This window comes from Misgurnus anguillicaudatus, chromosome 14 (genome assembly GCF_027580225.2).
Source record: "Misgurnus anguillicaudatus chromosome 14, ASM2758022v2, whole genome shotgun sequence".
In the NCBI taxonomy this organism is placed as follows: domain Eukaryota; kingdom Metazoa; phylum Chordata; class Actinopteri; order Cypriniformes; family Cobitidae; genus Misgurnus; species Misgurnus anguillicaudatus.
In genome coordinates this window covers 28119871-28264049 of record NC_073350.2, presented here as the reverse complement: position 1 = coordinate 28264049, position 144179 = coordinate 28119871, and the positions used below count along the sequence as shown (strand labels likewise).

At 37.1% G+C, this 144179-nt stretch overlaps 5 protein-coding genes across 9 annotated transcripts; 3 read left to right on the top strand and 2 right to left on the bottom strand.

The window, feature by feature from the left end:
* Positions 1-31637: 31637 nt before the first annotated feature.
* Positions 31638-33948, bottom strand: LOC129425761 (uncharacterized). Its single transcript, XM_073876185.1, has one exon. The coding sequence runs from the start codon at positions 33809-33811 to the stop codon at positions 32423-32425; it is 1389 nt and encodes a 462-aa protein (XP_073732286.1). The 5' UTR covers positions 33812-33948; the 3' UTR covers positions 31638-32422.
* A 29534-nt stretch (positions 33949-63482) lies between these two features.
* Positions 63483-65475, bottom strand: fam43a (family with sequence similarity 43 member A). The gene has a single exon (XM_055184627.2). The coding sequence runs from the start codon at positions 65279-65281 to the stop codon at positions 64238-64240; it is 1044 nt and encodes a 347-aa protein (XP_055040602.1). The 5' UTR covers positions 65282-65475; the 3' UTR covers positions 63483-64237.
* A 1943-nt stretch (positions 65476-67418) lies between these two features.
* lsg1 (large 60S subunit nuclear export GTPase 1) lies at positions 67419-73389 on the top strand. The gene is made up of 14 exons (XM_073876184.1): positions 67419-67698; positions 67938-68064; positions 68156-68276; positions 68532-68618; positions 69511-69597; positions 69713-69773; positions 69869-70045; positions 70178-70501; positions 70579-70680; positions 70941-71088; positions 72043-72162; positions 72254-72333; positions 72411-72584; positions 72660-73389. The coding sequence occupies exons 1-14, from the start codon at positions 67597-67599 to the stop codon at positions 72837-72839; spliced, it is 1890 nt and encodes a 629-aa protein (XP_073732285.1). The 5' UTR covers positions 67419-67596; the 3' UTR covers positions 72840-73389.
* A 456-nt stretch (positions 73390-73845) lies between these two features.
* Positions 73846-84290, top strand: tmem44 (transmembrane protein 44). Of its 3 annotated transcripts, XM_055184511.2 has the most exons (10): positions 73846-73974; positions 74179-74335; positions 74415-74544; positions 74629-74719; positions 74983-75140; positions 75363-75449; positions 77910-78080; positions 78389-78616; positions 78804-78944; positions 83975-84290. In XM_055184511.2, the coding sequence occupies exons 2-10, from the start codon at positions 74190-74192 to the stop codon at positions 84176-84178; spliced, it is 1356 nt and encodes a 451-aa protein (XP_055040486.2). In that variant the 5' UTR covers positions 73846-73974; positions 74179-74189; the 3' UTR covers positions 84179-84290. The 3 variants fall into 3 exon arrangements, with proteins under 3 accessions (XP_055040486.2, XP_055040487.2, XP_055040485.2); XM_055184512.2 differs by lacking the exon at positions 73846-73974 and having other exon boundaries at positions 74043-74335; positions 77910-78103; positions 78412-78616; XM_055184510.2 differs by lacking the exon at positions 73846-73974 and having other exon boundaries at positions 74049-74335.
* A 5235-nt stretch (positions 84291-89525) lies between these two features.
* Positions 89526-143699, top strand: atp13a3 (ATPase 13A3). 3 transcript variants are annotated; one of them, XM_055183528.2, is made up of 34 exons: positions 89526-89689; positions 101602-101680; positions 108652-108739; positions 108951-109124; positions 110714-110881; positions 110964-111034; positions 111142-111225; positions 111448-111517; positions 111673-111807; positions 114105-114177; positions 114399-114530; positions 114728-114910; positions 115172-115329; positions 115569-115757; positions 118283-118344; positions 118432-118582; positions 118747-118863; positions 119049-119075; positions 119173-119326; positions 121962-122082; positions 122171-122295; positions 125232-125404; positions 125609-125737; positions 125822-125901; positions 126753-126795; positions 126883-126992; positions 129552-129648; positions 130007-130079; positions 130434-130599; positions 135159-135337; positions 135758-135846; positions 135926-136006; positions 137827-137919; positions 141775-143699. In XM_055183528.2, exons 3-34 carry the CDS (start codon positions 108689-108691, stop codon positions 141973-141975), a joined length of 3759 nt encoding a protein of 1252 aa, XP_055039503.2. In that variant the 5' UTR covers positions 89526-89689; positions 101602-101680; positions 108652-108688; the 3' UTR covers positions 141976-143699. The 3 variants fall into 3 exon arrangements, with proteins under 3 accessions (XP_055039503.2, XP_055039504.2, XP_073732284.1); XM_073876183.1 differs by lacking the exon at positions 89526-89689 and adding an exon at positions 96338-96360; XM_055183529.2 differs by lacking the exon at positions 137827-137919.
* The last annotated feature ends 480 nt before the right edge of the window (positions 143700-144179 follow it).

Genomic DNA, 144179 nt, shown 5'->3' with positions numbered 1-144179 from the left:
ATGACATATATTTACGTCATATTGGAAGGAAACTTTGTTTTTGTTACGAACCTGTAAACATAACAGTTTAAAAAGGTTAAAATTAAATATATTTTCAACTTTAAAAATATACTTTATAAAATTAACTTGTATTTAGCATATATTAAAAAAATATTTAGACAAAAAAAATTTGCCATATGGAATTTAAAATTATAAATGTATTTTTTTGCTCTTGAAATACATTTAAAAATATATGTTGATAAACAAAGGTTAAACCATAAAGCATAACATTCTACAAAATGTGTTTATATAAGCGTATATTTAAGATATATTTTTGGACAGAGAAATACATTTTTTTTCTGTATGGGGATCTCTTTTATACAGCAAACTTTTTATTACAACAATGATGTACAGTATGCAATATGCAGTATGGCATAGAGGAGAATAGACACACTTTTCAATAATTTAACTTTTTTCACTTTTCATTCATCCATACTTTTAAGTGGTGGTGGTCTATTTTTGTGATTATTTTTCACGTACCTTAACATTTTGTCTATACAAAAGCTAACAAACATTTGCATTGTTATTCAAATATAAGAGTCTAAATGAAAGTGCATGTGGATTAGGGCTGCTGGGCTCCTACAGTAAGTGACAAAAATTTTTTTTATTTATTTTATAATGTATTCCCTGTGTTAATTTGTGGGTGAACTGTCTTTTAAGGCATCTTTAAGGGTTAAACTAGAAGTATAGTTCCATTTTATGCATATACGTGAGGGTCCGCGTACTGTGTGCGTGATGCAAATTCAGAATAATACGTGCACTGTACATGCACAGCAGGATTTTTGTAACTGTGCATACTTTGAAAGCGTAGGTCATGCATACATATATGGAGTACAGTGGTGGCCAGTGACTTCTTTTTCGAGGGCACTCGATGCGAAGTTCGTCACAACATGTATGTAGTCCGTCGTGTGTGGTGCACGTCGAGTGAACCTGTGTGCATCACGTGTCTTGTGACTGTCAAAATAAGTGCCTGCTGCAGATGCGTCTAAAGGGTTTATGATAAAAGAGGCGCTCTTGCATTTTACTGTTAAGGGAGTGTATTCTGTGTATTTTGTGAACGTGAGCGTCTCTTTTATCATAAACGGTTTTGACGCGTGTGCAGCAGGCACTTATTTTGACAAAACACGTGATGCACATGGTTCACATGACGCAACAAACACATAATTTGAAAACGCAAGCAACACACATGACACTCCGAATCCTTATTTTGAACCCCCCCCCCCTCAGATAAGCAGTCACGAGCCGCCACTGCAGGAGTATGTAGTCCATGGAATGCATTGCATTTTGGCATAATAAGCATGCATCGAAACGTACAAGTCAATAAACTATGCTTTCCGAGGCTGTGATTTCAACTGTGTGCATACATTTGCGTACACATAAAAAATGACCCCCAGGTGGCTTATAATACAGACTGAAAACAATGTCTGATGGTCAGAATTGGTACCTGAACAGATGCTACAAAAGAGTTTTTTTTACGGTAGAAAACATTTCCTCTGATGTTCTCATCTCTAAATATGAATCCTTTTATTCTTATTCAGAATAAAATCATCTCTTTATAAGGGTGAGGCACATAAAAAGCACTTGAAAATGCTTCCTCTGAAAACAGTGTGCCACTGCAACATTGACCTGCTTCAAGTGGCTGAAACAAAAAACCCAAATCAGGAAGCTGAATGCTGTTTCTCGTATTCTGAAAGCAACAGCGGGAATTCCTCTGACTGTTTGGATTCATATAAAGAAAATGTGAGTCATGCATCATGTGAACTGGGTTTGTTTCTTTTGAAAGCTCACTGCACAGCGACAAAACCTCCCAACTGCTTTGGGAATTAAATTTATTAAAGCAAATCCTTTTTTGGTTTATTATTCTGTGTCATCAAGGTTGTGTTGGACCCTTGGGTGCCAGTGTCCATCTCACCAGCTCTGTACATGATGTTCAGAACCAGCTCATTAAAGGGGACATTTCACAATACTTTTTTAAAATAAATATTTGGTGTACATATGTAAAGTTCTAGCTCAAAATACCATCTAGATAATTTATTATAGCATGATTAAATAGCCACTTTGTAGGTGTGAGCAAAAATGTGCCATTTTTGGGTGTGTCCTTTTAAATGCAAATGAGCTGATCTCTGCACTAAATGGCAGTGTCGTGGTTAGATAGTGCAGATTAAGGGGCGGTTTTATCCTCTTCTGACATCACAAGGGTAGCCAAATTTCAGTGACCTATTTTTTCACGTGCTTGCAGAGATGGTTTACCAAAACTAAGTTACTGGGTTTTTCTTTTTTACATTTTCTAGGTTGATAGAAGCGCTGGGGACCCAATTATAGCACTTAAATGTGGAAAAAGTCTGGTTTTAATGATATGTCCCCTTTAAAATCATGCAAAAGCCAGAGGGACATTTAAGATATTATATTTTTCCTCCTGTATATCTGCACTCAAGTAGTTTTTAAATTCATGAAAAAAAATGTATTCCTCCCTTAACACAATGATCTGTCATTTAGTAACTCTATCGGCTGCTGTAGATGAGATTAGACATTTTTTATAAAACTACTAGGTTGGATTGGATGCAGCTTATTAAATGAGATTGGAAGATGACAAGATTGAACAGGATAATATCAGAGTAGGTGGCATTTATTGCAGCTCTTATTATCATTCCCTTTATTGATTGTTAAGGTTTTTATCTAACAGAGGATTTATCTTTATGGACAGGCGTCGAATGTAAAAAAAACCTTTACAGTATGTCAGGTTATTAGCAATGCATGTGCTTGGTTATATGTGGATGTAAATGTTCAAACATGTACATGCACAGATCGACACAGTCCCAGTGGAAATGATGGTGCATCGTGCTTGTCAAAGGTTTATAAGGAAATGTCTAAGACAAAGAAACATTTTTCACATTCTGATCTATTATGATTAAGAAATGTCTGAGTGCAAGAAGACAAAGGTGAGAAAAAGGTGAATCACCATCTATGTGCCCTGTTAACACAGAAACCTGACTATGTTTACCTCAGATCTTTAACATCTTCAAATATTATCATCAAGAATGTTGTATGGCCCATAATATTACTAAATGTATATTTAAAGAGGACATTTTTAAGATGTAAAATAAATCTTTGGTATCCCCAGAGTGCATATGTGAAGTTTTAGCTTAAAATACCATATAGATAATTTATTATAACATGTTAAAAATACCACTTTGTAGGTGTGCGCAAAAATGTGCTGTTTTTGGGCGTGTCCTTTAAAATGCAAATGGCTGATGAAATGCAAACACTGATCACCATAATGGTGGTTTGTCGAAATTGAAACTCAATTGTGCTGTGAATTTTTTTCTTTCTTTCTTTCTTTCTGCGCTAAATGGCAGTGCCTTATTTGGATAGTGCAGATTAAGGCGTGGTATATTATAATAAGATCCCCCTCTGACATCACAAGGGGAGCCAAATTTCAATTACCTAATTTTTCACATGCTTGCAGAGAATGGTTTACCAAAACTAAGTTACTGGGTTGATCTTTTTCACATTTTCTAGGTTAATAGAAGCACTGGGAACCCAATTATAGCACTTAAACATGGAAAAAGTCAGATTTTAATAGTATGTCCCCTTTAAAGGGATAGTTCACTCATAAATGAAAATAATGTCATTAATGACTCACCCTCATGTCATTCCGAACTCGTAAGACCTCCATTCATCTTCGGAACACAGTTTAAGATGTTTTATATTTAGTCCGAGAGCTTGTTGACCCTTCATTGGAAATTTACAATATACTGTCCATGTCCAGAAAGGTAATAAAAACATCATCAAAGTAGTCCATGTGAGATCAGTGGGTCAGTTAGAATGTGTTGAAGCATCTAAAATACATTTTGGTCCAAAAAGAAAAAAAATTACGACTTTATTCAGCATTATCTTTTCTTCTGTGTCTCTTGTGAAGCGCATATGTGAGACTAAAGTCACGGGACTGCAATGACGCAGATGACGTGTTATCCTCAGAAATGTTTGCAAAGTTTTTTTTTTAACTTACAGCGTGCATCTCCCTCAGACTGTAACGAAGCCCGGGCACACAAACCCCCCCAAAAAAACAGCTGGGGGGCACCAGATAACACCTCAGCCACGTCGTACGTCATCCGCGTCACTGCAGTCATGTGACTTTAGTCTCGCGCATGCGCTTCACAACAGACGCGGAAGGGAAGACAATGCTGAATAAAGTCGTAATTTTTGTTATTTTTGGACCAAAATGTATTTTCAATGCTTCAACACATTCTAACTGACCCACTGATGTCATATGAACTACTTAGATGATGTTTATATTACTTTTCTGGACATGGACAGTATACCATACATATATTTCAGTGAGGGGTCTAGAGGCTCTCGGACTAAATGTGGGACATCTTGGGCTGTGTTCTGGGGATGGACGGGGGTCTTGCAGGTTTGGAACGACAGGAGGGTTAATGACATTGTTTTCATTTTTGGGTGAACTATCCCTTTAAAGATGCATAAATGCATCTGATTTTTTTATAATAATCTGCAAAGCCTCTTTGGCCGGACAAAGTGGACATTAATATTATTGTAAAAAAAAAAAAATATATATATATATATATATATATACATTCAATTCATTTTTCAATAGATTCAAACAAACGTTTAATATTCCTGTTTACTTTTTATTGCTGCTGTGTTTTCTACCGTATATCCCAAGAGGCCAAGAGGATTTACATTTCTTCTGCAGATTCAATTTATGTTTGCGTCTGTCTATTAGATAGAAAGATACAGGGACAAAAGCTGTCAAAAACCAAAGAATTCCCAGTGCAAGTGCAAGTAAATAACCGTACACTTGTTTTATTCAGTTACTGCAGTGTGTTTGGCCAGATCTGTGACATCATCCTGCTCTGTTTGTGAGCGTTCCAACACCCCAAGAGATGACATGCCTGAAAAAAAAACACACATTGGTGCCTGCCGAGTGGGGTGAAGATTAATGACACTCACGAGACCTTAATATAATCTAAGTTAAATGATCACAGCACTAATTAAGAATATCGTACAATGCAATGAACTTATTTGTGATAAGCTGAGCCCTGTAGCGATAACCAGAACTCTGCTATGATATGCTGAGCACTAACACAATAACCAGAGCTTGTCTGTGATAGGCTGAGCCCTGTAGCGATAACCAGAGCTCTGCTGTGATAGGCTGAGCCCTGTAGTAATAACTAGAGCTTTGCTGTGATCGGCTGAGCTTTTAGTTGTTTGTTGTATTCTTCAATAGTTAGATCCCTTTGGGTTTCCCAATGCGCTATTGCACACCTCTTGTGCAACAGCATTGTATGCATAATTCATATTTTCCGTATTTAGCTCATATTCTCTAATAGTAGGGGATATAATATTGAACTATAACCATAAAATGATTAAATTTAATCTCCACCACCAGACTTTTGATATAAAATGCATGAGGCTGAACAGACAGTAGGATGACTAAAGGAAACTGGATGTGGCGCTGTGCTTTCATTTCTAGTAACTGCAGGCCAGACCAGCATTCTCGTAGGCAGACATGTGGTCGTACCAGCATAACAGATTGTGTGAGGACGGAGGCACAAGATGACACAACTCCAGTTATGAATATGGGTCAGGCATGCATCATAATTACATCACGCCATTTTAGCAGACCCCCAATTGTTCAGAAACAAAGCACTTTGTCTGATAGCAAATACTCCAGAGAGGAGATGGGAAAGTTAGGTAAGATTGCTCGGAAAGGTCCTGCTGAGGTCGGGCATTATGGTGTGGAAAGAGGAACATATTTGGCTTGCTATTATTCAGGAGAATCGAGAGGTCAGAGGTGCTCCACTAATTGAGATACTGTGTCTCAATGGCATTACAGGAATTCTCATCAACACTCAGACGAATGAAAGGATGAAATAATGTTCCTCGTGCACATTTGGTGATGGGTTTGTTGAAATATGCCACTCAATTATAACATGGTAAACGTTCAGACAAAAAGAAAATAATGAGTCTTTTAAATTGGCATAGACAAACAATGAACTCTTGTATTCAGTGGCATATAGCCTTGAGGCTTTGACACACGGTTCAATAGATGGCCAGAACCCGCCACGACCAATTCCACCCCCTACTTCTGCATGCAGGTTTTTACATGCTGGTTCGAACCATGATATCCTTGTGATATAAGTGTTAGTAGCACTGCAAGTACAAGTGGCACCTGTTCTCCACAATGGTGTCATATAAACATTTTATTAATACCTGTAGTTTACATTAGGGCTGCATGATATTGAAGAAACTGTGTGCTGTGCGATAACTCTCTAAATAATGCGATATGATAATGCTTTAAGTGTGTGGAATCCATATAAACTAAAGTTTTGTAACCAACATACATTTCACATCCTTTCTATTATTTATCATCTTCAACACATCAGAGCATGCACTCATGCACACACCAAAAACTTTGACTATACATAACTTTTTTCAGTTATTGCAGGCCTTTTCCATTTGCATATTTGCAGTGTTTGTATCATTTCGATATATATTGTGCAGCCCTAGATTATATTACATTACATTTATGAATTTGGCAAATGCTTTTATCCAAAAAGACTTACAGTGCATTAAGGGCTCATTATAGTTGTGCGTAGGTCCTACATTCCAATTTATAGTTGTGCATAAGGTCTACGCCGTAGCTACGCCGGAGGTTATCCGTAGCCTTTGCGTAGCCTGACGTGCACCTCTGCAAATTTGAAAAATGAAAACCGACGCATAACCTACACCGTTGCGGCTACGCTGTAGGACATACGCACAACTATAATGAGCCCTTTTAGTGCAATTTATAACCGCAACAGCCAAGGTTACGTGTCGGTTACAGCCTAGGTTAGACTTTTTCATCATCGTCTGCGTCGATGTGCAAAAACACGTGCAGACCGTTGGTAGGAATTATACAACAGTTCTTTCTGGTTCTCGAATCTGATTGGCTAAGAGCTATGCGATATTGTGCTGATAACGGCACTGTAACCGCTTCACCTTTCGTATTATTCCGCCACCTAGTGAATGGAGGTCCTAAGCAGGCTCATCTCTGAATGGAAAAACACAGACGTGCTGTTTTGAATCACTCTCTGTGTGTCTCATTAGTTTACTAGCTCATAAATCAGTCTGTGAATCCCCAATTGGAAGTTATTATTCTGTCAAAGATCAGCGCTCTTGGATGTTACGTTAAAGTTAATGGGAGAAATGTCTTGTCACATCGTGTGGACGATTAACACTTGGAAAGAGGAATATAAACACTCGTTTTTTTCTGGAACTATATCTTTTATCAGAACGCGAAAACACAGTGGAACTGCAGGTAAGCACCGCAGCTTTTAAATGTGGACATTGATCATTTACTTTATCGTGACGTGACTATTAAAACATGTTATGAGAATATCGCTACTGGTAAATTTATAAGCAGCATGCAAAAACATCTTTCTGACACTTATAAAAAACCGTTTTGTATAGTACTGACAAGAACATAATAATCGAGTGCTCGTATCGCGTTAAGAATAAATGAGAAAGCAATAGTAAAGATATAACTTACAAGTATAGTTTTATTAACTTTTACCTCGCGCCAAAACAATAACAACACAAAAGACACTAAATATGAATAAAAAAACAAGTAATAGTTTGATCATGACACCAAATACTGCTGATTTGATCTCATTTTGACGATCATAAACAAACAAGGCCAACATGAGAGCCAGGGAATTCCTGTCAGAGATGTAGCCCAGAGAGGGCGGTGGTCAGCGGGGCGAGTGAACACTGACGTCCGCTCATGCTTTGGTTCTCATTCGTACCGAATCTCACTAAGCAAACGTTCAAACAGGCGCTATCTTTACTAATCGACTGCAGATTTAAATATAATACATATATATTCTCGACTGAACTAATCTTAAAACTACACTTTGTGACCAAGAAACGGTAATATAAAGTAACGGCTTTTCCGTCCATTGAGTTGTTATGAGCTTCAAAGCAGCCGAAAGTTTTACCTGTCATTTTGGCCGCCCTCAAATCCGTGGCGGAAGAAGTAGTTCTCAAACAAAGAGGCTTTTAAAATAACTCCGTTGTTGTTTTCTAGTTTTCGTTTTCAAACGTGTGCCGTCGAACTGTTGTATAAAAGCAATATCGCTCTCGGAGTCGTGTGATATAGCTCTATATCATCACGGCTGTGATTGCCTCGTGCCTCTGGCCTAATCACAGCCGTGATGATATAGAGCTATATCACACTCCTACTCGAGCGATATTGCTTAAGTATCCACGCATGTTACAGTAGCAGCGCGACCGTCAATGAAGAAGCAGCTTGGCAAGTTTAACCCACAAACGAAGAAGAAACAGCAACTTGTTGTGAATGTTTTGAGAAAACCACATAACCTTCCCGTCGCAGCTACGCCGTAGGACCTACGCACAACTATAATGAGCCCTTTAGTACAATTTATAATGGCGTAGCCGCAAACGCATAGGTTACGCGTCGGTTTCCTTTTTGGCTTTTCCGTCGTTGTCCGTGTCGATGGAAGTATCCACGCGTGTTACAGTATCAGTGCGACCGTCAATAAAGAAGCAGCTTGGCAAGTTTAACTCACAAACAAAGGAGAAACAGCAACTTGTTGTGTATGTTTTGAGAAAACCACATAACCTACGCTGTCGCACCTACGCACAACTGTAATGAGCCCTTTTAGTCCAATTTATAATGGCGTAGCCGCGACGGCGTGGGTTATGCGTCGGTTTTCATTTAGACTTTTTCGTTGTTCGTGTCGATGTGCAAAAACACATGCAAACCGTTAGTAGGAAGTATCCACGAATGTTACAGTAGCAGCGCGATTGTCAATGAAGAAGCAGCTTGGCAAGTTTAACCCACAAACGAAGGAGAAACAGCAACTTTTGTATGTTTTGAGAAAACCAGCAGTGATGGAAGTAAATAAACTGCGAATTTTGTTGCAGTTGTAGTTAAATCTCTCATCAACTTGGTCCATTAGTGCTCTCACCATCGCAAATGGAAATACCTATGAAGCAGTTTTTTAGTTTTTTTAGTTTTTTAGGGTTCTAGTGGACCAATCACAGCGCTTGCGGTTTGGCGAGGTGCACATCAGGCTATGGAGAGCTACGCAAAGGCTATGGTGTAGACTTTACGCACAACTATAAATTGGACTTTAGAATGTATACATTTTATCAGTATGTGGTCCTGGGATCTAACCCATGACATTTTACACTGCTAATGCAATGCGCTACCAATTGAGCTATAGTAACAAGTTAAAATCACTATATATCTGTAACTGATGTGTGTTGTTTTCAGGCACATGTGTTATATTTTAAACACACTCTGATCAGTCTTGAGACTTAACACCACCGGCTTTGAGCCTCTTTACCCTTTAACCTACTGGTTCTTTAACCTTTATCTCAGTCTGTCACCGTCCAGATGGCTTTATGAAGATCTGACCCTGCTCTGCCTGGGGTGTCAAGTCTAAGTCATTGAACAGAACCGTGTGATATTGTTCTTGGAAAGCACTGAGATCTAATAACATTTGGTTATTGAATTAGACAAAATGAGACAAAACTTAAGCAGAATTATAGTTGTACCACCATCCAACTACTTTGGGCCCTATTTTAACGATCTAAGCACATTGTCTAAAGCACATGGTCTAAATGGGCATGTCCGATTCCACTTTTGCTAATTTAACGGCCTAAATGGGTTGTTCCTATTCTCCTAATGAGTAATGTGTGTGTTATGGGCGTAACATACAATAAACCAATGAGAGTCTCAGCTCTCATCCCCTTTAAAAGCCAGTTGAGCTGGCGCCATGTCTAATCCCTATTTAGAAAGTGGAATTTGTAAAATAAAAAACTAAGCGGAGGAAAAAGACCGGCAGCTTAAGATTTATGTTAAAAAATTGTGTTGTTTTAATTTGTATTGAAATTGTTATTTTTTTGGTATTCAAGCCTTTAAAAGTAATTTTAAGTAAAATTAGCAGGATTTTTATTGATGTAAATGTATGAAAAGCCATCGATGTTATCTCAAAAAATTATTTACAAATATGCAAGAAAAGGTTTGTACTTTAAAAAACTTTGTAAAAGACAGGAGATAAAGATTTTTAAAAACATGTGCAGAGCCGAAACGTTTCAAGCACTCGGACAGGGCTGTGAGGGTTTTGAAAAGCATAAAGGTTTTCATCTCATCATATCCACAGGTACAAAGTCATCATATACAATAAATCCGTGGGGTAGCAGCATTTAAAAAAAAACGTTTTGCATTTGTTTAAGCAAACCATTCTATTACTTACCAGGCTACAGGTGAAGCAGCTCTTTACGCCTTCTAGCGTCCCATAATCAGTCCTCATTTATGCCCAAGAGACTCAATAATAATCTTTTACATTTTAATCCTTAGATTGTTCATATTTACAAGCGTTTGTGTGCTGCTGCATAAGCAAACACGCATTTTCTCCCTGTTTATAGGCGCATATTACTAACGCGCTCATTAAATAACAAAAACAAAATTGCATCATTGACTTTAGACCAGGTTTTAGTTGGTCAATGGCGTAGTCTATTTAAGTTGCCTCAAAATAGCAACGCACCAACAATGCGCCCGAACACACCTCGTTTTCAGACCAGAACGCCCATGGGCGCAAATTTGGGTGCAAATGCATTTGCTGTTTAAACAACGTGGCGCTTAACGTGAAAATGATAATTGCGCTGGTTGAAACTAGCAAAAGACACTTGCGTCGTGCATTGCAATATGTTGTCTTTAAAAAAAATAAAAATAAAAATGAGTTAGCCTGAATGGTTTAATCTATTGAATAGTTAAATGTTTATCAAATGTTATTATTACTTGCATACTTTTATATAATTTCAACATATATTTTCTTGAAGTCGAACAAGCCTGTTGGAATGCTCAATATGGAAGTCCCGCCTTCCAGTTAAAAAAACCAACCATCAATGGATAAAGACTCTTGATTCTCTGGGGGAGGGGCTATGTACAGATTGTGATTTTAGCACATGATTTTAGAGATATCTGTCTTTCCCCATTCAAGTAGATGCAGTAGTACACTGTCAAAAATAAAGGTACAGCTGTCACTGGGGCAGTACACTTTAAAAAAGGTCCTATATGTCCCACTTAGGTACAAATATGTACCTTTGAACTGACAATATGTACCTTTGAAATGCTAATATGCACTCTTTGGGTACAAAGCTGTACCTTTTTGAAAGGGTACTGTCTCAGTGACAACTTTTGTACCTTTATTAGTCTTGCATGATTGAAATAACTGCCCGGAGGCGCTGCAAACATTGCTGCCTAGTGTCGCAACTTCCCTAATGGGATTTTAATATAGGGGGGAGCGGGGCACAACCTAACAGTTTTTGGTTTTGGCTCAGTCATTCAAAAAATATTTGAGTTTGATTAATTATATTTCAACACACACATCTCTGCTACAAATGACCATTTGAAGTTTTTTTGTAGTACTTACCATTCTTGGACAATTACACCAAACATGACAGAAGTGCAAACGTTACAACTTACCCCATAGGTGGGGTTAATAGTAACAGGCAGGGGGTTTGTTGTAACACTTGCTAAAAATTAAGTTTGCAGGCAAATATTTCAATACTAGTTTGTCTATATACTTGAAGTGGATATTGTTTATATATCTGTCTATAATAGACAGGTATCCACACTGTATTCATTCATCCAGCCCTTATAGTTAAATTATAAATGGATACAAATGTCTAAATATGTGAGAAAAAGCACCACAATGATGACAAAACATTTTTTTATATGTGACCCAGTCCAGTCTGTACAAACAATCCTACAGTTTTAAAATCAAATTCAGAGATAATGAGCATCAAAGTCTGATTTTAGCCATTCATTTCATTATGATTTCAATCTTTGACGTGACCTTATTCGATCAGTATTAAAGATATGAACAAAAACAAATTTGACACACGATTTCTCAACATAACAGGCACATTTATTTTGTTGGCAGCCAGCAATCATTCGTGTGTAGCCTATTTAAAACAACGGCAAGAATTACGCTAACATTAGTGGTTTTTATATCGTAAGTGCTGAGGGGATAGTTATAACACAGCGTTACAATTAACCCCGCTGGGTCAAAATATTTTCAAGCCCACCAAGAAAGTAGCTAAGAGCTGCAGACATATTTCAAAAAAATGCTATGTTTTAGTCAATAAGACACTGATTAATATGACAATAACATTGATTTTAGTATCGTACACACTCAACTTAAAAAACAAACAAAAAAACATATGATGAAAAAATGTACTTACATACCACCAAAACACTCTCTGGAAAAACATTATAAATTTCCAATAATTTGCCGGAGATCGTCTTTTGGCAGCGTGAAAAAATACCGGGAAAAAAACGCTCAACCTTGTGCAACAATGTAAACAGTTTGTGGTACAACTAACCCCGCGCACCCCTACGCTCCACACACAACAAATAAAATCTAATTAAAGTGTTATAATATAACGTATCCAAATTGTAATATGCTGCCAGAGATTTGAGAGCTATGAAAGATGGGAAGAAATATATATATTTTTTTCGATTTTAGTGCTCATATAAATAAACTGATGCTTATTTTTAATTTGTATGGAAAAATCTCTATCTCCTTTTGATGTTTATATAGAAAGGAATGTTTAATAAAGACATGGTGATGAGTTCATGAACACTAAATGTTCATTTTTTGGTGCTTAAGTCACACCTACTGATAGTTTATCAAGTACAATATTTCACTAAACTGTGATAGCAATGGTAAAATAAACAATAGTTGCTGCCTCTTCGTTTTCTTTTAATTCACTGCTGGATACCATCCAAGGATTTTCCACTCAAACGTAAGTGACCCCATTGTCTTCATCTAAAAACACTCACGGGCCGTCCGAAAAAAGAACATGAGTGTATGAGTAAAGGTCTGCTATTTATATCACATCTATCTTGTCTCTCTATAAGTCTGACTTCCTTGGCAAACTGCCCACAAGTTAAGCATGTGAGGGGCTTTGAGTCCTGTAGGTTATCAGACATATAGACGCTTGGAGACCAACAAAGAGACGCCCCAGTCTGGAGGCTTAGAGAGTTCCTGATGAACAAGAGATTTTTAACAGGGCTGTCACAGACATGAAGCGTTGTGGATGAAGCTGTCATTCCTTTGGCTTGGTGTTTTGCAGTATCAGCATACCCATGGTTTACATAACAAGTGTCATGTTTTTATCCAAGTCAGAGATAGATAGGAAGCTTTTAGCAAGTTATCACTCAAGAAAACATTTTGTTCGTCAGTCTGGTCAGTCAACTGAAATGTGTTTGTTTTTCAGCTGTTAGTGTAGCACATTACTGCATTACACAATGTTCCTGGAGCTTTCTCATATTTGTGTGACAAGATCATTCTGCTCTGTTTGCCAGTGGTCCAACACCCCAACAAAATACACATGCTGACTACAACATAACCCAGTCAGAGCCGGCTTAGCTAGAGTTAACAGGTCATGGCTGGATCACATAAGCAAACTGGTTACAAGCAAACTGGCTATGTGTTACCTTACATTAAATAAGCACAAATTGTTGAACTGTTGTCTTTTTCACCAGTTTATTCTAGAAACTCAAAGAAGAAGCTTTGCTACTTTGACTTTTCCCATCAGTATGTGTGTTCCCATGGGATTGAACCTATGACTTTTGCACTACTTGCGCAATGCCCAGTTGATCTTCAAACTGTGGTTCACGAACCCCTGGTGGTTCTCAGGGGTTTGTAAGTTGATGAAAACCAATGAATTAATTCTAATTATACCACGGGTCTGTTGAATGCTGTATTCTGATTGGTTGACAAATGTTCCATGGGTATGAATAATTTTTCCATAACCGCACACCTAACTTTTCAAATGTCTTGAAAATAGGCACCAGAGCACTGTTTGTGGTAACCGTGGTATAGGGATGGGATGATTACCGATTTCACGGTTAACCACGATAAAATGTCCTGACGGTTAGTATTATCGTTTAATATTTAATTATCATTACAACCGTGTTTGATTACCGTGATTTTGAAAACTCACGGTAAATCCTCTGCAGCCAGAATCAGTTTTACATAGAAGGCATTTAAGGGATAATGTATTGTATTGTATTGATTCACGGTAAACTTATTAGACAGATTTATTTATTTTTTTAACACAGAAATAATTACAGGGACATGAAATATTAAATTGTGATTTTCAAAAATAAAACTTCAAATGTTTTCAGTGTGTGTATCAGTTCTTTTTGAACATTTCCATTTCATTTGAACAAAACCATGATAATATTGATAACCGGGATAACTTTGGGCACTATAATCATGATATGAAATTTCCATACCGCCCCATCCCTACGTGGTATAGGCGGAATAATTGACTCTGGTACTTTGAATTATTTGAAAATAATGCACATACGCGGTGTAATGGCACTCCGCTTTGCGTCGTGCGCATAACCACCTGGTTGTGCATTATTTTCTTATAATTCAATGGCCCGTCGTCAATTATTCTTTACTTAAATTAAATAATAAGTCCAACGCATTACAATACCAAAAATACCAATTACAAAAATGAAATATTAATTAAAATAAAAAATAATAAAAAAAAAATCTAAAAAAAAAAAATATTACTATATTAAAAACTAAGAAATGCAAAATTGACGGATACGTTTAATGTACCAATAAAAGAAAATTACTAGGTAGATGTCAATAACAGGTAATAATATCAATGACTAAATAAATAAAACTTTAAAACGGATTAAAAATAAATGTTTTTGAAGTTAAACATGCAAATGTGCTATGAAATTATTGAAATATACTTAAAATCTATACGCTGGATTTATTTAAAAATATAGGTGTGGTCTCCCGGACAGGAATTAGTTTAAGCCAGGACTAGGCCTCATTTTAATTAGGAAAAATAACTAGTTTTAACAAACATGCCTTACTAAAAACATCACTTGTTTACATTTTGAGGCACTACAAAGGGCACTGATACATTTTAAGATATGTCAGTGCAAGTTGTTTTCAGTTTAGACATTTATTTTAGTCTAGGACTAGTCTAATCCCTGTTCGGGAAACCACCCCATAGTGCATAATTTTTGCCTCCATTTTTTAAAGTAAGTTTTACTTGAAATTTTAAGCAATTGCATAAATTGCACAATTGCAAAAATGATGCAGGTCAAGGGGTTCAGACATCAAAAAAGTAAAAAAAATACATAATTTTTTACATAAAAATAATCTGTCACATAATCCACAATTACTGTATGTTGCACTATAAAATAAAATGTCAGTGGCCATTTAAGTCTATTTTAAGTTTTGCTATTGATTGTGCTTCAGTGTCTGATTCGCACCCTGCAATGTGTACAAGTATCCTTCAACTGAATCACCGGATGAATCAGAAGATTGCTTTTTTGTGATTTCATACTTAATATATTCTAAAAAAGCATTTTAGCTGCCTACAACACGAAAAAAAAAAAATAAGCAATTGCCGGATATGAGGAATTCAAGTGAAAACACATACTGTACTGCAGTGTTCCCCAAATCTTACCCTGGAGGGCCGGAGCACTACAGAGTTTAAGTTCAACACTAATCAAACTTACCCACCTGTGATTTTCTAGTGATCATGAAGACCTTGATTAGCTTGCTCAGGTGTGTTTGGAGCTAAACTCTGCAGTGCTCTGGCCCTCCAGGGTAAGATTTGGGGAACCCTCCTGTACTGTATCTGTTTTGTTTTTTTTAGCATCAGCTTTATTTCAATCTTAACACCACGTAATGGATTCGAGATACATATGGAAAGAATGGTACTAGTCCTGTAAAAACATTAAATTCAGGTTTTTGTGTAAGAGTGCTTTCCGTAAGAACGGTTTTATCTTCCCGTCTGTAAAAGCATCAAACATTTTAAATGGCCTCCTTTGACAAATCCATTAGGCATCCATTTTTTCCACACATATTAAAGTTATTTTTACCATGGGCGATTGTTTTGTTTGTTTTAAACACCGCTTTAGCGGCTGATGGTGGCGCTGACCTAAAGTTTTCTTCCTGTTACGGTTAGTTAGGGCTTCCTCTCAGGTCTCTATAAATAACTCAACAGTCTCACCCAGTAACTGTAAGCAGAGTTATGCTTTATTTATCTCTTCTTATAATACTACTGTGCTCTTTTTAGAGCTGTATTACTCCATTGTAATCACTCAGCAAGGACACGCTGCACTTTTACATTTCACACTTACCAATGCACGTACGACACTTTGTAGAATAAGTACAGGACAGTTGTTTATAACACATTAATTCTGAGATATTTATATAGCGGCTACTGTGACACAACAGCTGTGCTACACACATTACAGTCGTGTACGGTAAAAAAAAACACCCAGCTGAGTGTGCTACAGGAATAGTTCACATAAAATATGAGAATACTCATCTCATCTCCTGGGAGTTTTTCACCTGCATGCTGTTTGGAGTATATAAAGACTAAAGATGTGGCATGAAGTGGCTTATTTCATGATAACAACCGGGTGCCTGTAAATTTTCTCACTTATTACATGGCTATTTAGTAACAAACATTAAATATTGATTTAAAATTATTTGCCAATTTTTAACGAATGCAGACCTTCCGTGGGGAAATCCCGTTTACATTCAGCTTTGTGATAAGGCATTCAAACGCACGAACACCCTATTTGGTTTAATCATTTGTAAATATAATGTCACATATGTTATCAAAAACATATTTATATAAAATTTTTGTTTAATATTCAAGTGTACCCGTCAAAATTATTAGCAGCATCCGGGTTACAGTGTGTTATTATTTTGAGTGGTTGTTATCTGGGAATAACACATCTGCAAATGTCGCGAATGGCCAATCAGAATCAAGCATTCCAATGGGCCTGTGTTAACGCATTGGCTAACATTAACTAACAATGAGCAATATAGTTTCCCAGCATTTATACATTTTTGTTAATGTTAGTTAATGGGAATGCAATCATGTTAGTTCATTGTGCATTAATGTTCACAGTTGCATCTTTTGATTTAAAAAATGTATTAGCAAATGCTGAAATTAACATGAAATGTTAACTTGTTATAAAAGCTGTAGAAGCAGTGGCGCCCGGTGACTTATTTTTTTGAGGGTGCACGATGTGAAGCTCTTCACAACATGTATTTAGCGTTAATTTTAGTGTTAAGTTAGCGTCTTGCAAGTATTTTGTGAACGTGAGCGTCTCTTTTGTCATAAACCCTTTCGACGAGTGTACAGCAGGCATGTAATGTTTGACAAGACGCAGTATAAACATGGTTCACATGACGAAACAGACATGGAATTATTGTAAAATATATTATGAATTATTTTCAAATAATTCAAAGGACTGCAATCAATTATTCCACTTGACAGTTTAGGTGTGCGTTTTACCGAAAAATAATCAACACCAATGGAATATTTCTAAACCAATCAGAAAAAATGATTCAAGAATAAAAATGCATTAATGAATACAGCCTTATTGTAAAGTTTTATTGTTATATTTATGGCCTTTCATGCCTTTGTTTTGATAGGACAGTATAGTTTAGACAAGAAAGTACAGGTTAGAGAGAGGGGAATAGGTTCGACACAGGACCTTGATCCGGAAAGTGAAGCTCGAGTTGCCAGAAGCACAGTTGCACCATATGTTGCACCATATTGGCTCTGACATCAGTTTATTAGTATTTTAAAACTACTTTCGAATACATAATACGAAAAAAATAAAAAATAAATGATAACAGGACTTTTATTTTGGGTGATTTTTTGTACATCAAAACAATTTCTGCTTGAATGCTGCTAAATGTGTTATGATGAATACTTAACATCCATATTTTGTCAATCACTGAACACAAATTTTTGTTAAAGGGACAATCCACTTTTTTGAAAATGTTTTCATTTTCCAGCTCCCCAAGAGATAAATATTAGATTTTTACCATTTGGAATCCATTCAGCTGATCTCCGGGTCTGGCGCTACCACTTTTAACATAGCTTAGCATAATCTATTGAATCTGATTAGTCCATTAGCATCATACCTAAAAACATAACTAAAAAGTTTCAATATTTTTCCTATTTAAAACTGGACTCTTTTGTAGTTACATCGTGCACTAAGACTAAGGAAAATTAAAAGTTGCAATTTTCTAGGCAGATATGGCTAGACACTATATTCTCCTTCCGGCGTAATAATTAAGGACTTTGCTGCCGTAACATGGCTGCAGCAGGCATAGTGATATTACGCAGTGCCCGAAAATAGTCCCCTGCCATTGAAATTTACTAAGGTGACTACTTTCGGCTGCTGCGTAATATCATTGCGCCTCCTGCAGCCATGTTACAGCAGCAAATTCCTTGATTATTACGCCTGAATGAGAGTATAGTTCCTAGCCATATCAGCCTAAAAAATTGCAACTTTTAATTTTCTGTCAGTCTTAGTACACCAAGTTCAGCTGAATGGATTCCAAAAAAGGAAAAATCAAATGTTTAACTTCAGGGGAGCTGAAAATTTAGCATATTTTTAAAAAAGTGCAGTGTTACTTTAAAGGTTTAATGGTTTGTTTTAGAAAGGCTATCTGTTCTTTTTATTTGAGTCTCACTGCCGTTGACCGTCGACCTTGAGAAATTCCCTGGCAGTAGTGTTCCTGACAACACGTGGAAACTACACACCTGTGTGCTGTCAGGGCTGATATGTCGAAATCCATAAGTCATTTATATTGGAGGAGTCAGTTCAACAGTTTTCACAGACTGAGAGCTCTTCTGCAGAGAATGATGCAAGGCTAGTGCAAGAAAAACTGCTTGCTTTCTCATTACACCAGTAGTCGCTTTCTATTGGCTAAAGGTTTTTTTTGTCTGCTTTGTTGCCAGGCAGATGTATTTTAGTTGCTGTACTCACTGCACAGCATATAAGATCCTGCAGTGTCTGGGAAATTGTCGTTTTTATTGGCAACTTTTAATTTAATGCTATTAGGTTTTGTAGGAAGTGGAACCACGTTGTGATCTGTGAAGCAAAATGCTTTGTTCTTGCTTTCCTTTGCCGGAGAGCACTCGCCCCTTGTGTCAATTGTATCTGAATAGAGAGAATGAGAACAGTGATGAATCCTTTTATTGCAATTCATTCATCATTTAGATTTTCAATATGAATGAAAGAGTTTTGTTAAATGAAAGAAATTTCGCTTTTTGAACTAATTGTTTTTCTAAAGTGCTAAAACCCATACAGAAATGTGATAAATGTGACCCTGGACCACAAATATTTGTAGCAATAGACAGAAGTAGACTGTATGGGTCAAAATTATACCCTTTTTGGTAACACTTTACTTGAAGGGGTGTTCACAAGACTCACATGACACATTCATAATCATGACATGACACGATGTCATGAACATGAAGGAGATTTTATTCAAGTTTATGACAACTGTCATTAAGTGTCATTCGTTCAATTATGTCATTTTTACTGCAAAGATGACATTGTTTGATATGTCTTTGTTATTACAACTTGACTTAAACCAATACATCATAACTTGTAATGACCACTTGACATTATCAAGACATTTTTACCAGTGATACAAATTAAATTTGTCATTAAAATATCATTAAGTGTTAAAGGATTAGTCCATTTTCTTAAAAGAAAAATTCAGATAATTTACTCACCACCATGTCATCCAGGATGTTGGTGTCTTTCTTTGTTCGGTCGAGAGGAAATTGTGTTTTTTGGGGAAAACATTGCAGGATTTTTCTAGTTTTGGTGGACTTTGGTGGAGCCCAACATTTAATACTTAACTCAACACTTGGCGGTTTTTTTCAACGGAGTTTCAAAGGACTATAAACAATCCCAAACGATGCATAAGGGTCTTATCTAGCAAAACGATTGTCATTTTTGACAATAAAAGTGACAGATGTGCACTTTTGGAGCACAGCTTCTCGTCTAGATCCGGTCGTGATGCGCCAGCGTGACCCCACGCAATACGTCATGACGTCAAGAGGTCACAGAAGACGAACGCGAAACTCCGCCCCAGTGTTTACAAGCGTCTTGAAAGAGGACCGTTGCTACGTTGTTGTATGTCAACTGATACTAATTAATGTCTTTGTGTCAGTTTATTGTTTAAAATGGTCCGCAAATTTGCGTTTTATATATGTAACACCTGACCTCCCTACGTCACTACGCATTTACGTTAGGTCGTGCTGGACCGGACCTAGACAAAAAGTTGTGGTTTAAAAGTACATATTTTTTATTTTTCTTGTCAAAAAATACCAATCGTTTCGCTAGATAAGACCCTTATGCCTCGTTTGGCATCGTTTATAGTCCTTTGAAACTCCGTTGAAAAAAACTGTTAAGTGTTAAGTGTTGGGCTCTATTTAAGTCCATTAAAATGAGAAAAATCCTGCAGTGTTTTCCTCAAAAAACATAATCTCTTCTTGATTGAACAAAGAAAGACATCAACATTTTGGATGACATGGTGGTGAGTAAATTATCTGGATTTTTCTTTTAAGAAAATGGAATAATCTTTTAATACTCTGTCATATAGTTTTATAAAAGCGTCATGCATATTTTTTTTGACCTCAACTGCAGTGGTGCAAATATAATTTGTCATTAAAATGTCATTAAGTGTTAATACAAATAGTTTTATAACAACATCATGAATATTCTTTAGTTCTTTTAAGTTTTTTTTTTTAGTTTCCTCCATGTGTTTAACAAATAAAATCAATCATTCAATAATAATAATAATAATAATAATATTAATAATTAAAATTGAAAAAAATATATTTTATTTCATTTGTAGACCGATTCATCTAAAATTAAATGAAAACTGTACAATAATGGGTTAAGCCAAGCAGCGTTGGGTCCATATCGCTGCGAAGTTAATTACATTAAATTAAATTAATTAAATGGTTAGCTAGTTTTTTCTTCTTTGTCAGAAAATGTCCAAAACTTCAATGTGAGGAAAAACAAGTTTTGTTAGTTGTCACTTTATTTATGTATTGTGCACATATATAAAGTTAAGTATAATATTTTGACGTGTCTGTTGCATTTTGTTAAGGTATTTACAATTATTTGACATCGTATTAACACTTAAGGGGGTCGCACCGGACGTGCAGCGCCGCGTCGAGTCGCGTCTAGGACAACTCAGAGATATCGTAAACCGGTAGTGCACAAGATCGCAAAATATACTTGCAAAATATACGTTAGCAGCCAATGTTGATCGTTAATGATTTGGGACAAATATGATTTTATTTATTGTTAAATTATGTGAGTGGCGCTCTGTGGCGCGACAGGGATCTGAGCAACTACCTGAGTCGTAGCTGGGCGCCGCGGACAGGCACCACCTGTCGGCGCTGGTTTGCATATACTGTAGAAAACAATGTGTTAGATTTTTTTTAGAACCTATTAACTATTTTTTATGCCCAAAATCATTAGGATATTATATAAAGATCATGTTCCATGAAGATATTGTGTCAATTTCCTACCGTAAATGATGCTGTACTAAACCAGTATACTCCTAAAATTAAGGTGGTACTTAAAGTTCTTCACAAAAAAAATATTTTTACATCTCACTTTGTCTGTGGTGCCACAAGATTCAGATTTGGTTTGATGTAGAGCTCAAGGTCTTGCAGGTAAATGTCTGGATTATAACCTAAGGTTGTTACAGATGTCGTGCAGTCACAGTTAATAAAGATTACAGGTGGATATTCATCCCGCAACAGCAGGAGGTTCATTTTCCATTGCACACTGGCCAAGCCAGCTTTCATTCATCACGTTTGAATACTGACTTCATGAAAATGTTCAGAACTTAAACCATCTACGTTTCTTTGTTAAAGATCACACGTGAAATACAAAGTCATCATTCCCATAACTACACTCCGGGTTATTTTTAACCCAATGCTGGTATAATGAGTTGAAATAAACCTATGCTGGGTTGAGTTGAAACAACCCAGCACTGCATTGCAACAACCCAGCATAGGTTTATTGATTAACCCAACATGTGTTCTGTCCAATATTTACCCAGCATTGGGATAAAAATAACCCAGCAGAATTTGTGCCTCTGGCAAATGTTTTTGTCTTTGTTTAAAAGTGACATTTGAATAATCAGCGCTTTGTTCCTCATTCATTTCTGATTTGTCATGTTCATTTGTTATTAGTCAATGAAAAAATGAATGACCCAGTTTCAAAAATATCCTACATTTTTGTGAATAAGATGTGACTTCGCCGTTTCTAAAATATATTTTAACACACAAACATGAAATCTTTTGAGGTTAACTTCTGAGTCATTTTCTCAGAAAGTGGTTACCGCTGATGCTATAACTGGCCAATAACAGAGCAGTGTTATATCTGGTGAGATGGAGACACATGCCTGACTAGATCTGCGGCCCAAATAGTACGTACTGTTTTTTGTTGGGAAAGTAGATTCTTTAGAGAGCAGAGCAAAAGAGTGCACACACGGTGTTTACGCATATCGTAATTACCGTTATTTTGTGTTGACCTTCAACTCAAAGCTGTTCAGGTCCAGTAACAGTAACAATAAAATAATATTGTGTAAATTACATTTTATTGCTTCTGCTAAATATTGCAGAACACAGTTGCTGTGTCAGGTAACAATAATAAGCACTCAGAAAACTCCCAGTCCACAAGCTGTAATTACGAACTATGAGGGTGTGAACGCTTTTTACACTCTGCAATCTTGTAATTATGGTAATTACGACATGGCGTGAACACACCTATACTAACGCAAAACCAAAGTGATGACTACAACTCATCTTTGCATTTAAACATTTCTTTATTTATTATTTGTCATGAGATGTTTACTGTAGGCTAGTTTAATTTATTGATTCAGTGATGCATTGTTTATCTAATTTGTTAATTCTGTGTAGCAAACCAACTAAACTTGCCCTCTTGCAGTGACTTATGGGTAATATCAGCTGTGAGTTCATGGACTACAATTTGGGACATTCTAATTTCAAATACTATTTAGGACGGATAGTATGCAAATTGGGATGCAGTCATTTGCTTAGATATCTCAGAAATTAAGTTGTCGAAGTTAATACAATCCGTGTCTCTTTTGCCATCTTCGTTTGATACATTCTTTACTGTTTGTGCAAACTTACCCACGAAATAGTACCTGCTACTTATACTATAAATCATTATTATTAGCTTACTTAAGAGCGCAATTTACATTCTTAAAATATTTTAAAATTCATTGCTCTATATAATGACAATATATCCAGCCCAGTCACACGAAATTACGTACCTATAGTCACGTAATTTTTTTATTATTTTTCATGATACTGTCACGAATTTCCCCGTTTTTTTGTGATTGTATCACAAATTTCTGTTTACGTGTCATTGTCACGTATGGTTACTCAACTATTTTGTCCTATTTTCTTACCATTGACGCTTCGGTTTAGGGTTAGATTTACATAAAATCACATCCTTACCCAAACCCAACTCTAACCCTAGTGCCAGACGGCAATGTTTTAAAATGTAGAAAATATTAAAAAAAAAAAAATCAGAAAAAATAGTATAAACCAATACTTAAAGTGACATCCTAACGCAAACACCAAATCTAACCCTAAACCGAAGTGAAAATGGTTTGAAAATAGGAAAAAGCAGTTGAGTAACCAATACGTGACAATGACACATAAACAGAAATTTGTGATACGATCACGAAAAAACTGGGAAATTCGTGACAGTATCACGGAAAAGACTCACAAATTCACGTGACTATAGGTATGTAATTTGGTGATACTGGGTTGATATCTGTAGAGACCCTTTACCTGATCTTCCTGAGTTTAAAAATGACCCTTCTCTTAATCATATGACATCTAAGCTGATAAGATAAAGTCACTGTGAACCCAACCTGTCTACAAGATCAGACTTCACGCCCTGGGAAGCTATGATCTGATTCATTACTAAGTTTAGACTCTGGGCCTTGGGTCAGGGAGATTTGGAAACCGTAGGAGGAAAGGAAATGATCTTCAAAGGTCCAATTTCATTAGCTTTAACTCACTCTGCCTGAATGTTGGCTAGGATGTCAAACGTTTATTGAATAAAAAAATAGACCAATGACCTTAAATTTAATTGATGCATCATAAAGGCCCACTCCCACCTACAGCGTAAATTACCTTAAATTCTCAAGACTTTATATTTGTAACAATTACAACCTTATTGTAGTGTTCACTTTATTTCATATAACGTCTAGTGTCTATGGCTTTAATCTCAGATTATTCAATGGTTCAGGTATGGCACACGTAAAAAAAATTCTTAATAAATTCTGGTGTGATGCTTCAGATTCCAGTCATCATCTGATGATGTGATGATAATTCTGCTGTCAAAGCTGATTCATTTCATCCTTCAAATACATCCACCTACTACTAAAGTCTGCACTGTGATCCTTAAGCTGGGTTGCCTGCACTTGATATATAAGAAGCGAACTTAATCTACTTAGAAGTTTAGAAAGTTAACTTTGATGTCCTTGCAAAATTTTGTCAAGATCACACATTAAGTAATATAACAAGACCTAATAAGGTTGTAGACCCAGTAGGAACTTTTCATTTGCTTGCCTTAGTTTTGTTTATGATTTTGTCACGAACCTGTCCATGTTGGAATGTGTCTACTCTGATTTTCTTCTACCAGATCAATATCACTGCCAAAATACCACAAAGCTAGCAATCGATTTCATCTCAGAACTATGTGACTGTACTATATCTTGAAGATTGCATAATCCTAACACATTGTACTGCTGTACAGCATCAAATATTTCAGATTTTTATGACCACGGGTAATAATGATAACAAGTCAGATAAAGAGGTGGATCTCCCTGTTACCATAGTAATATGTGTAGGTGAGTAAAAGTGATCAGATAACAAAAAAGTTATTGAAAATCTGATCTTCTGAAAAAAGATAAAAGTTTTGTGGGTTTTAGTTCATATCTATTGGCCTCAACAATATACAGTATGGGACTCTTATATAAAGTCTTAGAATTATGGTTATATAAAGTCTTAGAATTATGGGATTAGGAGCATCAAATTTAGATTTAAATCATTGATTTCAATCTTTACAACCCAGTCTCACCCCATGTCGTCAATATTTGACGACACTTGACCATTCGTCAATATGTGACGCGGAGGGTATACCTTTCGCGTCATTTTTTGACGAACTGGGGACTTCAATACTATTACGTCCGTTGCATTCTCTTCTCCTATTTTCTTACCATTTTCGCGTCGGTTTAGGGTTAGATTTACATAATGACATCCCTACCCAAACCTAACTCTAACCCCAACGCCAGGTGACAACTGTTTCTAACCCCAACGCCAGGTGACAACTGTTTAATTTCGCGCACACTGTTTAATTTCGCGTACACTGTTTAATTTTGCGTAATCTAACCCTAAACCGACGCGAAAATGGTAAGAAAATAGGAGAAGAGAATGCAACGGACGTAATAGTATTGAAGTCCCCAGTTCGTCAAAAAATGACGCGAAAGGTATACCCTCCGCGTCACATATTGACGAATGGTCAAGTATCGTCAAATATTGACGACATGGTGTGAGACTGTGTTAATCTTTGACACGATCTTACTTACAAAATTTCACAAAATGATTTTACATTAAAGATGCCGTAGAATGTAAAACTGTATTTATGTAGGCATAGATGAATAATAAGAGTTCTGTACATGGTAATGACATATCATAAGTCATTCCTTCAAATTTAAACCTCATGCATGCAAAAGACAGCTGGAAAACAGACCAATCTCAACATAACACAAACTGTGACCTACAGTCGAGATGTATGCCCCAACATTAAATTACACATTAAATTAAGTACAATGTTGTTACAATGCTAAAAACAAAGTTGCGACTCTTGAGTTAGCGCTATATGCTAGCATTTATGGGTTAAGTTCTACTATTGAGTTTACAGTAACATTTTGCTGGTCTTTACTGAAAAAACACAAACTTATTACTCAGAATTGTCCATTAACAATTTCCAAACATTTGATTATTCCTCAAATTCAGTATCTTCGTCTGATACAGGCTCAAACATGAGGTCTGTTTACACACACACAGAGCTACTGAAAGAGCTGCTCTGTGAAACAGCCAATCAGAGCAGAGCTCAACATTATTATTCATGACCCTTCCAAATAAGGTAATGATAGACCATTTCATTCTAAGGACAAATCCTTGCATGGTAAATAGACATGTAAAACCATATCTTGATAATTGTTGCACATAATAAAGCCACAAACCTTCTATGTAAATATCAGAGAACAATTTAAAGAGCACCTATTTCATTGCTAAAAACAACGTCCGGTTTCTCTTTCTGAAACACACAGATTTGTGTTCCTGATTGGCCAGCTAAACTGTACGTTATGATTGGCCTGAATACCTCTGACGTCAGCCGGAAATGTGACGCTCCTTACCATGTTTAAAAGATTCGGTCACAGTGCAATGCTAACAGGAGTTAACTTACAGGCTGTAAAGTCTGAAGCGGGAGGATTTATGATAATGTCGGTCTTGTCTACATCACCAATCGCAGGAAGTAAAATGTTGCCTACAATCCATGTGCTTGTTGTAGTCCAAGAAAAGAGATTTACGTTGGAGACAATAACTAGCGTCATTGTTTATTTTGGGGTGTGTACCTTTTGCATATCGTTAACATGAACTAATACACACTTACACACCAAAGGAAATTTAAAAACGTAAATTGGACAATTGGTGCTCTTTAACATATTAATTTCAATGCATTCTTTGGCACCTTTAAGTAGGATGATTTAGAAAACAGTAAATCACAAAAAAAATCAATTTAGCTGGGTTTTCGGAGACTGGGTCTCATATGAGAGAAAAAGAATTAAGATAAATCTAGACTGGAAAATTGAAACACACGGGTCATGAAGCCATAATTTAATAAAGCCAGAGCTATAATGAGCTAAACTTATGGGGAGATACACAAATGTCACTTTCATGACATTTATCAATGGCTAGCTGTGAATTATGACATGCTGAGATCAAAAGACGACACAGGGGCAAGTAATTTAAACCGCCTCGGAAGCCGTTTAGATTTTGTGTTCTCTCATTTAAGATGACGTGGCTTTTAAAAGAGAAAACGGGCTGGGGTAACCGCAATTAAAATGGTAAAGGTCATCGTGGTGCAGTGTCTTCGAACAAATGTAGATCAGTAAGTGATAGCGAGCGATGAGCGATGAGAGCGTATCAGGACAAACCGGCGAGTTACCCAGCTGTCTCTGAGCGACTGTATTGAACTCAGTGGTATGTGTATGTGGGAGTGTGGTTTACAGAGAGCTGCATTGTGGTCAATCAATACCAAAAAGTGCTAATAGAGGAACAAAAGATAAATGTGTGTGCTTCTGTTGACTTTATTTTAGACCTCAGGTGACCTGTTGCGTTTATTCTAGAGTACTGTATGTTCAGCCAGGAATGCAGGACTTGAATCTAACAAACTGTGACAACAACAAACTTATTTGCTTCCCATGTGACTTTAAAGTCCCCATGTAGTTGATCATTTTATTCCTTAAAGGGGACATATGATGACAATCTGACTTTTATAAGTGCTTAAAGGAACAGTATGTAGGATTGTGGCCAAAAGTGGTATTGCAATCACAAAACTTGTGGCTAAACCTGGTACTGCAATCACACAACTGGTGGCCAATACACAAAATGATAACATAAACATCAGTTGAGGGCTGCAACTCCACTTTTTAAATGACAATATTCTGGCCAGACCACTGTTGTCAGTGATATAAGTATTTGAAATGAAAATAATTTCTTAATGTCAAGTGACATGTAAGAGCCATTTTAAGATTAATTGATATAAATTTCTTACATACTGTTCCCTTAAGTTTAAGTGCTATAATTGCTACCCAGTCTCACAAAATTATGTACCTATAGACCGTTTCATAGGGCGCACGTGCGATGACGCGATAAGCGTCTGGTCCGAACTTTACTTCCGGTTTCTGTTTGTTTAATGGTATGACTAGTTGCTGTAATTGAACTCTTAAACAAATACCTTGTCGAAAATAACAATGTTTTGTGTTCCTATGTAATCTACGTGTTGTTTATCTACGTTTTGCTTGTTATATAAATAAACTACTTTAAAAAGACTTTGTTGTTATTTATACTTCTCAGAGTTTACCGGAAGTTACGTGATTACCACGAAAGCCGCGTGTTTATGTTGTTACTGCTGAAACCGTCTATAGTCACATAATTTTTTGATTCTTTTTTGTGATACTGTCACGAATTTCCGCGGTTTTTCGAGATCGGATCACGAATTTCTGTTTATGTGTCATTGTCACTTATTGGTTACTCTTTACTGCTTTTTCCTATTTTTAAACAATTTTCGCTTCGGTTTAGGGTTAGATTTGGTGTTTGCATTAGGATGTCACTGAAAGTATTGGTTTATACTATTTTTTCTGATTTCTTTTTTATATTTTCTAAATTTTAAAACATTGTCGCCTGGTGTTAGGGTTAGTTGGGTTTGGGTAAGGATGTCATTTTATGTAAATCTAACCCTAAACTGAAGCGACAATGGTAAGAAAATAGGACAAAACTGTTGAATAACTAATTTGTGACAGTGACACATAAACAGAAATTCGTGATACGATCACGAAAAAACAAGGAAATTCGTGACAGTATCACAAAAAGAATAAAAAAATTACGTTAATATAGGTACGTAATTTCGTGTGACTGGGCTGTATAATTGGGTCCCTAGTGCTTGTATCAACCTAGAAAATGTGAAAAAAAACAGTCACTTCATTAAACAGTAAGGTCATTAAAATTTGTCTCCCCTTGTGATGTCAGAAGGTGATAATACCACCCCTTAATCTGCCCTATCCAACCACGACACCTCCATTTAGTGCAGCTCATTTGCATTTAAAAGGACCAAGCACCAATAACAAGGATTCTCTTTCTATCACAACCAGCTATCACAACCTGATCTCACCTATTTTACATGGTGGCACTTTCATATGAATTTGGAAGCCCCATTGAATAAAGCTCCACTTCTAACCCCTAACATCAAGGGACAAAAGCAGATCGTACTAAAATGATTGTATGAATTCATCTGAATCATCCACCTCGTAAAATAGGTACGTATTGCTATGAGATTGTGTTGGTAGTCATTTGCATTACTGCAAGTAAGCTTGAAACCACTAATGGATGCTAATCATAATTGTTGTTTGCGTAGTTTAGTTTTACTCTGCCTTGTGACCACAGCATATTTGCTGGAAGTGTTGCAATAGTCATTTAACACGTTTGTCAGTGAGCAATGTCTGGGAAGGAAATTCAATTTAATCGACAAACCGCTTGTAGGAGGCAAACCTGAGAAGATTGAATTAGTTGCTGTTGTACGGCCAGATATACGACAACAACCTGCAGGGAGCGTTTAAAGTGCCCATGAGACGACAAAAAGACATTAAGAAGGAAAAACAACCGTTATGGTTCAACACAGACCGAGTCAACACACACATCTATTTGGCCAGTGTCCACGCATCTCCTGTTTTATAAGAAATGCTCAGTACCTATTACTGTCTGTGCCCAGATAAAGAACTTACCCAGAATAGACCTTTATATCGATTCTTTACGTTTCTGTCTTATTTTTATCTCGTTGTTCTCGGTAGCACTAATTTGGCCCTGCTGTCTTGTCCCCATGTGCAGAACAAAATTAACATGGTGGCATTACTTAAAAACATTTGTGGGCTTTGTTCACGGTCCGCCTGCATCCCACCGTTGAACAGAGAAGAGCTGGAGGCGAGATCCACAGATGCATCGGGACTTTTACCACGAGGGAGACTGAAAACCCATCTCTCTCTTTGATGTCTGGAATGTTTTGGGTTCCTATTATCTTCTGAACACAGAGCTGCTTAGATGCTTTAGTTTGCAGGGAAAGGCTGCGTTTTAACACCGAGCAGTGTGTGTTGGTAGACAATAGGTTTTTTAAAAATTTGGTGAGTTGCACAAACATGTCTAGGTTACTTTAATTCCAAGTCAAGTCAATAAAAAGTGTAACAGCATAGTGCAAATGGTGTTGTACAGTTGTAGCTGTGTTTTAGTTATTTCAGTAATTGTAATGAATTATAAATTGGGATCAGAAAATATTAAATACAAACAAATATTGCCATTATGTAATAAAGAAATATAGCCTACTGTCATTTTAAGTGCACCTATTTCATTGCTAAAAACAACTTTATTTTGTGTATTTGGTATAATACAATGTGTTGCGCAAGGTTTATGGTTAAAAAAACACGTTATTTTCCACATAGCGTACATTTTTGTAGCTCCAAATATCACTGTCTTCCTGAAACGCACTGATTTTGTACAAAATTCATTGATTTGAAAAGCTAATATGTAGTCTGTACGTTGTGATTGGCCTGAATACCTTTTATGTCAGTTGGAAATGTGAAGCTCCTTACCATGTTTGAAAGATTTGCGCACAATGCAATGCTAACAGGAGTTAACTTACAGGCTGTGAGTCTGAAGCGGGAGGAATTATTACAATGTCCTCTTGTCCACGTCAACAGGCTCAGGAAGTAAACTGTTGCCTACAATCCGTGTGTTTGTTGTAGCCCACGAAAAAAACTGTACGTTGAAAACGATAACTTGCGTCATCGTTTATTTTGGGGTTTGTACCTTTTGCATATCGTTAACATGTACTAATACACACCTACAAACCAAAGGAAATGTAAAATCGGGAATCGTACCATAGGTGCTCTTTCACTAGCAAGGACCACGCCACAACTGCATAGAATTGCTAATAGATTTATTAGAGAATAAGGGTCGAAAGGGAATGGGAAAAGGAGAAGTTACGTCGATTCTCCATCTGGCTGATCAGGGAGTCTGACCCGGGAGACTCAGAGGGGGGGCTTCGTCTCGGTAGGCAGTAAGCTGAGTTACTTGAAGACCCCCCTGGATACAGCCTGTGAAAGTAAATTTGGGATGTTAGAGATTGAAGGAGAGAAGAGTGGGGTCGAGGGGGAAGTGGGATGGAAGGATGAATTTAGATGGGGAAGGGTGGGTGGGGTCGAAGTTAGAGGTTGGAGGGGGGGGGGGGGGGGGGTCGGGGGTGAAGTGGGATGAAAGGGAGGGCTGGGTGGGGTCGAAAAAACTGAGACAAACGTGTGTTGAAGGTAGGTTCGTTGTATATATACACAAACGGGAAATGAGCTGATTAGTTGAGGCGTGGTCCTGCTCCTGAACCTTAATTAACTTGTTAACTTCATTTCACTAGCAAGGACCACGCCACAACTGCATAGAATTGCTAATAGATTTATTAGAGAATAAGGGTCGAAAGGGAATGGGAAAAGGAGAAGTTACGTCGATTCTCCATCTGGCTGATCAGGGAGTCTGACCCGGGAGACTCAGAGTGGGGGCTTCGTCTCGGTAGGCAGTAAGCTGAGTTACTTGAAGACCCCCAAAAGGTTGGATGAAACGATACGGGCTTGGGCTTGACGGAGATCGTGAAGATTATTACGGATGTACGAGCGGTATGCTTCAGATGACCAGCGACCTAAGACCCTGATCGTCTCATCTGAGATGCCCATCCTGGCGGCTGTAGTGGCAGCTCCGATCCGGAATGAATGTAGAGAGTAACGTTCGGGGGATATGCCAGAGGTCCTGAGAATATTTTGGAAGTGTTTGTTAAACCAAAATCTTGTAGCCATTTTCCTGTTTTCTGTGAGAAAGAGTGGTTCTTTGGGAGATGAATGATTGGCATATCTAGAAGAAACATATTCCAAAATCGGCTCATAAGGACTGAGGAATGAGTGGAGGCGAAATATGTATATTGGAAATGACTCTCCAAGTTGGTCGGTTTTGCTTCTCTTTAGGTTATAGATCAGAGAATCTGACGTATGAGTGGTGATGTCTGAGAGGCTGGGATGGATGGCTGGATCGAAGGTTGAAGTCGACGGGGCGAATTCAGAGCATCTCAGGAAGCCGAAAAAAGCAAGAAGGAACATGCATTCTAATGTTTGGTTGGTCGATGGGCTTGAGTAGCCAGAACGTAGTGTGTAGATGCATTGGCTGAGGAGGTCAGAAGTTAAAGCCAGGCATTTAACGTTGGGGATTGGTTCTTGTTTTCGTAGACCTTTAATCAGCATAGATACGTGAGGGTGAGAAATGGTTTGGCATTGGTCGCCAGTGGCGAGTTTGTAAATGAAGTTAATTCCAGATAGATAAGTCTGAATGGAGGAAGCCCTGATGTTTTGGTAGGAATGGGCGTGAGTAACGAAATTGCAGATGGACCCAACATTCATTAGAAGGAATGAGAGTTGGTAGAAGAAATGGTACGCCTTGAAACAATTCCAACCGGTCAAGTAAGCGGAGAGGGTACTCTGGGCAAGGCCATTGAGAATAGCTTCTCTCGAAGCTTGTGAAAGGTTTTCCAGCTGTGGATTTAGTTGAAGATGGTGGCTGAAAACGGTGGAACTGGCGTGGGATGCATGTCTGATTCTGGAGCTAAGATTCTGAACTTCTGAAAAGAAAAACGGGACAATGAGTCAGCTATGCTATTGCAGTATCCTGGAATGTGTGCTGCTCTGATGATGAACTGATGTTTCGCTGATATAAGTGTCAGTCTGCGGACTAATTGCATGATAGCCAGGGAACGGGATCTGCCTTTATTTATGATTTCGACTACTGCCGAGTTATCGGAGTGGATGAGTATGGAATGTCGGGACCATTCGTGCCCCCAAAGGATGGCCGCTATGATGACGGGATACATTTCGTAAAGTGCGGATGAGGGAAAATCTGACTGCTGGATTAGATTGCTGAACTCTGGTGGCCACTCAGAAGCGAACCAGCGACCGCTGTAGTAGCCGCCGAATCTGATGGAAGGCGCTGCGTCTGTGTACATCTGGATGTCTTCTGGATGTGTGATGTAGTCGTTATAAAAGAAGGATATGCTGTTCCATGAAGACAGGAATTGCTGCCAAAGCCGCATTTCCATTTTGCAAGCTTCATCCAAGGTGATTTTATCATGTAGAGAGGGTATTGTTGCTGCTTTTGCTAGTAGGTTGGAAATAAAGGACTTTCCTTGGGGAATTATTCTGATGGCGTAGTTGAGGTGGCCGAGGAGCGCTAGCAGTTGTTGCTTTGTGCATCTGTCTGCTAGAATGTAGTTTGATAGGAGCAATGCAATGCGTTGTATTTTCTCCAGAGGTAGAGATGCTTGAAAAGAGATAGAGTCTAGGGTGATGCCTAAAAACTCGATGGAGGTGCAGGGCCCTAAGGTCTTTTCTTTTGAAAGGGGTACAGCTATTTCAGAAAACACTTTGACGAGGGTGGAAAGTCCTGAATGTGGAGGTGCGGATGTAGGTGTGATGATGAGGAAGTCATCGAGGAGGTGGAGGACGTAGGGAAGCTTGTGGTTATTGATGAGAATCCAACATAAAGCCTCCGAGAGGGAGTCGAAGATCTTCGGGCTGCTTCTGCAGCCGAAAGTGAGGCGCACTGAAAAATAATAAGCTCCTTTCCAGAATATTCCAAAGAAACGCCAAAATTCTGGGTGAATGGGTAGGACTTTGAAAGCACTGGTGATGTCTGCTTTAGAGAGCCATGCCCCATGGCCTGCTTTGCGGATGAGAGTGATGGCTTGTTCGATGGAAGCGTATTTCATGGAGAAGTCTGGGGCTGGAATGATGCTATTGATGCTGGGAACGTATGTGCCGTGTGGAGAGGACAGGTCTATAATTAATCTCTTTTTCCCGGAGTATTTCCTGGTGGCGATTCCAATGGGGCTGATGCGAAAAAGAGAGAAAGGAGGTTCTTTTAACGGGCCTATCATGAAACCTTCTTGGACTTCTTTGGCTATTAATGTGTCGACGATGTCTGGTTCTGAGAGGGCGGATTGGAGGTTATGTGAGATATGAGAAGTGTCTGGGATTATTTCTATGCCTGGAAGGAAGCCGTTTTTGAATCCATTAATGAGGAAGTCTACGAATTCTCTGTCGGGGTGGTCTAGTAAGGCGGTGGCTAATTCTTCTACCTTGACTGGTGTGTTAAGATACTGTAATAGTCAGTCGGGAACAGTAGTTGGGTTGTGGGGGCAGGAGGGTTTGGAGTGGGCGCCTCCGCAGAAGGAGCAGGTGTGTAGGAATCTGCAGTTGGAAAGAGAGCAGCCGAGATGATTGAAGTTGTTGCACACCATCCTGCCTCCTTGGTAGAGGATCGGTCGTCCTCTTTTGTCAATGCTTTTGGGAGGAACGTTGGCTGTGGGCTGTGTGTAGAGAGGTTTCGGAATTAAAGGAGGAGGTGGAGCTGCTGCGGATAATCTATTGAATACTGATGTTTTGCGTGAGGAAGGTTGGGATTGGGAGGGTGTGATGGTGCATGCTGAAGCTGGATGTGATGGTGCCCCGCATAGTTCACACGACATGGAAGTGCGTGCTGCAAAGATCCGACAGTAGAGTTCTGCATCAAGAGTGCCCCAGTAGGTCCCCTGATTGAATTGCTGTAACCGGCCTGCTACTTGGGTGGCGAAAAGAACATGATAGTTGTAGAAGCCTGTTCCTCCGAAGCGCACAGCCATGTCTAAAATGATTGAGAGGTTCTCGTCTAGCTCGGTTCTTCGATCGGGATAAACGGAGCAAATTATATCTCTGTAAATCGAGAAAGCTAAAGCGAATTCGGTGGGAGTGAGTTCCTTAGAACGAGAGTTTAATGGCTGACTGAACTGCATTAAGCCTTGGCTGGTTTGCAGCTCTCTGGGCTGGCTGTTATTTATGAGGGACGGATGGAGGAGCTGGGCTAGATCTGTATAGTTACCTGATAAGATCTGAAGACGTAAGCCTGAAGAGACTGGGGAGGGTCGGTGAATTGATGAAGCTGGACGAGGAGGCGGAGCGGCTGTGGCCAGGGTATATGGACTAGTATTTATTTGGAGGATGTGGGGGTTTTGAGAAAGGGAGGGGTATGGTTGGGGGGGGAGGGGGAGCAGGGTTGGATTAGTTTGATAAAATGAAGAAATAGGAGGAGGTTGAAAAGGTCCACTGAGAGGTAGAAACCCTGTGTTTGCTGCAAGAGGGACTTGGATAGGGTTATTTTGTAAGGAAGAATCGGAAATGACAGGAGCTATGTGGCTGTTGGTGCCGGAAGAAAGGGTAGAAGAATGGATGCTGGGATGGAGGGATGAATGACTGTAGAGATTTTGAGCTGTTTGTGAATTTAAATATGCAAAGAAAGATGTCATAAATTGTGTTAAATCTGATGAGGAAGTTGCGGATGTTGAGGGTAGTATTGCTTGGTCTCCGCTAGGTGGCGCACATGTTTCTGGCTGAGGTCGCCGTGGAGGCAGTGCGGTGACGTCATGAGTGACGATTGGAGGATCGCGTGTCAGAGCCGGAAGTGTTGGAGGCTCGGGATTTGAAATTGGAGTCTGTGTAGATGCTGTGAAAAGCTGAAAAAGTCTTGCTTTATTGTCAGATCGGCTGAAGTGGATACCTTTATCTTTAAGAGCTCGCTGGAGGCGAGCCACGGTCCAATTCTTGATGGCATTCTCTCTTCTGGGGGACGTCGCGTGAGTGCGCTGAGAATTATTGCGGTTTGTTGTGTAATGGCGCGGTTGACGAGGAGAGCGTTTGCGCCGGCTTTCGTGCCTGTAGCGATCGTTGGTAGTTCTCGTTTGCGGAGGAGAATGATCCTGACGAGTCGGGGTTGGAGAAATCTTCGATGATGAACTGTGCCGTGAATGCCCGCTAGATCGAGGGATTTCTACGACGGAACGCAACCGGTGTGGATTTTGGCTGCCCGGGGATTGTTGTGAAGACATGACGATGCTCTGTGACGGAGAAGAGTTTCCGAATAGGTCGTCTTCTGCAGCTCGGAATCCATGTCGAAAAAACTGAGACAAACGTGTGTTGAAGGTAGGTTCGTTGTATATATACACAAACGGGAAATGAGCTGATTAGTTGAGGCGTGGTCCTGCTCCTGAACCTTAATTAACTTGTTAACTTCATTAAAAAAAAAAACGTATAGTGTAAGTATAGATAAGAATTATTTATTTTGCATTATGATTGGTTAAAATGTACGGAGCCCCTAAGGGGACATGGAGAAAAAATTAAAGAAAGTTTAGTTTTGCGTGCGCACGTGAAACTATTGCATTTAGTTTCGCGCAAAAACATGAAACTTTCGCGCGCACACGTGAAACTATCGCGTGCGCGCGTGAAAGCGAAAGTTTCATGGCGCGCGCGATAGTTTCACATGCTCACGCGAAACTTAACTTTAAAAAAAAATTCTGCACATGAAGGTTTCGCGTGAGCACATAAGAGTTTCACATAAGCACGCAAAAGTTTCACGTTAGCCCACGAAAGTTTCACGTTAGCACATGAAACTAAACTTTAGATTTTGTCACCTTAGGGGCTTGGTAGAAATGTGCTTAAAGGGATAGTTCACCCAAAAATTTTAAATTCTGGCATTAATTACTCAACCAAGTTGGTACAAACCTGTTTCATTGAACACAAAAGAAGATATTTGTAATCAAGCAAGAAACAGGAGCGACATTGACTTCCATAGAAGGAAAGAAAAAAATACTTTATACCAGTTTGGCTACAAACATTGCTTAAAATATTTTTTTTTTAAAGAAATTGATATGGGTTTGAAACAACTTGAGGGTGAGTAAATGATGACAGAATTTTCATTTTGGGGTAAACTATCCCCCAAAATAGAATATATAAATATAAAATCTGAATTTTTTTAATTTTCTCTTTAATTTTTTCCCTTAAAATTTTCGTAAAAATAATGCTGATAAAAAGTGTTCTTCACATCGATTCTACAGAACAACCATTTTTGGAACCCAAAACAAAACGCATTGTAGTCAAAGGTTAAAACAATCATTTCTTTCTTAGTCTGTATGGTCAAAATGGTCCCTGGCTGTCACTAGGGATGTACCCTTTCAAATAGTACACCTTTGCACCTAAAGAGTTCATATTAGTACCCCAAAGGTACATATTGGGACCTTTTTAAAGGGTACCGTACTGCCCCCAGTGACAGTTTGGGACCATTTTTTGTCCACTATAAAAAAACTTTATACAACAGGATGCCTGCCTGACAATGAAACCTTTTATTGTTGTCATCACAAGTAGGTATTCTGTCTTCAACATGATCTCTTAAATATTATTATTCATGATTATTATTCTGACTATTCTCATTGGTCACATTAAGCCAAGCAAGTTTTCTTCACCCTTGCCAGGATGAACAGACTGGTGGGAGGAGTCAAACTTGGCATTGGGACATTTCTCATGTCATTGCATGCTAATGAAGATGGATGTCCTCACTGACATGCTGTTCATGTGACCGTATTCATTGTCTTGACGTGTTGTGATGCCAAATGGGGTAAAATCCCCAGCTGTGTTGTGACTACATCTTACACGCTTTTGTCTCTATTAGAAACAAGAACGATGTCTAATATGTGTAAAAATAATAATATTTCAAAATGTGCAGAGACTGGTGTTGTGTCAACAATGACTTTACATTTACATTTTACATGTTTGCATTAACGCAATTAAATATGATAATAAAGCATATTTGGTGTCCTGTCCGAGGGGAGGGCTCCAATCTGGGAATTTTAGCCTCTGACTGACCCCTTTCTTAACTGGGATAGGTACCAGCTGAGAGTGTGGCATAGGGGTGGAGGAGAGACGCTGCACAAACTGTCACAGGAAAGAAGTGAGGGATGGCTATTCTCAGAAATAAGGTACAAAAGTTGTCACTGGGACATGTCCCAATATGTACCATTTAGGTACAGATATGTATACATTTGGTACAAATGTGTGTTTTTTAAGTGTTTACTAACATGCACTCTTAAGATACAAAGGTGTACTTTTTAAAAGTTTACTGGCCCAGTGACAGTGTTTGTACAAGTTTGTGCAAAAAATGATTTTTAAGAAAAAATGTAGTATTTTTGTCTTGTTTTCAGTAAAAATATCTAAAAATTCTTAAATTAAGATGCTTTCCTCGATGAGCAAAATGACCCAAGAAAATAAGTCAAACAAGCAAAAAAAAAAAAAAAAATCTGCCAATGGGGTAGCAAAAAATCTTGAACATTTTTCTTAAACACTAAATTCAAGAAAAATAAAAAAATTGCTTACCCCATTGCCAAATTTTGTTGTTCGTTTTATGCACAAAATCACTTAAATTTGAAATTTTTGGTCTAAAAACTAGACTTATTTTCTTCGTTTTGCTTATTGAGGAAAAGCATCTTAATTTAAGAATTTTTAGATATTTTTATTGAAAACAAGACAAAAATACTAAGAATTTTTTTTCTTAAAAATCATTTTTGCAGTGCACTTTTTCTCTGAGATATCTTTGTGCTGATTAATGAAATACATTTGCTGAAATATATGTTTACAAAAAAATATTTTTGCCTATATTTTTTTGACATTTTTTGTATATTTTGAAATATATTTTAAAAATAAATACATTTATAAGCATTAAAACCTATATTCAGTCCTCCATAATTTCGATTGAAATACATTTTGAAATATATGTTGATATATCAAGGTTAAAATATATTTAAACTAAATATATTTCCAAATTCAAAAATATATTTAATTGAGCATTACTTTCTACAAAATATATTTAGCATATATTAAAAATATATTTTTGGCCAGTGAAATGTTTTTTTTTTTTGCCGTATGGGTGCTGCTCCTAATCTAAGTTAAATAGACTGCATTTAGGCATTTTTTTTATTAAAATTTACTTATTAAAGTGAGGAAAACAACACAGTGATTTATTATAGGGAGGCAATAATATGAAAAACTTTACAAGATGCTGTAGCTCAAAATCCATTTTACTAGCTGCAGTTCATATTTATCCGTGTATGCAGCTCAGCCACAAAGTGTGACTTGGATGACTGGTCGTGTCGACTGTGATAATGCAGTTTCTCAAAAGACGAACGTGTTTAAATGGAGAAATGAGAAAAAGAGAGAACAAATATTCTGGGTGAGATCTCTCGCCGCTATTTTTAGAGACCCTCTGCTGATTTCCCAAACTTGAAAACAAGCTCTATTATCAGCTCGGTGTATTTATGTAACCCCATTCCCTAATGTGAGAGCACAGTAAAAAAAATGGAGGTCACATGTGTCCGTAAGACGTTAATTAAAATATATTCTGGCTTTAAGCCATTGAGAGCGGCGAGCTCGGCTAGTAACAGCGAACTGCTAACAACTTGATGAGTGCTGATGAAATTAGGATGTGTGCTCATATGTGGTGTAATTATGTCCCAGTCAATGTGTTTGTGTGGTATTAGGTCAAGTCCATTTCATTGTTGCTTATATAACTACGGTGAAGTATGGATTCAGGCCACACGTCCGACTGAAGATTCTGGCCCCCTGTGCTGTTAAAAATAACTACAATACAATAGCCCCGCTCGGTTATAACCTTCAAAACATGTCAAAATCTCTTGTTATTCAATAAAACTCTCATCAGGAAGGGCAGTGAGCGGTCTTGTTTTGGTAAGGGTGAGTTTGAAAGCGTTCAGGCCGTAGGGTGCATGGATCTGGGACAAGTTTGCAGCTGTTGATTTTGGGCCATCTAGAAAAAGCTACAAAACAAGTGAATCTCTGTTACAGATATATATCAAAATCATCACCTCTGCTTTTCTCCTTTTTCTTTTAACAAACTGCCAAAGCAATTTTAAATTCATACTTAATTACAATTATATCGTTTTTAGTGCTGGGCAAAGATTAATCGCGATTAATCGCATACAAAATAAAACTGATTTTTTGCATAATATATGTGCGTGTTCTGTGTCTAATTATTGTGTATATTTAACCACACACACATTCATATATTCATTTCAGAATTGTTTTACTTATATATATATTTTTTTAAATGTATTTTTAATATAGAATATATAAAAATATAAATAAATATATATAAACATGTAAATGTTTTTTAAATACATACATGAATGTGTGTGTATTTATTTATACATAATAATTACACACAGCACATACTCATATATTATGCAAAAATCACTTTTATTTTGTATGCGATTAATCGTGATTAATCTTTGCCCAGCACTAATAGTTTTATTATTATTATTAAAGTTTTAGGTTAAGTAACCGGTTGAGCAATGAATTAAGCAATGCAAAGGTAATAAGTTCGATCCCAGGAGCACATAAACTGTAAAATATATAAATTGAATAAACTGTAAGTCGCTTTAAATAAAAACGTGTCACATGCATAAAAAATGTAAACAAATCAGCTTTGACCCATATGTGTCCTCTGATTCACCTTTGGGGTTCAGCAGGTGTTGTCAGATGAACTTAAAAATGTTCAACATTTAGATTATCCTCCGAGCATTTTGAAGTTGTAAAACAAGTTGGTTAGGAATCCATAGCTTAACTATGGGTGCACCAAATAGTTATTAATGACTCACAAATGACTAATGATCGGTTAAAAAGATTTTTCCTTAAGCAGTGTTTACTAAAGGTTTTACGGTGACAAACCCCTCCAAACATTTACAGTCATACAAAATATATTAATATACTGTAGCACATTGCGCATATCAGGATTGGACTAGTTATATTCAAATTAGAGATGCACCAATAGTCAATAATTGGTATCGGTCAATTAAAAACAGTGGCGGCTCGTGATTGCTCATCCGAGGGGCGCAAATTCAAAATAAGTGTTCGGAGTGTCATGCGTGTTGCTCGTGTTTTCAAAATATGTGTTTGTTGCTTTATGTGAACCATGTGCATCACGTGTTTTGTCAAAATAAGTGTCTGCTGCACAGGTGTCAAAATCGTTTATGGTAAAAGAGATGCTAACGTTCACAAAATACACGCAAGACACTCCCTTAACACTAAACTCTGATTACTCATGAGATTATGCAATTATCTGGCAAACGTGAGCGTCTCTTTTAAAATAAACCCTTTTTGACAAGACACGTGATGCATATAGGTTCACTCGATGCGCAGAACACATATTTTGTAATAACGAACCACACACATGACGGGCTACATACATGTTGTGACAAACTTCGCATCGAGGGCCCTCGAAAAAAGAAGTCACCGGCCGCCATTGGTTTAAAACAACCGATAGTCATGGCCGATATATCTTGTAAATCAAAAGAGAACAGGAAAATGCAAAGAAATGGAGCTCTGTATATAAAATTTAAAGAAACATCAGTAGTTTAATGTTGAATATTAATGGTCAGTATATGAACCATTATGAATAATAACTCTAATCTAATTTTCAAAATGTAGTTAATGCAGATAATATAACCACCAAACTATCGGCAGATATCAGTCTGAATAATTGATTATCCTTATTGGTGGAAAAATTAAATATTGGTGCATCTCTCATTCAAATACATGTAACTTTGTACAGAATAAATCCCAAACTGGTAATTTCACAAAATGCTGAAAAAATATACATAAAGGTATATATATTCACAAAGTTAGTAGTCTCACTGAGTGGGGTTTTCAATGAATTTCAAGATATTGTGTATGACATTATTTTTAATAACAGGCACAACACAGATCTACTGCGAGATATACTTGTGTTGTTTTGGACTTCATTCGGTTCTGCTTCTTTTTAGTTGTTCTGTCAAACGATAGTTGTTAAATCGACAGTCAGTGTAATTGTGTAATCTTGCATTTCATTAAATGTCGCCATGATTTCTTAAGTCAGACATTGTGACATAAAATCAAGCTTTGATCATGTGCATAAGAATGGGGTTTTTATACCATCAACCATAATATTGCTATGATACTTTAAATATGCATTTAATTTTTAAGATATGTTTGTTTATTTATTTGTAATGTGTGCATTATCTGCATATGTACCACCTACCACCATATCACTGCAAAAATAGTTTTCTGGAAAAAATAATGAAAATCAAGTACGTTTCTGCTTAAAATTGATTAAAAATATCTGCTAGCGGGGTAAGGAAAATAAACTTAATTCAAGTTCATTTTTCTTAGGCATAAACTTAGAATTTTTCCAGAAAATAAGATTTAATATCTTGGGTTATTTCATCATCTTGGTATAAAACTTTATGGATTTGCAGAAAATCTAGACATAAAAATAAGATGTTCACTTTTGCAGGGTAGTATTTATATAGTGCTGAGGAATGCATGTGTATATACTGTATACTGTATATATACATCAAAGTACTATGGATAACTGTTTGATAAGGCTGTAATTTTCTCATTCACATGAAATCCCTTTTTTTTTGTATAAAGTGTTAAGCACCTCTATCGGCAGTGGTATTACAGGCGTGTGTTTGATTTGTAAGAGGTTTTGTGGTTATTAACAGTAGTTCACAGTCATGATGCATTTATTGAACAACCTGTTACACAAACATTGAGAGTAGCTAAAATCATTTTTATGGTGCATAGACAGCATGTGAATGTTTTATAGCTGTTTTTCCACTTTTTGCAGGTTACATCATCCCGTGAAGGGAAGCCTTGGCCAAGACAATTATATTAATTACGTATCCAAATAAAATGTGATTATAAGGCATATAATGAGATTTTATGGCAGAAGGATGTTACTTAAAAATATTAATCTTAGAGTGCAGATTAAATGTGTGAGGAACATAATATTTTGGTCTTTTTATTATATTGTAAATAGATCCCTAGAGGGTTTTTACAAGAGGTCAATTTTAAAATTGTGTCGTTTTAATGGCTTTATAGAGTTCAGATTTACTTGCATTGTAACATCTTGCTTATGAGTGCAATTTAATTGAACTAAGTGATATACGGACAGTATTTATCCCAGTGCCAGACTAAAATGCATACATTTACATATATTAACATATATCAGTGCTATTGTTTTGCACACCTGTAATGTTTTGTAAGGTTTGCTTTTATAAAGTACGTAAATGTCCTAAAATAACCAAGGCCTAGTCCTGGATTAATCAAAACCCTCTTTGGAGAAACTGCCTCATAGTGACAAACAGAAATATACATAACATTAGTCAAATCTGCATTAAAATGCCTTGTGATCTGAGTTTATAAAATGTTTTCTCAATGATTTGACTTCATAGCAAGTGAAGTCAACATAAAACTGCATTTGAAACTAGGGTTGAATAAGGATTAATCGCGATTAATCTATTGCAGAATAAAGGTTTTTATTCTGCAATTTTATTATTATTATTATTATTATTATTTTTAATTATACATGCATGTGTGCATATGTATATATACATATGCATCATGAATTTCTGTTTATGTGTCATTGTTACGTATTGGTTACTCAACTGCTTTTTTCTATTTTCAAACCATTTTTGCTTCGGTTTAGGGTTAGATTTGGTGTTTGCGTTAAAATGGTTTTGATTTATACTAATTTTTCTGATTATTATTTTCTAAATTTTAAAACATTGTCGCCTGGCGTTAAGGGGATCGCACACCGGCCGCGCACCTCAGAGCCGTGCAGCGCCGTGCCGTTCTAAAAAAAAATCGAACACATTGTTTTCTATAAGTATACGCACACCGGCGCCGCCAAGTGGCGCTTGTCCGCGCCGCCCAGCTGTGACTCAGGAAGTTGCCCTAATCCCTGTCGCACCACACAGCGCCACTCACATAGTTTAACATTAAATAACATCATATTTGTCCCACATCATTAATGATTAACATCGGCTGCTAACGTATATTTTACATTTTGAAGTAGACGCTATCTGACGAAGCTCGCGCTATTTAATGTGCACTTCCGGTTTACAATACCTCCGAGTTCTCCTAGGCGCGACGCGACGCGGCCGGTGTGCGATCCCCTTTAGAGTTGGGTTTGGGAAAAGATGTCATTTTATGTAAATCTAACCCTAAACCGAAGCGACAATGGTAAGTACAAAACAGTTGAGTAACCAATACGTGACAGTGACACATAAACAGAAATTTGTGATATGTTCACAAAAAAATGCGGAAATTCGTGACACTATCACGAAAAATAATAAAAAACTATAGGAATGTAATTTCGTTTGACTGGGCTGGACGTAAACAAAAAACTTTATTCTGCAATAGATTAAGCACGATTAATTGTTATGCAACCCTGATTTGAAACCCATTTTAGTCTTTAATGATGAACAAACTTATATTAAAATATATTCCAATGTAAAAAAGACATTGGAAATTCTCGTGTCAAATAAAAAAATGTGGGAATGGACATGATTTTTTCCAATTAGAAACTGATTGCATCATTAAAAGTGGGCGTCCCATAAAATAATGAAGTCTATTATTATTCCAAAAATTATTATTCTAGTTGACTTCAGGGTTTTACAAAGTGACACCGTTTGCTTTCAGGTTTGAAAGCTCAGAATCAGTTGTTAAATAAGCTCTCTCCTGTATTTGCTTCCACAGGTTTTTGTGAACTCAAGGTCAGGCGGCTTTTGCGGTGCAGAAAACACGAATGCTCAAGAAAATGGAGATGGACAAAGGCTACGTAGGTGAAACGCATTTTCCTCTGATGTTCGCTGACTCAGCATAGCTATTACTGACCCTCATGCTGTAGTAGATGCCAATTTCCCAATGTGTTGCCTGCAAAGGTCTCGCCCTCTAGTTTGTCTCCGTGTGCTTGCGTGAGTGAATGAAAGCCGAGCCAAGTTGCTCTGAAGCAATCGCAGCGAAGTTACAGATGGCCTCTCAGCGAGGCGTCTTGGCTTACAGTGTTAAGAAACTCTGACCGAGCTCATTACCAGATAATCCCGGTCTTACTCTGCTTCAGGATCCTTTAGCTTTAATGTTTACTTCCTGAGAACATTGTATGGCTTCAAATCATTAACCCAAAAATAATAATTGTGTCATTAGTTATTATCATATTGAACTTCAATTCAAAACCACAAATGTGTTGCATCTTTCGCTCAGTGTTGCATGGATTGCAGAATAGTTGTTAATGAGATTATTTGAGGAGTTGATCGCATGTAACAGGTGGTGTGGGATTTGTTCTCATTGTGCACCCGGGTGTGTGCGTATTTCAGTAGCCTAGTGTAAACTTAAGTGAAGTTCACATTGAAACGAAATGCACGCTTTCATGCATGACCAGGAATGACATCAGTCATTTTTGTCTAAAGTGTGTGGCTGAAGTGTGAAACAAACATCCGCATATGCCCATATTAGTACTATAGTGTATTTAGTGGAAGAATAACTTTATATCGCTTCACTGGGGGCTGAAATAGCTCTCGAAATGGCTGTTAGATTTACTTTCTCTGTCAGGATGGTTTTGCATTAAAAAATATCAAACGCCACACTTCTTGCTTTGATTAAGTAAGCTAAATATCACATTTTAGACTCTGCTGGAGAAAGTTACCAAATAAATTCATGTACTCGTAAGGGGTGATAAGCAGTTAGTCGAAGTTTGTTCTTATTGTTTAAAATGTTGGCAGGCGGTGGGCATTTCCCACTTCGGCTTCCTCTGGCCATGATGCCATTTTATTCATCCCGAAACAATAACTCCACTTCCATTTCTCCTTTTACAGGAATTGTGTGTGTTTGCTTCAGGGCTCCATCCAAAAAAACAATCAAACGAAGTCATGAAGGCCACAGGTAAAAGCGTATTTCCGCCTATTTCCCACAACGCTCCTATTTACTAGATCTGATCTGGCATCACTCGGTGGTCCCGTAAGGTCAATGCACGTTTTTCCGTTTGAAAATGTAATCAATGCTTAAAATGCTGTAAATGGTTAAACAAGGACATGGAAAGTATGTTTTATAAATCAACCGGGTGTCATTCATCGTGTGATTTTGTTCTGCAGGTGGGACAAATATGTGCCAAAGGTCATACCTGCAGATGAAGTGTTGTAACCTAATGACTCAGACCTTAATGCGTTTTTACCTAACCCTTGTGAATCAGGCAACACGTGTGACATGGGTGTGAATACTCATGTCATGTAGCTTCGTATAACCAAACATAGATCGTTGTAAGCTGTCAAGTTCTTGGTGGCTGTTGTTGTTGTCATCATTGTCTATCTGGATTTCCTCTTTCCAGAGCAGTTGCCTAAACCTGTCACACTGGTAAAATATAGTTTATTTACAACACAAAGGGTGTGACTTCCGAATAAAGCATGTGGTGATCTGAGCCACATATAATTGAAGGAGTTGAAAGTAATAGAACTGAGTCATTCTTATAGAAATGTGGAAGGTAAGAAAGAAAGTTGAAACACGTACGGGATCATGACTACTTATGAAGGTAAAACAGAAAGCTCCAAAAAAAAATATCATTTGGCTTGCATCACTTTAACTGTGAATATAAATGAATGCCTTAAAGGGGACATTTTACAAGACGCTTTTAAGATGTAAAATAAACCTTTGGTGTCTCCAGAGTACGTATGTAAAGTTTTAGCTCAAAATACCATATAGATTATTTATTATAACATGTTAAAATTGTCACTTTGTACGTGTGAGCACAAATGTGTCATTTTTGGGTGTGTCCTTTTATATGCAAATGAGCTGTTCTCTGACCTAATTGGCAATGCCGTGGTTGGATAGTGCAGATTAAGGGGCTGTATTATCCCCTTCTGACATCACAGGGGGAGCCAAATTTCAATTAACTATTTTTAAATGCTTGCAGCATATGGTTTACCAAAACTAAGCTACTGGGTTGATCTTTTTCACATTTTCTAGGTTGATAGAAGCACTGAGGACCCAATTATAGCACTTAAACAAGAAAAAGTCAGATTTTCATGATATGTCCCCTTTAAATTTACAGATTGTGGAGGAGAGATGTAAATAAAGTAGAAGACGCTTTATTGACAGTAATAGTCGTAACAATAGTCGTAGTAATAGCTGACATTTTGATGTATCAGGATTGTATTCTATAATCTTTATAGTTATTTATAGTTTCCATTTTTTAAAAAGTACACATTTGCACCTAAAGAGTTCATATTAGTATCTCAGAGGTAAATATTGGTACCAAAGAGTGCATATTAGTACCTTAAATGTACATTATAGTACCTCAAAGACACATACCGGTACCAAATGTATACATATCTTTACCTAAACGGTACATATTAGGACCTTTTAAAGGGGACATGAAAATCTGACTTTTTTATCATGTTTAAGTGCTATAATGGGTCCCCAGTGCCTCTATCAACCCAGAAAACGCGAAAAATAACCACCCAGCAATTTAGTTTTGGTAAACCATTTTCTGCACGCATGTGAAAAAACAAGTCATTGACATTTAGCTCCCCCTGCCATGCCAGCAGGGGACTTTATTATAATACTTTCGCCCCTTAATTTGCACTATACAACCACGGCACTGCCATTTAGTGCAGAGATCAGCTCATTTGCATATAAAAGGACACACCCAAAAATGACACATTTGTGCTTACACCTACAAAGTGGCAATTTGAACATTATTTGAACAAAATTATTTATAAGTTATAAATTATTTATATAATATTTTGAGCTAAAACTTCACATACATACTCTGGGGACACCAAATATTTATTTTACATTTTATTAAAGTCTTGTGAAATGTCCCCTTTAAAGAGTACTGCCCCAGTGACAGCTAAGGACCATTTTTGGACTGTTTTGTAGTGTACTATAAAAAATTGAATGCTTTCAAATTCGATGCAACCACAACTATACCTTGTATGAGTAGCTGGTCGTCGTAATTTCACCAAGTAAGATGTGATCCTGGATCAACATTTTTTGTTGATCCTGGATCAAGGTTTTAATCAAAGATACCCCAACTTGCCCTTAAAGGCGGAGTCCATGATGTTTGAAAGCCAATGTTGATATTTGAAATCACCTAAACAAACACGCCCCTACCCCAATAGAATCTGGACCTTTTGTTGATAGACCCGCCCCACACATACGCAACCCGGCATTTGATTTGATTTGATTGGCTATAAGTGTGTTTTGGTATTCGGCCAGTCTCCTTTTCCAACGCGTTTTTCAAACATCGTGGACTCCGCCTTTAACTCAAACCCTAACCACCCCCAAATTAGTGTGAAATAATAGTTTGAGGGGTATTTTTTAAAAGCCCCTAACCCAATCCTAAACCTAAATCTAACATGCACACTAATCCTAATCTTGCAATCTGATTGGTTAATGAAAATGTTGATCCAGGACAAGCTATATAGATTCAATGATTTGAAATCGGATGGTTTGCAATACATTTTATGTGCAAATTTTGTCTTGCTGCTCTGAATACACTCTTTTTTGCATATAGCAAACTTTGTGACATTCACTGCAGTAACAGTAAATAAGTAAACTAGTTAACAGTTTTAGATTCAGCAAATGCTCTTGTATAGCTCTGTGGTATAGCAGTGCAAAAGGTCAGAAAAATGTACCTTGTAATGCACTGGAAGCTGATTTGGATAAAACATTTGCAAAATGCATTTATGCACAAAATCAAAATATGTGATCTGAGTGTCATGTGTGTTGCTCGTCATTTCAAAATATATGTTTGTTGCGTCATGTGAACCATGTGCATCATGCCTCTTGTCAAATACAAGCCTGCTGCACACACGTCAAAATGATTAATGATGAAATAAATGCTCATGTTCACAAAATACACGCAAAATACTAACCTAACACTAAACTCTGATTACACATGAGATTAGGCGAGTATCTGGCAAATGTGAGCGTCTTTCTTATCATGAACCCTTTGGACTGCAGCAGGCTCATATTTTGACATCACACGTGATGCACATATAAAGTTTACGTGACACGCCGAACACACATTTTGATATGACGAGTCACACACATGACAGGCTACGTACCTTTGCATCGGTCACCCACAAAAAAGGAAGTCCCCGGCCACCACTGGCTCTTTTACTATACAGTTCAGTGTTCCTGTGGCTCAGTGGTTTGAGCATTAACATTGCAAATGTCATGGGTTCAATCCCAGGGAGCACACATACTGATAAAAGAAATGTATAGATTGAATGCACATTAAATCGCGTTGGATAAAAACATCTGCTGAGTGCATATATGTAAAGAAATTTAAAAACATATTAGCAATGAAAAGTTTAGTAACCACACTGTGAATTTAACACTTATGACCACCAAACTTATGACCGTCCAGTCTGACCCAGCAATGTCATCCTCTCATAATTCTTATTTGCATGCCAAAGGAAAATCACGGAAAATCCCTTTGTTTCGGTAGTTAATCAAATTTCAAAGCCATTGTTTTCTTGACATTCCTCTGATGCTCCAGTCATCCATCAGATGAAGTAAAGTTGTTCTCTGTCTAGCTGCAAGCAGCCGACTGATTTCCCTTCTGCTGATGGTGGTCATGATCTCTGTTCAGACTTCAGGCCTCCCCAGAGCCCTTAAACCTTCACATCGTCTTCCTGTTTACACTCTGTTCAGTGGCCTAAGAGCGCTAGAGCTACACAAAACCAAGGATAGAAACAAAAAAGGGAAGCGTTACGGACCGTTATTATGTGTTAACGTCTTTTTCTCTAAGGTTGCACATTGTAATGTGCTGGTGTTATTTTAGAGGTTGAGTAAAAATATTGAATTGCCTGAAAACTTATTATTATTTGCTCAAACAGATAATTTTATAATGCAGACATATTTTGCTTGGTATAAATGTTTTATTTTATCTGGGTTAAAGTTGTAGCTCAATTCACGATGGAAAAGTCATGGGTTAAATTCTAGGGAGAGCACATAAAACAATGTGCAGTAAAGCACTGAATCCTCTGTACACTGAAAAAATTTCAAAAAATGGCCCATAGATGTAACTGGGGCATTACCCTTTCAAATGGTCTTAATATGTACACTTTAAAAAAATGCTGGGTTATATTCAATCCAGCGTTGGGTCAAAAAGGGACGCGCCCATCCGATCGGTTAAATTAACCCAGAAAATGTTTATATTTGACCCAACAAAAAACTCAACATTTTGTGTTGAACCTAAGGGGCTGGACTCGTCCCTTTTTGACCCAATGCTGGGCTGAAAATAACCCAGTATTTATTAGAGTGTTGTGGATACATTTGGTACCAATATGATGTACTAAAATGAACTCTTTAGGTGCAAAGATGTACTTTTTGGAAGAGTACTAGTCATACAGCATTGGGATTTCAAAATAAGAGAAATTTCATGAACCCTAACAACCTACAGGGTTCCACACCTTAGTTAACTTCAAATTCAAGGACTTTTCAAGGACTTTCCAGGTCCAATACCCTTAAATTCAAGGACTAAATGTGGGGACACATTTCATGTGAGAGCAAGGTTACATTGTGTTACCTTTTAAGATACATTGTTACAGTCCCCATTTGTGGGAACTCGTGCTGCGTCACTGCGGTGACACTTTGGAGACGCCTCCAGGGGTAAGTGCATCTGAATGTGCATATCAAATTAACCCAATGCTGAGGCTTAATGACAAAGACAGGGTGACGCGGGAGCCAGGAAGTATATTGCTATCTGAAATATTGCCAAAGACAGCGTTATAGGGATGCAGGAAGTATGGCAAGGGAGACGCAGCGTCTCGTTCCCTTCTCAGGGAAAAACATACGTAACCCGAGACGTTTTCATGTGTCAAACACAACTATGCAAAAAAACCTTTTGTTTTCAGAAAACTTGCATAAAATAGATTCAAGCACTTTCAATAACCTCTATGTATGTATATTTTCAAAAACTTCAGGGCCTTGAATTTTTCCCCCCAGATTCACAAACAAGGATTTCTAGGACCCGTGGGAACCCTGAACCTAAAAAGTTTGAACCAAGTGTTCAATTCGTTATTTTTGGGAACTTGGGAATGTATCGAGTATGTGGAATGTGTAAATGAAAGAGAAAGAATCAACTCCGCACCACACGTCTTGGCGCCTGTGCTGTCCGTTATCACACCTGTTTATCTCCTTCATTTCCTGTGCTTGTTCTGTCTTTCCTGTTTTTCATCACTCCCTCTCCCCATGCTTCCATCATACTTTCAAGTCTTCCAGCCTTTCCAGTATTCCTTCGTCTTTTATTTCACTCTTCCTCCCTCTGTGCTTTTGCAATAAATCATCAGTTTGTGCATCTGTCAGTACGGGCCTGGGAGCTTTGCCTTAGCCTATGACCAACCAAACTGGTAAAGCATGGATACTAATGAGTCCTACTGAACATTTGGGGACCTGCACGTCAAGAAAAGAGAGAGAGAGAGAAACCAAGGCCAGCTGTTCTCTATGTCCCAAAGCGGGTTTCCTTGGGCGACCACAGCACTCCCTACACTATTTTTAGCCTTGTTCTTTTGTTTACTGAATGTGTTTAGGTTTTGCACGCTTGCACTGAGAATGTACAAGGGAAGCGGGGGCTGTTTTGTGTCCTATTTTAAGTAAGTAGGCTAAAGGAGTTAGCTTTTTATAAATGACAGTCTTAAGGATAGATCTTTCCATGCAAACGGTCCAATACGTATGAGGGGGCATCAGACTCCCGGGGATTGTACATTCTGTCCCTATTAGACTGCAGCTATATCAGTATATAAATATACAGTATGTGACCTAAGCAGCTAAAGTAATTTTTTGAGATAAAATCATCCTACATAATGTAAAGAACATTCTGTGAAAATATAACCTTGATATTGACTGAGTAAGGCCATTAGAAAAATTGAAATCAATGTAAAATCAATGACTAAAATCAAACTGTGAGGCTCCCCATAATTGGATTATGAGACTTGGATTTTACGACAGGGTCACGTATGATCAATACATCAATATTTTCAGAGAAAACACACAAATGAAGATAACTCAATGATATTACGCTACATTATAGTGGCAGGCAGATAAATAAAGCATTGGATGGGTATAAGCATTATGTTTTAAAGTCAGTACTGTTTGTTGTATTTCCATATCATTAAAAACACGCCCATCCGTGGCCTTTATTCTACAGCAGTTTATTGTGCAAGAGTGCAAGCGAGTTAGTTTGAGGCTTATTCACACATGTGTTTCAGCTGTGCTGAAAATGAACAGATGTAAAAACACGTGGCACAACTGTTTTCACAAGTCTTAAAACCCCACTGTGTTCTTGGTACCAAAAAAGAAGAAGTGTGAGATGTGTTGATGCCGTGCTATTCTTTAGAAATGCTCACATGAAAGCTACATAAAAAGGCTTAGGATTTTTTATTTTTACTGTATATACACTGGGTGTCATCTGTTCAAAATTTACTGAAGCTTTTATTTGTACTGTATTTTCACAGAGTATATTTTTTAATTCTTGTATGAAGTCACTTTTTCATACTTCGGAACACTTTTCAATTATGGTTTGTATTTTTCAGAAATATTTCAGGACAATATTGGCATGCATAGGCATGCACACTGTCTGAAAAATAGTCAAAAATGAAAACAAGCTATCACTGGAACGGTAAAAAAGTCTGAATATGTATTGATAAGGTGTATATTTGGTACATCTAAAGTACTAATACGAACTCTTTAGGTGCAAATGTGTACTTTTTGAAAAGGTATAGCAAAGTTCAGACAAGTTGGTCCTAATATGGAAGGGTTGATTGAATTTGTATGGATTTGACTTTAAAGTGCACCTATTTCATTGCTAAAAACAGCGTTATTTTGTGTATTTGGTATAATATTCAAAAAACACCTTATTTTCCACATACCGTACATTTTTGTAGCTCCAGATATCCTGCCTTCCTCAAACACATTGATTTTGTACACAACTCAATGATCTGAAAAGCGCTGTGTTCCTGATTGGCCATCTAATCTGTATGTTGTGATTGGTCTGAATACCTCTGACGTCAGCCGGAAATGTGACGCTCCTTACCATGTTTGAAAAATTTGGTCACAATGCAATGCTAACAGGAGTTAACTTACAGGCTGAGTCCGAAGCGGGAGGAATTATGATAATGTCGGTCTTGTCTACGTCAGCAAGCCCAGGAAGTTAACTGTTGCCTACAATCCGTGTGTTTGTTGTAGTCCAAGAAAGGAGATTTACATTGAAAATGATACTCGCGTCATCATTTACTTTGGGATTTGTACCTTTTGCATATCATTAACATGTACTAATACACAATTACACACCAAAGGAAATGGAAAATCGTGAATCGGACCATAGTTGCTCTTTAACTAAATCTACACGTTACAAAATGGATGGTCAAAAAGAAATGAACCCAGCCTTTGGGTTAAATTAACCCAGAAAATTTTTATATTTGACCCAACAATGGGTTAAAATAACAAAACATTTTGTGTTGAAACAACCCAGCATGGGTTAACTTACAACCCAACGGGTTGGGCTCCCTTTTTGTTATATTTTGAGTGTAAGCACATTTTGGGAAACACAATCTTATGGCAATACATACCTATTTTACATGCTTGCTAATTAGCATTAATTTGTATGATGTCATTCGTAGGTGTTAGTACAATCTGCCTTTACCCATGTCACGTTGGTTTTAGGGGCAGGGTGGGGTTTCATTCATGCTTTTTTCCAGACTGATCTCACAGAAAGTCATGTTATAGTCACGCAACATTTGATCAATTTATTCATGTCCATGGCACGAAATTCTGCTTTTTTCGTGCCTAAAATGAAACTTAAAAAGTTGTGCAACGTACACAAAAAAACTATTTATAGAAATTCGTGCAGGTGTCATGAAAAAGACATTTGTGCTCAAGACACGAAAAAGCAGAATTTCGTACCATGAATAAATTGATCAAATGTTGCGTGACTATAACACGACTTTCCGTGAGATCAAATTTTGCGTGACTATAACTCGACTTTCCGTGAGATCAAATTTTGCGTGACTATAACACGACTTTCCATGAGATCAAATTTTGCGTGACTATAACACAACTTTCCGTGAGATCAAACTTTGTGTGACTATAACACGACTTTCGTGAGATAAAATTTTGCGTGACTATAACACGACTTTCCGTGAGATAAAATTTTGCGTGACTATAACACGACTTTCCGTGAGATCAAATTTTGCGTGACTATAACACCACTTTCCGTGAGATCAAATTTTGCATGACTATAACACGACTTTCCGTGAGATCAAACTTCGCGTGACTATAACACCACTTTCCGTGAGATCAAATTTTGCGTGACTATAACACGACTTTCCGTGAGATCAAATTTTGCGTGACTATAACACGACTTTCCGTGATATCAAATTTATCTTGACTATAACACGACTTTCTGTGAGATCAAATTTTGCGTGACTATAACACCACTTTCCGTGAGATAAAATTTTGTGTGACTATAACTCGACTTTCCGTGAGTTCATATTTTGTTTTACTATAACACAACTTTCCGTGAGATCAAATTTTGCGTGACTATAACACGACTTTCCGTGAGATCAAATTTTGCGTGACTATATCACGACTTTCCGTGAGATAAAATTTTGCGTTACTATAAAACGACTTTCCGTGAGATAAAATTTTGCGTGACAATAACACGACTTTCCGTGAGACCAAATTTTGCGTGACTATAACACGACTTTCCGTGAGATCAAATTTTGCGTGACTATAACACGACTTTCCGTGAGATAAAATTTTGCGTGACTATAACACGACTTTCCGTGAGATCAAATTTTGCTTGAATATAACACGACTTTCCGTGAGATCAAATTTTGCGTGACTATATCACGACTTTCCATGAGATAAAATTTTGCGTGACTATAACACGACTTTCCGTGAGACCAAATCTTGTGTGACTATAACACAACTTTCCGTGAGACCAAATTTGCCGTGACTATAACATGACTTTCCGTGAGATCAAATTTTGCGTGACTATAACACTTATAACACATTTTGGAGCGTGAGATTTTAATGCTCATGAGCTTCCCATGAGAAATTTTTGAGAAGCAGAAGCAATTTGCTCTCTATCTTTATTCGATCATATGACTACTGTATGTAGGTAGCATGACGCAATTAGCCGATATGTAATTAAAACCCTTTCATTAAACAATTATGGAAGAGGTGGTGAACATGAGGAATATAAAGAATGATGGGCATTCGATTTCCCTGGAAGCCTACAAAGCTTTCTGTGAAATTAGGCTGGTTCAGATTCTGTATGGGTCTGGTACTGTTTTGCAAATTTTTAATTAAATGATTGCATATGTTTTCTACATAATCTACATAATGACTTTCATCAAAATGTGGTCATGCAGGTTTTGTCTTTAGTTATTATTACCCTTTATCTAATCTTATCTGCTGCTATATACATTAAATGCGTAGTATGCATCTATATCACATCAACCAACTACTCAAGGTATGAAGTTACATCTGCAGAATGATAATCGGAGAAATCACGCTGGCCACAAAATCGAGTCTGGAGAGGTGTGTAATGTTATGTGCTTGTAAACCAGCAGCTTATGCTGTATGAAGTATGAAGCGAAATCCTCCCATGCTCCGGGCTACAGGTGAGAACATTCATTTTGACCAGCCCATGACCTCTAATCTTTTACTGTCTCTCCAAGCCAAAAAAAAGAAGCGCATGCTACACCCATATGTGCTCAGTGAGCATTTATGAATGCATTTGGCAGACGGTTTTATCCAAAGTGACTTGCAGTGCATTCAAGATACATTTTATCAGTCTGTGTATTCCCTGGGCATCAAACCCATGACCTTTGCACTGCTACCAGCCGAGCCACAGGAATGCATTTCATTTTAAAACCATGGGCATTAATCCATTAGTCTGGACTTTGACTGGAGGCCAGTCAAGCTTTTTAAAGCATACTTTGTCTTTCACTTTGTGCTCAGAGGTTTTGTGTTACCTTCACTAAAGATGTTGTTTATGCTTAAATTGATGCACATTTGCTAATAGCTTTTTAATAGATGTCTTCACTGTATATCCCTTTCAACACTAATCATAGACACTGTCTTGTTAACATGTACTCACTATAGATGAGACGTGCATAAATCCATGTTTCCATACTGTACAAACATTTCACTGTTCTCGTGCCAATTGAAACTTTAAAGCTTCAGTCTCATCACAAGTCTTACCTGAATTTCTACATACCTGTAGCTGTGATATCAGCACTGTTTCCCATGCAGCAAAGCTCACAGGCGCTCTACTGTTATTAAACAAGGAGACAAACCGGTTGCATACTAGTTAAAGGCAGTTCAGCAAAACAGACAAAGATTAAGACTGTCCTTCAGAATAAATCACTTTGTTTATGTCAAGTTTGAGAGGTCTGGTGGTGTTGCACCTATTTTCACACGGTAGTATTTATGCATTTATAGGGGTCAGCTAAACATTGCATAAGTAGTGTGAAGGTCGTGGGTTGACCTCTATAGGGAACACACACATACTGATAAAAAATGATATACAGTATTGATGCATTGCGGGTCACTTTGGATGGAATTGCCTTCCAAATGCATACATATAAATAATACACAATAAATGATGCGATTATGTTTGTTTGTCCTCCTTTTGTTTGTGATTGTTTACCTTTCACAGGAAATTTGAATGAAAAGGAAACAGGAAGGAAGTGATGGCGATTTACAGTCTCTCTGTCTCTCACCATTAACAGCAATGGAAATGTTTCGGAACAATGAGGATTTTGATTAGATGTCACATAAGACTTTTTGCAATGTCTTTGAACGCCTCTGCTGCCCTGACTGAACTCAATGCTATACAATTTTACGCATGGAAATATGTGAACTACTGCATGCATGCTGGGAATGAAATAACTTTATGCACGTTTCATTTCCTTCGTTGCATATCTACACGATTAGGCATTTGTATTCTTTTCATAACTGGAGACGTAAGATAAGGCCAATCCAAACATGGATTTTAGGATGCATTTAGGGGTACAGTAGCAGGCTTCTCGGTTCCTCTGTTGTTTATCTCCAGCTCATTATAAACAGCTGATGGATGACAAAACTGTGTTTACATTCACACCCGACCCGAGTCCATGGCTTCATCGGCTTGAGCTTCTTCATTGAAGTACTGGAGATCCTGTGAAGGCCGCGGGTAAGCAGACACCTCAGCCGTTAATGAGCCTTCATGTCTTCTTATGAGTCAGTTCGCTTTGAAGTTCTGTAGGCTTTGAATAGCTTGATCAGACCACAACTGTGAGTCTGAGTATGCATCTGTGTGGTGTTGAGATTGTTATCTAGTGGCAAAATCAACCATACTGCACAGGAAAGCCCCCAAAACTAGTCTTTGATGGGTATCGCAGAGATTTCCATTGGTTTTCCATCACAGCAGCCTCCTACCTGCATTTGCTGGGGTTGCGGCACTGCAATCCACTAGTACATCAAAGAAATTAAACTCCTACGTTAACCTTTGCTTAATGTTATTTTCAGTAGTGAAAAAGGTAAATGCAGTTAATGCCCAGAAACTGATAATGATTGATAAAGTACTTTTCCCATTAAGGAAACATAACACTATTCATTTGTGATTTAGTCAAAATGATCCTGTTTTTATCTTCTGCTGAATGTTCATGACTTGTTTTTGAGATTCCTATCTGTTTCTTTGCATGTATGTGTGTAAGTGAATATAATTGTTGAACAATTAAAACCTAATATTGAATATAATACAATAAACCACAACTGTTTGGTGTAATGCTGTCTAGACATGCTTTATTTATGTAAGGGCCCATGGCATTGTGCTTTTGCTGCCTTGAAGTTCTCATAGAAAGCCCATACGGCAAAAAAATTATTTTAAAATACATTTCAAAATATACAAAAAATATATTTGATGAAATATATTTTGGAATAGGTTTACAATATATATATTTTTCAACTATATATTTTTGGCCATTTTTTGTATATATATTTTGAATAAACTATAAAGCATTAAAACATATATTTAGCCTTCTATATATTTCAATCCCAGTAAAAAATATATTCACGCCGCATTGAAAGAAAAACTTTGTTTATGTTACAAACCTGTAAACATAACAGTTTTAAAAGGTTAAAATTATATATATTTTCAACTTCAACAATATACTTTATAAAATTAACTTATATTCAGCATATATATTTAGGAAGTAAAATGAGAAATTTATTTGCTTGCCCTTGAAATACATTTTGAAATACACTGTAAAAAAATTATTTGCTGCCTTAATTTTTTTTGTTGCGTAACTTAGATTTACAAGTTATTTTAACTTACTATTATTTATCTTGACTAGATGTGGTGTTATAACTACAGATGAGTTGTTATAACTTATCAAATGAAGTTGACTTTTTTCAACTATATTTTATAAGTTGTAGCAAGTTATCTCTTGTTAAGATAAATAATAGAAAGTTGACATGACTTGTAAATCTGAGTTGATTCAACAAAAAATTAAAGGCAGCAAAATATTTTACAGTGTATGTTTATATATAGAGGTTAATATTAAACATATTTCTAGATTCCAAAAATATATTCAGTTTAGCATAACATTCTACAAAATGTATTTAGCATATATTTAAAATATATTTTGGGCCAGAAAAATAATTTTTTTGTCATATGGGAGTACTTACAAGCTCCCATAAGAAAGAAAAATCACACGAGATCTGTTTAATGCTCATTTTTTCTCAATTAGAATTTTTGTGAAGATCTCAACAATGTCACAAACCGAGCTCAAGTCTGCATTGAAAAGTCAATGTTATTAAAAAAAATGTATATGAACATTTCTCAACAAATGTACATAAGTCCAGATTGTTCTATACATATTTACAGCTCCATACTTAATGTATTTTAACAATTGTGTCATTTAAGCAATTTTAGAAGAAACATCTGAAGAAACATCATTAAAAAACGCAACCGCGAACTTCCGTTAAATCTCCTGAGCTATTAAAGACCAACCTCTGAACTTTGTTTGTAAAAATTTTATATTTTAATAAGGAAATGGGTGATTCTCACGAAATCCAGACTTAAAAGGTGTCCAGCATAAGACTTTTTTAAAAAGCCCTTGAAGCCTTTTTTTTTGCACATATAAGATTAAGGTCTGACCTTACTATAACCATTATTTTTAGAGGATTTTAAAAATATTTCCTATAGAATTTTTTTAATTTTTTAGATTATTATTATTAAAAAATTATCATTACCGCAACATGATATTGTATTAAATATAGGCTATGCATTTACAAAATCTCGTTTCGGTAATGAGAACTAAAAAGTTGTCTAGGTAAATTTTAACTTTTATCTGGAGAGAAAAAATAAGAACTGCTTACCTGGTATCTTGAGTGTCATAGTCAATTATGTCCCTTCCAATTTTTTTTTAAATGTTAGTTCCTTGAGGGCTTAAACAATGATTGAAAATTGTTGTGGAGGATGAGAAAATGTTTCATTTCCATGTCAAAGAACCAAAATCCAGTCATGCGGTAATGAAAATTTTCCTCTAAATGTGAAAAAAAATTGGTTTGTATGATGTCATTTCAAATCATGTGCAAAATAGTACATGAAGAGATGTTTATAAATGTATGCTTCTTATCTTAATACTCTTACTTTGCATTTACTTTTTTTTATAAATATGTTTAATGACACCTCATTAGTCTAAATTCGCTAGAATCACCCAAATGTGTACTTTATCATTCTTAAATGGTAAAATGGTCCCAATCTATCACTGGGGGCTGTACCCTTTCAAGATACACCTTTGCACCTATAGAGTTCATATTAGTACACTGTAAAACTGTAAAATCTAGCATGAAGTTTAAACAACTTAGTTTTGCAAGTCAATTCAACATAAGATTTTAAACGTACATTCACATTATAAGCGATTTTGTTGCTGTGTGTCGCTCGTCTCTTTCAATCAGGTCGTTAGGAGGCGTTTCTAAATCTGGTTGTCATAAACAAATGAGTACCGTCCACTCCTGAAACTGACGAGAGACGGATAACGTGAACTCTACTACTTTGTTCTCATTGGTAGTCGTTCCCGAAACTCGCTCATAATTTGCATAATTAAACTTTTCTCGCCCCATCCCAATGGTCACTGTCGCTTGTTTCCAGCGTCGCCAAACATCCATCAAAATGAGATCGCATCGCTCTGCTATTGCTAGTCGCTACTAGTCTGAATGCAGCTTAAGTTTTGACTGCAGTTGCCATAACTTATTAAAACAAGTTGAAATTGTTTACCTTAATTGGTTAAGTTAAAGTAACATAAATATATATGTTGATTTAATATCAATTTTACTGCACCATTAATACCTCAAATGTACATATTGGTACCAAATGTATGCATATCTGTAGCTAAATGGTACATATTAGGACATTTTTGGAACATGCAGTGCTAAGTAAACGCTGTGTGTCTTCTACAAAATGCGAGTAAAAATAAAACAGCATCGCCCAGAGAGGGAAATTTCCATGAAATCTCCTAATCTGAGCGTGCAGATTGGCGTGTGTCTTGTAATTTTTCCTGTTTCCCTGTTATTATTCCATTTCCTGTGTATAAGTGGAAGGATTAAAATAGCCGTACAGAAATGTATTACCCTCTGGGGGAGCTGCTTGGGTGGAAAAACATTAGTAGAGAGACGACTCTCGCTTTGGGCGGCTGGCGTTAATATTTTATGAGCGTGGCCGCAGTGACAATGGCACTAACTTGTGAAAAGATGGGCATGACATGAAGTGGATGTAAAAAAGACAAGTTCTGTGACTGCATACACGTGTTTTGGAAACGCCCACATCAAGCACCGTGATAACATTTGTTTACACTTTCAGAATGAATGTTTTGTTTGGAGCCTCAGCTTTTGGGTGGTGAGCGTGTAGCTCTGACAGATGAAGCCCAGTTTTTATCTTATCTAAAGACAAGATTGTAGTTAAAATATCTGATAGTTTATGTAAAGATGGTCATTCTTGTAGTCTCAAAACAATTTTTATATTTGCTTTTATATGTCGTGTGAGTTTTACAAACTGATGCTTATTTTTAGATAATCATTATTTATAGATGATCATGTCTGGCGGTCTGTATTTCACTAAATGTACTGTGCATGTGTTTGTGTTCAATAAAACCTGAAACTCTATCTGTGTCTGTAAATCTGTCTGTCTGTTTGTCTATTCTGTCTCTGTCTGTACTGGGCTGTATTTGTTATTGTTTGTCCTAATGTGTTTTCTGTTGAATCTGTTTGTTTTACTTTTTCAAATAATCCACAAATACTTGAATAGTACATGTTGTGGTCAAGTTAATAAATGCTTTGTTAACATCAATATGATCTTGTAATCCACATTGCAACAGAGGGTATTTGCGATTACATCATACATGTTCCTGTGTACATATACGCCGACGCAAAAAAAGTGACTCAAACATTAGGGAATCCTGTGTATGTGTGTGAAAGAGAGAGAGGTTGTGGGTGAGCATTCTTGTTTTAGACAGGTGTAACAGGAGGAGACTAACCTGTGAGACTGCATGACTTTAAACAACAGCCTGCATTATTTAAGCGCATATTGCTTTTCATGGCCAAGCCAAACCCGTCTCAGCAGAAAAGCTATATTGAAGGAACATCATCACTCCCATAGAAATAATAAAAGCTTTTCACTTTGTGTACTTACTTCATCACTGCCTCAGAATGCTATAGACAAAGTATTTAACAATTATAAATAATAGATCTGCCCATCCGCCTAGCTAGTTTAGGTAAATGGTTTGAACCTGCAGTATTTATATCTTTTGTATCTATATTTATATACAGTGTGAAAATGTCTTAAGCCACCATGCCACAATTAGATGTGTTGTTTTGCAATGTTATAATGATCATATATAATTTTTTCTCAGTCTCTTTAATATAATACATCCAGAAAGTACAGGAAATGTGTATGTAGTATTACACACTGTATAAAAATGTAAACTGATGTGTCAGGTTTTTAGGGTAAACTCCCCTTCCACTTGAGCAATAGCAGGAAACTGCAGGATCTCTTAAAACTAAATAAAATGAAATCCTAATTTCTAATTTCTTTTTACTTCATCCTGCTCAAAAACGCTCAAGATGTGTTTAGTGCCAAGAGAGGTCACACTAAACACTGACAATGCCTAAAGAAGACATTTAGGAATGAAAATAAAAAAAAGTACAGTATTTTCTATTTATATCTTAATAAAAAAAATTGAAAAATAAATATGGATGGACTTCTATATTTAAAACTTTTAAAACAACTATATATATATATATATATATATATATATATATATATATATATATATATATATATATATATATATATATATATATATATATATATATATATATATACATACATACATACATACATACATACATACATACATACATACATACATACATACATATTATGTATTTATATATATATACATACATACATACATACATACATACATACATATTATGTATTTATATATATATATATATACATACATACATACATACATACATACATACATACATACATATTATGTATTTACATATACATACATACATACATACATACATATTATGTATTTATATATATATACATACATACATACATACATACATACATATTATGTATTTATATATATATATACATACATACATACATATTATCCATCCATAAATATATATACATATATATTCTATTATTTGAAGTACACTTATTTATTTTGATGATGATTAATGTCTTATATTTGCTAATGTATCTACTTTGAAAGAATGAGTTATATTTAATTAATTCAATCTTTAAGGGGAGCAACAGGACTATTATTGAAAAACATATAAATAGTTAACTGCATGCATATAGACTTATTATGTCATGCAAGATCATTTTAGCAGTATCAAAGTGATGTGTCACATGCACAAAATGTTTTTATGGTGATTCAGAGTTGGGAGCCTGAGAGAACGAGTATGAAAAAGCAAGTCATAGCTATTGACTGCATTATTTTGCCCTGCTCTCTAAACTGTGACATCAGAGTAAGGGTGAGCACTATATTTTGGCAATATATTGGTATTTTTTCCCAGTGGTACATAGTATGAGACAATACTGTCTATGTCTGATATGACCCTCCTTTGCAAGAGAAGCTCTGCCATACACTGAGGTCAGACGTAAACTTTCCAACCCAAGCTTTCCCAATTTTTAATTTTCATCAGCTGTTTCAAGAAAGGTGATTTTGACATCTCACAACCAGCCTCGACTTGCATGTAGGCATGCATTCCTCTTTGTTGAGAATACCGCAATATTCATACCGAAATCCATAACCGAGATATGAATTTTGGTCGATATTGCGTAGCCCTATATGTATTTAGTTTTCGAATAGACATATTACACCCTATTGGTTTACACATTCTGCTTCTTAATTCATATTGCATATTTTTTACCTATTTGCATCTGTACCTTAGGAAAAGAAAACCATGATAAAATGCAGAGCTGGTAAGTTTGTGCCACTACTGCTTCCGTATCTCTACCATTATTATAAATGATCACCGCAGGGAATGTGCAGCTCTCCCTTAAGTGACAAGAAAAAATGTGACAGCAAAGGGACCATAAAACAAACAGCAAAACGCATGTGAGTCTGTAAAGTAAATTTAACTGCAATTGGCAATCTGTGTGACTGCAAGCAGGCTTAATTTATGTATGTGTAAACACATGCTGTTATTAGCAGTGTAATGCAAAAGCTTGCAGATCCAGTGCAAGGTCCTGTATAAAAGTACAGTTTTTCATAGTTATATTTAGCTGATGAATCATATATCATATATTTATCTGATGAGTCTTTGATATCCATTTGACTTTTTATTGGTCTTCACAGAAACAAACCACATTCTTTAAAAAATAATGCATTTTGTTTACACATTATGCATTTTATATATATATACACATCTCTGTACATCGGGATCATTTTTCTTTTGCACAGCAAAGATAAACATTTATGTTTGTAAGAACATTTATAGGAAAACAATATTATGCACATAAATAATAAGATAATACTTGTCCGAGTTCCACCACAGTGCAAAGTAAAAAAAAACAATACAAACAGAACATCCTGAAAGGATCATGTTTACATACTTGGATACCATTCATCCATCCATAAAGAAAGAAAGAAAGAAAGTAGTGAAAGTAGGACTGGTGTTTATAAAAGCATTTTCTTTAGAAAAACATATTAGGTAAACAATTTCTTTCCTAAACTCTCTTACACCAGGTTAAACAGAGACTTATTATTGCGCAGAGCAACTCTGGTGCTTCCTTTCAGGCCCCAGCTATGTGGGATTATTGTGCAAGTGTCCAAAAAGTCTCAAAACCTAATGAGTTGCTTACCTAGACATCATTTTGGGTTTTTCTGAACACAAATCCTATCGAGCGACCTAAACACACAGGAATTGTATGCATGATTTGGACCAAAAATGATGCCTAGCAGGCAGCTCCTTTATTAATCCACACCAAACAGTGCGCTTTCAAGTCGTAAGGATGTGGCACTTTTCCCAAACCCTCTTTTTTTAGTCATTATTGTTTTCTTGAAAGCAGTTAGCTAAAGAAATCAGCCGACTTCCTGCATCTTTCCATCCACACTGCCATCGGGAACAGACACAGATTCCGGGTTACTCTCTATGGAGGAATCGCTGCCCGTGCTCTCTCCAGACAGCAGGCGCGTAACACGCATGTCTGCCCGTAGCGTCTGCACATCGTTCCCTATACTCATGGATCCTAAATCATTGATAATCTGGCACAGTTCCTGCTTGCCGTTGGACACACAGTCACTGTCTGAGTCTAAAATATCCTCGCACTCGAAGTGCATGGCTTTTTCCTCTTCCTCCTCACCCATCAAGTCCTCCGTGATGGAGCCCAGTTTGGGTGCGCTCCGGCTGCGCTCCACCGGAGGTTTATAGTAACATTGTCCGTTAAGCAGCTTCCTCAGTGGGACCAGAGGGATGGTTTGCTCCCCTATCAACTGCTGCTGCTGGTGTCTGGCGTCGTCCCTTCTTTTGAGTCTTTTAAACTCGGCCAGAGCTGTCGCCGAGGTCTGGTAGAGGAGAAGCGCCATCGCCTTCGCTTTCTCCGGCTTGGACACTAGCACGGCGTGGCAGCGCAGCATCACCGCCTTGTGCTTCATCTCATGCCGGTACACCCAGGCGAAGATTTTGGGAAGGCGCGGATCCGCGACGCAGTATGTGATCCTGTGCAATAAATACAAATGTCCAGGTCTCTTGGTTTTCTCGTCCACGTGCACCATACGGATGCCTTGCGAGCTGACGGTCAGCTTCATCTTGGTACCGTTCTTGCCCATCTCGCTCTTGGCCCAGATCTTGCTGACGGCCACGTCCGTGCATCCGTCTCCCTTGGACTGGATGGTCGTGGCGTTGCCCAAGTACATCACCGTGTACGTAGGGTCCTCGCTGGTGATCTTGACCTTTTTCCTCTTGGATTTGAACATGCTCCCGACTCGATTAAGCGCGCTCTCCGGGCACGATTTGGCGAAGGAGGTGAGCGCGGAGTAGTTGAGGCTCACCGCATAGCCCTTCTGCTTGGACTGCTGCTTGTCTTCCTCGATCAGCTCGAACTTGTTCTTCTTCCAAGGCAACATGCTGGTCGTGTTAAAGAATTTAAATCTATACTAGTGACTCTGTTGCGTCTAAATTTCGCCTCGAAACAGTCTGTAGTCATCTATCAGCTTGGCATTTTTAAAGACATTTTTTAAAGTTGCAAAGCACTCATGAGCAGAGAAGTATCGCGTTGTTGTTTACGAGGCATCACAAAATAACATACTGTACAGTACGAGTGTGAAGCAGTGACTTAAATACCGGACTCAACCAACTCAGCCTGTCAGAGGGGTCAACAGGAAAGTACCAAGAAGGAATTTGAAGGTGTGTCTGTAAGGTTTCGCACAGTTATTTATCAGGGTCCGCTATGTCTTTTGTTTCTTTGTGTTGTTCTGTATCTACTACAAATAAAAATGCTCGTAATACATGTTTATAATGATATTCCAGTATAAGACAACTCATTATTTTTCACATTTCTGTTTATTGTGGATAACATTAAAGTAATAACTAATTCTAAACTTTCAACCTTTACATTTAAATAAATTCCCATTATTATTGTTATTTATTATTATTATTATTATTATTGATTATATTGTTATTGATAATATTGTAACCGGCAATATTATTAAAGGGGACATTTCACAAGACTTTTTTTAGATAAAATAAGTATTTGGTGTCCCCAGAGTATGTACGTGACGTTTTAACTCAAAATATCATATAGATAATTTATTATAGAAATTGCCACTTTGTAGGTTTGATAAACATGTGGTGTGTTTTTGGGTGTGTCCTTTAAAATGCAAATGAGTTGATCTCTGGACTTAATGGACTCAATGTCAGTGCAGTTGTTGGATAGTGGTCGGATTATCCCCTTCTGACATCACAGGGGGAGACAAATTTCAATGGCCTCTGCTTGCAGAGAATGGTTTACCAAAACTAAGTTACTGGGTTGATCTTTTTCACATTTTTTTATGTTGATAGAAGCACTGGGGACCCAATTATAGCACTTAAACATGGAAAAAGTCATTTTTTTTGTGATATGTCCCCTTTAATTATTATATGAAAAATAATAATAGATAATAATAACAGCAATAAATAATGTTATTTTTATGGATTAAATCGTAAGAACTTATTTTTATGTTATTATAATTCTTATAATAATTTTTGTTATTATCAGTAGTCATCTTTTTCAGCGGAATAGCTCGAAAGGTGGTGCAATGCAACTTTAGTTATGTGCTGCCATCTTCTGGGGGAATGCCACATATGCATAAGCTGCAAAATGTAGCTATGAAGTGATCAACAAATAGGATGGCTTTTCTAAAAAGTTGTCAGTGATCCTAAACATTATGATGATGATGATGATGATGATGGCAAAATGCCATATACATGTAAGAGGAGTAACAATATTCATTCCTTAATTTATTTTAAAAATGATTGTAAAAATTATGTTTTATCCCTAAAATATATATCCAAAAATATTCCATCCCTCTGTGACATTTATACATTTATGAGTATTTTTCCTTATAAATTTGTATCTATTCCTTGCCTTTCCCCACATGTAATGTTATTGTTTTTTATGATTTTATTTAAATGTGAATACAACTAGGAGACACCGAGGTTGTTGATAATAAAAATAAAAAATTACCCTCTGGAACTTTTTATTTTTTATTTTTATTTTATTAAATTGAATTAGCAATATACATCAATTACAAAAAGTACAATTTGTGTCCGTACTACATCGATTTTAAATTTCACAAGAAAATGTTTTGCTGGGTAGATCCTATGAATAAGTTTAAATGAAACTTTATTTGATTTGTAATTAAATAATGATTTGGAAGTAGCCAAACCTTTTTCCAAACTATATCATCTGTAAACCAGTTCCAAAATGAATGAACATAAGGCAAAGATACAATATTTCTTTGAAATAAAGTTCTTATACATCTTTTATGGGAGTTAAAGGACAAACATATTCTACCTTCATAGGTATTTTCAATATTCGGTAGGGACAAAATACCCTCCGGAACTATGCGAAGTTCAGTCTTTGGCATTTCGTCGGACGTATTTCAGTGAGACACTTTGGAATAAACCATTTACGATTAATATTTTGTCCTACATTCTCTGACAGTTCTGTCTACGTTCTCTAAGTTTTTATACTTTAATGCATTGACGACAACATTTAAAACCGAAACACTAAACATTATACATATTGTAATTCGATGTTATTTAAATGGATTGTTCCACGGAACTTCCATCCTCTGCCACAACAAACATGTCACATGGGTGAAGCGCAGTTTCGTGGTGTCTCGATCAACAGCTCACTGACACGTTTTTATACCTGTTTAATCGTCTAAAGGGATCTGATATGGGTAAGAAGAAGACCCGTGGAGAGGGCTCGGGGTTGGGGAGAGCTCTGATAAAGGAGAGACTAAACGCAGGACGTGGATACAGAAGAAATGACACATGGGTATGACACAGTGACAGTTAACTTCAACTCTCTGATCAAACATTACTTTTGGGTATAAAGTCCAATCATTTTCTAGTATAATATATAACATCAATATAATTCTGGGTACAACATCTTTGGATTATTATTCTTTATTATTTTATAATAAAGAAATAAAATGCATTAATACATTTTAATAACAAATTATGTGAGTGATCTGCATATATTAAAGTCATATTCATTGTTTTGTGTGTATTTAGCTCCACACCAGTGAACTGAATGATGGTTATGACTGGGGCCGCCTGAACCTGCAGTCTGTGACGGAGCAAAGCTCTCTGGATGACTTTCTGGCCACTGCAGAACTTGCTGGAACAGAATTTATCGCAGGTGGGTTGATGTCATGATCATTATTGATATTTTTTAGATCATATGTGGTAACAGAAGTGAATTGTAATACGTTGTGTTTGTTTTTTTACAGAGAAGATGAACATTAAATTTGTCCCAGCTGAAGCAAGGGCTGGTCTGCTATCCAGTGAGGAGTCCAGACGGCTGAAGAAATTACATGAAGATAACAAAGAGTTGTTACGAATCCCCCGAAGGTATGAAAGGGAAAAAGAGTGACATGTTTAACCCATAATCGAAATGTGACCTCTGCATTAACCTATCCCAGTGAGTCGTGAACACACACACCAGGAGCAATGTAACTGTATAATGAAATGTATAGGGGAATCTTTGTTTTGTCTATTAAATGTATAACTGTCTAATATTTGTCACAGGGCTGTCACTGCATATGTGAGTTAAGCGCAAATGTTGTCGTTTGTGATTTTTCCTGTTTGTTGTTTTGTTTACCGAAGACCTCATTGGGATGAGAACACAAGTCCAGAGGTTCTTCAGCAAACTGAAAGAGACAGTTTTCTTGTATGGAGAAGAGAATTGGCTAGGTAAATATCTAATAATATAAGACTGTTTAACTCTCTTAAAGCGATACTCCAGCCAAATATCCAAAATTACTTAAGGATTTACTCACTCTTAGGCAATCCGAGATACATGTCCATCATCTTTCCGACAAAAACAATTAGAGTTATTTTAGTATTTTAGTCCTTGCTTTTCTAAGCTTATAATGGGAGAAATCAGGGATCGGGGAACAACTTCTGACGTTGAAGCCCAAAAAAGTGCATCCGTTCTTCACAGACGTAATCCACTTGAGTCCATGGGGGGTTAGTAGAGGTCTTCTGTGGGTAATCGATGTGTCGTTATAAGAAACATATTCATATTTTAAACTTTATGAAGTATTACAGGGCTCCAGACTGCGACCAAATGGTCGCATTTTGCGACCAAAAATTTGAGAGTGTGCGACTGAAGTTTACATCCAGTCGCACATGTGCGACCAGTAAATTTGCCTCCCCAACCCTCTGTATTTTTTTATACATTAAACGTGGAAGGGGCACGTCAATGATCAATTAAATAATCAATGAGATGCGAGCGCACATGCACGCACACACACACTCGCACACATACTCATGAGAATGCTGGTGTCATACAAAATTCATTCACAATAACTTTTTTTGCCAGTTTTGTTAGTCTGCAGCCCTGGCTTTGAATTATTAGGAATTTGTACCTACCTGAGAAAATAACTGGCTAATAGATGGCACACTAGTGAAACTGAAGAACTAAAGCCTAACATTTAATGCACTTTGAAAAACGGTGGTGTTTTCCTTTAACGGTGAATGAGTAGGTACTCCACACCTATTTTAGTATGTACCGTCACAGTATGCAATTTCGTACGCAGGGTTACTTAAGTTTTTTTGTGAACAATTGCACTTTCTGTTTTAGGTTAGAAGAAGAACAGAAGTTGATTCTTACCCCATTTGAAAGGAATTTGGATTTTTGGAGGCAACTATGGAGAGTTCTTGAGAGAAGGTAAGTGTCTTTATCTTACCTTTACTGTCATGATTTAGGAAGTACTGTGTAAATGTTACAGCCGCATGCAGAATTATGTTTTGCAAATACTAACCAAGTTGCTGTTTTTCCTCAGCGATGTTGTGGTTCAAATAGTTGATGCCAGAAACCCACTTCTCTTCCGCTGCCCAGACCTCGTAAGTGAAGGAAACGTTGGCCCAAAATGTTTAAAATCCAAACTGTGGTTCCTCAGACCTATTTTAAAACAAATATCTTCCTTTGTCCCCTTCAGGAAAAATACGTAAAAGAAGTCTCTGCTCACAAAGTAAACATGCTTTTGCTGAATAAAGCCGACTTGCTCACTAGAGAACAGCGGCGACATTGGGCCCGATATTTCCAGAAAGAGGGCATCAGAGCAGTTTTCTGGTCCGCTCTGGCTGAAGCTCAACGACTCGAGGCAGAAGAAAAGGTAAGACTGGTTTACAATGATGTACCTGCTGTCAGGTAGGGCTGGAACATCACATTTATGGATTTGACACATTTTATCTGAAACATTTTTGATCCTCAGTGCATGCATTTAGTTTTCAGTTTTTTTCTACAGGGAGAAGAGCAGCTGGACCAAGAAGATCAGAGTGATGCAGAACAGGAGGGAGCCTCTGAAGATCCCTCAAATCGTCATGAGGAAAACAGAGGAGAGAGTGAAGATGAGGAAGATGAGGGAGGAAGAGTCCATGGTTCTGTTGATGAGACGGACTGGCAGACATGCTCTGAGGAATCTGGAGATGAAGAGGAGCACACAAACACCACAGCAGCTTCATCTTTCTACAACTCAAGTCGATTGTTACGGAAAAATGAGCTTTTGGAAATTTTTAAATCTGCACACTCCGGGTCCACAAGCAAAGACGGACAAATCACAGTAGGACTGGTGAGATTAACAGTAATGGAATTACAGTAATGCAAATATCTGTCAGCTCGAGTAAGACCTTTTTATATATATTTTAGGTGGGGTATCCTAATGTTGGTAAAAGCTCCACCATCAACACCATCCTAAGGAACAAGAAAGTCTCCGTTTCAGCTACACCTGGACACACAAAACACTTTCAAGTGAGTATACTTTGGCTCGGTTCTGACAGGCTGCTAAAATCGAATATTTGGACGTGTCTGTCTTTCCTCTCATGCATCTTGTGATATCATGAATTTCATGAATGTATGACAAAAGGTCTTGACATCATCCTGATGCTGATATTGTTTCTATAGCAACCAAAATAGATGTGCAGTCTGAACAAAGCTTTGAAGAGACCCAGTTCTGTTCCTTTCATAGTGTTTTGCAGATTGATGCAGTATGTGTACTGTATGTGTTACAGACTCTTTTTGTTGAACCCGGTCTCTGCCTGTGTGATTGTCCCGGACTCGTCATGCCTTCCTTTGTGTCCACCAAAGCTGAGATGATCTGCAGCGGTATTCTGCCCATAGATCAGATAAGGGATCACGTTCCAGCCGTCTCTTTCGTATCCTTTCTTAAACATCATCAAGCGATATAATGCCATTTATAATGTAAATTGGTTTAAAAGGGTCTCTTTATATCCATTTTTGCAAAGCAAAAGTTTTGCTATGCAGACTCATTTTGGGTGATTCTCGTCAAATTAGACTTATGAGGTGTCATGAAACATTTTGATAAAAAAAAGTAAATGCAAAGTAATAGTATCAAAATAAGAAGCATACAGTTACAAACATCTCTTCATGTACTATTTTACACATGATTTCAAATGACATCATACAAACCAATTTTGTAGTTTTTTACACATTTAAGGGGAAAATTTTCATTACCGCAATGTGACCATGACTGGATTTGGGTTCTTTGACATGGAAATATTTATCATAAAAAAAAGCTTCAGTGCATGTTATACTATAAACATTTACAGAAAAGAAACATGTGGTATTTGGTGATCATTGGTAAAAATAGAGACACAATAATAAGGAAAATAAATGTGTCCAAGAAAAAATTTCTCATCCTCCGCAACAATTTTCAATCATTGTTTAAGCCCTCAAGGAAATAACATTAAAAAAAAATGTTGGAAGGGACATAATTGACTGTGACACTCAAGATGGCTACCAGGTAAGCAGATTAAAAGTTGAAATTTTGTTTGCCATAGTACCTAGACAACTTTTTAGTTCTCATTACCGAAACACGAGTTTGTAAATGCATATATTTAATGTAATATCATGTTGCGTTTATGCTAATTTTTTATAATCATAATCTAAAAATGTAAATAATTCTATAGGAAATATTTTTTAAATCCTCTAAAAATAATGGGTATAGTAAGTTCAAACCTTAATCTTATATGTGAAAAAAATTGGTTTCAAACAATCTGATGCTGGACACCTTCTAAGTCTGGATTTCGTGAGGATCACCCTCACGGGTGTTATTTTTTTCTGCAAAGTGCTGCCCCTAACTTAAATACGTATGTCAGACTATCCCTCGAGCTGTACTGGAGGGGACTTATGGTATCAACATCATCCGACCAAGGGAAGACGAGGACCCTGATCGACCGCCTACCTATGAGGAGCTGCTGATGGCATATGGATGTGAGTGTTTTTGCTGTCTGATTGGTAGTATGTCCTCTATAACTTTATTCTGACATTACTATACAAAATTTATTCAAACTTGTTTATGCAGATATGAGAGGCTTCATGACAGCCCATGGCCAGCCGGACCAATCAAGATCAGCCCGTTATATTTTGAAAGACTATGTCAGTGTAAGTACCTCTTCCAGTTTAGAATGACCAGTTTTGTAGGCAAGAACAGCAGATATTAACTTGGTAATGATCTACAGGGCAAACTGCTGTACTGTCACCCTCCACCTAACATCAACCCAAAAGACTTTCAGCCTCAGCACGCCAAGTTTACCAGGGAGACGGGAGGAACCGAAGAGACCTCCAGTGGTGTCGACAAACCATCCAAAGTTAAACGCATTGAAAACACAGTGGATAAAAATTTCTTTCATCAAGTGAGCTGATTTCTGTGTTAATTGGAATATATAACTAGATTTCTATGTCTCACAAAACTGTATGATCCCTCGTAGGAAAATGTCCGAGCGCTGACGAAGGGAGTGCAGACGGTGATGGGATATAAACCTGGAAGTGGCCCAGTTGGGCCTGGAAATGCAGGTTCAGAACAGCAGGTTGGGAAGCCCTGGAAAAAACATGGTAACCGGAACAAGAAGGAGAAAGTTAGAAGACTCAACAAACATCTGGATGCGTGATTATTTTTCTAATCATGTAAACACAGTAATTCTTTACTAAGGTGTTTGGACTGGATATGTTGATAATGCATACCTACTCGTGCCTGGATGGATGTGTTAATAATAAGGACATTCCAATTCTCAATTGAATTTTACATTTCAATTTTTGAAAAATGTATTTCTCTTCATTTTAAACGATCACATTGATGATAAATTAGAAACTGTATCAATGTTATTTCATCTTTGTATAGTGTAAAGAGATTCATGGTGTCAACTTGTTTCAAAATATTCAAATGCTAATAAATTAAGCTTTCCTGTGAATGTCATTAAATATAAAATTATTCTTTACTTATCGGGTTTTACTGGAATACACACACATCTGTCAAACACATCTTTCCTTGTTGTACAAGCATACTATCATGAATATGTATTTCACATAATAAATATTTTTGTCCATTAAAGAATATTTAAAGGTATACCTTCCTAATAATGTTTTATTATAATACTTTAGTTTGTGTATCCTTAAGAGGAATTATTCAAATAAAACCACTACCAAACAGGCTGAACATAACCAAGCTGCGGTTTGAAGTTTATTTACTTTGCAATACTAGGAATAAAATTCTAAAGTGAATTTACATCAAACAACAAACACTTTAATTTCTTTAGAAATGTCTCAGAAATAGCCCCCTAATCCTGGTTCACTAGTTAAATGAGGGAATGAAAACGAGTTACTGAATTCAGCAGTTCGAAGGCTGCAGCCTCCGGAGGCCGTATTTGCAGGTTGCAAATATATCTACATTATAAATGTGACTATTATTCTTAGTTACTTGTAAAATGTTGTAATATGCTTATGACTTGCGAATATAATGCTCAGTTAACTTAAATTATCAAGGCTTGATGACGTTTGCAACCTGCTTATGCGACCTCCGGAGGCTGCAGCCTTCGGATTAAGAAACGCCACAGCTAGACGTCTGAAGCGCTGCGGGCGCCATCTTGTGTTGAGACGCGGGAGTTCATTTGGCACGCGCCTGACAGTGGTGGCTGGCCGTCGTGGGATGGAAAAAGTTTAAAAGATTTAAAAAGTGAACTCGATAATGTCCACTATAATTTCGGACACCAGTACAAAGGGTCCTCCAAAAGAGTGCACTGTTTTTAGGTACAGTATAGGAAGCTATTTTGGACACAGCCATTGTTTAATAACATTAACGGCTACTTTTCAGCCTGTTTTTCGAACGTCACGGTACATCATTAATATTCATGAGCCAATGTCCATGTGGGCGTTGCTAACAGGTGAACTACCAAATGTAATCACCGAAGTTATTTACTCGTTAGCTTGTTTTACTCCTATTTGTGACCGCAGAAGTAAACGTTATGGACAAGTTTACAGTTGTAGAAATCATCTACCGATGGAGCCCAGAGTTTGGCAAAGGATGTTTTTCGGCATATGAAGAGCATGTTTGCATCTCAGCTGCTTTTTACCTCCTGTCTGCTTTCATATGGCTGCTTTCATGTCCACTGTGAGTGTCTGGTGATACAATACTGTTTTTACAAGGTCTGTAAATGGATAAAAATGCAACATTTGTTTCTCCCTGTCAGACTTCTTTGTCACAGATGCAGAATGAGATGCAGACATTGGGGAGATGAGGCAGCCTGCGCTTTGTATTGTTTTGTTGGTAACTTATGCAGCGCAGTGGGCGCTTTGCTTTCCAATCAGTTTGCATTTGTGGTGAGACGTTTTTAACATGTATTATGTTTATATTAAATGTCACTATTTTTATATTTTGCAAACTTGTCCTCTGCATCTTTGCAGATTTCCATGGCTTCATATGTGGCAGTACTGGATGTCGTCCATATCTTGTCAATAACCTGCGCCGTTTACTTATGGTATCAGTCAAAAATAGGTAGATGTCAAATTGACACAATATTTGATTGGATATTTCACCCCAAAATAGAAATTCTGTAAACCTCTATAAATGTTTTTGTACTAATTAACACAATATTAGGGAAAATGTTTTATTCTGATATGCAAATAGTGCTTAGTGAAACTAAAAGCCCACAGAAAAAAAAACATATAGGCTACGTTGGCTACAATTTAAATAGTTATATTAATGTCAGCCTGCTTACTTTTCTGTTCATTTGTGCTTAATTTATTTTCATACTGTAGGAAAGACCATGAGAATAATTTCCAAGAGAAGAAGGCAGAATTTTTTTGCTGTGTCTTTACTGTTTGTCATGGGGGGCAGCGTTTACCTGACTTCAGCTTCCCATTTGAGTCCTGGTGTCTCTCCATCCAGGAGAAGGCTACTCAGTCTCTTTCTTGATGTAAGCAGTGAGTAATCTGTGTGCGAGCATAATATACAATATAAGTTACGCAATATTAATAAACCTGAAACCTTGAGCTCTAAGTTTCTTCTCATTCACCATATCTGATCCAAATGCAAACCTGACTGAGTAAGGAGATGTGAATAATACTGAAGCCAAACATACGTTTATTTTTAAGCCAGAAATATTATCTTACACTTTTGTCTTTTTTGTTTTTTTCAGGACTATATTGAGAACCTCGGCTACATCCTGGGACTTCTGTCTTTTGCGATCAGTTGGACTGCTAAGTTTCCTTTCTTTTTAAAAGCGGTGAGTGACATTTCTGCACACCTGTTTTTAGCAATGGTATCCACAGAATGTGTCTGTAAAGTTTCAGCTAAAAAAAAAAGATTTTTAGCGACAAATTTTCTCCTAAAAAAACATTTAAAAGTGCATTTTTTAGGCTAGGGGGGCTTGAAGAAACATTAAAATTAACTGGCCGATTGAAAAGATTTATAAGAGATAAATCTTAAAAAAGTTGGGGAGAGCGGGGCACAAAGTAAAGCTTTTTTGGTTTTGGCTCTATCATTCAAATAAATTGAACTAAGATTTATCATTTTTACCACAATAAACACACATCTCTGCTACAAATGAACACTTTTATCGTACAATTACACCGAAAGTGACAGGAGTGCAAAGTTACAGCTTTCCATACTGTAGGTGGGGTTAAATGTAACAAACAGAGGGTTTGTTGTAACACAAATAATTCAATAAAAATCTGTCTATATACTGAAGGTGGATATTGATTATATATCTGCCTATAAAAGATGATCCTTCATGATCCTTCATCTAACCATCCTTACATTATGCATCAATGCATATAAATTGATTTTTTGAAAGGGCCGCACAATTAAGACAGAAAAAATCGTAATTGTGAGTTATTTCCCCTGATATTCTATTAACAGTTATCATTTTGATTATAGTATTTAAATTGTTTTAATTTCATTATCATTATATACCTGAGGTTTAATTGTTACACTGTGTTATAACTAAACCCGCTGTGTAAAATGTTTTCAATCCTAGCTATCAGTTACTACTAGGAGTTGTTTCAAAATGGTGTTATGTTTTAGGTAACAAGACAGTGATTCAAATAATATAAGGTTGGATTTGGTGACTTACACACCCCCAACTTAGAAATCGGAAAAAAAAACATAAGATGAGGAAATACCTCCAAAACACTCTTTGTTCAATATCTTAACAAAAACGCATCAGATGTTTTACTTTTTATCACAAATTTGCAGGTGATCATCTTCTGACAGTAAGCGAAAAACACCAAAAGCACAGATAGCTCGGCCATTTATAAATATGCAAAGTAACCGTGTTACAATTAAAGGGATCATTTACTCACTCTCATGTTGTTACAAACACGTATAAATGTATTTCTTCTGATGAACACAAAGGAAGATATTTTGAGAAATGTTTGTAACCACATTGTTCATGGACCCCACTCACTTCCATAGTATTCTTTTATCCTACTGTGGAAGTGAATGGGGTCCACGGACGGTTTGGCTTTTAAAAATTTCTCAAAATATCTTCCTTTGTGTTCATCAGAACAAAGACATTTGTTTGGGTTTGTAACAACATGAGAGTGAGTGAATTTTCATTTTTGGGTGAACTATCCCTTTAACCCCGCCTTAGTTTGTGACCCACTGACCCTTACATACAGGGGCAGATTCTCAGACAGGGTTTAGATTAATCCAGGACTAGGCCTTAGTTATATTGAGGCGGTTTCTCAGACAGGGATTAGACTAGTCCAGGCTACAATAAATGTAAGAGCTGTTCAAACTGAAAACAACCTGCACTGACATTTAAAATACATCAGTGCCCTTTGTTTTGCCTCAAAATGCACACAAACAATGTTTTTAGTAAGGCATGTTTGTTAAAACTAGTTTTAATTAAACTGAGGCCTAGTCCTGTATTAAGCTAATCTCTGTCCGGGAAACCGCCCCATAAGGACATTGAGGTATATTTTTACAAACAAACATTACAAAAATAATAGTCAAAACAATAGCACTGATGTCCAGTGTTGGGGAAAGTTACTTTTAAAAGTAATGCATTACAATATTAAGTTACTCCTAAAAAAAGTAACTAATTGCATTACTTAGTTACTTTTCATGGAAAGTAATGCTTACGTTACTTTTAGTTACTTTTGCGTTACTTTTTCTTGGCTAAAGCTTGATCTCTTTCAGGCCTTGCAGGTGTTTTTATGACTGAAAAGTTCTGCCTTCAGAAATTGCATATTTCATCACAAAAATGTTTAGCTCGGACTCAAACTGTTTCCACACAGGCACAGAGAGTGCATGCATTTAGTTTAATTCAGTACATATTTTTTAATCAAATTTTTTAATTAAACTAAAAAAGTAACTTGAGTTACTTTTTTGAAAAAGTAACTCAAATATTAATGTGTACATTTAAAAAGTAATGCGTTACTTTACTCGTTACTTCAGAAAAGTAATATTATTACGTAACTCAAGTTACTTGTAATGCGTTACCCCCAACACTGCTGATGTCAGTACAAGGTGTTTCAAAATTAAGGCAGCTCAAATAAGCATTTTAGTCTGGGACTAGGATAAGCCTTGTCCAGAACATGAATAACAAAATGCATAAATTGTGAACAGAACGCAAATAAGACCACAAACCTGTAGAGTACACAATGCATAAATCACACAATTGTGCCTTTATAAACATTTGGTAAAAACTGCCGCATAATGTATTTTTTGTCTCTTTCAGAACAGAGGAGAACAAAGTTCAGCTCTCCAGGTGTCTTCTAGACTTCTGTGTTCTGTCGCTGGAGGTTTATATGCTGCATCCATTCTGCTTTATGACATGCAGCCGAGAACTGTTGTCAAAGCCATGCCGTGGATACTCACAGCTATCTGCTGTGCAATAATGGATTTAGCTGTATCCTTGTACACAGGCCGTGGGTGAATCTCTGGCAGTGGTGCACAACTCATTTCACACCATTAGTTTTGCAGACATGAATGAAACCTCAAATCATGTGGCTTGTTGAGAAGTTTTGCATGGTGAATTGTTAAATGGGTTAAAAACCAAATAAACTTGGATAGAATTATAAATCCCACTAAAGCTGCCATTGTATCTTGTAGCAAGATATTTATAGTTATGCAACATGAGACATAAGATATAAAAAGGTCAAACCTGTATTCTCCATCCTCTGTGTAATGCCATAATATTCTTTGACATTGATTTAGATTGTGGCCCTCGTCTGTTACAGATCCAACCATAAACGTCCTTCTGTTCGGTCTTTAGACTCAGATACAGAGTCTTTACTTGGAGGTACTTCTGCCACAAGTCAGCTTTGCAACAACAATGTTGAACGCTACAGAAAGAAGCACTGTGATTCTTTAGCGAGATGCATCTCTCCAAAGGGGACTGATATGGGACTCTACATGGATGTCAACATACAGCCAATGAGAAAGGTTTGTATGTTTTTTTACATGGAAATTTGACACAGCATGTTATTTATTTACTGTAGTGTTGCTTTTACCATATTTTTGGTAGGTATTTAGTAATTGTGGAAAGTTTTATCCTACTGTATTTTACTATGTTAATGATAAGCTATGTGTTATGCTATTTTATACTGAGGAAAGTTGGTAACTATTTCAGGTCTGTTTAAAGGAGGTGACAATCTCTCGAGATGGATCATCAGACAATCTCCCTCTTAAAAGTACAGTAAGAGTGGTACGGGTTGATGAGCCATGTTCTTCTGGCACTTCTGATTCGTCGTCCCTCAACTCTGAACTAGAGGTTAGCTTTCCTGCTGCTTATTTTGTCGAGGATGACACTAGCAATACCAAGAGTAAAATTTTCAGGGAATGAGCTTACATTACTTCAATAAAAAGAATGTATTGCATTCGTGCATTTGGACAATAAACGCTTATACAAAATACTAAAAAGTGAATGTATGATATCATTCATTGTACTTTTTAAAGTAGTTTACATTAGCATCACTAAAGCCTGAATCTTTCCTTAAATTGAGACCTTGTGACTAGGTCTGTCACCATGATTAAATAATCGTCTCATTGCGATTGTTTGACCTCATCGCAATGATTTCAGATCACCGCAATGATTGCACATCTCTCTAAAAACACAAGGGGGAGCTGCAGCGCCTGTATTAACTAGACAGTATCTGATAGCGCTCCAAAGTCAAAGCCATTCAATACAGTGGAAAAAAACGGCATTTAAAGAAATGCGCAAAACTTTGATAAGCAGTAGGTCAAACAAACATTGGCAAAACAGCAATTCCAAATTTAGGGAAGTAAAGGATGCTATTCCTAAGGATCTAGGAGGAATTCATTTTTGCAGCCACTTCAGACATGTGGTCCAGTTCTAAATATGACCTTAGATGGCTACTATTTAAGGCCTGTTCTGGTATAGTCAGTTTATTTTGATTGCATTTTTATTTTCAGTTATTTTTCAGACACTTTATTGTGTTTATTGAGTTTATCCGGCGTCACACCCACAGGCATACGGCATACTTATCTAGAAACACTTCAGCAGACTGAATCAGAAATTTCTCACTTTTTTATTTCCTACTTTTTGGCATACATTCCCTTTAAACGTAACATATTTATGACAGTTTAATTAATTTCAAACCTGAACCCAATACAAACCCATTAATATGTGTTAAGAAACTGATCCATACATTCGTGCTTGTGCCAAGTTGCAGACCTTTACTGTATTTAAATGCTGCAGTAATGGTTTTTGGTGTAAGGTGGCAGTAGAGGTTTAAGCATAAAGGTGACTTGAATCACATCACATGTGAAATGTTTTATAAATAAACCTTTAAGATAGATTTTTTTGATAATGTGACTCTATCCAGGCTTAAGTCTCATCATCTGTTAATGAGGAGCCTTAATGTTTTTCACAAACATGGTCACATATTTGACAAGGCTTTATCTATAGTCAATCTTTAATCAGCATATGGCTTACAAAGTAAAAATTTACAAGTGTAATTTATGTTATATAATTTTCAAGTCACAACAATGTTGATGCAACATATTTGTTTCTTGCCACTTTAAGTGGCTTTTTAGAATGCCAAGTGATTAAGGATGTCATTTAATCTGAAACAAAGGCAAATCGCCCCGAGCGAAAACAATTGAACTCTGTTTTATTCACTAAACAGGAAAACCCGAAGCATGTGAACCTCCTCAAAGTCTGTGTGAGATAAAGTACAGACCAGAGTTCATAACCATGACATCTATCATAATGTGAAAAACGACATACAGTGAATCCTACTGACAGATTTCGGATGACAAGACATTCTTTACACACTATAGATGGATGTCCATAGACTCGAGACACTAAAGTCATTTCTGGAGGCCACAATATGTCATAAAGATATAGGGCCTGTTAGTCTCCGACGTCACACCCACGGGCATACGGCATACTTATCTAAAAACACTTCAGCAGCTTCGAAGTCGTCATCTGATTGGTTAAATTACACAGGATTCTTTAACGGTCTGGCCATAAACTGTAAGAAAATATGGACGTAGTGTCCATGACGTCACCCATTGGTTTGTGAAGATCGTTTTTGAAGCTTAAAGTAGGCGTTGCCTGTCGTCGCCATCTTGGCCACGCGTCACCGCGAATCACTTGTGGAAAACCGAAAATGGGTAAAGAGGTGGGACATGGGTGAAGCTGAGGTGACTAGTTGCGGCCAGTCCATGAATTCCAGTTTAAGTCACTTCCGTATTGGCTTCATCAGAGAGATCGGAAGGTTGCCTCATGGCATAAAGTCTTTAGAAAGAAGTCCAAGAATTTAGCTTGACGCAATTAGTGCAATCTAAAAGAAAGGTTTTTACATCTTTGCCATCGTTGTTATGAACTTCGGAGACGTTTGTGAATGAATGATTTACTGGTTGCACACTGGTCTGTTATTGTGTTATGTCCTTGCCCCAAACATGAAGTGGCACAAAGCGACGTGATTGGTTGCTTTACATGTCACTCATATGGCCTCTTGGGCATTCAAAGCAGCCATGCTTCCCAGACATTCAGGACACAAGACTATGGACCAGTAAGCAGCCACATGGCAAAGCAAAAACACCCAAAAACTCATAACACCTCTCACGCACTGCATTGCAATACAAAACCACCCAGTATTACTCTTGCAAAAGCACACTGCACAGATTTTTTTCGAGTTCAAATAATGTAAATATTTTACTTTTTTTCACCTTTGTACATTACATTTTTTTTGTAAAATTGCATATGTTCACACCTACAGATATCAAAGGATCACAAATGTGAACATTATTAAAGGCTCATACATTGTTGAACACAGGGAAAACTAGTTTATGGGCAATTGAGTTCGTCTACAACAAATCAACGTGCCAGATGCTTGCAATGCCATTCCATTGTGTCCCTTACTGTAAGCGATTGTGATAAAGAAAGTGGGTTTGGTGTTCCAGAAATTCATGTAGCTGCTTGATTGTTCTGCTGTTTAAGATCTATGATAAAGGAACAGGGCTGGACCTTTCTGCTTCGGAAGTGCTACAAAATGCTCGTTCAGTTTACAGGAGATTTGACCCGTTGCTATTTTAAAACTGGGTCTGTTGCCCAGCCGATGCATAGAGAACAGAGGTGTCTGAGCCAGGGTGATCTTAAAGGGGACATTTCACAAGACTTTTTTAAGATATAAAATTAATCTTTGGTGTCTCCAGAGTATGTATGCAAAGTTCTAGCTCAAAATACCATATAATTTATTATAGCATGTCAAAATTGCCAATTTGTAGGTGTGAGCAAAGATGTGCCAGTTTTGGGTGTGTCCTTTTAAATGCAAATGAGCTAAGTGGCAGTGCCGTGGTTAGATGGTGCAGATTAAGAGGCGGTTTTATTATAATAAGTTCCTTTTCTGACATCACAAGGGGAGCCAAATTTTAATGACCTATTTTTTCACATACTAGCAGAGAATGGTTTACCAAAACTAAGTTACTGGGTTGTAATTTTTTACATTTTCTAGATTGGTTGTAATTTTTTACATTTTCTAGATTGATAGAAGCACTGGAGCACAAATTAAATAAAAATGTGTGTGAAACAATTTTAAACAACTTCTTCATGGTGGTTAGCTAAGTGCTAAGTTTCAGGGACAACTTGTTACAGGATGTTAACATCTTTTTACAGCCACTGGTTCAAAAGTATGATGTCATCAGTGGGTGTAACCTGTTACTCATCTAGGGATGCATAACGATGAATCGCGATTAATTTAATAATCAGAATAAAAGTTTTTGTTTACATCATATATGTGTGTGAACTGTGTATAATCCATTTGTATATATGAATACACACACATGCATGTATATATTTAAGAAATGTTTACGTGTGTATATACATTTGTATATTTATGTATAATTTGTATTATATATAAATATAAATACTTCATATATAAATATATGTTCTTTCTTAAAATTATAAATGCATGTGTGCATATTTATTGTACATAATTATTATTCACATTTCAGACACATATGATGTAAACAAAAACTTTTATTTTGCTATAGATTAATCACGATTAATCGTTATGCAGGACAGTATGCATCAAACATTTAAATGCTAATATACGGACTACTGGCACATCCCGGAACTTGACTGTAAATTTCGTCACCGCCCCTTTTTGGGGGATAAAAAAGCAGCCCTTCCATTGGCTTCCATTCAAAATAGCGGAACAAAGCAACGTTTTTACACAGCCGGCAGGCGTAAATAACTTATGAAATTACTCAGATTAAACATGTTGAGTAATTATCTGTCCACCCTGCCTGCCATAGAGCCCGAAAGATACATTAACACATTTAATTTGGTCAATATAAAAACATGTCCCTTTCATTCTCAAGCGTCAAATTTGTGTAACAACGCCATCCAGTGATTGCTGGAAATATCGCTAAGCCAGTTAGTTGTATGGCTGGACGGAAAGTGCACTCATTACTCTAAATATAAAGACATAATAAATAAATACGAAGTAACTTTCAAATACGAAGTAAAATCATTCACTTGCTTCCCTGTTGACTCGATGAGGTACGAGTAAATGTCCGGGTAAGACACCTCTGGCCAATAGGGAGCGTTGTTACACAAATCTGACGCCGTGAGAACGAAAGAGACATGTTTTTATATTGACCAAATTAAATATGTTAATGTATCTTTCGCGTTCTATGGCAGGCAGGGTGGACAGATAATTACTCAACATGTTTAATCTGAGTGATTTCATAAGTTATTTACGCCTGCCGGCTGTGTACGAAGGTTGCTTTGTTCCGCTATTTTGAATGGAAGCCAATGGAAGGTCTAGTCTGATTTCCCCCAAAAGTGGGCGTGAACCTGTTAAGAGACATTCTATGACGTTGCGCCGGTTGTATGTATAAGCTCTGCATTCAGTTGCGAGGGCCAAGTTTGAAAATAGTATTTTTTGTATAAGCTGAAATCATAGTTTAAAGTTTCAAATGTGTCAAAATGGGGTCTAAAATATACTTTACTTTATTCAAAGACTTTTAAAGTCATTAGACAGCTTGCACGATGACCAGACCAAATGTATAATGTTATTCCCTATAGAATTTACTCCTACATGTGCCACGGGAAAATGTGTCACGCTGATGCAACATACCTCAACTACCACATTTGAATGTGAGCGTGAATGAGATTTAGGAGTTAATTTGCAACTCAAAAGATGCATTTGCTTTACATTTCTTTTGTTTGGATGGAGGATGAAGTTTATGTAAAGATTCATACCAAAGTTTTTGCATGCATTTTTCTTTTAAGCATATTGTTTTAAACATTTCTCTCTCATCATGCAGTGGGACTTTGAAGAAACAAAAACTCCATGGATCCCAGTAGAAGAAGCCCCTGCAGAGCTACAGAAAACTGAGGCGTTCCCGCTCCAAGAGTGGCAAGTGAGTCCAGGTTCAAAGTCAACCAACAGACCTGGCTCTAACGTCTGCCTCTGTAACCGCGTGCAGTTAGCTGAGAAGTTGGTGTCCAGAAAATCAAACAACAACTAAGCTATGTGCTAAAAATGCATCATGAGATCAGATTTTGTTTATTCGGTTATAGCGCATGTAACGTTTAATAATAAATATTCTTCATTTCTTGCATATTTTGCATTACAAACAAGATGTTCTGACGCATTATTTCACTGTAAGTCGTAGCTTGGCATGTTAAAAACAAAGTTATAAGGTGACAAAAATCTTAAACCTCAAAGCTGGTCTAAATATTGTTACCAGCTTTAGAAGGCTGATGATCCTTTCTTCCGTGAGACCGAGTCTCCCAGAACTTTTTCCATTGTCGGTCCCTTTCCTCTCTAGAAGCACACTACTGATTAATTGGATGGCTCTGAAATGCTTATCAGGCCTGTCGTTTTGATAGACGATACAGAACGTTGACAAATGAAGGGAGGTGTCACATTGACTGCCCTAATAAAAACAATATCACCAGTTTGCAGGCTTGCCAGGTCACAAGGTCATTTCCTTTATTTTTATGGTTTCTGTTGGTTTATTTAAGCTGGACTGGAAAAAGCCCAGCGGTGCAAGATAACGCACAGACGAGACGAATGTCATTGCAGGTCTCCAGACTAGGTCTGCCTTGGCTTTGCCTCATATGTTTTTTTGTGTCTCAGTCTATCTTGTTTAAAAGACTTGTATTCAGGAGACTTCCTTAAAGTCTGATAGCAAGACTTTAGAGTATTTTAACTAACCAGTTGCTAATGCAAAATGTTAATCTGTAACTTACGCTTGACTTTTTGGATAGTAAATGTTATATTTTATATACACTCACCTAAAGGATTATTGGGAACTTCATACTAATACTGTGTTTGACATTGATTCAACAAGGTGCTGAAAGCATTCTTTAGAAATGGTGGCCTACATTGATAGGATAGCATCTTGCAGTTGATGGAGAATTGTGGGATGCACATTCAGGGCACGAAGCTCCCATTCCACCACATCCCAAAGATGCTCTATTGGGTTGAGATCTGGTGACTGTGGGGGCCATTTTAGTACAGTGAACTCATTGTCATGTTCAAGAAACCAATTTGAAACGATTCGAGCTTTGTGACATGGTGCATTATCCTGCTGGAAGTAGCCATCAGATGGGTACATAGGGTCATAAGGGGATGGACATGGTCTGAAACAATGCTCAGGTAGGCTGTGGCATTTAAACGATGCCCAATTGCCACTAAGGGGCCTAAAGTGTGCCAAGAAAACATCCCCCACACCATTACACCACCACCACCAGCCTGCACCGTGGTAACAGGGCATGATGGATCCATGTTCTCATTCTGTTTAAGCCAAATTCTGACTCTACCATCTGAATGTCTCAACAGAAATCGAGACTCGTCACACCAGGCAAAATTTTTCCAGTCTTCAACTATCCAATTTTGGTGAGCACGTGCAAATTGTAGCCTCTTTTTCCTATTTGTAGTGGAGATAGTGGTACCCGGTGGGGTCTTCTGCTGTTCTAGCCCATCCGCCTCAAGGTTGTGCGTGTTGTGGCTTCACAAATGCTTTGCTGCATACCTCGGTTGTAACGAGTGGTTATTTCAGTCAAAGTTGCTCTTCTATCAGCTTGAATCAGTCGGCCTTATTCTCCTCTGACTTCTAGCATTAAACCACAGGACTGCCGCATACTGGATGTTTTTCCCTTTTCACACCATTTTTTGTAAACCCTAGAAATGTTTGTGCGTGAAAATCCCAGTAACTGAGCAGATTGTGAAATACTCAGACGGGCCCATCTGGCACCAACAACCATGCCATGCCCAAAATTGCTTAAATCACCTTTCTTTCCCATTCTGACATTCAGTTGCATTAATGAGAAATTTAACAGGTGTTCCTAATAATCCTTTAGGTGAGTGTATATTAGTTGTTTTAATCTTGCAATATTTGAGAGGATGGGGGGTGGAAAGGGATTGGGATATAACCAGGCCAACCTTAAACCTGGGTATACTGTAACTATAAGCACTGCCCACACAATTGTTCCTTGTTTATTCGGTTCTTTTTGCTCTGATCTTTGAAATCTGCTCTTGGACATTGGACTAAGCCAACACTGAGCTAAGATTTCATAGAGCAGCCATTGACATAACAAGCCATAGATGCTGCTCCCCTCTGACGTCACAAAACTCTGCCCGGGCGTCAGCAGGGAGCCAGCCTGAGTTTGCGCTTAATCCTCTCCCCCCTTGAACCTGGAGAAATGAAAGCAAACTGTCCAGTTTGTTTAAATAGGTGGAATTCTGTTTGCACATCTGACTTGGAGCATGGATTAAAACATCTGAAGCTGTAGTTGTGTGGGGTTTCTTGTTGTTCTTCTGGATCGGCTTGTACTTCACTTTGAACTCACTGTAGGGGGACAGAACCAGGTGCAGTAAGTTCAAGCTCTAACTTTAGGCCCATTTTGATACACTTGTTAGACTTGTCATTAAAATAAATATTTATCCATTTCCTGTGCAAAGTTCAAAACTGAACACCCAAGACTGCTCATTGGCTAAGTGGACTATGCAAGCTTATTTAAATCTGTTACTTATTATAATAAAATTTTATCTTATTAAAATAAGCTTGACATTATGTCTAGGGGAAATATATACACACACACACACACCAAAGTTTACATACTTGATCCTTCATACAAATTAATAAATATGATCCTTAAAGGGACACGGTACTTTAAAAAAAAAAATCTAATTTTCCAGCTCCCTTAGAGTTAAGTATTTGATTTTTACCTTTTTGGAGTCCATTTAGCTGGTCTCCGGGTCTGGCGGTACCACTTTTGGCATGTCTTGGCATAATCCATTGAATCTGAGTAGACCATTTAGCATCACGCTCAAAATAATCAGTTTTTAATATTTTTCCTATTTCTGTAGTTACATCGTGTACTAAGACAATTAAAAGTTGCGATTTTCTAGGCAGATATGGCTAGGAACTATACTCTCATTCTGGCGTAAAAATCAACAACTTTGCTGCCGTAACATGGCTGCAGGATGCGCAATGATATTACACAGCGGCCGAATAAAGTCCCCTTAGTAACTTTCAATAGCAGGGGACTATTTTTGGGCACTGTGTAATATCATTGATATTTTGATAAATGATAGCACCGATTGACTTTCATAGGACTATGGAGGTCAGTGGGTGTTGTCAGCTGTGAAGGAAGAATAAGGAATTTGGGAGGTTTAGAACAACATGAGCAAATAATATCAGAATTTTCATTTTTTGGTGAGCTATCACTTAATGTATCATTTCAACAGCTTCTGCAAAGCATATACGTGACCTTATGACCCAAACTATATATAGTAATGTATTACTTTATATAATAAATGTTTATCTCACACCCAGACATTTAATTACGATCTATATGATTAGATAATGCTTTATCATAGGGCCAGCTGATCCTCACCTACGAGAAGTGAAATGATTCAGTATATTACTAAAACATAAAGGCGGGTCTGTAAACAGAGGTGATTTGTTGATTTACATCTGATCAGATGGGCTCTTGGGTGGCCCTTGGCCACTGAAAGCTTCTATTGAAGATCTACCATCAGTCTGAAGGTCAGGCTATGAGGTCCGGAGCCCACTGTGGGCCATAACAACCTTCCAAGGGGGCCTCAAGATGGCTTAAAGGGACACTTCACTTTTTTAAAAAATATGCTAATTTTTCAGCTCCCCTAGAGTTAAACATTTGATGTTTTGGTCACTTTTGAATGCTGGCGGTGTCTTTACTCTATTGGTAGCAGGAGACGGAGTCTACAACCCACACAAGTGGCTCAGGTAGTGCAGCAGATCCAGTATGGCACATCAATGTGAGCTGTGGCAAAAAGTTTGCTGTGTCTGTCAGCGTAGTGTCCAGAGCATGGAGGTGCTACCAGGAGACATGCCAGTACATCAGGAGACGTGGAGGAGGCTGTAGGTGGGCAACAACCCAGCAGCAGGTCCGCTTCCTCCCCTTTGTGCAAGGAGGAGCACTGCCAGAGCCCTGCAAAATGACCTCCAGCAGGCCACAAATGTGCATGTGTCTGCTTAAACGGTCAGAAACAGACTCCATGAGGGTGGTATGAGGGCCCGACGTCCACAGGTGGGGGTTGTGCTTACAGCCCAACACCGTGCAGGACGTTTAGCATTTGCCAAAGAGCACCAAGATTGGCAAATTTGCCACTGGCACCCTGTGCTCTTCACAGATGAAAGAAAGTTCACACTGAGCACGTGACAGACGTGACAGAGTCGGGAGATGCCGTGGAGAATGTTTTGCTGCCTGCAACATCCTCCAGCATTACTGGTTTGGCAGTGGATCAGTAATGGTGTGAGGTGGCATTTCTTTGGGGGGGCCGCACAGCCCTCCATGGGCTCGCCAAAGGTAGCCTGACTGCCATTAGATATGGAGATGAGATCCTCAGACCCCTTGTGAGACCTTATGCTGGTGCGGTTGGCCCTGGGTTCCTATTTATGCAAGACAATGCTAGACCTTATGTGGCTGGAGTGTGTCAGCAGTACCTGCAAGAGGGAGGCATTGATGCTATGAACCGGCCCGCCGATTCCCCAGACCTGAATCCAATTGAGCACATCTGGGACATCATCCACCAACACCACATTGCACCACAGACTGTCCAGGAGTTGGTGGATGCTTTAGTCCAGGTCTGGCAGGAGATCCCTCAGGAGACCATCCGCCACCTCATCAGGAGCATGGCCAGGCGTTGTAGGGAGGTCATACAGGCACATGGATGGCACACACACTTCTGAGCCTAATTTTGACTTCTTTTAAGGACATTACATCAAAGTTGGATCAGCCTGTAGTGGGGTTTTCCATTTCAATTTTGAGTGTGAAATGGGTCTCTGGGTTGATAAAATTGATTTCCATTGATAATTTTTGGTGGATTTTGTTGTCAGCACTTTCAACTATGTAAAGAAAAATGTAATTAATAAAATTATTTCATTCATTCAGATCTAGGGTGTGTTATTTTAGTGTTATGTGTGTGTGTGTGTGTGTGTGTGTGTGTGTGTGTGTGTGTGTGTGTGTGTGTGTGTGTGTGTGTGTGTGTGTGTGTGTGTGTATGTATGTATGTATGTTTTTTGCTAATTATTATTTTGATTTTGGCATGGTGAATATATCTATTGTGTCATTTCTCAAATAATGACAGAAAGAGACTAGATATAAACTAGACTAGATATATGGTAGGATTTTACTAAAACTACTTATAGAATATTATAAAAATCAATTCTCTATCAATAATCTCATGACTAATGGCACCAAATCAGCACGACAATAGCTACATAACTTCAATTTCTCAATCCTTACACACTCTGCTGCACTACTAGGGCTTGTGGCTCGGCACGCACCTGACGCAGTTTCCACGGTGACCTCACGTCCTGTGCGTCACTTCCTGTACACGCTGAGCCAGATCTGGGCAGTCTGGCGCATACACACACACACATTCATCTGCTGTCAACAGCAAATACGATCCCCGCGTTTCTTTGTCCGCGAATATAACGCGCTCATCATGACCCAGAGGTGATCCTCGGTCCCGGTGCTGCTGGGTGAGTGTGATTTTAATAACGTATTTACACGCGTACACACGCGTTCGCACGTGTCATATACACACACACACGGATCTCTTCATTGATGTGTCAGTATGAAGTCATGGCTGCCTGTATTCGTTCACCCTCATGTTTTCCGTTTTAAGGCTTTATTTCAATAATTTATATGAATGGATAGTTATCGTATTTGTAACGCTATATCGTTGTCTATATTTCGTTATGGAGATGTGTAATGGTCCAGTAACTGTAGTGATGTGTAGTGCCGAATGTGTACTTTGGATTTTACTGCTCACTTCGGTGCTTTTTTTTTTTTTTAGGTAAATGAGTGTCGTGTTGTATGGCGGACGTTAAAGACTTTACGTCTAGTCAAATGATTTGCGTTACTAATGTTATTTATCTCCATTAAAAACATATATTTATGTATTGTTAACCGCTGCTAGATTACACAGAAATGCTCGTAAAATGAGAGTGACCGTTATTGTTGTGAATGTGTCATGCTTATAGAGGGAAATGAATGAGTGATCCACCTGTCGTTTATCAGGGTTGGGTTTTGTTTGGAGGAGGTGTTTCACCTCATTTTGAGCATTTGATTAGTTTATTTGTGATTTGTTAAATGGCAGTGAAATATCTAACATGTTTACTTGTGAATATATTATTTTTAACCTAAGATCACGGTGTTGACTAAAACCTCTTTAACTACACTGTTAATGTTTCTGTTAAGTTGATATTTGGCATTTTGTTTTAAAGATTCTAAGATTAAAATTTAGCCTTTGAAGTTTTAGCACTTTGGACCGAAGGGCAGTTTTGCCATCACATTCTTTTCTACATCAAGAAAAGGACTTGTTTATGTCTGATAAGAGAGGTCAAGTGTATGGCTAATCCATTGAAACGTTTTAGTCTAGGGCTAGGGTATGTAATGGTTTATTGACTGAGAAGCTTTTGATAAAGAAACAGCTCATTTGAAAGTGAAGAAAAAGTGTGTTCGGAAAATACCCAATAAAGTCTTGTAATTTCTTTTTTGTGTAGTTTTATTAAATATAAACCTACAATAAATTAAAAATTAGAGTTTGTTTTAAATTTAGGGTGTAGTGTGTGTGTGACACTTTTGATCTTGAATAAAGATTTTTGTGTTGTCTATATTCACACTTGACATATTTTGATTCTGCACCTGTCCACAAATTTGTCAATTTTTTAGCTTTTCATTAGTGCTTGGCCATAAACCCTTTTTTAAAACTAAATGGTCTAGCACATTTGTATGATTTGTTAATAAAATGGCATAACAGTAGGATTGGCTATGCAACAGAAGTGAAGCTCAAGATCGGAAAGCGTGAGAGAACGTTTGTTAAAGTCGGCATGAAACGGAAATAGCGATTGCCTTATTTTCCCCTGGAATTAAAGGTAGGGTAACAGATTTGATCCTGAAACATTTTTTGTTATGCTGGTTACAAGTCTCCTTACATCCTGATAGCAATCACTGTGTTAAGTTGTTTAAATGTATTTGTAGAAATTTATGTTATCTGTGAAAGGCGTAGGACCAAAAAATTTTCAACAAATCATAGATTTCGGTCCGAACGGACGTTTCCATTTTTGTCCCTCATACGTAAGCGTAATTTGAATGCCAACCGCGCAGCGAGTCCACACTGACACCATACGTCATCGGCGCGTTCACGTGCGCTCACCTCCTGCCTGTAAACAGTGAGAACAGCAAACTTTTCTGCTAAATTGACAACCTACACAGGAGGCACAAAACTAAAGGCATCTTTTATAACAACAACAGCAAAAACTGCCTGGATCAGCAAGAGCAAAAAACAAAATTAACATCAGTAACTTTACTGCTTTACCACGAGATGAAACAGCTGCAGGAGCTGCAAAGGGTCTGAAAGAGTCGTTGCACTGTTTATTTTGGTAAGGTAGGTACGCGATATGTTTGTATTGAGATGGATTCAGATATTCTACTTTGATGAAACATTGTGTTGCTTATGAAATTTGTGTTCGTTTACGGATTAGCGTAACGATATAGTTACTACGTCTACACAACCGAACGTGTGCTTAAACTAATTCTGATGTAAACCAGTTGTTTGGTTATTTTGGAAGTGTTATTCGACTTTGTACTGCAAAGTTGTCTCACTGCTGAATGAGACATGAGATGTGACCGTCTGATCTGTGCGTGTTCATGTGTTTTGAAAGAGGCGTGACTTTGGATGGCGATTTGACTTGAGGGTGGGATCGGGATTTCATTGCTAGGCGGCTACCGTTAGCATTTTTCAAAATGTGTTACCCTACCTTTAAATAAGGCAGGGCTGGATTTGAATTTGTTCATCGAGATCTGATTTAATCGTTTGAAGTTGGGTCGTGTTGCTAATTGCTAATCGCTGCAATCTTCTCCCGGACCCCGCCCACCTGCCATACCATATGACTGGAAGTGAAGAGAGATCGTTTTTAAGATGGAGGGGAGGAGATTTGCATTTTTGAATAAGATTATGAGCACACACACATTTTTTTTAAATAATGAAGTTCACAGATAAGTCATTTGTTAATTATACCACAATATAAAAAAATATATAGTTTTTAATTTAAATTTCATTGCGACTTTAATAAAAGTTTCCATTTTCTGTTTACTATAAGCAAGTTTGTTGTAACGTTTTTTATTTTTGTGTTTTCATAAACAATAATGAACCACAACGTACGTTTTTTTTTTAAATAGCACCAAATTATCCGATTCACGATTTTACATTTCCTCTGTTGAGTAAGTGTGTGTTAGTACATGTTAACGATATACAAAAGGTACGAATCCCAAGGTAAGCAGTGATGTGTTTTTAACGTAAATCTCTTTTCTTGGACTACAACAAATACATGGATTGTAACAGTTTACTTCCTGGGCCGGTTGACGTTGACACGGTTATCATATCATTATATACCACCTCTGACATACAGCCTGTACTGTAAGTAGTCTATGTTTTCATATCTGAAAAATTTACTACTGACTAAACCATGATTCAAACTAGGGCCTGGCAAAAAAATTGATTTTTCGATTAATCTTTTTTCCATATTTATTTCCACAAACATTGAACGTAGGATTAACGTTAATCTAATTACTAGTCTTCTCCACTAGATGTCACCCTCTTTTCTGCCTTGCGCAATGTTACCAAGGAGCGAGAGGCGAGCCTGTTACCAAGGAGCGAGAGGCGAGCCCGTTTCTCAATGCCAAGGAAGGATCCTCAGAAGCCAGAATTTCGAGGATGCTACGTCATCGACATCTGTCGAAGGACTGTTTCAATGTCGAGGATCCTCGGAATTTCAACCAAGGACTGAGTTCTTCTTTCAAGAAATATCCCATATAAAGGAAAGGATGCATATGTGTGTCCTTCAGGCACTTTCCACGCTGAAATCGCCCACAATCCTATGCGCGCATGGACGAAAGCACACATTTTCATTGACGTAATGACGCAATGACGTGCACTTGCTAGCCTGTTCTATTTACGTATTCTTCGAATGCTAAAGAGGAGCCTCGCCTAGCCTCTAGAAGGAAGTGATTTGTAAGGACTAGTCCTGCCAAGGAAGTTTCCTTGAAATTGAGAAACGGCCATGGTTTTGTGTTTTAGTATCCTTACCTTACAAATCTGTTACGTCCTGCTCAAGCTGTGCTGGCAAAGTTAATCGATCAATTTGGTCATCTGAATTTGTGGATCAGATTCGGTTAATAAGGTAGTAAAGATTATATTAACTCCTCCTGTCAGTATTACATTGTGAGCTAATCTTCAAAACTGGGTGAGGATACATTTTCACTGACGACAGAGGTATTTGGGCAAATCACAACGTACAGATTTGCTGACCAATCGAATGACATTACGCTTTTCAGAACAATAAGCTTTGTACAAAAACCGTGGGTTTGAGGAAGGGATGGATTTATGCAGCACCAATAATGTACGGTATGTTGAAAATAATGTGTTTTTATTATACACATTGTATTATACCAAATACACAAAATAATGTTGTTAAAATAATGGTAAAATTTAGAAATAATAAACCGTAGAACCACCATCATTAAAAATAAAACTTTATTCAGATTTCTGATCAAACCACCCACCCAGCACTACTTCTCATCTTGACCCCTGTATGGTCACGTTGTTGCGCAGAACCAAACACTCGATCCCTCCATCCCTTTGCTTATATATATTTGTTACATGGACGAATTGGAATTCCAAAGTTTGCCTGTGTGGTTTTACTGCCATGTCCCGAAAAGCTTTGAGGTGATGCCGAGATTACTCACAAAATGCTGTAAGACATCGGCGTATGACAGAAAGTCTGCCAGTGTTGAATCAGAGCCGAGGTGCAACATATCGTGACATGGTGTTAGTCTCTTGAGCAGCTCTCTGGTTGTTTGCTCTCGGAATCCTCGAAGGCAACGGAATGGATGGGACTTTTCTGGCTGTCCACGTGCGGTTTACCTGGTCTTGGTCCATGGGAGGCATGATGAAAGAGTCAGATTGAAAGAGTAACAAATGAAGAATTTAGGACCAAAGTGTGAAGCAGAAACCACAGAATTACTGCCAAAGAGTCAAAGCCCAAAATTCAATTGAAGCACGGCATCAAGAGAAGTTATAGGAGTTTTCAACTTTTTTGCATTTTTCTACCATGGTTAAATGACAGCTTATGGGTTTTAATGATGCATATTATATGGATTATTAATAATGCCATAATTTATATTTATTAGTGCGTCAGACTTGTTTTATTGTAAATGAGAATTTTTTTATTAATCAGGCTCTTATGTTTAGGTTCAGTAATTTTTTTAATGGCAGTGAAAAGATTTTTAGTCAGTAATTGATATGCCTTATTTTCACACGTAACTTCAGTAATTTCATTGGTTTTTAACAATTATTAATGTCTTTTGCTGCAAAGCCCTCTAAGTGCATGCAAAAAAATCCACTTTTTTGGACAAGACGTAGTAAACAGTTGCAAAATCACTAAAGATGCAACCAGAAACATTGCAAATGATGAAAGTTAGAATTCGAAAGGTACAGATTAAGAAACTAAACCACACATTAGGGGGCGCTGTGATGCATGTGGCTGCCACATTTGGGTTGTATTCAGGTCCCAGTAATCACAAGGGACCCAAATTTGAATCTGATCCATGGCTGTTTCGCAATCTGCCAACAAACCAGTATTTCTGAATTCCTTTTTTTGACTGAGGTTGCGTTTAGCAGCTTTTGCGTCTGAGCTCTTCATGTTTATATTAATATCTATGCAATGCATTATGTTTTAGTACTTGAGTGATTCTTACAAAATCAAGATTTAGAAGGTGTCCAGCATCAGAGTTTTTGAGGAGCCCTTGAAGCCAATTTTTTGCACATGTGATATTGGGGTCTGAACTTGGTGACCATTGTTTTTGGAGGATTTAGAGAGTGTTTCCTATAGAATTATTTACATTTTTTAGATTATCATTGTCAAAAATGATCATTACTGCAACATGATATTACATTAAATACATGCATTTACAAACTCATGTTTCGGTAATGAGAACTAAAAAGTTGTCTACTTTTATCTGGAGAGAAAAAATAAGAACTGCTTATCTGATAACCATCTTGAGTGTCACAAGTGTCAACAATTATTATTATTATTATTATTTTTTGAAAAGTTAGTTTCTTGAGGGCTTAAACAATGATTGAAAATTGTTGCGGAGGATGAGAAAATTGGTCTTGGACACATTTATATTCCTTATTATTGTCTCTACATTTACCAATAATCACCAAATACCACATGTTTCTTTACTGTAAATGTTTATAATATAACATGCACTGAAGCTTTTTATTTTTTTACATTTTTTAAATATAAATATTTCCATGTCAAAGAACCCAAATCCAGTCATGGACACGTTGCGGTAATGATACATTTCCTCTTAATTTGGAAAAAAATTGGTTTGTATGATGTCATTTGAAATCATGTGTAAAATAGTACATGAAGAGATGTTTGTAACTTTATGCTGCTTATTTTGATAGCATTTACTTTTTTATCAAAATGTATATCATCAGTTTCATGACACCTCATAAGTCTAATTTCGCATGAATCACCCACTACTTGCTTTTCATTACTATGCAAAGTCCTTTTTATTGAAGAATTTTACAATTTAGATCTACTATAGTTTAATCTTGTAGTTCCTCGCTGATAAAGGTTGTATAAAATCATAAAGAAAAACATTTATGAAGGGTCATTTACGCTAGGCAATGGTACTTTGTAACAGCAACATTATATAATGTTATTCAAAGTCTTGAAGCTAAATTTTTACTTTCCCTAACAGGACTGAGTATAAAAGCTGCTAATCCAAGACTATGTAGCGTGACTTTGGTCTCCTGTTCTGTTTGATCTTTTTTCTGCCCACTACAGATCTCTTGTAAGTTTTTTTTTTTTCTCAGCTGGTACAGCTCCAGTCTTTTGAAGGGCGACTTTGCAAAATTTTTCACTTTTCTGATCTTCTTTCATCCACGCTTGCTTGACGTGTCGATGCCTTTCTCCTTAGCTATAAAGTGGGTCTGGATGATAAAAGACATTCTGATATCTTTGGTGAAAGTGTATTGGAGTGCTTCAGGGATTTTGCTTGCATAGCCTTTTGATGGATTTATCAGCTAGAAACTTAACTGGATAATTGCTAGCTGGAGATAAGACAAATTTGGCAGGTATGCTTGATGACTCTCTTTATCTTGCTGTGGGGCTACCTAACTTTAGAATTCATGATCCGATTTTCATATACTGTTATTCATTTAGCGGACACTTTTATCCACAAGGACTCACAGAATAAGAGAGGATTTAACATTTGGTTTTGTCAAAATGAAACTAAACCAGATTGGGTTTAAACTAAACCAGAGTTCGAATATGTTATAACCTTTGATCGACACTTTAGCTTTTAAATAGGAAAACAACAATAGCATTTTCTCTTTTTGAACATTTCTTGGGGTCAGATGCTTTGAGTAATGTTTTTTTCCTTTTTTTCCCCTTGCCTTCATCCACCCATCTACTTTGATCATTCTTTTTTCACCAAAGTTATTGACTTTAGTCAGGTTAGAAATATCTTTTGTTTTTTAAAATCGCGTTGAAATGTATGAGAAAAGTACGCATTTTTTTGGAAATCTTGATTGTGTCTATAAACATTAGCATGACTTTTTATTAAGTTGTTGCGAGAAGTAGATTTCTTTTTTGTAATATTTAAAAGACTTGCATCAAACTAAAACATTCTTACCAAAAGGAATCCTGCTTTAAAAAATGTACCCTTATTTGGTTTATTCAGCATGTACTTTTCAGGATGTTGCGCGATAAACTTACGAAATCAAAGTTAACGTAAACGCTGCAAGAGTCACATTTTCAGCCTTTTTAAATCCACTCAATAAAACATAAAAGGGTGATTCTTGCGAAATTAGACTTATGAGGTGTCATGAAACATTTTGATTTAAAAGTAAATGCAAAGTAAGAGTATCAAAATAAGAAACATACAGTTACAAACACCTCTTCACGTACTATTTTGCACATGATTTCAAATGACATCAAGCAAACCAATTTTGTTGTTTTTTTTCCACATTTAAGGGGAAAATTTTCATTACTGCAACATGTCCATGACTGGATTTGGGTCTTTGACATGGAAATATTTATAATTAAAAAATCTAAAAAATAAAAAACTTCAGTGCATGTTATACTATAAAAATTTACAGTAAAGAAACATGTGGTGGTGATAATTGGTAAATGTAGAGGCAATAATAAGGAATATAAATGTGTCCAAGAAAAATTCTCTCATCCTCCGCAACAATTTTCAATTATTGTTTAAGCCCTCAATGAACTAACATTTAAAAAAAAATGTTGAAAGGTATATAATTGACTGTCTCTCTAGATAAAAGTTGAAATTTTGTTTTTTTCATACTACCAGTCCTTCCAGAAAAACGCGGAGTGTTTTTTGTGGTTGTTGCGGGCAAAAATCCTCGATTTTGCGGCACGTTTTCTTAAAAAATGTGATGGAATATGCGGGATATTTATGCAATTTATGCGATGGAATTGCAGGAATTTGCGAAAATTACGGAACTTGCAAAAACTGCGGAAACTTGCAAAAGCTGCAATGATGTTCACGTCACATAATCACGTCACTTCATAACGTTCCCATGGCAATAGAGGACACGGCTGCGCTCTAGGGAAGTAAATGCAACATTTTTCAACTTTCTGCTAATATATATGTGACTTTTTGCTACGAAAATGCGGAGATTAAGAAATTATGCAAGCCTGATATTTTGTGCGCGGAAATATGTAATTAATGCGGCGAAAGTGCGTCGTATTTGGAAAAAAATACAGCCCCGCATGAATATGCGAACTTTGGCTGATTATGCAATATATTGCGCGATTGCACAATCGCGTTTTTCTGGAGGGGCGGATACTACCTAGACAACTTTTTAGTTCTCATTACCGAAAGTTTGTAAATGCATATATGTAATGTAATATCATGTTGCGGTAATGATAATTTTTTATAATGATGATGATCTAAAAAATGAAAATAATTCTATAGGAAATATTTTTAAATCTTCTAAAAATAATGGTTATAGTAAGTTCAGACCTTAATCTTATATGTGCAAAAAATAAAAAAATTGGCTTCAAGGGCTTTTTAAAAAATCTGATGCTGTACACCAAAGTCTGGATTTTGTGAGAATCATCCATAAGTTTAATTTATAAAGCCATTTTTGATCTTAACCTTGCCTAAGTGTAAGCATTATATGTTGTTGTTCTTGTAGAAACCTTTATTGTTTCGTCATCATCTTTATCTTCTTTCCTGCTCAGTTTTATCTTTATGATGACAAAGTAAATCACCCAATGCAACATGTCTATTTTTTGTGACACATTAACCCATCGGTTAACTTCACTCCTGGGGCATCTAATTATTAAACCCGTACGACTGATTTACCGCTTATCTGCAAAATATACAGTGTATTTGCTCTGTCATTGTTCTAAAGGATTGTCCTCCTGTCTATGGGTCATGACAAATTTTTGAACTTTGTGATAGCGGAGTCTGAAAGTGTAGGTCATGATCACGGTGTCATGCAGTCTGAAAGAGGAAGGGTACGAGACTACAGTTAAGGTCAGGGTGCCTGTGACCCACCATAGCGAGAAACAAAACCTCTTGTTCTAATGGGCTGAGATAAAGAAGGATCCAAAAGCACTTTAGACCCAAAACATGAAAGCAGCTGAACTTTCTCCTCTGATGACTTTCACGAATGATCGTGGGATCCTTTGCTAGGATTTTAAGCATTGTGGTTCTGTTGTCTTTAAATGGGTCGGGTGCACAAGGAGTTGGAGGCATCAGTTTCACTTCCAGAAAGCAAAGCCGACTGTGTCTGAATGCTGAAACGGCTTGTTTTTCTTGCGAAACTCACAGTAAATGGAGCTACCTCCAGAGCACTGACTCAGCGTGCAGAGCTTCTCAGAAAACTTAGACAATCAATCAGCTGGATGCGAGACAGCTGAATAAGCCATGCATGTACCGTGAGCTTTTCTTTAACAGACCTTGTTTTATCTAGTTGTCACTCTCTTTAGGCATTCTTAGTTAAATTGGAAAACACTGTTTATGTGACATTAACATTTATGTATTGTACAATCTGCCAAGTAAGAAGTAGGTTCACACACTGTCCCCATTGCTTTTTGGAGCAAAGTGTCTAATGCTCTTGGGCTGTCAATTTGGATACAAATTTCAGATAAGTAAATTTCAGTTTAGTAATTTAGTACATTGCGGTAATGTTTTACCAACAAAGCTGGTAAAGTGCCATACTACTTGAGCTACAGTGCTGTTAGGTACACATGATGACTAAATTTACACCTTGTAATGCAATGTAATGGCATTTATAGGATTCTAACGTTTGTACTAAAACGTAAACATTTTCTTTGCATTTTCGAAAAAGTTTGCATTCCACAATGTTGTCAAAACTATCTCTGTTTACAAAGATCCACAAAGACGACTAAAAACACTATATGCGTGCCTGGCCAGTAGTTGCTGACCTTTTTTTTTTACTACATTTTCCGTTTAAATCCGATTTTTTCAAAATATACGATATGAATTGCTCACTGTCCACTCTGTGTATCACCACTATTGAGATCTGATTTGTTTGTCTTGTAGCGCTCTCTTTTATTTTCTGAAATAGCTGGATTGGTTTCTATAGCAATGGCATTTGGTCCAGGTGTTGGTAATAAACTGTAGCACAAACACTTTTTATGGTTGTTAAGTAATCGCGTATGCCTGTATACTAGGGCTGCATGGGGTTAGAGCTGGCAAAAAAATCGCCTGCGATTCTCATGCGTGTCTCATCAGTAAAGCCGGTTCGGTGATTAGTAGTAAATCGCCATCACCTGCTTTCAGATGGAGCAGCATATATTACACAGAGCTGTATTTCACCAAGAAGCTAGGCAAAATCGCGTTCATAATCGAAGACGACCTTCCACGATTATGAACGCGATTTTGCCTAGCTTTCGGTGAAATACGGCTCTGTGCAGTAAATGCAGCTCCATCTGAAAGCAGGTCATAGCGGTTTACTACTAATCACCGAACCGGCTTTACCGATGAGACACGCATGAGAATCGCAGACGATTTTTTCGCCAGCTCTACATGGGGTATGAGGAACACATATTGATTATAAATTATGACTTTTGTCTCAATAAACTCCTTATTTACTGCAAATTAATAGCTAATGAGGTATTTGTTGTAGTGGTTACGTTTAGGTATTAGATTAAGGGATGTACAATATGGTCATGCAGAACAAGGCATTAAAGGGATAGTTCACCCAAAAATGAAAATGATGTCATTAATGACTCACCCTCATGTCTTTCCAAACTCGTAAGACCTCTGTTCATCTTCGGAACACAGTTTAAGATGTTTTCGATTTAGTCTGAGAGCTGGTTGACCCTTCATTAAAAATCTATGTATGGTATACTGTCCATGTCCAGAAAGGTAATAAAAACATCATCAAAGTAGTCCATGTGAAAATAGTCCATGCGACAGTGGGTCAGTTAGAATGTGTTGAAGCATCGAAAATACATTTTGGTCCAAAAAGAACAAAAATCACAACTTTATTCAGCATTTTCTTCTCTTCCGCGTCTGTTGTGAAGCGCATGCCCCAGACTAAAGTCACGTGACTGCAGTGACACGGATGACGAGGTATCCTCAGACATGTTTGCAATTTTTTTTTCAAACTTAGAGCGTGCGTCTCCCTCAGACTGTAAACAAGGCCTAGGCGCACAAAAAAAAACTCCTGGGGCGCACCAGATAACACGTCAGCCGTGTTGTACGTCATCAGCGTCACTGCAGTCACATGACTTTAGTCTCGCGCATGCGCTTCACAACCATGACGTCATGGTTTTTACAGATTGGTGCTTGCTTACACACAGTAACCCTATCATTTTCAAAACTAGCACTTTGAAACCCATTTCAAAAGTTTTTCCATGACCCCAAAGTGCATAATCGAGTAAACTGCTCCAAAGTCTAAGCTTTGGATAAAATTGTCTGCCAAGTGAATACATGTAAAAGTGCAGTGTCAACGCTGATAACTCAGGATGGTATGGTAACATCTCTAAGCCTTATTGTGTTCAGTCCTTGTTCAAATATCATGTCAGATGTTTTGAATAATAGACTCAGCATATAAATGTTCTGCAGGCTTCATCCTGGCCTTCATGTTTTGTTTTCTATATACCTTAATGTACTGATCTCCATTGTAGTGCCTTTGTTTGGATGTTTAAATCTGGAAAGATGTTTTGGGAGCTTTTGTCACATTTGATTAGAAAGACAATAAATCTATGTTCCTCATTTCTCATTTAAGAAAGGTACAGAAGTCTGCCATTAAACCACAGGAGGCTTTTTGATTCATGGACTTTAATTAAAATTTCCTCTCATTTCTTCTCAGGAGTCCAGGTCTGTGTGAAGAGAGAGGCCACTTTAAAAGTGAAAGGATTGCCCAGGGCCACAGCGCCCAAGATCTGAAGGTAAGTCCAATATGACCGTGATCTTACGCGAACCATCGCTATTGTGTCCTTAAACAAGACACCCAAATTTGGGTGGTTCAAATGTGGACTTGTGTTGTGTGCTAAATGATCGCTCGCATATTTACGTGAGACACATTGTCATGGGTCTGGTAAATAGGTCCGTCAGTTTTATGATTGCAATGCTTCCTTGTATTCATTCTACAGTCTGCTCAGGAGGAAGTAAAGAGTAAAAAGCCCAGCGTGTTGCAACCGCAATATTCAATATAAATTGTAGGCGAGAGCAAACGTGGCCTCGTAGCGACTGCTTGAGCCAGGGAAAATGGTAGGAAGGGCTCGGCCCTGAGTTCGGTTTCCCATTTCCGTGGTGTGTTGTACGGGTGCAGGGGGGAGATAAGATCAGGGCCAGTGGCAGGGGCAGAGTATGGCCACTGACACCCCTTTGAATAGCACAAACATTCCTCACTTTCCCTGCTTTGTGCCGTGTTATTTGTGCCAAATATGAATAACCCTCTGACATCTTGGAATAATTTTTGAAATGAACTCATTGCAATGCAATATGGGATTGTGCACTGAAAGAGGGATACATGCAAGGTTAAAATTTTTGGCTGAAAAAAGAAAGTATGTTAAGACGGAAGCATGGTTATACTATATTATACACAAATGCTGTTTTTAAACACTTACCGAATGTCTCAATAAGTTCCCTAGCTCGTGAATCAGTCTGTGAATCTCAATCGGAAGTGATCCTGATGCCCTAATCCCTTTGAAGTTCAGAGCTCTTGGATGTAAACTTTCGAGGGAGTACCGCCATAATGTCACATCATGTGGATGATTAAAATACACTTTAAAGCAATGAAATAAACAAATAGAGCAGTGAAAACAATCATTTTCTCTTTATCTGGAGCATCTGTTTACGGGTCTCTTCACCCCAAAGACGCCATTTGAAACTGGTTAGGTATGGGGCTCACCATACATTGGGACACTTGATGACTTATTTTCCGGTGACATGACTATTAAAACACGTTGTGGGATATCACCACTGATATTTATAAGCAGCATGCAGAAACATCTCTCTGACTTATTAAAAAAAAGAAAAAAATGATTATTATTACAATATAAAACACTTCATTATTCTGTTTCATGTAGTACTGACAAAAAACAAAAGAGAGTGCTCGTACCGCGTTAAGATTAAATGGAAATTTCTAGTAAATAAATAAAGTTTTATTAGCTTTTACCTCGCGCCAAAACACAAAAAGACACTAAATATGAATTCATGAGACCAAATACTGCTGGTTTAATCAACCCAAATCAAATAAAATCTCATTTTTGAATCACTCCAGCAGCGCACGTGTCAGTGATACTGTATAAAGGCGAGTTTTGTCTTAGCTTGCTTAAAGTTCAGAAAACGTTACAACGATTAGCATTATGTGCGAGAAGAACTCTTTATTTGGCATCGCAGCTCCTTGCGCTTGCCTAGATAGACCTCTGCACGCGAGAGACCGGTCGGCTGCTGCATGAGGAGAGAGAGAGCGTGAGAGAGCGAGAGAGCCAGCAAGACAAGAGTCTCGCTGCGTGACCCGCGGTGGATTCACTGGCACTTATTATAAAAATTACACAAATAACTCGTTCATTTTTTATAAGTGAACTATTTTACATGTTTCTCCGTCACACTCAGTCTAACATGCTGGAGGCAGAGTTAGCCACGCCCACTTATTTGGATTCCACGGAATAGACGGAATAGAAAGATCTGTTACGTCTGACATTTTATTCCGCGGTAACGGAATATACCGTCATACCGCCCAGCCCTAGTGTCTTAGATCATGCTGTGGTCAGCGGGGTAAGCAAACACGTACGCCTGCTGGCCATGTCTGGATCTCACGTCCGAATCTTTGTAAGCAAATGTTCAAATAGGCAATATCTTTACTAATCAACTAATCGAGATTTAAATATTATACACATATATTCTCGCCTGAACTAATCTTGAAACTACACTTTGTGACCAAAGAAATGGTAATATTGGGTTATTATGACATTCAAAACAAACAGCCGAAAGGATAGCCTGTCAATCTGGCCTTCAAATCAGTGGCACAGAAAGTAGTTCCCCACCACAGTCAGCCGTGATGATATAGAGCAATATCACACGACTCCTACTCAAGCGATATTGCTTCATTATGTGTTTATATGTTATGGGTCATCTTATGGGTTTATTTTTATATGATGTTTATGTTGTAAGTAAACAGCCATGATGATTAAAATGCTGACTATGTAAAGAGCTCACTAGGTTTTGGAGTGTAAACCTTACTTATCTAGTGATTCATGAAATCTGTGAGCAAATAGGAGATGGAGCTTCTATAATGTCATGGTATTTTTATGGCCATCTGACAGCATGCCATTAGCATTCCTTCCCTTTGTAAGGACATGCTGTGTGTTTGGCTCTGAACCTGACCAATAGCAGATGCTGTAATCTGATTGGTTAATGTGAAACTAATGAAGTCTATATGAAGGCTGATATCTCTATGTTCATTATTCGAATGAGCTAACTTAATATTTTTAAATGGTGCTTGTATATTTTTGCTGTTTTTTTGTTGTTGAGAAATTCTCAAATGACGGTCTTACCTTTAATTATATAAAAAAATAATTATCAAAATTAAATAAAGCGTATTTGTAGGACCATTAGATGTTTGTAATTGTTTTCCTAAAAGTTTTATTCTCATTATTGTAAACTGTAATATCTTAATTGTCATTAAACAATGGCATAACACAAAAGAAATTTTTTGTGCATTTAATTTAAAGCTGCAATCTGTAATTTTTGCCACTTTATCACGATTTCAGTTTGAAACAAAACTTTTTTAAAGTACTTTTTCTTAAACATATTTTAACCACAACAAGTAACGGATTACCACTTATTTATATATTAAATTTTTTCTTCTTGAACTTTGGCATAAAACATGACCTAGACATCATCTGGACAAGCTTCACGGGATTCACACTTACAAATGGATTAAACGCTTGAAACGGATAATACTGAAGGATAACAACCTGTTGACAAAGATTTACCTAAAGTGGGTTTTCGAAATACTTTTAAGGCTCTAATGGCTGAAACTTTGTCCGCCTGATGGTCTCGGTTGATTATGAAAGGTGAAAAATAAGTCTGTTAAATAATTCAGCTCAATCTTTCGAGTCTCCTCAGAGTCATCTGCACGTTCTTCCGGAAAGGTCTTAGGTTACACACACTGACTGTACATTCCTGTCACTCCTCAAGACAACTGCAGCTCTGAATTGCACTGAGTCATGAAATATTCAGCCATTAATTTCTGTCATCTCGCAGTTTATGAACATTTAAGGGTCCATAATTAGTACTGGGCAAGTTGCAAAAGCAGGTAAAATGGACTTTGAGCCATTAATATTTACTCGCAAATTGGGTGATAACTATCATGAATGGAGTGCAATTGTTATGATGTTTATTTGTTTCCACAAATAATTGATCGATTTAAATTGAATCTAAATATGTTTCGACATGTGTACTAAATAAAGCTGCAACAACTTATCAAATATTCGATAATAGTCTCTAATATTTGATGATGAAAAAGTGTTCAAGAATGCCATTATCGATTAGTTTGGTCTGAAACGTCACTTGCCCACCTTCCCATCACAACAGCGCGAGCTGCGCAGAGGTTGATTTGCACCATACAAAGAGTTCCTTGTTTATACAGTAGTGATGCGCCGGTCATCCTATAACCCACGGGTTGGGGTGAATAAAGAAATTGTCACTTTATTTGTGGGGCAGGCCATTAAAAACAACAAAAAACATGTGTTATGTGCAATTCCCTATAGCCTATATTAAATATTTGGGATTATATTTTCATATTTTATTAGGTTCGTTGATCACGTAGGTCTACGTAGCAACACAACTTGCGTAATGTCCTTAAACCATTGACCTCACGTCACGAAAGCCAAGAAGCTATCGCTGCCAGCCACAGCAACAAAACAAATGGAGAAATAAAAGTGAAGATGGAAGACGAGGTGGGGGAAAAATTAACTGTTTCCCTGCCATTGACAAGTTATCTTGACAATAAATAGAAACCATTTGCATCAAAAACCGTGTTCATGATGAGTTTTCATGTTAATCTGTAATACCGCGATTATCCACTAGACTTACCCAATTCATAAAAAAAACTGAAGCAAAAAGATTATTTACTAATTTTAAACTCTATGTATGTTTTAATAATCATTCTGAATCTGATCTCTAACAAAATTCTTTCACAAAAATTATCTTTTCCCATTGTTTTTAAGAAAAATACCCATATTTAAGAGTTTATAAGCAGAGAAAAAAATAACGATAAGAAATAACGATAAGATCAAATGGTTTTTTTTCAAGTTTTGTTTGTTTGTTTATTGTTTGTTTGAAAGCAGAGGGTCTGTTCTTTCATTTGATATATTTGTATGTTTATACATTTTTAGATAACATTTCGAAACTTTTGGGTTCACAAAAAAATGCCGGCCGGGCAACTTTTTAAAAAAAATGCTGGCGGGCAACTTTTCAAAAAAAGTCTGGCGGAGAATGAGTTAAAGTCAGGAATTTACATCATTAAAAGAAAAGAAGGTCAAATTGCTAAATGTAATGTTTGGGACCGGTGTTCTTAGAAATAGTTATGATGTAATCTAATGGCTGTTTTCAAGCTCTTAGACTGGAAAAAGCCTGTTTTTTATTTAAATTACAATGCCTAGTATGTCTATTTAATGGTCCCGGGCGAGTTTTATAAAAGTAGATACAGTGTTGCAGGGCATGCTGGGGCAGACCAAAAAATGTCATAAAAGCAGGACCTGCTGGTTAGAAAAAAACGGACCCACGCATCACTATTATACAGTACAGAGCAGTGGGAGTTAAGGGGCGGTAACATTACACTTTTCATTTTATTGACTTCCATTCATACGCATGCAAATGTGTCAGACTGGAAACGCAAGCTCATGCAAAGATATTTCGCTGCGTACCAAAGTTCAAGTCTGGTAAACTCTGTCCTGGGATTTTGTATCAGCGAGATTTTTTCTTTACTGAACAGCAAAGATGGACGAAGCGCTACCCACTAGGCATGGGCCGGTAACCGGTTTCAAGGTATATCGAGGTTCTAAACAGTCAAGGTTTCAAAATCACTAAAATGTTCTGTGATACCGTCTCCAAAGTATGAGCTGTGTTTATACAAAATTCATTAAATCATTAAGTCATGTATTTGATTTGGTGTTTACATTTAATATACATTACAAAAATATTATATATTTTTTGAAAGCATATTATAATTTAAAGGCTTTATTTTTACCTGGCATTTAAAGGAATAGTCTACCCTTTTGCCATATTAAACTATGTTATTACGTCAACCTAGACCAATTAATACGTACCTATCTTTTTTTTAATGCGTGCACTGTACAGCGCGTTGTGAATGTGTTAGCATTTAGCCTAGCCCCATTCATTCCTATGGTACAAAAAAAAGTATTATTTTGTGGCACCATACTTACTGGTATAACTCCTCATGTCTTTAAATAGGGAAAACACGGAAGTGTTTGGTGACTTCCCTGTTTGATACCATAGGAATTAATGGGTTTAGGCTAAATGCTAACACATTCACGACGTGCTGTACAGTGCACGCATTGATAAAAGATATATATTTATTAATTTGTTGAGGTAATAACATAGTTTAATATGGCAAAAGGGTAGACTATTCCTTTAAAAATAGCTCATTTTAGTGTTGCAATGGCAATACCGCAACACCGTGAAATCGTGGTATTTTTGCTAAAGGTTATCATACCGGCAGAATCTTATACCGGCCCATGCCTACTACCCGCGCATATTCGCAGCAACATCCGAAAATTATTTACATAATAATGATTTGCATGCTCGGTCTAGTGGGGCCGCCCCTTTTGACAACGATTAACAGAATGATTGCGGAGGCAATAGCGCAATGTTTGTTAATAAAAGTTTAATTTCATGTCTTAATAAAAAAATTGTTTGGTGACTTTGTCTGCGTTTGGGGCAAATGCGCCTGACTTTATAATTGCTCATGCTGTTGCAGTGGACATTACAGACCAAACTAATCGATGAGGACATTTGTTGAACACTATTTGCATTTTCAACTTTTATTGAATATTCAATTAGTTGTTTTAGCCCTAGTACTAACATCTTTGAATTCCATTTAGTGGCGCTCATGACTGCTCATCCGAGGGGCGCGAATTCAAAAAAAGTGTTCGGAGTGTCGTGTGTTTCTTGTGTTTTCAAAATATATGTTTTTTACGTCATGTGAACCATGTACATCACATGTTTTGTCAAAATAAGTGCCTGCTGCACACGCGTCAAAACCGTTTACGATAAAAGAGATGCTCACGTTCACAAAATACACACAAAACACTCCCTTAACAGTAAACTCTGATTACGTATGAGATTACGCGAGTATCTGGCAAATGCGATGACGTAAACACGTCTGCAGCAGGTGCTTATTTTGACAAGACATGTAATGCACATATGATCACTCGACGTGCAGAACAAATATTTTAAAATTACGAACCAAACACATGACGGGCTACATGCATGTTGTGACGAACTTTGCATCGAGCGCCCTCGGAAAAAGAAGTCACCGGCCACTGATTCCATTAAAGATATCCTGTAAGATATTTTTTTCTTTATAGGTGCTTAAAAAGACCGATGAGTTGTATGAGTTATCACGTGTGCGTGACTCTTTTGGATAACGCAATGGTTTGACAGCTGTTGTCAGTAAACAGAAAAATGTTTCACTCAGCATGGTACTCAGCTGTAGCGATCATAGTCGTGACAGACAGTTCCTTAATGTGTTTGTGTTTATGTGTGCGCAGGACGATACTGCCCAATGATATAACAGCTGTTGTTGAGATTCTCGTACAACTTTTACTGTACAACAAATACACACACACACACACACTCAGCATGTGATCTCTGTGTGTGTCTTCAGGAGCGCAGCAGATATTCAGGCATCACTGAAGTTCAGGATGGAGAAAGAAGACGTAAAGATTGTCAACAAGGGTTTGGAGGATGAGATGGTATGTAGCCATAGAGACGTCTTTTTTCTTTTTCAATTCATTGTGATCACAATGTCAGTTTACATTGGCAAACAAGACTTTCAATTTAGATTTCATTCATTTCAATGTCATTCATTTAGCTCCTGTTAGTTTATTTGTTTTGTGTATTTTTTATTTGTTTGTTCATCATTCATTTGTGTATTTCTTCGTTCGTTCTCTTTGTCTTTTTAAGGAGCTTCGTGGATATCGGCTGTGCCGATGGAAGTTGGCGCTGGTCGGATTCTGCGGTATCTGCACGGGCGGTTTTCTTTTTCTGCTCCTCTATTGGATGCCCGAATGGTGTGTGAAGGCCACCTGCACACGGGCCTCCGTCAGAGAAGCAGAAGTCGCCCTCTTACGAAGCACTGTATGTATCACAAATTTGTCATTTTTGTGCTAAATGTTCCTTTAAGAACAGTGCTTCCTATTTTTTTTTCAGTTAGATAATTATGTAATGCTTCACGAAATGTTTTCACGTTATTGTGAGATGTCCTCTTCTTGCTTCACAGCTAACCCTCCCCTCTAAGGCATCTCTTGTGATTCACAGATCATTTTTGAATGAGTAGACGTTATAATAATAGTTAGTTAATTATAGTTATAATTAGCAGTGTGTGTAATTTTGTATTTATTGTCAAATGAATACTATCCGAGTGACGCGCAATGCAGTACATCACTTGTTTAACTGACAGTCACACTTTAAAAATAAACAGTGTTGGGGAAAGTTACTTTTAAAAGTAATTACAATATTAAGTTACTCCCAAAAAAGTAACTACCGTATTTTTCGGACTATAACCCGCGTTTTTTTTCTTAACTTATGCTGCGTCTTATAGTCAGGTGCGCCTTGTAAGTCAGTATGAATTAATTTTGACAATTATGAGGCAAGAGACATCATTACCGTCTACAGCCGCAAGAGTCCGCTATATGCTGCTCCTGCATTTATGTAATTTAATGGATTCAGTAATGCGAAATGACGAGTCTGCGAACTTTGCTAGTTGGCTTGTTCGGTTAATTTAGACTATTCAACCTTCCTGGTAAGTTCTGTATGGTATGGTTTATCGTTTAAATAACTGATAATATTACTTTAACGTACAGACATCTATTCAACCTGCTGTTCTGTCTGCTATTGTTTAGTTGAATAACTTGCCTTTCCAGATTAAATGTCTGTTCTTCGGCTTAGATTTTGTGAAATAATTTTCTAATTAAACGCGACGTATTGTCCACTGCGACTTATATATGTTATTTCACCTTAATGACGCATTTTTGAATGATGCGGCTTATATTCCGGTGCGGCTTATAGTCCGGTAAATACGGTAATTATGTTATTTAGTTACTTTTCATGGAAAATAATGCTTACGTTACTTTTTAGTTACTTTTGCATTACTTTTTTTTTGGCTGAGTCTTGATCTCATTTAGGCCTTGAAGGTGTTTATGACTGAAATGTTCTGCATTCAGAAGTTGCATATATTTAATCACAAAAATGTCGAGCTATGGCCTACCATCTCAGTTTCTGACTCGGGCCTGTACGCATAGAGTGCATAATGTGACTAGGTTTGGTTTAATTCAGTACATCTTTTTTTAATCAAATTAATTAAACTAAAAAAGTAACTTGCATTAATTTTTTGAAAAAGTAACTCAAATATTAATGTGTATATTTAAAAAGTAATGTGCTACTTTACTCGTTACTTCAAAAAAAGTAATATTATTACGTAATGCACGTTACTTGTAATGCGTTACCCCCAACACTGAAAATAAATATTTTAGGATTCTTTTAATATTTGTTATGGCACAATGACCTTACTTGGATAAATTTATCATGGCAGTTTGGTGCAAATTAGGCCGTAATAAGAAATAACGAAACAAGTTTATCATTTTGTGCTGGATTTTCTATAATTTCGTGTGTGTATATAAGTCAATAGTTTTATTTTGCCCATTTGTTAATTTATAATCCTGTTGTAGGACGAGTTTAAACGCTGGTTCCGGGCGAAAGTTCGGATAATGTTGGCCCCTGGGAAGAACCCCTATGACACCCTGGCCTCTCAGACCCCCCAGGCTAATGACCACGCCCACAACCATTCTGACTCCGCCTCCCAGAAAATCCCTATTGCAGAGAATCCGCAAGTGCAGGTCTCACCTAATTTAATGTTTTACAATATTCCTACATGGTTCAAACATCATCAGTTTTAATGTTTTCTTTGTCTCCTTACAGATGCGTTATTTTACCCTCCACAGCACTAAATATTTTTGGAATGATGGAATCCAGAACTTTGAAGTATTGAAGTAAGAAAACAGGACGATTTACACCAAACACTGATGGATTGGTGTAAATTTTGCTTTGTGGTATTCTGGGTAATGTTTATAATACTTTTGTTTATATTGGTTTACAGGGGTCTAGAAGATTTGGCCATGACCTGCTCCTCCGTTCATTCAAAGCACAGTGATGGGCTCAGCAAAGACCAGCAGGAGTACAGGTGAAACCTTCAATCAGCTTCATTTTCATCTGAAATCTTTAACAGAAAAAAAATGTGATTGCTAATCTGTGATGGCTTTTGACCCTTGGTCCTAAGAGTTTTTTCCTAATTAGTCAGACACTGCTGCATTCCCACCACAACTTCCTTTTTATCTAAAAGGATTACGCTGAAGTTTATCATCAAACATAAACCTCACGTCTCTTTCTTTTCCGTCCGTTGTAGGAGATTCTTTTTCGGACTGAATGAAATAGATGTGAAAGTGCCTTCTCTTTTCAAGCTGCTAGTTAAAGAGGTAAGAGGACTCGGTTCCTGTGTTTGAATATGAGATGTGAAAGCCATCCAGACCGTGTCATGACAGGATGACGTAGCACTGCTGACTGCTCTCTTTTGCTCTCTCAGGAAGTTTAAATAAAGGAAGAGATATTAATCTCTCTTTCTCTTCCTCAGGTCCTCAATCCTTTCTACATCTTTCAGCTCTTCAGTGTTATCCTGTGGTGTACGGATGAATATTATTACTATGCAATGGCCATAATCCTCATGTCCGTTATATCAATAGCTACCTCTCTCTACACTATTAAAAAGGTAAACGACACACACAGTAACGACAGCATGAACTTGTGTTTCAGTTACGTAATGTGAAACGTTGCATTACATCATCCACATTTCTCGGACAAGCAACACTCAACCAGTATAAATTTAATTTGCTCAATGTTGCTCAAAGATCTTTATAGCTTAAAAAAACATTTTTAAAAGGTCGATAAAATTGAATGATTTTTGAAATTTTAAGGTTTCATGAATATTTTTGAAATGAGACCAGAGACATTTATTAAATAAAACAATTGTAATTTTACATTGTCTCCAAAATCTAACTTTATACTTTATACACAAATCTATTTGATTATGTTAGTGTAAAGGCCTAAGTATACTTAGTTTTTTGACATTAGAAAGCACAACCTTGCAAAGTATGTGCGTCCCTGTACCACAAAACCAGTTATAAGTCGCACAGGTATTTTTGAAGAGTTTGGTTCCAGAACGCGATAAACGCCATTTAAAAAAAATTAGTTACCGCCAAAATCTGTATTGTATCTGGTCAGTATTAAAAAGTAAATTCTTCATTTTACACAAAATCCGATATCCGCTGTGTTGTTCTGTCATCTTTTCTTCCTTTTTTCCCAAAAAAGTGATAAACGCACTCCTCCTTCACTGCAGGATTCAATAAATCAGCTCAACAAATCACAACGCACCATTCCACGCATTGTAAACAACAATGGCGCGCGTTTCCTAATTTTCCTCATCTTGTACTTTGTGATCAACAAACAAAAACAAAATAATACTTTGATGGCATTGCTTATCCTGTGGTGTTTTTTTGGGACGGGAAAGAAACGTAAGCCATTAAAATAAAAAAAATGTATGCAAGAGGCACTCAGTAGACAGAAAAATGCCGGCTGTTGCTTGTTCTCCTGCCAGCATCAAGCTTCTGTCATGCTAACACATTGACCCCAGTGGATCTTATGAAAAACTTTCCATTATTTTACTCTAAAGGGGATCGCACACCGTTCTAAAAAAATCTAAGTCTAGTCTTTATAACATCATATTTGTCCCAAATCATTAATCATAAGATAATCAAATTGTCATGGATTTATTGCATTTTGTGGAAAAATTATCCGTTTTTATAATAAATCTGTGAAAACTAATTATGTATTTGAATTTTTAATGTTATTATAAACTAAAGATTCTATTTGAAAGTTTGTAACAGAAAATAGTTGTTTTTTTTACCGAAATTAGTCAAAATGGATTTATTGCGTTTTGGAACCAAACTCTTTATTTGTAGCAATGGCCAACAATAATTTGGGATAAAATTTCAGATTTTTTTTCTCCCTAACATCATTAGGATATTAAGTAAAGATTATGTTCCATGAAGATATTTTTTTAATTTGCTACTTGTAAATTTATATCATTAATAATATAGGTTACCAAGTACTTCATTTGGACAACTTTAAAGGCGATTTTGTCTATATTTATATGTTGTTTGAATCCTCAGATTGCAGATTTTCAAAAAGTTATATTTCGGCCAATATCGTCCATAGAAAGCTTATTTATTCAGCTTTCAGATTGTATACATCTCAATTTCAACCCTTATGACTGATTTTGTGTTTCAGGATCACAAATTAAATTTGACTTGTACGCATACACAGGCGTTCAACGCATGCATGTTGCACAAATTGCACTTACCTCTCCTGGCCTACATACTCAAGTATGTGCAAGTACCCGCAGTTACGAAAATCTGGTGCTGCGTGTACAGTATGTGCATACTATTCTGATGATGAAAATTACCTCGCGCATGCTGTACAATGACCCTCGCGTACCGAGGGGCAACCTTCTGATCTCTGATAAAGCCAATACGGAAGTGACTCAAACTGCAATTCATAAACAGGCTGCTAGAGACTGTCTCCAAAAGGGAGTCAATACTCCATGTTAAAATGGCCAACTTTACAGCAGAAATAACCACCTCAGCTTCACTCATGTCCCGCCTCTTTAAAAATTTTCGGTTATCCACGAGTGATGCGCAATGCAGCCAAAATGGCTAAAAATAAGCTCTTCACAAACCTATGGGTGATGTCACGGACACTACATCCATATTTTTTACAGTCTATGTCGCGTATACATAAAAGTGAATTATACGTAGGCCTTTAAAGTTATACAACAAAGGGGATGAGGTGATATCATGGAGTGCATACAAGGTCACTGTTTTGATAATGATTGCCTAACAGAGACGTATTATCAGATAACATGTGTTTTTTTATTGGGCTATCACGTTATCCTTTCTGTTGTAATGTTTATTTGTTCATCACAGGAATGTTTATTCTTTTCTTTTATAGCAATACGTAATGCTACACGACATGGTGGCGACACACAGTACTGTTCGAGTTACGATCTACAGGGGCGACAACGGTACGATCATGTTTCAGTTTCTTTCCTGACACTAAAATGAGTACGCTTGTAACAACCGTCTTTCAGGGCCCCTGGCAGTGGCAGAAGTCATCATGAGTCAGCATCCTGTGCAAGGGAGCGTGGGTAATAAGTGATCTGTTGAGATCGAATAGGTGTGCTTTATTTCATTGGTCTTTCTTCTCCTCTCTCTGTCCCCTGCTTTATTTGTTTGCGCCATACAGAAACGGAGGAAGCCCTGTCCACAGATCTGGTTCCCGGTGATGTCATCGTAATCCCCAGCAATGGGATCATCATGCCCTGTGATGCCGTGCTCATCTGTGGAACCTGCATTGTTAATGAGAGCATGCTCACAGGTGATTGGCCACAACCAGATGTGAAGTCATCTGGATATCAATGAACTCTTTGATGGTGATACAAATGGCAAATTACAAATTTATTAACAAATATAAGCTTGTTGTAACGTATTATAATTCATTTTAATTTGCTAGTATTTTTTTTTAATAAAATGTCTCACAGATATATTTGTCCTCTTTTCTTGTCCTGTTTACAGGTGAGAGTGTTCCGGTCACAAAGACCGATATTCCGAACCCTCAGCTGGACAAGAGGGGTGGGGAGGATGATGCCATCTATAGCACGGAGGAACACAAAAGGCACACGCTCTTCTGTGGCACAAATGTCATTCAGACCCGCTATTACACAGGAGAAATGGTCAAAGCCGTGGTGGTGAGAACCGGTATGAGTGTATTTATACATTTCCTGTTTGATGCAGTCAGTATTGAGATAAATAAAATAGTGTGTAAAGACACATGTGATATCAGTTTACGTCATCATGAGCATCATTCAATCAAATTCCAATGAAGTTTACTTGATTTACAGCCTTTGTAATTAATATGTTCCTTTTTTTTTCTTTGGTTGTTCTGACTATGTAGCCACTAGGCAGCTTACTAGGTTTTGAAATTTCAATTTTTACAAATCATGCAATTATATTTTTCAGGCTTCAGCACCGCTAAAGGCCAGCTCATCCGCTCGATCCTGTACCCTAAACCCACAGACTTCAAGCTGTACAGAGATGCCTACCTGTTCTTGCTGTGTCTCGTGGGCGTGGCCAGCTTGGTCTTTATCTATTCATTGATCATGAAAATCATCAACCAGGTTGTTATCTACCCTTTTTGTCTTTAAAGAAACAAATTAGGCACTTTTGTAAAAAGGCACCCTGAAAAAATTCTTGTTGCGCTTACATTTTTAAGTTTAATCAATTTGAATTTACAATTAATTTTAACTTTCGTGCCTAGTGAGGAAAGTAACAAGTCAAGAAAATTGAAATGAATTGTAATTTCAAAGTTTAAAAGAATTGTAACTTCATTGGTGTGATACTGTATGTGTCCTGACAGGAATCAGTTAAGGAAATCATTGTCAAGTCTCTGGACATCATTACCATCACAGTGCCTCCTGCCCTACCGGCAGCCATGACGGCCGGCATTGTCTATGCTCAACGGCGCCTCAAGAAAGTAGGAATTTTCTCAATCAGTCCACAGAGAATCAACGTCTGTGGCCAGCTGAACCTGGTGTGCTTCGACAAGGTACAGCATGGAGACTGAAGTCTTTTGTGTGTTGAAACCTCATGGGGTGGTTCCCGGACAGGGATTAGCTTAAACCAGGTTTAATTATGAAATACAACTAGTTTTAACAAACACGCCTTACTAAAAACATTACTTGTGTGCATTTTGAGGTGAATCAAAGGGCACTGATGTATTTTAAGATATGTCAGTGCAAGCTTCAGTTTGGACAGCTCTTACATTTATTTTAGTCTAGGACTAGTCTAATCCCTGTTCGTGAAACTGCCCCATGTGTTTCAGTGGCACTTTAGTTGTCAAATGTTCATGTATTCAAAGAAACACCTTGTCTTATTTGTTATTGAATTCATTTCAATTTTATTTATATAGCGCTTTTCACAATTGTTAATTGTTTCAAAGCAGCTTTACATGAATAGATGTAGGGGAAAACACAGAAAAATCAATAGATAATATAAGAAGCAGAATACAGCGGCTAATAAACCGTACAAGTAAGCGTAGTAATAATATAACATATACAGGACAGTGCTAAGTTAAACCAATGTTGGCTGACTCTCCATGGGATGGAAAAAACCCCTAGGAGAAAACCCTGTGGGAAAACTCCTAGAAGGAGAAAAACCCTTGAGAGAGAGAGGAATATGAACGGGTAGGTGGATTAAACTGGTTCAACAGGTGGTCGCTGGTCAGGCATTGGCTGGGCATCACGGTGAAGGGCAGCCAGTACGCTAATTCAAAAAGTTAAGTTTTTGACCTAACTTTAAAAACCGATATGGAATGAGAAAATCTAATAGTAAAGTCACCCCTACTTTTCAGCTGATTTTGGAATATGTAGCACTCTCTGATTGGATGACCGTAGAGACTAGGGATCGACCGATATGGATTTTTTGTGCCGATGCCAATTTTTGTTTCATCAGCCTTAGCCGATGACCAATACAGGCTGCTGATTTTCTTGAGCCTATATTTGGAGCCGATACTGCTTTTGCTCACTCAATTTACATCATAAAAATGACACGATGATGCCAAATGTTAAAAGTCTCAATTTAAAAAAGTAACATTTATTGAACTTTATATTTAACAAATAGTAAAAACAGTTAAGGGTGCTATGGAACCACTGCACTCTCCACAATGACGAGGAACTATTAGCAAAGGATATTGATTTTTACCACTACAAATATATATATAGAGATGAGAAATGAAAACCCTGTTTGTCCAGCTATGATCAGCTGTTAGGCCGAGCTTTCGATGTTGTCTTGGAAATGTTGGTTGTTTTTAGTCACAGGACCTGCAAAGTCTGTAAATAATGTCAGAAAAAATTGGCGAACGCAGCAGCCACATATCGTCCGATGCCGATACACATAAAACTCGCAAAAATCGGCCCGATATATCGGTCTATCACTAGTAGAGACACGACTAGACAATGTTCTGTTAGCAAATCAGAAAGACAGGGAGTGGCCAAACCATTTAAAGATTTAAATACTAAAAAAGAATTTTAAAATGAACACGGTACCGTACCGGCAACCAGTGCAGAGACCGTAGTACAGGAGTAATATGTTCTGGTTTTTTAGTCAGAAGTCTTGCCACCGCATTTTGTACCATATGCAATCGGGATACCGCTGTTTGGCTAATCCCATAGTATAGTGAGTTACAATAGTCAAGCCTTGTGGTTAAAATGCATGAATTAGTCTTTCAAAATGTATTAAAAGATAGAACAGGTTTAACTTTAGCTAAAAGACAAAGCTGAAAATGCAGGATTTGACCACTGAGTTTATCTGCTTTATCAAAGTTTAAAGGACAAGTTCGGTATTTTACACTTAAAGCCCGGTTTTCAGATTGTTTATGATGAAATAGAAAGGTTTTGACTGAAATTTGGACATATGATGCTGGCCCAAGAATTTTCAAGTTTTTCTTGTATCACCTCCTACCTATATAATGGCTCTATAGGTGCACTGGAACAATCCTTCCTAAAATGCATTATACTTTCATTTACAAAGACGTGAAACTCACCGAGTGGTCAGGGGTGTTCACTGATATGCTGCAAAATACGCATTCCAACAGGTTTTATCGTAGTTTTTGCCAACTCCATTGACTTGTGTTAGATGTGCTGTGAGGTACGGTATTACTCTGTGCCGGGAACCTTGTTTCTATTCTTGCAATTGGCGGATTATCGCCACCAACTGGGCTGGAGTGTCTATTATTCAAGCTCTCAGCGGAAGAATGTACGGGTGTGAGGCGTTTGGAAAATAGGTCTACAACGAATGCTAAAACAGGTGTTGGAAAGCATCTTTTGCAGCGATTTTTCTGTGAGCATATCAGTGAACACCCCTGACCACTCGTTGAGTTTCACGTCTTTGGAAACGAAAGTTTAATGCATTTTAGGAAGGATTGTTCCAGTGCACCTATCAACCCATTGTAGAGGTTGAACAAACATTCAGCTTTATTGTGTTTTGTGGAAGAAAAATGGTATGAAACGCTATAATGCTGACTGAACTATCCTACAGCTTTTTAATTGATTTTTTTTATCTGCATCATTTCAGACAGGAACCCTCACAGAAGACGGTCTGGACATGTGGGGCATTCAGCGGTCAGAAGATGGCAGGTAAAAGCAATGTTTATAAAATATTTTACTTCATTTAGCATAGTGGACACGTTGTGCCTTTGCAAACAAAAAATCTCTTTTTTTCAGATTCCACCATTCAGAAGAAAAAGCTGATGAGAAAAGCTTGGTGACGACAAAGTTCGTATCCTGCATGGCCACCTGTCACTCCCTCACAAAGATCGAAGGTCAGCTCTCCGGAGATCCACTGGACCTCAAGATGTTTGAGGCTACAGGCTGGGTAAGTTTGTGGTTTAATGTTCTCATTTACGTTTCGCAACAACCAGTGCTCACTTTCATAAAGATCACAAAGCCAAGATTTTCTAATCTGTAATGCTCTCACAAGACCACCAGATTCCAGAATCATCCTTAAATTTGTATAACACATCTCTCTATGTATTTCAGATTCTCGTAGAAGCCACAGAAGAGGAGACGGCTCAACACGATCGTATTGAGCTCACTTATGTAAAACCGCCCAGTCAGCTTCTTCCACCCCCAGTCATATCACCTGAGCAGGACATGGTGAGCGACAACCACCGTCCAATAAATCCAAGACAATCAATAGCTCAATTGGTTTTAGTAGAGCAAAGGTCATAGGTTATAATCTGAAGGAGCACACATTCTGATGAAATGTTTGCTGCTTTCGATAAAGGTGTATGAATGCTTGTTTTTAATAATGCGCTGATATGTTAATGATTTCTTTTCAGGAGCTGTCTGAACTGTATGAGCTCTCTGTAAGTATGCAGGCAGGTTTGTTAATGAATTATTGGTTTTGTTATAAACATGAGATTTTTTACATGCCCTGTTTTGTTTTGTTTTTTCATCCTGCAGGCGTCATACATGATCGGTATTGTACGACAGTTCTCCTTCTCCTCCGCCCTGCAGAGAATGAGCGTGGTAGTCCGACAGATCGGAGAACGGCGAATGGATGCTTATCTGAAAGGAGCTCCGGAGGTCGTGGCCAGCCTGTGCAAAAAAGAGACGGGTCAGTGTTAGTCATCCATCCATTATTATTACTTGGCTCGTTGGAATGCTTGAATATGATTGGCCAGTCGTGACATTTGCAATTTGTTATACCCAGATAACAACCGCTCAAAACTAATAACACACGTTAACCTGGATGCTGCAAATTATAGTGTAATAGTACACATATATGACTTTATATAGTGTGTTCGTGACGTTTAAACACATTCGTGACATCTTATCTTAAAGGGACACTCCACTTTTTAAAAATAAAAATATGCTAATTTAGCATATTTTCAATACATTGAATTTGATTAGACCATTAGCATCGCACAAGAGTTTTGATATTTTTCCTATTTAAAACATGACTCTTCTGTAGTTACATCATGTACTAAGACAGACAGAAAATTAAGTTGCTTTTAAGGTTTTTTTTTAGGCATATATGGCTAGGAACTATACTCTCATTATGTAATAATAAAGGACTTTTACTGCCGTAACATGGCTGCAACAGGCGTAGTGATATACCGTAGTGCCCGAAAATAGTCCCCTGCTATTAACCTATTTTAATTTTCTGTTGGTCTTAGTACACGATGTAACTATAGAAGAGTTTTAAAATAAGAAGTTTTACATAGAAAAAATATCAAAACTCTTTGGTTATTTTTGAGCGTGATGCTAATGGTCTAATCAGATTCAATGTATTGTTCTAAGCTATGCTAAAAGTGGTAGCGCCAGACCCAAAGATCAGCTGAATGGATTCCAAAATGGTAAAAATCAAATGTTTAACTCTAGGGGAGCTGGAAAATTAGTATTTTCCAAAAAATTTGAGTGTTACTTTAAAACCAAAAATAAAAGGGTTTCCTGATGGAAGATCTGCATTCTTTAAAAATTAGCAAATAAAATATTTCAAATCAATACTTGATGCTCCTTACCTTACTTCTGAGGTAAATAGCAATGTAATAAGAGGGATAATGTGACAGCAGACGATTGTTATCGCAAAATAAGCCCCTTCAGTGTGATACAAGCAGTGCTGGGCAAGCTACTTGGAAAATGTAGTGAGCTAAGCTACCAGTTACTTCACATTAAATGAAGCTTCACTACACTGAAGCTACCCCCCTGGGAAATGTAGCAAGCTAAGCTACATCAATAGTAGCTTGCTACATCCATCCAATTTATTTTTAACCAGTTTTATTATGTAATTATTTATTCAGTTTCAATTTATCATTTTGGTAATTATAGGCAATACAAGCATAATGTAGGCCTAGGTACTTCACATTTTGGGGCTGTTTGCTGGACTGTGAGTCTGTGAGGTGCCCGCCAAAGCACATTCTATTAATAGTTTCAATTGTAATATTTATTACATGTTTTTATATTAGCTTGGCTTGGTGACATAACCCAGTCAGAGGTAGAGCACGAGTCTTCACAGAATGCGAGTGGTAATGTTTTGTATGAATGAAGGCTGCACAACTCGAAAATACGGAACAAACGACGTCCTGTGTCGATTGAAATGACGCGCTTATTCTCAAATTCAGGACGACTTCAGAAATGTTTGGAAAATTGTAGCTTGTGTGGAAGCTACCTCACTACTTGGTCAAAAAAAGAGCTTAGCTACTGAAAAGCTATTTGATTTAGAAAGCAGCTAAGCTACCCAGTAGCGCCTCACTGCAGAACGCGACATCCAGGGGGCGGGGTTGGATTTAGATCCAGGGGCGGAGTTGGATCCCGATCCAGAGATCCCATTGGTCGGCAGTTTTACCACAAGACACGTCATACACGTGTTGCTACGTTACCATTTCCGCATTAAGTCGTAACTAAATTAAGTTATTATTTTGATATAAAAACTAACTTTACTTATGACTACAATAAAAGTAGTGCCTTTAGGGTGAAATGTAAGTTTTTTGCTATAATGTTTTGGAGTAAAACATTTCGGGTAAGCCTACTATGAGTAATCTTACCACATGCAGTTTAAGACCTATTAATGGATACAGTATAAATATGCATAATTATTAAAATATATAGGCTATGGCATGTTATTTAGAAATTAATAAATTGAATGTTTATCTTGTATGGACTTTGAACAGCCATTAGGAAACATGTTTCCCTCGTAGATGGTTTACTTTTTTTATTTGCTAAGATATCAAATAAATTTGTTTTTATATTTACTCGTATAGGAATAGCTGTGTTATAAGTGGGATAATGTACAAATAAATCTCTTCAGTGATATCAAACTGTCGGGAACGTGTCCGTACCTCTCCTTACACCTAACTGTGATACTTTCTAAATTATGAATCTTTCTCAACTATATTATTAATCAAACATGCACTTAAATTGATAAGAGCAAACGTTGGCGACCACAGGTTGCAACTAATTGCGGGCTACAACAACGCAAATATACTGGTTCATTTGGCGGAACAAAGTATATAAAGTGGGAGGAGTTGGATCTAGATCCAACCCCGCCCCCTGGATGTTGTGTTCCGCAGTGAGGACCATCTCAAGCTACCGCCAAGCTACTGAAAAATGTAGTTAAACTACTAGCTTCGCTACTTGTAGTGAAGCTACTGCCCAGCACTGGATACAAGACCCTCCGCTTTGCATCAGGTCCTGATCAGACTGTTTGTCTGTTTGACTTTTGTTTGTTTCCTTCCCACAATGCATCACAGTACCCGAGGACTTTGCAGAGGTTCTGGAGGACTACACCAAACAGGGCTTTAGAGTTATCGCCCTGGCACACAGACGGCTGGAGTCCAAACTAACATTTCACAAAGTGCAGAATATCAACAGGTAAAATTTTGGATTATTTATTTGAAAGTCATTTAGAAATCTTATTTAGAATTTCTTGTTTATGTACTACAATGATTTTATTCCACAGGGATCAAATAGAGAAAAATATGGATTTTCTGGGCTTGATTATCATGCAAAACAAGCTGAAAACAGAGACTCCCGGGGTGCTGGAGGACCTGCGTCATGCCAACATACGCACGGTTATGGTCACAGGTACAGCAATGGACTAATGTTTTTTCCCTGAATTTTCAATACATTTGTTTGTAATTGTAAATATTCTGTACATAGTGGGAATGTTTATTTTCATATACAAATAATAAATATTCTTAAAGGGGCACTCCACTTTTTCTGAAAATATTCTCATTTTCCAGCTCCACTAGAGTTAAACATTTGATTTTTATCATTTTGAAATCCATTCAGCTGATTTCCGTATCTGGCGCTACCACTTTAAGCATAGCTTAGCACAATCCATTGAATCTGATTAGTCCATTAGCATCGCGCTTAAAAATAACCAAAGAGTTTCGAGCAGTTGCACGTTGCGATACATTGCAATACTTTTTCTTTTTTTTATCAAAAATGTAAAAAAAATGGAGCTGAACAACTGGACAGTGACAACTACAGCAGCGGCGGAGGAGGTCGTCTGACGCACACAGAAGGATTTGATGGTTTTTAAAATATCGATATTAGATATTGAAATGTCGATACACCATCATGGAAAATTTTATTACGATAGTTAGCTGTATCAATATTTTTGCACAGCCCTATTAAAAAGTGAAATAAAATATTTTCGGGCACTGTGTAATATCATTGCGCCTCCTGCAGCCATGTTACGGCAGCAAAGTCCTTGATTATTACGCCAGTTTGAGAGTATAGTTCCTAGCTAAATCGTTCTAGAAAATCGCAACTTTTAATTTTCTGTCGGTCTTAGTACACAATGTAACTACAGAAGAGTCAAGTTTTAAATAGGAAAAATATCAAAACCTTTTGGTTATTTTTGAGCGGGATGTTAATGGTTGTAAGGGGTCCAAATATGACCCCATCCATCCGTTTGGCCCAACGACGGAATCCAAACGAAGGGTAATAGCGCGTTCGGTCTTTTCCGGCGCTTGCAGGTGACGTTTTGGCATTTATGTAATTTTGTATTATTATCTCTTATCTGACTCCAAAGATAAAGATTTAGTTTATATTATATTACAAATTGGATTGATTATTACTTTTAAAACGTACAGAATTTAGATGGATGTTTGTTTATTTATTCTGATAAAGCTCTGGTATTACACTCGTTCATTCGGTTCTCATAGTCGCACATGATCCTAGTACGGGCCTTAATATACTGGTCAACGGTCATAAGCGAATCAGTATTGGTCGCTGCCAGAGGTTGGACTATACGCTTAAGCGGCCGCTCTCTGCGTGCTCAACTTTAAACATACTTTATTTAGTCCCCTTAGAGGTGACACTTAATTATTACAATAATTATTTCTAATCAAAATGAATGAATAGAATAATATTGAAATAAACAGAGGTTGAGACTTACCCTATTTAGAGTAATCAGAGATGTTACTCTAAACGGAAACACAGCCTCCACGCTTCTAAGTACACTTAAACTAACGCCAATTTGCTAGTCGTATCTCACAAATCCTCAGCTGATGTATTATTCACTATCTAACTGGGATTTGGGCCGATCCTAGCCTGATTTCTGTCCTTACGGTAACTACGGATACAACGGTATTACTTGCAGTGTCAACATTTACCGAGCAACACAGAATAAAATCAAACATAACAATTTATTAACCAGGTAAGGAAAAACATGATTCAGAAGCCAATTTACATTCCAATTCAAATACAAAACAATACAACGAAAAACCATTGCATACCTGGTAAGGAGATGAAGATCTGGTTACAGATTCCTCAAAATAAAATAAAAATACATGATGCTATATCAAAGATACAGCATCATGGGGGTGCATTTCTAGATATTGAAAGTCCCGCCTAAATCTTCTACACATCTCCTTAAATAACCAGAGAACAAAGCATATAGGAATTTGGTACTGATTGGTTGTTGTAGAACCAAGGGCTGTCCTTAATCTGTATACAGTGGGTGATTGGTTTATGCTTGGAATGGGAGGTGTCTATTAACATTGAATGAAGTTTCACATATACTTTAACATTGTATTCTGTTGTTATATGGGTGAGACCATTGTAACCACTTGCAATGAGATATTTCAATGAAAAACAAATAAGATACAGATTTTAGGTTCTTTGTGCATGTAGCATTTCATATACAGTTTGCTTTGAGGCAATAAGAATACAAATGTATGACACCCTAAAGGTGTGTCTTTGAAACCCAAATGTTTCTCAGTGGGAAGTCCACTGTGAATCGTAGAGAGTTGCTTTCCCGAGCACTCACTTTGCCCCCATGCAGTATCCTTTGGGGAGGTGCTATATTTATTCAGGAAATTGTCTTACATGGTCTAATCAGATTCAATGTGTTGTGCTAAGCTATGCTAAAAGTTCTAGCACCAGACCCGGAGATCAGCTGAATGGATTCCAAAACGGCAAAAATTGAATGTTTAACTCGAGGGAATCTGGAAAATGAGTAAATAAAATAAAAAAGTGGAGTGTCCCTTTAAGACCATAAAGAATAAATAGTCAAAAGCTGTTTTTACCACAGCAAAGCATTGCTTTTAGTTTATTCCTATCCGTTTCAGCACACTTTTGTCTCATTTGAAGAGGTTTCTTGCTTGGTCTATCAGGATAGGAATATTCGTCATGTTGTTTATAGATAGAGGTTCAGACACAGCTTTCCAGACCAGCCACAGTCAGACGGGAGTCTGGGAGCTTTGAAGCTTAATTCATTAGGTATTTCTGGAATCTGGTCTAATAAGGTTCTCAGCTCTTCAGATTCCCAGCCAAGTTCAGACGAGGCTGAATGATGCATTGTGAATGTAAGCAGATTAAGTTTGTACTCGATCTTACAATGAGGGACAATGGATCAATGCCACTTACCAGTTTACATAATATAAGACCAACTTTACCAGCATCATGTGAGATATCACTTAAAGTTTGCGCATCTCTCTCTCTTCACTAATAAACCATGTTTGCTGTCATTGTACCGTTAATGTTTTTCCTATTCTCTCTGCCTGGGGCAGGTGACAACATGCTGACGGCCATCTCCGTGGCACGAGACTGCGGCATGATTCAGCCTCAAGACTTAGTCATTATCGCCGACGCTCTGCCTCCAAAAGACGGACATGCTGCCAAGATCACCTGGCACTATGCCGACAAACCAAGCAAACACAATAATAAGCCTACCAAGCTAGAGGTCAGTGTGTCCTCTACTGGCCAAACCCTGTAACTGCAGTACAATTTCATAGATATATTTGTGGTCTGTTATCTGGTATCTAATGCATGCCATTTATTTAATGCAAGTCAGATATTAATTTATAGCACAAAGCTGTCTATCGACAATATATGTCTAGACTCTCAGCCACTTGATTTTGTTTGGTGTTGGGGTGTCTGGTTACAGGAGATGGAGATCATAATGGAAGATGGAAATTGTGTGGATGAGCAGAGACCTCAGGAATATTATCACTTTGCTATGAGTGGAAAATCTTTCGCCGTTATTACCGAGCATTTCCAAGACCTGATGCAGAAGGTCAGTAGAAAACACACATATTTGATGATGCGCTTCTGAAGTGATGATGTTGCACTGCTTATGATGCTTTGTTTGTTGGTGTAGCTGGTTCTTCATGGTACAGTATTTGCGAGGATGGCACCAGACCAGAAGACTCAACTTGTTGAGACATTGCAAAGTGTAGAGTGAGTATTAAACACATACACACGCTTTATGATGGCTTGTTTTCACTCATATGAGCAGGGTTCCCACGGGTCCTTCAAAGTTTGTAAATATGGGGGGGGGGAATTCAAGGCCCTGGGAAGTTTTTGAAAATATACATACATAGATGCAGGTCATTGAAAGTTTTCTGGAAAAAAAATCCATATTATTCCCTGTGTAGTGTAGGATAATATTATAAAAATTCTAGACTTTTTAAGCACACGTGCTAAACGGTTCGCTTTAAGTGCTTATATCTTCTGTATGCGAATGTTGATTGATACCAAAATGCTTTTTTGCATATAGTTGTGTTTGACACATGAAAATGTCTCGGGTTACTTATGTAACTGTTGTTCCCTGAGAAGGGAACGAGACGCTGCGTCTCCCTTGCCATACTTCCTGCGTCCCTGTAACGCTGTCTTTGGCAATATTTCAGATAGTGATATACTTCCTGCATCCTGTCTTTGTCATTAAGCCTCACCATTGGTTGAAATTGATATACACATTTAGGCGCACTTACTCAAAAGGGAACTGTAACAATGTATCTTAAAAGGTAACACAATGTAACCTTGTTCTCACGTGAAATGTGTTCACACATTTAGTCCCTGAATTTGAGGGTATTGGACCTGGAAAGTCCTTGAAAGGTCATTGAATTTTAAGTTAGCCAAGGTGTGCGACCCCTGTATAAGGTGCACAATATCAGAGACTTGGGCTATTTTTTTTTTAAATCGAGCCAGTAAGCAACCTTACTGTGAGCTTTGCATGGTCAAACATCGCTCACATTTTCTTAAGAAAATGTAAAGATAGCTTTTAAATCTTTTTCTTTTGTCCACTCTAGCTATTTCGTAGGAATGTGTGGTGATGGAGCAAATGATTGTGGGGTGAGTTATTTCACTGTCATTGTTTGTTTATTTCACTTTTTAACTGATATAATACTTAGTTTTTTTATGTCTGTCTCTTCTCCTCAGGCACTTAAGAGGGCTCACGCCGGGATCTCCCTGTCTGAACTGGAGGCGTCTGTGGCGTCTCCATTCACCTCCACAACTCCTAGCATCTCCTGTGTCCCTAATTTGATCAGGTGTTGTATATGCACCCCACCACAGCACTGTGGTTCACACTGATGTGTCTAGAGTCAGGCTGGCCTGCATATTAATGTAAATTTCAAAGGAATTTTTGGGCCACTTTTCGGCCTGTGAGTTTCAGGCCCACTTTTGGTGTAATTCCAAATTAGCACTTTTTCCAAATTGGATAAATGAATCAACAGTTCAGCTCTTACTATTGAGTATAGTTTTTATTAATGCCATGGTTCAACCAATAATGTAAAGGTTAAATAATAATTCACTTCTTCACTATACAAAAATAATTAGTAATAAAAATAAAATAATCTTTAAAAAGTAATTTTACTGCATATACAGATCAAGCTTGAGTTTTGTTATCAATATTAAATTACATAATATTTGCAAAGTCTATGAATAGCCATGTATTGGGTGATACACAAAGGCTTTTAATTAAATGTATATTTTGCTTGTGAATAGGTTGACAACGGTATTAGCCGAATAATTACGTTGCTAATGCTAATTATAGGCATGACTCTCTTTACGTGTTGCCACTTGTGTTTGTCCTCTTGAAAATAAACCAGTAAGCTTGGCACATTTGGCAGCATCCTCCTCCTCCAAAGCCTTTTTCAGCCCCTCCTGGCCTCTTCCTCCCACCCATCCTCCCTGACGCGTACCTTATTGTAGGGCCGGCCCAGCTATCGGTAGGCGCCAGCAGAAAAAGTTTTGGAGAACTCCCGCATGTGGTACAACCCATGCAGAGGCTGGTCACTGCGGTGTCGAAACGTGTGTAGTGTTATTTAAGAGAAGATAGACTCACTAACGTCACAAATGTAAATAAAAAAACTTGACCAGCTTAAAAGTTAAGCGACCCACTGGGAATTCTCCTGGTTCTTCCGATTACCCACCCCGGGCCTGCTCCGAATTTAAAATGAAAAACATGCATATAAAATTATATTTAACTCTTTCCCCGCCATTGACCAGTTATCTTGTTAATTAGGAGAAAACGCTTCCCTGCCAATATTGAGTTTTTATGGCAATCCACATTTCCGCTTTTATCCACTAGGTGCCGCTCTTACCCAACTTATAAAACATTATAGCAAACAGTAAAAACTCTGTGTATGTTTTGATCATCTCTTTGATCTGATCTTTAACAAAAGTCCTTTAGAAAAATGCAACCATTATATTAGTATTTTGCTCAAAAGTTTGTATTTTTAAAGAAAAAAATTAAGAGGTGATAAAAAGAGAACAAATGAAGAAAGGATTAAACTGATTTTTGAAAGCAGAGGGTCTGTTGTTTCATTTGATATATTGTATCTTTATATATTTAAAGAAGAAAATAAGTCTTAAAACTTTTGTAAAAAATAATAAAATGCTGGCGCTGTCTGGCAACCTTTTTTAAATGCTTGCATGGAAAGAGTTAAATAAGCAAGTTATAATAATGAGAGTACGATTATTTGCATTGTAGTAAGTGGGTGATTCTCACGAAAACTTGTCAAGCATGAAAATGTAAAAATTGTTTAAATTTACTTTTTTCCCACCAGACATTGAAAAACAAAGTCTGGAGTAAATGGGACCATTAATTAAAAAATTTTACTTATCATTTAACACTTTTTGTAACATAATTTAAAAAATTTGTCCTAAAAAATCTCATTACCGCAACAGTCAGAAAACATCAACACTGACATATTTTCAAAATGACATGACAAACCTGAAAGAACATAATTTGGAGATTCTGCACATGCATTTAAAATCAAAGTATTATGCTTCTATTAATTAAATTAACATTTAATAAGCATCTGTTGCGGTAATGATAATCAAAATGTCGTGTAAGCATTCTGACAAGACAATATTTCAAATTAACTCTAAAAAAATGATCTTACCTGGTAGCCATCTTGAAGTAACTGGTCCATGTGCTTGGTCACTCAAAATCAAACTTTACTAAAATTCTGTATGTGTGCTTAAACTGTTCTCAAAAAGTGTTGCGGAGGATGAGAACATCAGGCATGGACACATCATTTTCCTAATTTTTCTTCATTATTATTATACATGAATATTCAGTAAATATTTTTTCTGTCATCTAAAGTAGTCTAGCAAAACATCCATTTATTTTTTTTTTCTTAATATTTTTGTGTTAATTTGATTAAATTACAACATAACGCATGTTCAAACACAGCCGGACACATTGCGGTAATGAGAATTTCAGCAGAAAATGAGATAAAATTTACAATTATAAATTCTTATGTTGAAATCACACATTGTGCAAGGTAGAGCACAGTATTGTGTTAATTCTGATGCTTTTTAATGTTACTATATTACACATTTTAAAGCTAAAATCATTAGTGCCGTGGTGTTTCAATGGTTTCGTGAGAATCACCCAAGTATAAGCGAGTTGGGTGGATGATTTGCTTGAATTTTCATGAAAATGCTACATAAATAGTCCTAAGGATATATTTTGGTGTGAACTTTTACATACAATTTATTTTGAAAGGGTGTTTTACTATAAGGGTTTTTCATAATGTATACATTAAGAAATGTCCTACATACAAAATGCTTAGTTTTGTCTTTCTCTTCTTTTACAGGGAGGGTCGAGCTGCTCTCGTCACGTCATTTTGTGTGTTTAAGTTCATGGCCCTGTACAGTATTATTCAATGCCTCAGTGTTGCCCTGCTATACTCTGTAAGTTCCCCTTTTAATAGTATTATTATACGATAGTGCACTAATCACGACCACGATCTGTTTACTAACTGTATTGCATGTAATGTGAGTCATTGATGTGAGATGCCCTGTTATAAAAGTCACACTTTACAGCTTGATTTGTCTTAAAATAGAAAAAGGAGTTCATGTTTTGTCATCATTTACTATTTTCACCCTCATGTGACTCCAAACCATGTGTGGGTACCATGTGAATCAGTCACATGAGGGTGAGTTAATAATGACAGATTTTTATTTTGTGGGTATACTGTACCTTTAAGGTCATAAATTCTTGTTGAATTCACTTTTGCCTTTATACCTGATCTGTTAAAATGTGTTTTAGATTCGCAGTAACTTGGGAGATTTCCAGTTCCTATTTATTGACATAGCCATCATTCTTCTTATAGTCTTTACCAGTAAGTATCAGTGCTGTATCAAAGTTTTTGTACTGTCTCTCATGGATAGCTGAAATTGACCTATTGCACAAGCCAGAAGCATTTTTTCCTCTAAAATCAACATAAATGCTAGTTTTCTTAGACTAGTCACAATAATAATAATAATGAAACAATAATAACGTGTGCAATAATACTATTTATACATTTATATGTTATTTTGTATATTTAATTTTTGTAAATTTATTATATAAAGCTGCTTTGAAACAATGTAACATTGTAAAAAGAGTGCTAAATAAATACATTTGAATTAAACTTTGCATTTAATGTGAGAATTGTATAATATTGTCCTATAATTTCTCTGTGTTTGTTTTCTAGTGAGTCTGAACTCTGCGTGGAAGGAGCTGGTCGCCCGTCGGCCGCCCTCCGGTCTCGTCTCAGGTCCTCTTCTCTGCTCAGTTATGACCCAGATTATCATCTGCCTGGGTTTTCAGGTTGTGGCCTTCAACTTGGTCAAAAATTTGAACTGGTACTTGAAGTCAGAGTAAGTGGGATAAAGTCTGACCCCTACACATATAGCAGCTTTTCATATTCTTTATAAACACCTAGTGTTTTTTTTTTTCAAACCTTACTAGGGAGGTTCATTTTAGTTTATGATCCCGACCAACAACCGCAGCTTGTTAACCGAACATTAACCATTAATTTATAAGATTTTAAAGAGCACCTATTGTCCGATTCACATTTTTTCATTTCCTTTGGTGTTTAAGTGTGTATTAGTACATGTTAACGATATGCAAAAGGTACAAACCCCAAAGTAAACGTTGACGCGAGTTATCATGTCCAACGTAAATCTTTTTCCTTGGACTACAACAAACACACGGATTGTAAGCAACAGTTTACTTCCTGGGATTGGTGATGTAGACAAGACCGACATTATCATAATTCCTCCCGCTTCGAACTCACAGCCTGTAAGTTAACTCCTGTTAGCAACCGAAACATGGTAAGGAGCGTCACATTTACGGCTAACGTCAGAGGTATTCAGGCCAATCACAACGTACAGATTAGCTGGCCAATCAGGGACTCAGAGCTTTTCAAATCCGTGCGTTTCAGGAAGCGAGTAAGATCTGGAGATACAAAAATGTACGTTATGTGGAAATAATGTGTTTTTTTTAAACCATAAACCACGTGAACACATTGTATTATACAAAATGCACAAAATAACATTGTTTTGTAGCAATGAAATAGGTGCTCTTTAATATTTAATTGTCATTGAGTAAAATACAGGTGACATTGTCTGTGACTTGGTTAAAACAATACAAACATTTTCTTTAATTTAAACGTGCAAACAGCAGCAACAGATCAACAACAAATCCAGGATTCACAAATTATAAACATTACATTATCAAAGATCACGCGATCAGTCCAGAGGATTAATATCCATAGTGGGCGGATTGTCCCTTTATCATCTACCACAGTGGCCATTTCTAAAGCAAGACACATTTCAAAAAGTCTTACTTTTGTGTCGTCTTACTCTGAGAGATGTTTATGGTCAAGGTCTAGGACAGGAAATCAGCGAAGGTCTGTCCGGCATGTGCAAGACCGAGACGGACCGAGCCATCTTGCGCACACACTCTTGTGGAGCTTCCAAACCATATTTGAGAACGGACACATATGCTCTATAAATGATTTCTCATACAAATGATTACCAGACCGTCAGGGCAACACTGATTCGCGTAATTTACAGGCAATTCACAATTTAAGGATGGTAGGGTTTTTCTAAAAAATACGGCTCTGTGTAGTAAATGCCGCTCCATCTGAAAGCAGGTGATGGCGATTTACTACTAATCACCGAACCGGCTTTACTGATGAAACGTGCATGAGAATTGCAGTAGATTTTTTTTGCACAGCCCTAAAGGATAGATAAGTGGAGAAATGTTTGTAGGCACGTGTCGACACATACGGAAGTCGAGAGAGGACATGCACTTTTATTATTTTTGCTTGCTTGTTTTCTCGTGATCACAACTTAATTTCTCGTGATCTTGAGAAATCAAAAGTTGTTTTCTCGTTATCCTGACATGATAATCTAAATGTCATAATGTAATTTCCTGTCCATAATATTTCGTGTATTTTGAAGTGGACTGATAATGCATAAGTTGGGGTCTTCGCTGTTACCACACGTGTAGCTAAAGTGTAGCCGATAGACTTAACCCTCAAATGATCCTCGTTTTTTTGTTTACACTTCTGGCCCTTGGGGTGTATATGACCCCAAAATTAAAAGCATAATTGTAATAAAAAATAGAAATTTTCAATAATACAAATAATAGACCTTTTTTTTGTTTACTTCTCATCTATACAATAAAGCTGTGTTTTGAGAGATTTGAAGTAGTTTTGTACCTGTTTACCACTAAAATCCTCAACTACACAATTGGCTTTCCTGAAAAATATCAAATTTTTATGAAAATTCACATAAATTATTATCTAAATTTGATTTAAATTGTTTTTAGATATTAATATAGGTGTGTGGTGTTGAATTCAGGCATCGGTTTTTAGAAAAAAACATAAGAGAATTACAGTGTAGGAATTAAATCATTTAGACCGGCAGATTCCCATAGAGACCCATTCATTTTCCTGGATATGGACAACTGCTCAAATCATTACTTTTGTGATACATTTTGTAAATTTATGTTTATATAAACATTAGAAAGGATATTAAAAATAAATAACATGTCAAATAGTAATTTTTTATAGCTTTTGATGCATTTTGAAATGTCTGTTTTTACAAAATGCCATATAAATTTGACTGAGTGTAAGTGTGTGTGTCTGTGTGTGTGTGTGTGTGTGTGTGTGTGTGAGAGAGTGTGTGTGTGAGAGAGAGAGAGAGTGTGTGAGAGAGTGTGTATGAGAAGGAGAGAGAAAGAGCGTGTGTGTGCGTGTGTGCGTTTGTCTGCGTGTGTTTGCATGTGTTTGTATGTGTTTGTGTGTGCGTGTGTGGGTTTGTGTGTGTGTGTGTGTGTGTGTGTGCGTGCGTGCGTGCGTGTGCATTATGTCACACCCCTTTATGTGTTATTTTCTGCATTTGTGACTGATTTTATTTTCCAAATTCCACACAAATGCTCTCTGTGGCAGTCATCCCTGTGTGTGTTTGTGTGTGTGTATTTGTGTGTGTTTGTGTGAGCATGTGTTTTTTGCATTGCATTTGTGCACAAGTACCAGGCCTTCATTTCTGTGTCAAAATTTTCAGATTTATGCTGGATTTATTGATATTTATTTTTTGACAAATGGAAAAAAAGTACATTTTTTTGCATTTCCCATTCACTTTCAATTGGGGTCATATTGACCCCAAGGGACAGATTGATAAAAAAAAATGTTACATACCTTTAGAACAACCGAATTAAGCCCAGTTTTTTGTGCATGTAAAGATAGATTATTTAGGAAAAGTCACAAAGTTTTACATCTCTGAGATGAAGGGAACCTTTTTTGTTAACCAATGAAATGTCGTTTGGGGTCATATTTACCCCAAGGACCGATTGAGGGTTAAAGGAATATTACATTTTCTTAAAAGAAAAATCCAGATAATTTACTCACCACCATGTCATCCAAAATGTTGATGTCTTTCTTTGTTCGGTCGAGAAGAGGTTGTGTTTTTTGAGGAGAACATTGCAGGATTTTTCTCATTTGATTGGACTTTGGTAGACACCAACAATTAACACTTAACTCAACACTTAACCGTTTTTTTCAACGGAGTTTCAAAGGACTATAAACAATCCCAAACGAGGCATAAGGGTCTTATCTAGCAAAACGATTGTCATTTTTGACAAGAAAAATAACAAATATACACTTTTAAAGCACAACTTCTTGTCTAGATCCGGTCCAGCGCGACCTAACGTAAATGCGTAGTGACGTAGGGAGGTCACGTGCAACATATATAAAACATTTGCGGACCATTGTAAACAATAAACTGACACAAAGACATTAATTAGTATCAGTTGACATACAACAACGTAGGAACGGTCCTCTTTCAACACACTTGTAAACACTCACGCGTTCGTCTTCTGTGACCTCTTGACGTCATGACGTATTGCGTGGGGTCGCGCTGGCACATCACAACCGGATCTAGACGAGAAGTTGTGCTTTAAAAGTGTATATTTATAATTTTTCTTGTCAAAAATGACAATCGTCCCGCTAGACAAGACCCCCATGCCTCGTTTGGGATTGTTTATAGTCCTTTAAAACTCCGCCGAAAAAAACCGTTACGTGCTAAGTGTTAATTGTTGGTGTTTATTAAAGTCCATTAAAATGAGAAAAATCCTGCAATGTTTTCCTCAAAAACATAATTTCTTCTCGACTGAACAAAGAAAGACATCAACATTTTGGATGACATGGTGGTGAGTAAATTATCTGGATTTTTCTTTTAAGAAAATGGAATATTCCTTTAATAAATAAATAAAGTTGGACGGTTCATGTTTGTGAATTTAGGGACTATCGCTAAAGTAATACTGTACACGTTTCTATCTTCAATAGTATTTAACAGTTTATTTAAATAAACATAAAAAATCTAAAAAGTGTGCATTATAGCTGACAACCACATAAACACGCTGGTTTTTTAACAGTTTTTTGACTCTCAGTCATTCCATTTAAACGCTGTTAAAAGTAGAAACGTGTATATTATTGAGTAACTTAAAGACGGTCCCTAAATTCACCACTGTAAAATTGTATATTAACACATCTATTTCAGCTTGAGTGAATCTCTGATCCAAGTAAAAACTGTAATTTGTTCATCCATGCTAATTTAGCAAATTACACCTTTTGTTATGTCGAGATCACGGGAAAACAACTTTTGTTTTCTCAAGATCACGAGAAATTAAGTCGTGATCACGAGAAAACAAGCAAGCACAAATAATAATAGTGTATGTCCTCTCTCGACTTCCGTAGACACACAACGTGTTAATTTTTTTTAAACTTATAATATAATCGTCATAAATTGTTACCTTTGGTTAACCGGTCAATATGAACATCCCTAAACATTATAAATAGGGCATTTAAAAATGTGATTATCTTACTGCCTAATAATTTTTATTTGTTTTATGTTGTTTATTATAACAGTATCTACAACTGTACAGCACCCAGTGACACAGGGATCATCACTAACTCTACAGTGCATGAAAAAATTATCAAGAGCGATGTCAACACCACGCTGTTCTTCGTCTCATCTTTTCAGTACCTCATAGTTGCCATGGTTTTCTCAAAAGGAAAACCTTTCCGTGAGCCCAGCTATAAAAACTGTAAGATTTAGATTTTTTTCTGATTGATTATTTATTCAAAGCACATTGTGATGAAGTGGATGACAATGAACTGAATGCTTGCAATGCAGCCTCATTGTATATAGTTTTACATTTTTCATAATTCGTAAAAACATTTTAATTTCAATTTGGTTTTGTATTTTAATTAATAGCTTTTTTAATTACTTATGTAATGACTGGTAAGGAAATCCTAACGCTGTCACTATGAGCATTTTTAGTTATTTGCATTATGTTTTTATCTAATTTATAAGAGCGATGATGTTAAGTAATATTTGCATACTGCTTTTTTGATAGGTCCTCATTGAACATTGTTTTGCAGACACATGGTATTTTGTTTTTAAGAGATGCTGGTGTACTTCAGTTTTCATCTGATGGTGTTTCTGTCTGTTTGGTTTCTTTCAGGGCCGTTCGTCCTCTCGTGTATAATTCTCATCATTTTCTTGTTTTTCATTATGTTCTTCCCTGTTTCTGGGATTTATCAATTTTTGGAGGTGATCTATCATTATTTATTCATTGGTTAGAGACAAATGTAATATAAGGATATATTGACGTTGTCCGCTTTCTTCTCAGCTCGTGTGCATTCCTTTGAGCTGGCGTGTGGCTATGCTACTTATTATACTGAGTAACGCTGCAGTGTCCTTCTTTATCGAGGTATGTGGATGTTATTTTGACCGTTATATAGTGGAAGAAAATAAAATGTGTGTTATCAGACAGATTAGGCAACATTTCAAAAGTTAGGAAGGGCAAAATGTAAGGGTATATCAATGGTTTTATGCTGAACAGATCATTTAACTTTATTTATTGTAGCCCTGTTAAATGGGGCATCTTAGCTAATATCCATTGAATGAAAATATTTGAAGCTACACAAGAAATTTGATAAAATAATCAGTATTGGCAATGATAAAATCTCAGTTGTCTGTGAATGATGTCTTTGTGTTTATATGGTGCACCTCTAGTTTATATATTTTGTAAGGTATTATGTGAAGGATGATGTTTTTCATTATAGGATATATTACTGTTAGATGTTGTGGACCCCTCAGCCTGGGTCAAAACAAAATGCTCTTTCTATAGCCCAATTAAAATCCTTTAGTTTACGTAATGGGATGTATAGTGCTATAGGAAAACATGTGAATGTATTTTAATCTGCACAGCTAAGGCAAGATTTGTACAATGTATTCATTTTCATATCAGCAGCTTTTGTCACCCTTAAATCCCAATGATAAGAACACCGAAGCTCCTCACCCTGATTAAGAAACACCAGCAATCACAATTGCACTGCTGTTTAGTGACCTAGTGGCTGCTTGCTTTGTCGTTTTAAGCCCGAAATCTTCCTGGTGCTGACTACAGGTCGGCCCGGGTTCATGGGTGCCCACTTTACAGCCATTCTGTGCACCGTCCAATCAGTAAAGCACAATATTCTGCAGCAGCCAATCATATGATGTGCCAATTACCTTAAAGGATTACTCCACTTTCTTAAAAAGAAATCTTGATGGTTTGCTCACCCCCATGTCATCCGGGGTGTTGGTGTCTTTCTTTGTTCAGTCGAGAATAAATTTAGTTTTTTGAGGAAAAAAGCCGTGAGACGCACCAGCGCGGCCTCACATAATCGCGTAAGCACGTCGAAAGGTCACGCGTCACATATGGGAAACACACATTTGTGGACCATTAATTAGTATCATTCTACATAAAACAACATTGGAACGCATTTTGCATTTTCTGTATTGGACCCTATCAGATTCACTGAGGATTTAGTTGCGTTGGCAGCCACCCTCGTCTCGCAAGACGTTAAAAACCCAGGTGTGTGTTTGGCATCGACCATCGTTGTGATCATGGTTAGTTTAACTTCTGCGCACTCGCTTAATTTTTTCCCCCGGCTGTATATGTTTTGCACAGGCGCCGCATACGTGCATGATCTTGCTTATTCGAAAACCGTTAAGTTTTATTGATTTAATTCTTAACGCAAATGAATCGAAGATTGATTAATTGTTAACATCCCTAGTTTTGCTAAATAAGACCCTTATGCCTCGTTTGGGATCGTTTAGAGCCCTTTTGAAGCTTCGTAGAAACTGCCATATTAAACTGCATTGAACTGTAAAATGTTGAGGTCCTATCAAGTCTGTTATAATGAGAAAAATCCTGAAATGTTCTTCTTAAAAAAAAATAAAAAACAAAGAAATATATCAACATCAACATTTTGGATTACATGGGGTGAGTAAATTATCAGGATTTAAATTTTTTTTTTTTTTTTAGAAAAATGAGTAATCCTTTAAAGTAATAAAATGTAATTCTCTTGCCTCCCCTTTTCTTATTTACCTAACGCACAAACAGAATCACTTCCTTTTCAATAAATGTTTTTAGTTTTGCTCTTGAAATGGAAAAAAAGAAGAAACAAATGATGTAAGAAAAGCTTTTACTAGCCATGTGATCCGTAGCTCTCTTCATTCTTTCCGTCCTACTGCGATATTCTTTAGACCGTCGTGCTTGACATCATCTTATGGAAGCATGTGTTCAGCAGAGACAAGCAGGGAAGTTATGACGTCTCCCCTGCAGCCCCGACACCACAGGTTGGGAAAATCTGACACTTCTGTTCACCACTGCCTTTTCTTCACTTCCTGATGTTGACTCCGCCCTTTTTCCACTCGCTCTACCCCCTATCTCACTTCTTCCTGTCACTCCCTTTCACTTAACAACCTGTTTAAACGTTTGGCCTTGCATGCGCCAACTCTCTACTTTGTCATGCTCGGGGGGCTACGATTACTCCACTGCTTCTCCCCCATTTTCCTCTAATGCTCCTTCTGTAGTGGCTACTACTGCATACGTCTGTAAGTTCTGAGTCTGTTAACACTGGTTGTTTGGAGTAATGGTGCAGATATGTACTAAACAGAGCAATGTTAACCACTAACACAGAGCGAGTTTCTAAAACATTGTGTCATGTGTGTGAAAAGGAATATTGCAGGTTATTTTATTTTGGGAAATTTGTCCGTTACCACTTTAAAATAATTTTGATGTGTCGAAATTTGTCGGAATACTTTTTTACATTGACATTTAGGCATTTAACCTAAGACTAGGCATTTAACATAACCTAAGCTACACTGTAAAAAATATCCTTGTTGCACTTACATTTTAAAGTTTAATCAACTTGAATTTGCTATTCATTCTTACTTTCTTGACTAGTGAGGAGTTGCTATGAATTATAAAAATAAAGTTGAAAAATACAGTTTAACCGTGTCACGGCTTGAAAATCCCTATCCTGCACTGAATTGTAAATTTTTTTTTTTTAATTTAGGGAAATCTAGTTGTACTTACACTGGTTTACTTAATATCTCTTTAAAACAGATACATTTTTGCTGTTTATTTATATTTATATATGAAGATCTGATTTGCGATGGTTTATGCGAACAAAAGTGCACTTATATGTAAAATAATTTTTTAATTTTGTTTGCATCAGTACTTTTTTACATTTCTAAAAATTGTTTACAAAACCAAGGTGGTGATTTTGGTCACTATAACCGTGATGTAAATTTTAATACCAGATTTATCCCTTGCTTAAAGGTGGTGTGTGAATTTTAGCAGCATCTAGTGGTGAGATCGCGAATTGCAACCAACAGCTCACCCATCAATTTCAAAACGCATATGGTAGCCGCTACAAGACAAACATGTTGTCGTGTAAGACAACGTAGGGACAAAACGCGCTCTGTAGAATAGTTTGTCTGTTTAGGGCTACTGTAGAAACATGGCGGCGACTTCTATCTAAGGGGTCCCGCGTTTATTTAGATAATAAAATCGACTCATTCTAAGATAATAAAAACAATACAGTTTATTTTATGGTAGGTCATTATACACCACTGATAATACAGTCAAGTATATTATATTGCATTTCGGTCAAGAGATCCTATTAAAAGTTACACAATGCACCTTTAAGTTATTTCAACTTTATTTGTATAATTTGTAGCTTCTTCTCACTAGTCAAGAAAGCTGAAATTGTAATTTCAAATTGATTAAACTTACAAATTTTACAGTGTATGAGTGCTTCATGAATAGGTTTTTTTTAAGGTTCTTTCCTAAAGCCAAAGTAACCTTATTATAGGGCTCCATGGTGATTAATCGCGATTGGTCGTTTGCAGAATGGAAGTTTTTGTTTGCATCATGTTTGTGTACTGTGTATAATATTTATGTATATATAAACACACACACACGCATGTATATATTTAAGAGATGTTTATATGTGTATATACATTTGTACATTATATTACTGCATATATAAGTACTTAATATATAGATATATATTTTTTCTTAAAATTATACATGCATTTGTGTGGATTTATATATGCATGGTTATTTTACATGGTGCACAGACATATATGATATGGACAGGGACCGTTGTTCTGCAAACGATTAATCGCGATTAATCATTATGCAGCCCTACCTTAATGACTTTTTCTGTGGTTCATGTTGGTCATTATATTGTAATTGACATAAAGTTTTTGTTAATAACCTGGAGTATTCCTTCAAAAGAAGGTTATGAGTTCAAAGTAACTTAACAATGGTTGACAATAACTCTTTCCTCAGGTTGTATTAACCGTTCAATAAAAACATTACTGTAAAACATTTACAGTCAGTCCTTCCAGAAAAACGCTGACTTTTTGTGATTGTTGCGGCCAAAAATCCTTGATCTTGCGGCACGTTTTCTTAAAAAATGCGATGGAATATGCGGGAGATTCTATGGAGGACCACAAGAGTCTTGCAGGATGTAGTAAAGAACTTCAATATTTAATAACTACCTGGACAATAAAAATAGTAATTAATAAATTTGTTTAAAAATTCATTAATTAATCTATAAATAAATATACAAAGTTACAAAAAAAATCATTATGTAACATTTTATTAGGCAATAAAAAGTGAGATTATAAAAATAACATAAAAAAGAAATATTAATCCATTAATAATTAGTTCAAATTAATATAACAATTTACAAAAACAACATAAAACACTCAAAGTTCATCATTTTAAATTGCATTTACAAATTCTTAATTAAATAATGGAATTTCAAAATGTATTTCAAAAAGCGATTTAAAAAGAGAAATAAATAACAGGATTTATAAATTGAACTACAAATACAGGTTTAAATTAGGCATTTAAAAGGGCATTTCCGTTTAACATTTCTGTTTCGCTGTTCGATTTGCTTTTCATTTAGCTTTTCCGTGACTCTTTGGGTCCTCATCCGAGATCTATAAATAAATCTGCGCATGACGTACAATCAGAGCCAATCAGCGAGCTTGTTACATCCACCTGGCCATAGCTAATTTGCATTTCTCATTTGACCATTTGCAAAGAGTCACAGAAAAGCTAAATAGAGAGGCTAAAACGAAAGGCAAACCGAATAGCGGAAAGAATTTGAACTATTTATTAATGGATTGATATTTATTTTTCACGTTATTTTTATAATCTCACTTTTTGTTGCGTAGTGGAGTGTTACATAATGATTTTTTTTGTGATTTTGTATATTTATTTATAGATTTATTGATGAATTTTTGGACAAATCTATTTGTTTGCTATTTTTATTGTCCAGGTAGTTATTGGATGTTTGGGTTCTTTGTTACATTTTGCAAGACTCTTGTGGTCCTCCATAATATTCATGCAATTTTATGCAATGAAATTGCGGGAACTTGCAAAACTTTTCAGCTTTTCGGTGATGTTCACGTCACATTATCACGTCACTTCATAACATTCCCATGGCAACAATGCGGCCCCCGCATAAATATGCGGACTTGAGCTGATTATGCGTTAAATCATGCGATCGCATAATCGCATTTTTCTGGAGGGACCGTACAGTAATGGTAATGCACTTACAATGGATGTCTATGGGGGAAGTGTATGACATTAAATATTTCTCTTGAATTTTCATTATGAAAACGATGTTACTTTTTGATATCCTAACAGTATGTATATCGTATAAAAGCTAAGAAACAGATAGAGCAGGCAAGATTGCTAAATGATTTGGTCTCACCAATCACCCAATGTGCAGCACATTGGAATTTTGGATGTATTTGCGGTTCATTACTGCACAAATGATTTCTGATTGACATGACATATGATTTCTTACTTACTTCTAAGTCAGGATTATTTTTGTGGTAACTGACAACACGCCACCGATCAAAAACCTGGAATATTCCTTTAATACCATTCGAGCTCAGAAACCTAATTAAAGCACCTCATTTGTTTCTTAATAGAAATGAGGTTGTAAATGTGCATCAAACTGAAAAGACATCACGCTTGCATGTGCTCACAGGCATGACGGTTTTAATATCAGTAGGCTACTTGCATCAGGCAACTGCACATAAACCTGAATGTCGTATTTTTAAGAAAAACAGGTTATCTTTTTTCTTCTCCTCCCCGGACAAATGTGTTTCTCTATATAGGAAGGGATAGACGCCTATGGATCGCCGTGTCTCTCCTGGCTGTGTTGTCGTCGGAGGAAGCTCCCTAAGGCTCGGTACATGCACCTGGCCCAGGAGCTGAGCGTGGACCCCGACTGGCCACCCAAACCCAAGAGCACTACAGAAGCGAAAGCCGCCGCCCATTCGGACAACTACTCGTATCAGATCGAGGCCGTTTCCTAGCATTTACACACGCGCACTCCATTCTGCACGTCTGAACCACCAGGGATTTCTTAAGGCAAATGAAACTGCAACGATTTTGTTATGAGAGATAGGCACCAAAAACAGAAACCTGCGAGGGAGAGAGTAAAGATTTCTCGACGGTTCTCTTCTTTAATATTTTCGTTTCTGCTGCTCAATATGATGTTATTTTTTTGAAAGAAATGGGCGGGGTTCACAGGCTGGGAACTGTGGTTGCTCCGCCCCATGTCGACACGCCACCATTATTACCTTTGGACACAAAGCAAACCGTGATTATTATCCGTCATCCTCTCCGACAGTTCTGGCTGTATACCGGAGCTTCTGTATTGAACTTTGCGCGTTATGATGCTGTTAGCGCAGTCATCTCCACCATCTCTACTGCATGTCAATGCCTTGAGGACCATCGCATCAGGCTGCATGCGGAACAAAGCAAACCATACCGTAATGCTTCACAGAATCCAGTTTTAATCATTCAATCTGGCCAAAAACATTTCAACAGACATGTACTTAAACAATATTTTTTACTTTTCATATCTCTTCCCATGGAAGAACCAAGGTGGGGTTCAGTTGCATAAGGCCAAACATTTTGTCCGTTTGTTTCGTTCACACAGTATCTGGTGATTTGGTTCATCCTGAAGCTTTAGGGTTTGTTTTGTTGACAGAAAAACTGTCACTGTAAATCGTCCATCATCATCACAATGGCACGTTAATGGGAATTTGATTGAATTGGGAATTTACAGGAAGAGAAAAGGGCCTCTTGTTGAAGAAATTTAAGTCACACTTTACATCAGTGCTCATGTTGCAATGTTTATAATGCGATATGAATATGAATCATCTGTGCTAAATGTGTTATTACTGGTACAGCTTGTGATTTAGGGTTATTTATAGTAATAATGTGGACATGTAAAGTGTTACTGAAATTTACACAGCAACACAGTTGTCGTACAGATGCATGTTTATTCACACAATATCGGTTCAAACCTTACATGATAATATAGCAGACATTTTGAGCGCAATTAGCACAATGGCAGGTCACATGAAATCGAGTTTTGGCTAGAAGGGATACAGCAAATCTCGCAAGATGGCTCTTTTGAGTTTGGTTTAGGGTGAAAACAGGGGTTCTGGCTAGATGAGATACAGCTATGGCTTAAATCCCGTGAATTATTGCGGATTTGGATAAAACAGCGCTCATCCTGTGAGATTTCTTAAGATTTTGCTGTATCCCTTCTAGCCACAACCATGAAATCCCTCTGAATAAGCCAGTAAACAGTATTTCTTTGACACGCGTCTCTTTTTGGTGGTTGCAGATAGTCCCTCCCACTTTTCAGATGTCATTAATTAGCATAATTTATTCAGTGCAGTCCAGCTCATTGTGAATAACCATAAGTGCATACATTTATTTTTTATATATATATATATATTTTTAACACTTGTTTTCCTGAAATGAACCACTACGCAATACCATGTGACCACCTTTGTTCATCATACACTGTCAGTTTGTATTATCGCTCATTTGAATATTCATATTAATTATTGTGTTGATAAGGTTTGGTTACTCATTTCAAAGAGTCTCATTTTTTTCGTATGTTCCCATCCCAGAATGCGGTTTCATAATGGAAATGATTATTATATGATTATAACTATATGTAGTTATATATAATTTATAACTTATAATTATATAAAGTTTACATTTATATATATATATATATATATATATATATATATATATATATATATATATATATATATATATATATATATATATATATATATATATATATATAAGGTGTGTATAATGAATATGTACACACAAATGTATTTCCTCAAAAGCAAAGAAACATGTTGACATGTTTTACTACTAAAGTTTTTGTTCGAAAGCCGTTGCTATGTTCATGTCGACGGAGTCCTGACGCATAACTGGATCACAAAAACGCCACAAAGTTGAAGTTGATACAATAATCTTGTAATCTAATCGTATTGAGTGTCCGGTCCTTTGTATATTTATTTATAGTTTAGTCAAACTCAAGTTGTTTTACTTGGCTGTGGGCATTTTTAAATGTTTGGTTTAATCTAAATAAGGGCTAAATCTGTCAGTTTTATTGCTACATTTTTGCAATATTTTGGTACTGTTTAATATTTGAAATGATCACCTGTCATGTTTGCAATGTTTTTTTTTCAACCATGTC

Bases quoted from the DNA above. Each gene is read 5' to 3' on its own strand.
- atp13a3 (XM_055183528.2), top strand. From the start codon at position 108,689: ATGGAGAAAGAAGACGTAAAGATTGTCAACAAGGGTTTGGAGGATGAG. The intron at 118,583-118,746 runs GTAAGTTTGTGG...TATGTATTTCAG, and splicing joins TGTTTGAGGCTACAGGCTGG to ATTCTCGTAGAAGCCACAGA. The intron at 119,327-121,961 runs GTCAGTGTTAGT...AATGCATCACAG, and splicing joins CCTGTGCAAAAAAGAGACGG to TACCCGAGGACTTTGCAGAG.
- tmem44 (XM_055184511.2), top strand. From the start codon at position 74,190: ATGGACAAGTTTACAGTTGTAGAAATCATCTACCGATGGAGCCCAGAG. The intron at 75,450-77,909 runs GTGAGTGACATT...TGTCTCTTTCAG, and splicing joins TTCCTTTCTTTTTAAAAGCG to AACAGAGGAGAACAAAGTTC. The intron at 78,945-83,974 runs GTTAGCTTTCCT...CTCATCATGCAG, and splicing joins CCCTCAACTCTGAACTAGAG to TGGGACTTTGAAGAAACAAA.
- fam43a (XM_055184627.2), bottom strand. From the start codon at position 65,281: ATGTTGCCTTGGAAGAAGAACAAGTTCGAGCTGATCGAGGAAGACAAG.
- lsg1 (XM_073876184.1), top strand. From the start codon at position 67,597: ATGGGTAAGAAGAAGACCCGTGGAGAGGGCTCGGGGTTGGGGAGAGCT. The intron at 68,619-69,510 runs GTAAATATCTAA...TTTCTGTTTTAG, and splicing joins TGGAGAAGAGAATTGGCTAG to GTTAGAAGAAGAACAGAAGT. The intron at 70,502-70,578 runs GTGAGATTAACA...TATATATTTTAG, and splicing joins GACAAATCACAGTAGGACTG to GTGGGGTATCCTAATGTTGG.
- LOC129425761 (XM_073876185.1), bottom strand. From the start codon at position 33,811: ATGATAGGCCCGTTAAAAGAACCTCCTTTCTCTCTTTTTCGCATCAGC.